Source organism: Malurus melanocephalus, unplaced genomic scaffold (assembly GCF_030028575.1).
Source record: "Malurus melanocephalus ecotype Western Australia unplaced genomic scaffold, MMel_1.1 scaffold_157, whole genome shotgun sequence".
NCBI lineage: Eukaryota > Metazoa > Chordata > Aves > Passeriformes > Maluridae > Malurus > Malurus melanocephalus.
In genome coordinates, this window is record NW_026623389.1 from 325,822 (window position 1) to 453,791 (window position 127,970).

Below are 127,970 nucleotides of genomic sequence, written 5' to 3' on the forward strand. Positions count from 1 at the left end.
ATAATTTGAAATGTTTTCCACAAGGTGTTAATTAAACGTAGCCACCATACAACAGCAGATAAAAACAAAAAACACAGAAAAATAAAAATTTGGCAAGGTTAGAAAATGCATGATCAATATCACGTTAAAAGTGTTTAACAGAATGGAAACATCCAATGTTGCTTAGGGATGGGAGGAAAAGACAAAGAAAGATAACTGAAGCTATGCATTTCTGTAAAAATCATACATTTATCAAGCTGTTGTTCTGGWGGGGAAAAATTTATCAAGTAGGAAAAAACCTAAGAATATTTTAGTTCTTCTATAAAAAGTAAAGTTTGACCTACATGGATCCTGTGCAGTCTTGCATTTTTACATTCTTAAAGCAGTTTTGTTGATGGGTCACATAAGTTTTAGCTTGGATTTTTTTCCAGCCAGGTCCTACACTGTTCACCAATATGCCTCAGAGTGGAGAGTTGCTAGGCTAGAGGAAATAAAACATTAGGAAAGTATTAGGACTTCTATGGCTACTTTCGTTTCCTTTCTAGTCTCTGTCTCATTTTGTGGCAGCAACACAGACAAGTAATTAGGATGAAAATAATTCCATTGCCAAATAAACTTGATGGTGTCTTAGAATCAAAGTATGCAAGGAAGATTCAGGTCAGGTAGAATTATAATGGTGTAAACCCCAGAAGTGGAATTCAAGGACTACTCATGAACACAAGGGGAAAACTACCACTGCATTAAAGCATCCATCATTCTCTTCCTCTTCTCTGCAGAAATGAAAACTTCCAAAGAATAGCATACAAATATAACATCCCAGATATAGCTACAGGAATTTCTACAAAATATCTCTGATTACAGTACTTTGCTTAAAGCTGCATTTCTAGCATTTTACYTCCAATAATTAACATATCTGGGACCTGGGTGCACAAAATAATCTGAAGTTGTTTCTTTCTTTATTATGAAAAAATGTGGACCTTTATSTCCCATGTGTCCTCCATACACATACACACAAAAGCCATTTTATACCCTGCTTTGATCATTCAGGCTTTGCCTTTTCACTTCTACTGAGACAGAAATTCTCAAAAAGAATGACATGATTTAGGATGTGGGGCTGGGTAGGCCTGATGGAGTAGGACCTGCTRGGATTTACGTGCAGCAGCTCCCTGGGTGGAAACCAAACTGCCCTGAAGATGAGCCAAACAAAGGACTGTGGAGAAATTGTGTTGGTCTACTATTAGGACARTAGTCATCTCTGATTGTTAAAACTGATTCATGCAAATATATTATTTTTCACTTATTTTATTTTCAGATCGATTGTCAGTTAGATACTGAATAGTCCTCTAAACTTAAATCTATGACAGATTGTTCAAGCACTTTCCYGATATGCATGCTCTCCCATATATTTTCAGAATAATCAGGTGCGTTCACATTGTGATGCTGACAAAAAACTATTTTTGACAGGGATTCTTTCAGCCAACTCGCCTTGCTGTTCCAGAGACGGGATTTGTGTCAGGTCAAACAACCCTCACAGTTTTTGACACGAGAACGATGACAGATTAAGCACACACTGAGAATGAGCACTGAGAATGGGAGATGTTTGTTTCTAGTGGGGAGAAAAGGCCAGCTTTTTTCTTGGAAGGCAAGTGCTTAGGAAAACTACTGGGGTTTTTGTCAGCAGGCTAACTCTTGATCCTGGCACGCAGCTGGCAACTGTGTTTGCTTGGCCGGCTGTGGCTGCAGASGCAGCGTCATCGCAGCGCTGCGGTGGAGCAGAGGAGCTCCCAGCATGGCAGCACTGCTCTTCAGCCACTCAGCTGTCTGCTGCAGAATACAGGACTGCAAAAGAACAAAAATCATATCAGGTGAAGGGCATCTCTCATTTCAGTTGTGTAATAAAASTTAGTCACTGCATCCCTTTTGTCCCCACTGTAATCAAGGACTCAAGAGTGACATCTTCACTGTAACCATATAAATAATGGTCTGAACCAATATACTCAGCATTTCCTGGTGAAATAAGAACTGAAATGGGTAGTCTATAAAATACATGGACTGTTTAAATAGAATGTCCAGTGCACTGAGTCTCAGGACTGCAGMCCTGAGACAAAGCTCAAGATAGCAGTAACATAAGTCACTCCATGGTAATCCAGCAAACACTTTAAAACCAGCCAAACTTTCTTCACCCAAACAAATAATAAGGTTATATTCAGTATTTTGCCAGACTGTAAATAAAATTCTTTTTTTTTTCAACTGATATACATATAACAGTTTGAACTTCACATCTCTCTCGACATAAAACCTAGATTAAAAATGTTTAAAACCTAATGAAAGTGTTCCAAGGCCTGAAAAGAATCCAGATAAGTTATGTTTCTTTGGTGGCTGACAAATGCTGTTAATATCTGAGACAGAATGTCTACAACAGCTTTTTAAAGCATCAAACCTTTTTTAATTGATTCATTTCAGAAGACTTGTGAAGTAGAAACACATATGGGGGTTCATGCAAACTGAGTGGTAAGAAGAAAAATACAGGAACTTAGGAAGTAATATTTGGCACTCTGGGAGGCAAATTTGAAGAGTGGCAAATATCAAAATTTAAAAATACAATAACATATGCTTCTATAGCATCCAACATTTATGTCCTCAAGCAGGATTAACTGAATAATTCATAAGTGATGCAGAATGGGGAATGAATGAGTTTCCTATGCTAATCTTTGTGAAAGTGATTACCAGCATTGCATGGGGTTTCCAGTACTCCCTTTTACACTATGAATGAATGTTTTACTTCATTGTCGTAAATGAYCACTCACAAGGGCTTTATTCCTTCTGTGCCATCGTTGTGTATGGAACRTGCACTGTTTTCCAGCTATTTGGTCTTGCAGCGTGTATTATTTTCAGAAATAGTGCAGYATTTCAGTTGGGCATTTGTTTTCCATAGAAGCTGGGGATTTTTGTGCATAGGACTGGATTCAAACTCTCATTTAACAGAAAAAAAGAGAACATGCTAAAGCTGTTGATTGGATTAGAGATTGTGTTTAAGATCAGGACTGCTTCTTTTACTCTCAAGTGTGTGAAAAGGCAGGGACTTCAAGATAATACCAATTTTATTACCTGTCAAATGTAGTTTATARCAGGTGCTTTTTTGGTGACAGCATCCCCATCCCCAGAATGATCTAATCACAAAGCCAAGTAAAGATAATGTTCTTGTGCAATCAACAAGAATCCAATTAGGATATGTGTCTCCTTGGCTTTATCTCGACTCCTCAGGCATTAGCACTTAGCTAGGGGATTCAGCTCTTGCAGCCTCTCTCAGCCTTGTGAAAGAAAACATTTCTTGGAGCACAGGAGCTTTGTACTGACCAACACACTTGCAACATGCAGTGCATTTGCAGAGCGCTTTCACTTCCCCTTTAGAGGGTCCTGCATGTATCTTTGCCTGTGRTCATGCTACCCAAATATATCTGACACCCTACGTGGCCATTGTTATAGAGGCTACAGTTTTCTTTCCAGGTGGCAACAGTTCCCAGAAGAGGAAGGCAGTAAGAGCAAAAGTTGTGGGAATGAAACCACTGGCCACTCACACAAGAAGAATTGAGRACAGGGTAAAACAGCTGCAGGAACCTGAAATGGTTTCTATTCCTCTTTGGTCCTTTCTTAAGAGAGAAAAGAATCAATTTCTATTCATCACCACATTTCCTCTGGGAAACTGAGGCAAAGGTCATGTGCTGAATGCTGAGTCATTGCTTTGATTTATGCACACATTGCAGCTCGTGTTTTATCCCTGCACACTGAGTAATCATGTGACATTGCCAACCATTAAAGTCAACTTATCTCCACAATTAAAATAATTCTCCATAAATATACAGGAAATGCTTAGCATCACTGTAAAATAACACATAATTTTATGGATTGKTATTTTTAAAACTTGTTTTACTTAGTTTTCTATATTTGCTCCTTTACAAGAGAAGAATGAAAAGTAAGCAATACTATTCATTTTTTTCTAAACTAAGAATTTTATAATTGTTTCCCAAAGCTATTATCAGCTACATTTTACTGTTAAAGAGACAATTTTGGAAATCATTGAAGGAAATAAGAGGCACTATCTGGASCTAAGTCAATTTTTGCCCTCCAGCTAACTGAAGAAAACAATCCATAAAACCGGGAGGCTGTCAATTGGACACRTGCTGCTCTTCCACAATGGAGGGTGAAACGCCTTTACTTTTCTCCCTTTGTTTTCCCAGAAAAGTATCTGGTTTAGCAAAATCACGGTTTTTTCCCCCTGTTTTTCTTGTCTTTTGCTTTGCAAACTATACTTTCCCCTTAAATCAGCTCTGCATAGAGTTCCACTTGGGTTAAAGACCACTCAGCTTTCTGGGTCCTAAGCTGAGATATAAATAGATCACTATCTCAGTGGGTTTTAAAGCCACAAATAAGCTTATTAAAATTGACACATTGCACAAAGTGCATTCAGTTCTATTAATGCTGATCTTTACATTCAGTAAYACTGAACACAGTTATTCCATAGCATTGCAGGGAAATGTGACAGTCRAAGTGATCTCCCTGGATCTAAGTTTACAGCAGGTGTTTCTCTGAGTAGGAACAGCCTCCTTTTCAGCAGGCTAAAGTTTGTGAATTAAAAGAATGTATAAAGCTGCAATTTTTTTGGCTTAGAGGAAGCTTATCTTTATATCCTCCTGTGCAACAGATTGAGGTTGGTAAGAGAGATAAAGCATACAACAGGTATGGCTGGTGCTGGTGGAGGTTTTGCAACTAGATTAACCAGTTAAGCTCCACCCAGGGTGAAGCCTGTGTTTCCAAACCTGAATAACCATCTGTTTTATTTCCAAATATCTGATGTAACAGTGATTTCACTTGTTGGTCCTCATTTTATGACCCTTTTCTCTCAGATAAACATTCAATTAGTCTCCTGGTATCTGAATAGATGCTAGTATATCYGAAGAACTAGAAGGGAAATGGAAATGGAAGACTTTGAGAAAACTTTCTTTTAATTTTTCCTTCAACTTTCCTTTTCTGGTATAATAGAGCTTTTGGACTTCCTTGAAATCTTACCAACCTTCCACTGCATTTGCATTCTATAACAGATTTATTTATCTTTAGCATTTTTCTTTGGCTAGCAGAAGAGGTTATGATGCTGGATTAGYGCTTTATTCATAGTAGGATTTCAGATGAGTCACGGATATATCTCTGCAGCAGCTGTTGCAGACCTTGTAATGCCATTATGCCCTGCACTGAGGTACTATGGCTACCCTCAGTGATTTCTACAACACAGAAGCCTTTCGATGTAGATGATGGGAGASTATCAATGGAATATTGGTGTAGAGCATGTCCTGCAGGCATAATGCATACAACATGCACTTTAGAAGTTTTGTGACCTTTTCAGATCTTATATGGRAAAACACTGCAAAAAGAGGAACATGTACTTGCAGAAGTTTGTAACTGTGACCTGTCAAAAAAGATTAATTTCCTACATCATGGTAAGAAAACCTGCAACATTTCCCAGCTCATGGTAAAAAAAAAAACCAACCAAAAATAAAACAAAAAAAACCCCACAAACAAACAAAAAAACAAAAAAAAATCCCCAAAACCCCAACCAGCCAATGAAACAAACAAAAGGGGAAAAAAGCCAAAAATAACCAAACATGATTCCTTGCTCACAGTAAGAAAAAAAAAATCCACAAAACAAAAGAAAAACAAGTACTTCTTTGCTGATGGTTTAAATAAATTCTATCTCCTTGCTAATGGTAAAYAGCCTCTGCAGACTCACTAAGGACCATTAATGTCTATGAGAGCTTTTAGAGGTCCTGCTGAAAAAGTACACAACTATACTACAGAAGAAAATACAACTCACTTGATACCAGAAATCTGGTCAGGAATTTAGCTGAGTGTCTGCAGAGGATTAGAAAGAAACTTACATTCTGCTAACACCATTATAAAATTCTGGGGAACAGTTATCATAAGTTCTGAGTTCTGGGGAACAGTTATCATAAGCATAGACCCAGATAATGCTTGACATTTTAAGCTTCAATGCCAAGAACTCTGTGAAGGATACACCCTTGAGTGATGCAATCTGCACAGAAATATTAATCCCATAYTTACCTCTAAGATCTCTTACGTTAAAATTGTCACTCTCAGCTAAATTCAGACTTAGAGCAGATAACCTGCTACACCTGGGGATAGGTACATAAAGTACAACCACTTGTCCTAAGCCCTCAATAAATAACCTCTGTAATTTCTTGTTTCTGTCAGGTCATCCAGTCAGATAACACACAGTTTTTTGGACAAATGGAAGATATTCGTCTGGCTTCCTGCATGCATTTCTAACATTATACTTGCTAGTCATTGTTCATTTCTTTTGATTTCATTCCACTGCCTTTATTTGAGTATATCTGGAGCTAATCTGCTTTATGAAAATATAAATAAARTAATAGAGGACATGCATACAGAGATTTAACAGTAACAAGTTATGCTTCTGAAAATAAAAAATAGAATTATGGAAATTGTAATAGTGCRAAGATACACAAATAAAAAGTGACAGAAGAATAATCTAAATAWTTTTTTACACTGCTGATTACCCAAAAAGATATTTTTTGCATGTCAAACATCTCAAAGATAAAAATGAATTTTCACCTACCTAATACAAAGAAATGAGCATCTGTAATGTTACACATTCACTCACTCTGTTTTATAACCTCCCTCAAAGCTTTTCAGAGACTCCTACCATGCTGCATGTTTTCATTTTGCAATGAACCCAGCAGAAGGACATTATTCTGTTCAAAGKTCATGCAAAGCATTAGCTGAGTACACTCTTAAACAAAACTATTTCATCAATACACATTATTAGAATATTTCATAAGGGCCCAGTGTCGCAAGGTTTTGAGTATATGACCAATGACCTCATTCCCCAGATTGGTCTGTATTTATCATTTGTGTAAAAGGGAATAGGCGTTGTAAATACTTACAAACACATATACACAGATCAAAATAATCTTCTTCTATAATAGATATAATTGCATATATTGTAAATAGATAAAAGATATGTAAATAGACATAAATAGATATAAATAGATATCTTGTAAATAGATATAATTGCATATTTACAATATAATTGTAAATTGGGCAACTAGGTATAAGCTATATMTAGTATGCCTGACAAAACAGGTACAGTTAATCTGAAAGCTGGATGTTTTAGTTCCTTACATTGGCTGTCCAAAAGTTYCTGAAACAAGACACATCAGAATCTTCTTTGTTTATATATATTGTGGTTGCCTTTCATTTAGGTAGTTTTATAGCTTTCTTCACTGTGATATTGCAGAGCTAAATGAATGCTGAAGACAGACTTTATTAGAAAGTAAAAAAAATGTGCATCCAACATAGACTGTGCATAATTRYATTCTTAATTTAAAAMTACCATTCTTTTAACAATTACATGRCAATGCCCTTCAGCTCTTCATTTTTTTTTAATTGTGCCACATTATCTTACTGTATCACAGAAAGAAAATGGATAATGCAATATGTCATATTATTGAGGAATAAACCTCATTTATAGCATAGTATTATTTGGCACTTATTTGTGTTTCTTAGGCAGAAACAGGTTTTTAGTTTGTTCTACTGATTAAACAGTAACATGATGGATTTAAAACTACTGAGAAAAAGATCTGGACAGTATCCTTGCACTCCTAAGGTCAATAGCAAAAAGGATTGTCATGTTTACCATGTTCAAGATTTCACCCCAAGCTTTTGTTTTTATTGAAGGACATGGAATATATAACAAGAAAGTTTTTCACARAAGTTTATGAAAACAAAACTTCTTAGTGAAGTTGAGAAAAGTGGTTTGSCAAAGTCTAAACTGAGCAATGCTTCACCTGTGCATTAAAGCCTGTAGTAAGGTTCAACAGGATGCTGTGACTTTCAACTCAGTACAAACTGATTCTGTAACCCTTACAGTAAAACTTCCTAGATTTTTAAAGGCATTCTAGAATCAAATATATTAAAAAAAAAAATCCATCATGCAGGTTATTTTCAGTTTTCATTAAAAYTACCAGATTTAAATCTAAACCATCTGACATCTTTAATGTCAAAGTTATTTTTTTACAGATGGACTAACATTCCTCTGGAATGGCTTGGTGAAGTATGCCATAAACATCATGAGTAATCTGAGTTTCAGATCTTACCTGTTATAAGAGTTGCTGGRTATTTGGTTACCAGCCACAGCCCARRARCTAGTTCTTAACCAAGARCTAGGACAAGCACTCACTCCAAAGTCAAATACCAGATGTTTACCCATGAGTATGTAAAAAGCATGAGCTTCTTGATGCATTAAAAGAGGTGTACTTAGGTAGTTTAAGACACTTTATGCATTATTTTAACGCCTCTCTCTTTCTTTCTCTAGTACAATGTTCTATTACTCATAATTTCCCTATCCACAACTGTTTCCTGACTCTAGTACTCAGTGCTGCAACCACACCTCATCCTCCTTGGCACACAATTGTCTCCAAAAGTGACACTGAAAAACAAAGGAAGCTTAATTTTTTTTTTAGTTGTTCAATGTTAATCTAGTAGGTGCCCTCCTGATCTGGGAAAGACACTATCCTTCAAGTCCCAGCAAATGGTGTAACCTTCAGAGATTTGGCTGTCAAGTACAGGCTGCACTGAGAATCTGCAAGCTCAGATGTTTGGAGTCATGACTCGTCCAATTTTAAGTTCACTTTATTTTCAGCCTCTTTTGAGCAATGTCATAAAGAATTCCTCTGACAATTAGGCAGATCAGCTGCACCTCTGCAAAGGTTCTGCAGTTTCTCATCAGTTAATATTTAATATAAGAGTCCCCTCAGCACTCTTTTCTCTCTCCCAAAGGTCTGGCTGCTCACATTTGGATTCAGTGAATTCAGGAAGAGACAAGAATACACAGAGATCAGTTTCCAACCTCAAATCTGCTACACTGCAGGAGGGCACTACAGGCAGSACCCATTGTACTGCCCTGCTACAAAAGAGTGACACCTGCTCACTCTCCTCAAACAATGAGCTGACTCATGCACAATATTGCTTTGTTCAACAGATACTTTTATGAGTGGTTTTCAAACTGATAATGAATTTTTGGTTTGTGATTTCCTTGTCTTTACTCATATTTGAACATTCTTTCACMGTTCCTAGCTAGCTCTAGCTTGATACTTATATAGATACTTAAATTTCTTATCAGGTCTTCTGCAACTGAYGCCCTGTAAAACTGAAAGCATTTATTTTGATATAGGTTCTTCTTTTCCCCCCTCTTTGTTCTCCCAGAAGCACGTATCTAATTGGATATGAGTATTTCAACAACGTTCTTTAGAAAAGTATACCACTTGTTTTCAATTTAAACTTCAGCAGCCTTGTTTATCATTCAGTTACTCCATATGCAATGTCATAAAATCTTTAAAATTGAAAGTGTTAAAACCAGCATTGGTGGAGGAAAACAGCAGTGAATTCTACTACTGTTATCAAGGTAAAATTATAGAACTTAAATTTGCACTGATTTCTTAAAGTGAAAGTAATCACTGAACAGCAGAATTAAATTGTCATGCTGTGTAATTAAGCCCTGTGTGTGACACCAGTCATTACCCTTTTAGCATTTTCTTATATGATTTGCCCTCACAGAAGAAACTAGACTAGTACAAACATCTGCACTTTGTTTCTCTTCTGTGGTTTTAATCTAGTGTTTGCATAACCATGTGATCAGCCACAGAGGCGATCTGGCTGGCCACACACTCCCTGGTCCATTTTCTTTATGTGCCAACAGTGATTGCTCATGTGCCATCATCCTTGTGCATAAATCTGCTTGCCACAGCACTATATCCCAACTATGACTGTTTCAGTTTGTCTGCTGAGAAATGAGAGCTTTTGTGAAGCTGTGTGTTTGCCACAGCTTCACAAACATCAAGGAATGCCTGCAGAATGCTACAATAGCCTTGAGCACACTATGAAGGCCAAGTAGTCTGGCAGGAGTTCAAATCTTTGCCTGGTTGGGGCTTTTTCAGGCATGATGAATTTCCTCTTATTTGCTATAGCTGTGAGTGACTATCAAGAGAGTCCAATATAGACCTTGACTTTCATGCTCCCCTTTAACTCTCTGCTTTTGTATGACTGCTCTTCCTGTTTACCCACTTTACCAGTTATAGCATGACATGGTGCTGTGGGTCCAGCAAATAGGTACTGGCAGTCCTGTAAGAAACTGTCTCCACTGTGGACCTATATTTATGACTCAAGACCATGGAAACCCAAGTTGCTGATCACTTCTGCCCAGCCTTGCATGGTCTTGAGCACCTGCAGAGAGACCCTGGCAATCACCCACCATATGAAGTTCTGATGTGTTGACTGGGCTATCACCAACCATATAAAGTTCAACAAGGGAAGTGCTGGACTGTGCTCCTGGATCTTGTCTCTCATCTTATTCTGTGATTCTGTGACCTTCTGTGAAAGGCACTGTTCTTAGCATTATTACTGAGACCAGGACCTCACTGTAATAGGGCTGGCATTATTCATGTTAATATCAAACAAGAATAGCAAGGGACATTAAAGATCRTGTAGTTCCAAAGCCCTGCCATGGGCAGGGAACTTTTCACTGGAACAGATTGCTCAGAGTCTCATCCAGCCTGGTATTCATCACCTCCAGGAATGGGGATTCCACAACCTCCCTGGGCTACCTATCCCAGTGCCGTAGCAAAGAATTTCTTCCTAATATCTAATCTAAACCTACCCTCCAGATTAAGGCCATTTCTTCCTGTCCAATCACTTTGTACCTTTGAAATAAATAAAATTCAAAAAATAAATAAAGGCTTCCAAAGTTGAGAATTACTCCTAAAGAAGTAAATGGCACAATGAAGACAGCAGAGGTCCCCAAAGATCTCTTCCTACATCATAGTCTCTCTATCTGTATCCATCCCATCATTCTGGCAGCTTGAGTTGTGGGAAAGCCTATTTTAGGAAAAGATATGTATGTTCTCTACACATGTAGAAAAGAAGATATGAAAGAAAAGGATAATGAGGTAGATTCAAAGAAGTACTGATACACTCACTTCGCTGACCAAAGGAATGCTCCTGATGGCACATTTAGTATTAACTTTACTGTCTTTTCAAGGCCAACCTACAAAATAGACCAAGAACTGACTGCAGGTGCATTGCACCACTGTGAACATCTGTAGGTTGGCTGCTTCCAACTGCCACACTTCCCTTTAAATGTGAGATCATAGCATTTCAGGAACTTGCATGTCTGATGTGGGCCAACTGATGCTGCCAYATAGTGTTACAGGATGCACACGAGAGAACATGTTCTTGCATAGTTCCTTTGCAAGAAACCATGAGTTTGGGTTTATGCAATGGAATAATATAYCCTTAAGTATTTTTCTCCCTTCAGTGTTAGTGTCCTGAATGTGAATCTAGAAAAGTATAAAGAAAATTTGATTTAGGACATTTAGGCTCACGTATAGAGCTTGAACTACAAAGAACAGGATATATAGATGTATCATCTATTTGTTAGACTGTGGATCTGCTTTGTTTCTGTTTTTTCTGGCTTTTTTTCTTTCCTCTGATTCGATTATGCTCTCAGGCCCTGCTACAGCAGCCAAGTAAGAAACTAGCAGGAATGCCTTCCCAGGTTTCTATAAATCAGCCTAGAGACTGAATTATTTCATGTGTTTTGTGGCACATTCTATATGTCTAAATACCCACTTCATGGGGTTGAGGTTTCYTTTATTAACATATCTTGCCTCAGGGAAAGAGAATTTTTGTCTTTCATAATCATAAAGGATACACTTGATATAAATTTACACTGGCTTGGACAGAAGAAGCACATTCTATAATGAAAATTTCACAGACATAACATTTGGGCAAACAGAAGATTTGTAGCTTTCTGTTATACCACCAAATTAACAGTCTGGAATTTCACTGGGAGTACTTGAAATATCAGCAAGTCAAATTATTTTTTAGAACTTCCTTTGGAAATATATTTATCTGAGAAGATTAAAAAACTAACATGAGAAATTCCAAAGTTTAGAAAATAACAAGTTAACATGTAATTTTGTAAGTAAAATTTATYACCATTTTAATGGTTTCAGGAAGAATTTTAAAGCACTTAATCTGATCTGCTTATAAAACAGTTAGCAGAAGCTTATGCTTAGACATACACACAATGGATTTAAAAACCAGTACACAAAGCCTGTAAGTATTACCCTTTCAGAGGGTCAAAGGAAGTAAAGAAAGAAAAAATATGTTATTGCTCCTTTGAGCACAGTACCAGCTGTCTTCAACAATACCATACATAGTTTCCTAGTAAACTATACACTCATCTGAGCTAAAATGGCTGTTTCCCTGTACCTTTTCGAATTTTAGATGTAGCTATTTATAAAACTTCATTAGACACTTCCCATGCAAATGGGAGTATCTTGTGTATTAAATTTAAAAAGTAATGGTTAAAATATTACAAGAATTTGGGATTATTTGAAGAGCTTCAGTATCCTATGAAGCAGAAAAATACATATATCAGAAATCCTTTCCACAAAGCTCTGGAAAAGAAGTAAAAGTTCCAGTATTAATTTTCTCTTCCACTACTGTATGAAACCTGGCCACTTGTTTTCTGTCAATATATCAGAAAGGTAAATTGCACCACTTCATATGCATTAATAGCATTACTGGAAAAATCTAGATTAAATTTTTTTATATGTCAAGTTTGTGAAAACTTCAAGCCTGCAGACCTCATTTATCCTGTTTTGTACATGCCGTCATGTTATATACAGTAGTTCTTACTCTGGTAAAGTAAGGCTACTACAGTGCATGGCTGGTGTACCGAAATAATGGAAACTTCTATACCTTCTAATAAAATAAGTGTTTACACCATTTGCAAGAACACATCTGAGTTGGGTTTAGTAGTCCATAGCACTGAAAGCCATTAGAGACAAAATGGTGAGATAAGACTGGATCATCATAACTCAGTCAAATCATCAAACTATGGAGTAGTGGAGGTGCTTTTTTTGATGTATGAATAAACACGCATCCTCTCACTATTTTCTTTTACTAGCTCAACACTGAGCTGTCATTGCAAGACATTTTCTCTGTCTGAAATAACTTATTCATCTCGATGAATATGCAATTTTTATGCATATATTTAAAAAATGAGGTTTCTGTCCTCTTTTGTTCCAAAAGATAGTGTGTGCTAATAAATTAATGCTAATAAATTTCTATCTGTTCCACCAGAGCTCCCACATATTTCAAAACACACATTGAAATTGAAGAGGAAACTCAACTAAGAGTGTCATCTAATCTTTAAAGCAGAATATACGCATATTGTTTAATATACAGCTGCACTAGAAAGCTGACTGGCTTGCTCCTGTTTCGCAGTCCTGTCATGTACATTCCAAGCAAGTGATGATCCAAAAAGAAATACTGGATTCCTTAAATATAGAGCATATTCTCAAGTGGATAAACTGAGCATAMTCTCAGCTTAAAATGCAGCAGAAGCCTTTTCTGACCTGTTTGTACCAAAACAAGAAGGGTGCTGTGTGGAGGTGGAAACTTCTTGAGTAACACAAGCTCTGTTTATGTAGAAGAGGTGAAAGGATGGAGCTCTTACAGTTGTTTTCCAAAGGAAAGAAATAAATACAAGGGCCAGTTGATTCTGCTGGCAGATCTTGTCGGGGAAAGGTAGAAGAAACAGACACTGTGTGCTTCTCCGGGAGTAATGTTGCAAGTGGATGGGGACTGTTAGGAAATAGAGTGGCTGAGTTTCATACAWTTGGATGACATCTGGATGAACAGTCTGCTGGGTAACTAAATGGTTAAACATGTTTATCTTACCATTGAGATTTTGTAGAATAAAAACTGGAAAACTGAAGAAATTCTTCACTGATGGTAAGATTTAATAAACCTTACTAATTTTTTCAAGTATTACTCAGGCTATAACTTTAAAAAGGCTTTTTATTGAAAAAGAAAAGACCATTAAGTTTTCATAGTAACTCAAGAGCACACAAAAGTATACCAAGAATAAAGCTAGTAATTTTGTTGCTGCGCTGTTTTGTGAGGTGGATAGTGGCCTTATTTGTAAAATAACTATCCACAGTTTTAAGTAACACTTGGCAGCACTGTTATAATATCTTCCATTCTCAAGAGGGTACACTTCCAGCTGCCCAAAGGTATCAGTAATAAGGACCACTTGCCAGGGATATTACAGCCAAAAAAGTAAAAAACAGTTTAGACTAAAATAGCATCCAAATGTGGATTTAAGTGACAATCCTATTTTTCACCAGCACTGCAGTAATTTGGGGGAAAATGCATGTTGTTTGGCATCTATATTGATTTATAGTGAGTTTCACAGTTTCATTGCAGCCTTTTAACAATAGTGTAGCTGCTAGAAATTACAAAGCACCACTCCCACCCCACTCAATATCCTCTTTTACTAAAGAGCCCTATTTATGCTGGGAGGTTTATATATATATATATATATAGAGAGAGAGAGAGAGAGAGAGGAGTGTGTGTGTGTGTCAATGTTATATATATATGTTTATATGCATATATATACATGTTTACATGTGTGTATATATACRCATATATTTAGATATATGTCGAGTCTTCTAAATGACTGCTTCAGTCAGGCTTCAATGGAATCTCATAGGAAACTAGAAGCTGTTTCTTGCTGAAAGCAACTTGCACTGGCCAAGACTGCCCACGGCAGACTGACCCACACTGAATATTTCTTAAAACTGGATGAGCAATGCATGTTGTTTCCAGGCACTTTGTTTTACCAGAAAAATGCATAAAGAGAGATCTTTCTACAATCCTTAGTTCTGGTTCTAAAAAAAAAAAACAAACAAAAAAAAACAAAAAAAAAACACCTCAGTACCCACAAAAGCACAAACAACCCACACAGATGGCTGCATAGGATGATGTAGGATAGTATAAAGCAGGTTTTATGGCCTGTGACCTGAAAGAAATCCACAGTATTTATTTCCTAATGCTGTGTTCTCTGAAGTAAAGTATTACTCTTGCTTGGTATCTGAGCTTGGCTTTTAAGAAAAACAAATTCTTGGTTCACTTTCCTCCATGAATGAAGCGCTGCTTCATAGAATCATAAAATCATGAATGCCGAAAAAGACCTCTAAGATCATTGAGTCCAACCATTCACATAATAGTGCCATGTCCACCACTAAACCATCTCCCTAAGCAGCAACAACATCTACATGTTTTGCTTGATCCATTTAAGAGATTAAATTTATACAATTTTATCAAAGAAAGATTCATTCTGTTGCTATTAAGAAGGGCAAGGGTGTGTATGTTCTACAGTGAAAACAGCAGCAATCCTATATCTGTAATGTGTTATGTACTTTCTGGAGGACACAATGGTGGCCTTTAGTGAATACGTCAGCTTCAAATCCTCTCAAGATGCATGGGACAATGGTAGCTTTATTCAATTTCTTAACTTCCATCATTCTCTAGGCAGCTAGTATGCTTCATGCCTGACTGAAACAGATGCACGACATAACTATGCCAAGTAAACCTTCCTCCAAATCCCATCACCTTTCCTATTTTCTTCTGCATTCTGTTTTTACCGCGGCTGTTTTTACCGACACAGAGGGACAACATGCGGCAGACGCACTGCTCAGCYTGTTGCAGTCACCTCAGTGTCACAATCACAATCTTGAAGTAMAAGTGCTGCTGCTGCTTCCGCCCGAGGCATCTGCGACTGGGACCTCAGTTCCAACAGCCCACGCAGGAGCGCCTGGATTCACACTGACTCACGGCTGTCAAACTGCGGCATCCTGACTGAGATTAAAAATAAAAAGCTGGGCGAGAGTTTGAAGGCTGCCTGTCAAACAGAGCGCGGCACCAACCCTCTCTTCCCCTGAATGAGGGCTACTGAACACSGTTTCAAATTCCCTCTCCGCACGAACACCTCCAGCCCCCACCGCGCCCCTCGCTCCATTTACACCTCGCTCAGCAGCGTGCAAGACCGACAGAGGAAAGGAGTCCGCTCCGCACACAATCGCGGCTGAGCAGCTCCAACACTTCCCCGCCGGGCCTGCTGCCCTCCGCCCCCTGGCCCCCGCCGAGGCCGCAGGGCTGCACACGCCTGGCGGGGCCCCGCTCAGCCCGCCCGGCCCCCGGTCCCGCCCGCCGCGGCTGCCGGAGACACCGGGCGACCTTCCCCGGGGCTTCCCCCGCCCGCCCCCAGCGCCGGGCAGCGGCCCAGGGCTCGGCGCGTTCCATTCCCCCGCGTCACGGGGTGAGGGGAGCACGGGGAGCCTTTGGCTCGCTCCAGAGACGGGACATTGACCGCCATAGTGCCGGTGCCCGGTTAGGCGCAGCGAGCCGACAAGCCTGAGCCCGGGGGAACGGAGAGATGGCGGCGGGACGCCTCGGGACAAGGAGGCGGGGAGGGGGGAGGCGGAGTTGGTAGGTTCCGGAGGGGGCCGGTGAGTGCGGAGCGCGGGCGCCGCGGCTGTCAGTGAGGAGCGGCGCCGCCAGCGGGGAGAGGCGCAGCCGGGCAGAGGCGCTGCCTCGGGCTGCCGGAGGAGCCGCCGCCGCCGTCGGGACCCACCGCCCTCGCCCCGGGCCTCGCAGCGGCGCAGGGCGCGCTCCGACGCGCGGCAGGTGCAGGGTGCGCCGTTGGAAAGAGGCGGCCGCGCCACCGCCCCGGCGATGCCGGCGGTGCAGAAAACGGTGTCCGAGATCCGCTCCCGCGCAGAGGGTAAGAGCCGCCCGCCTGTCCGCACCGGCAGGGAGAGACGGCGGAGCCCGGGCGGCGTTCCGGCGCGGAGCCGCGGCGGGGTCTGCGCCGCCTGGCCGGGAGGGGGCGGTGGGAGCCGGTGTCGCGGCGCCGCCGCCGCGTTCCCCRCCGTGGTCTCCGGTCGTGGGGTGCGCCCCCGGTGGGGCTGCGGCGTCACCGACCCCAGCCTGGGGCGTGAGCGGTGCCGGTGCTCTCAAGGAGGCCTCGTATTTATGGTTGTCGATGCCCGGGGAGCCTCGGGCAGCATTTTGCCGCTCAGCGATGGCAGAGGCGGTCGGTGGTTTCATTTTCCCCGCTGCGCGGCTCGCCGACCCCAAGCGGCAGCGGTGGCTCATGGCCGGGGGTTCTCGGCCCGGGAATCAGCCGGAATCCCCCTTTTGTGTGTAGAGTGTACGTGTGCTCCGATTATCAGAAATACGCGTTTCTGATACATGGCGTGTGCCAGGAAGCTTCGGRCCGTGCTGATGTCTCGTACCTAAGCGGAATTGCTTAGCCTTCAGATAACGTGTCGGCAACTGCCTTGTGAAAAGAATCACTGCAGTGAAATTACATTACTATAAGATTTATTGCATGCAAAAGTAAAGTTTGATATCGTGGACCCCAAAGCAGCCATATGTTGGGACAGCCTGTGGTTTTTGGTTGCTGTAGGTAACAATAACCGGCAATAAACGACACAAGTGTCCTGGCAATAAACGACACAAGAAGTGTTGAGGCAGGTATGTGCAGGGTTTATCCTCTTGTGTGAAAGTTCCTTACTTAAAAGCATACATCAGGTTCATTTCTTTTTTCTTTTTTGCTTTGCTTTGCTTTGCTTTGCTTGGTATGGGGAGGCAGAAACTCCCTCCCTTCATCTTTCTTCCTTCTTTCAAACAAAGAATATTTTATTTAATTTTTTGAGCAAGGAAAAGCACAACGAAACAACGATTAGAAGTGGGTTGTTAGCTTGATGTTCTTTTACAGTTTTACCATGTTATATGCCTTCCTCCACCAAAAGTAGGTTTGTAGGAGGACTGCCTCTGCCTCTGCCTCTGCCTAGGAAATGTTAGCCGCGAAGAAATAGAAGGATGCATCTTTCTAAGAAGACAGGGGGAATGCCCGTCCTTTCAGGAGCACTTTTGAAATCTGTTTACAATCAGAGCAGCAGTCCTGCTATACTCACAGTGAATAGTAGATGCATATAATGCAACTAGGTAAATGTCCAATTTTTTAGTGCTTAATTTCAGTTCTTTTCCACTTACCCTCGTTCCAGACAATAGGTTTTCACTGCAAGCTGAGCACTGCATAAATAAATCGGGAAAATTGATGCTCTCTTTGAAATTATCTAATTACAGAAYTCTTAATGGTCATTAACTGAGTAAATGTGATGTTCCCTGAAGGTAACTGGCTATCTTAAGATTTACAATGGCAGTAAAAGGGGGGAAAARAGATTCTGGTGTATTTTTGAAGGCTGAATGACTGTGAAGCAGTTGAATACTGTGTTTGAGAAGCTTACCAAAAAACACTTACTTTAGGACTGACCATAAGTATAAACCGTCTTTTAAGAAACTTAACTTTTGCAAAATGATGTGATAATTTTTTCAATTATGCCAGTGGAGTTGATTCTATATGACTTACACTGTACTTTACCGTATATGTAGTACTACTGTTTTCTTAGTCTTATATTAATGYGATGCTAATTAATTTTATCTATATTTAGTTCAAGTTTTTTTATACATAGTTCACAATGAAACCAACGTTAATGAGTCTTTTCCTTTTTTTCATTTTGAGATGTATGCTTTCAAGTCTAATTAGTCCACACGTTTGGACTATGTAGTTGTCATTTCTAAACAGCTCTTTGTAAGTAAATGCTGCTAATTTCTAAAAGAGAGAGGTCCAGCTCTCTGCCATGTGGGGCTCAGTATTTGACAAGGACATAAAGGAACTGTAAAACCCTAGTTCTGGCAATCACACAAGTCTCTTAGATAAGCACTATGTACAGTGATGATAAGGCTGCTTTCGGAGAACTCCACCAAAACCCCCCGGTGAGGAGTTGTTACTGGCAGGGCAGGTCCCTCTGTGTTCTTGGAACACTAGTCATACTGTAATCACAAACAACAGCTTACATGACTGTTGGCATGGTGTGGACTATTTCTTAGAGTGGCCTAAGACTTGTGGGGGTTTGACAGACAAGCTTAGTATTACTTTCCTTATTCTAGAATTTTTGTATAGTATCTTCGGGATTAAAATCCCTTTTTTCTCTCCTGTCACTGCAGCAACTAATTTCTGCTTCAGAGACCATTTCCATGGATCATCAACTACTTTATCAGGCTGAACTGTCTTGAAGTCATCACAGAAAAAAACTAAGCTCTGTCTCACATGAAGWGGTAGTGATAGTGTCACTAGAAAAAAATCAGTTGCTGTGCTCAAATAAAACTTGGAATTATGTGTACATGTATCATTCCCAAGAAGTGGTCAACAGTTGCACAGAAGAATTGACTCTACAGTCTGTAAATTATTGCAAAATAAAAATTGTAGGTGTTTTAGGATCTGTAAGCCAACATGCTACCTGCATATGGAAAAGAATTTGAACAAAAATGAGCTACTGATGTTGTGCCATTCTTCCAAACCTCTGCAGGTTCTTCATGGCTGATAAAGGATAACCATGCATGCTTGCTTATAACCGTGTTTTAATAAAGTTTTTTTGTTAATTATCTTGTTGCAAAGAGCACCTGCTGCTTACCATTCTAAAGTGGTATGTTTATCAATAAAGTCTCGCTCAAGGCACAGAAGATGTGGCCCTCTTAAACAAATTTAGGATATTGGTCCCATGTATTCTGCAACTGCAAAACACATGGGGAATCTTTGAGAAGTGTGGCCTACATAAAACTTTATTAAATACAATAACTAACTGTGGTTATTTTAGCTATATATAGCTTCACAGTTAATATATTCATCTATTAAATAATAAAAAATGGAATCATTCAAGTAATTTTATTTCCTTTGTGAGCTCCTGGGAGAGTGGAATTGTTCTTGGCAGTTCTTATTAGGGTTCTCTGAAGACTGAAGCATTAATCCTTTTCTTCTGTGTGTTGGTGGAGTTCAGTGAACATAGTAGGTCATTGAGAAAGGATAGAGATTTGAGGTGCCATGACCAAAACTAAGAGATAATAAATAGTTCTTCTAACTAAACTACTAGTTAGAAGTACTACTAGTACTTCTGACTACTTAGTACCCCTAAGCTGAACTTGGGGAAGATGAGATGACTTTCACATGAAGAAGAAATGTATTTTGAAATTCTGTAGTAGTCATCAGATTGTCTTCAGCAGACTATCTGGTTTTGTACTGCTTAATATATCSTTAGGTATTTCTGCTCATGATCTTTAGGTCTATATGAAATGTTACCAGATGTAGTGATCATTTTAGTCACTTGTGTCTGGGKTTTTTTTTCTGCCATGTATGTTTAGATCCCAGTGTTTCACAACAGTGAAAAAACTTGGTCGAGACAGGCTTGGCTATCTCAGTAGTACCAGCAGGTTCAAGCAGGTTGTTTAAATTCCCTTCTGTTTTCTGACTCCTCAGAAGGAGAGAGTGATAGATCAGTTTCCCACTGCCTGTTCTGTCACTGAAGGTCTGTCATGGCATTGAAACAATAATGTTTCAAAGAAAGGCATCTTCTTTTTCATAACAATTCCATCTTTGAATGTGCCACATTCTTCAGAAACATGARCTAGCAAACTGACTGTCTTGGCTTTGGCTGGGATAGACTTAGTTTGCTTCCTAGTAGCTGATACAGTGCCATGTTTTGGATTTAGGATGAGAATAATGTTGATAATACATAGATTTTTTAGTTGTTGCTGAGCAGTGCTTGCACTAAGTCAGGGATTTGTCAGCATCTCATACTACCCTGCCAGGGAGGAGGCTAGGAGTTCACAAAAATTTGGGAAGGGTGACAGGCAAGGGCAGCTGACTTCCAGCTGACCAAAGGCATATCCCATACCTTTTGGCATTATGCTGAGCAACAAAGCTAGGAGAGAGCTGACAGAGGCTGGCAGCCTGCTGCTTAGGGACTGGACGGACATTGGTCAGTCGTTGGTGAGAAGTAGTGCATCATTTGTTTTGTATATGTTTTAATCATTATTACTACTTTCCCTTCTTTCCTGTTCTGCTAAACTATCTTTGTCTCAGTCCATGTGTTTTACCTTTTTTCTGATTCTCTACCCAGCACTGGGAGTAGGGGAGTGTGTCTGTGTGGTGTGTAGCTGCCTGCCAGGTTAAACCACAGCACTTAGTTCTTTAAGAGGTTCTTGGCTACAGCATGAGCTTTCAAAGATTTTGAAAGTAAAGTTCTACTTGGAGAATAAAAAATATTTTTTTAATGATTATGAGAAGTGTATTACAATCATTTTGGTAATTTGGTTGGGTTTTCTTTCCTTCCTTCCATATTACAGTGTATCTGTATGTAACCTTGTCCTATTTCTGTAACAAAAAGACTTTCAAGGAATGAAAGCTGAAAGTGTTAAAATACCCTACCCAAAGGAATACTTAGAGGTATGAAAAATACTAAGATAGTGTTTACTCTTGAGAGTTTACTGTTGTTGTTTCAATAATGTAAAAACTTTATAGTCAAGACTTGTTTAGGAGGAGTCTCTGTAAATGCTGTGTGGTTGAAGAAAGATGCTTCTTCCACATTTATTGTTCGGAAGCAAAATATGGTCTTCAGTGGATGCTCTTGTTGAAAGAAGCTCTTATTGGTTTGGGGACTGTGTTTGTTTGTTTCATTGGTTACTTATTTATTTGCACTTTGGTGGGTGTTTTTTTGTTGTTGTTGTTGGCTTGGGCTGCTGCATGAGCCTTTTGTGGTTCCTTGAGTATTGTGTTGGCACCTGTTGAGGTGGGCCAGTCTGTTAGGCTGGCTGCCCTTTCTCTGGAGAGACTTCTCGAGACACATACTTGTRTGCCTTTCATTGGGCAAGGAAACTGCAGAGGGTGAATGTGTTAGGGGGATTCCGGTATCATAATAGAGTTGGTGAATTATGAATGCCAAATGGCATGAAATTAAAAGTTTCTGCTGAGTCTTTTCTCAGTGTGTGGAGACTTGACCTTGCAAAGTGCTGTCCAAAATGTATTTTGAATATAATAGGTAAGAGGCAATGTACTGGGCCAGTAGACTGGAGAATGATTTGGTTTTGCCTAACCTGTTTGCAAGTATTTCTAAAACATGCTTTACAAATAAGCATTGAGTTTTCATGTACAGCCTWAGTTATCCTTGACATGCTGTACATTATGATGTATTCATTTGCATTATGACATAGGTGTTTTCAGTGTCTTATTCTCATACAGAATGAACAGTGTATATTTAACAAGCACCAATATACACACAGATTATTGTTATCATGTTAAAACTTTATGGTGATTGATTTATGCTCTACATGTTGGTACTTCACAAGCTCCAGCCTGAAGACTGCTTAGGCCTGTTTTCAGCAATGTTGTGGCTGTGTGGTTGACAAAACATTAGTGGAAAGCCTTGGGAGAGAAGAATACATTGGTATCCCCTTTTACAGATGGAAGTTGGGATGCTGGTTGGCACGAGATTCCTTATAGTTCATAGAAGTATGTACAGAAAGCTCAGCTTTCACTGACTAGTGGAGACAGGTGCTGGGAATGTCAGTGAGTCTAATAAAATTATTTCAAGTTAAGCACACACAASATAAAGAATATACTGATGTCACTTCTCTGGGAAAAATCTGGTTAGTGTCACAAAGAAAATCTGTAGAAAGAAATGGCAAGTGGCATTCTTTAGGGGTTGGTATGGGAATTGACACTTTTTTTRACATCTTTGGCAGTGATTTGGATGGTGGGATTGTGTGACCCCCTCAKCAAGTTTGCTAAAGATGCCAAGCTGTGTGATGCAGTTGACAAATGCTGGAGGAGAGGAAAGGGATGTGGCACCTTGACAGTCTTTASATGTTGGTCTGTGTGAACCTTATGAAGTTCAGCAAGGCCAAGTGCAAGGTACTGCACCTGAGGGTCAGGGCAATCCCAAGCATTAATACAGTTTGGATGGAAAATGGACTGACAGCAGCCCTGTGGAGAAGAACTTGGGGATGTTGGTGGATGAGCACAGGAGTCGGCAATGTGCATTTGGAGCCCTGGAGGCCAACCACATCCTGGGCCACATCAAAAGTGGCATGACCAGCAGGTCAAGAGAGGTGCTTCTGCCCATCTTCTCTGCTCTTGTGACCCTCACCTGGAGTATTGCATCCAACTCTGGGGCCCCAGCATAAGAAAGATGTAGATTTGTTTGAGCAAGTGCAGAGGAGGGCCACTTGATCACAGACCTGGAACATATCTATGAAGACAGGCTGAGAGAGTTGAGGCTGTTCAGCCTGAGGAAGAGGAGGCTCCAAGGAAACCTTCTAGCAGCCTTCCAGTATCTAAAGGGCATGGACCTACAAGAGCTTTTTACAAGAGCATGTAGTGATAGGACAAGGCAGAATGACTTTAAACTGAAGGAGGGTAGATTTAGATTTGATATTAGGAAGAAAATACTTACTATAAGGATGATAAGGCAGTAACAGTTTGCCTGGAGAGGTTGTGGATTCCCTAWCCCTGGAAGTGTGCAAGACCAGTCTAGATGGGGTTCTGAGTAACCTGATTGACTGGGACSTTCTCTGCCCATGACAGGAGGGTTGGAACTACATGATCTCTAAGATCCCTTCCAAYGCAGACCATTCTATGATTCCATGAATTAGCAAGGAGTCCCTGACAAAGCTCAAGTGTAAAAAGGGAAAATACAAGAGGTCAAAGCAGTGGAAGATGGCTGTAGAGGAGTAGAGAGAGATGGGTTTAGCTGGCAAAGTTAGAACCTACCTGGGGTTTAATCTGGTGAGTGACTTGTAGATACCCTTCTTGTTCTCCTTTGGATATAACAGCAGGAAGATGATGATTGTGGGAAAGGTGGGGCCTTTGCGTGCCACAGGGAACCTGGACACAAAAGACTGGGATGTAGTTAAACAGTGTCTTCTCCCCTTTAGTCTCTACTGATAAGATCAGCCTTCAGGAACCACGGGTTCCTGATACAGTTGCAAAGTCTGAAAGAAAAAAAAGTCATACCTTGGTGGAGAAGGACCAGTTTAGGGAACAGTTGAACAAACTGGCAATACAAGAGTCTATGTGACCTAATAAGATTCAATCACGAGTGCAGGGGGAGCTGGCAGGTCTCACTGTTACGCTACTCTCAGTTACCTTTGCAAGGTAATTATGATCTGTGGGGGGTGTACATTTTTACTGAGCATCTTGACTGTATAAAAAAGACTTGATTTTTTCAGGGGCCATTACTTGAGAAAAGCAAATACATTGAGTTCACATTCACAATAAGTGTCCTTTTTGTCTCAGGAAGTGCCTTGAATCTTGTGTATGCAAATCTATTTATATGAAAAATCATGCTGTGTTTTTACAGGCTATGAGAAGACAGAGGATGTTTCAGAGAAAACTTCCCTAGCTGATCAAGAGGAAGTGAGAACTATATTCATCAATCAGCCCCAACTAACCAAATTCTGCAATAATCATGTCAGGTATTGACGAAAACATTAGAATATCGCATGTTGCATAGCAAAATTGAAAATATGTAGTATATTCTACTTAGCTCATTTCCACTGACCACAAATGACAGTCTTAGACACTGGCAGGGCCAATAAAGTAAATGAGACAAATAAGGTGTTTCAGTTACAACCCTGACCTTCTGAATTTTTAAGAATGGGGTGGGGAAGGTACAGCTGCTTTACAGCTGTACCAACATGTCCCTAGAGGATGGATTTGTTCCTCAGTTTTCAGTTCAGTTTGTCTTTGAATCTATTCCTGGCAGCTGAATGCTGATGCAGGTGTACTGCACTTGAACATAGCATTATTTGTGCTTTGGAAACCCTTGACTTTCAGTCAGCCACTTGCAAAGATGTTATAGTTGCATACAAGACTAGTTTTCAGTTCAAGGTTCAGGCTTTAGGGACTTCGCTGATGGTTTTTGCCGTGWTTTTTTGTTTGCTTTTGATGAATTTTAAGTGTCTTGGGTTGATGTTGGGCCAATCCTGTATTCCTATATTGCATCARCGTATGCCCAAAAGGTGTCTGCGCCATTAATCCAACCTGGAAGAAGGGGCAGGTGCAGTGAGGGCAGTTTAAAAGCCGGGGCTGCCACGGCTCCAAAGGCACATGGGCTTTTGGAGCTCAGCTCGGCACCATGGGAGGTCCTGCTTGCTGTGYACAGCGGAGTTACATTGTTGCCGTTTAGCTAGCTCGGGTTTGTTAGCTTGGGCAAAGGTGGGGTCACCACCCCTTCTCCAACTGGTGKGATTTTGCTTCTGGAGCAATTCGGCAGCCGGCGGGGGTAAGCCGCACTGCTTTGTCTCGTCCCGGCCTCCGGAAGAAGCCAAGCCGGCGACAGAAACCCCTCTGTTTCATCCACAGTAAGGAGAAGACTGCTCCAGGTTTTGCCACTGTTGCCTGAGCAGCTGCCTGGACTTTTTTTTTTCTTTTGTTTCTTTTTTTCCCAGGAACAGGAGCCGCCATCTTTTTCTCTGCACCACATGGCCGAGCGGTTTGTGGGGGGAGGGAGTGGCGTGTGTTCTTGTGTTTTAAATATCTAACAGTTACTTTTTATCTGTGTCCTGTGGGCACTGTGTTTTGTTAATAAACTACTTTTTACTCTTCACTTTTGCCTGAACATCTATTTCATATTGGTGGGAAAAWATTATCTAATTTTTCACTTCAGAGGGAACATTTACTCTGTAACATTTTTCTCTGAAAACATTGTCTCAAACTGAGACATWARGTCATACAATAAATACTTGTAAGTAATGTGTGTTTAGGTCTGATAATATCTTTGGTTGTGTTGCTAAATTGAAAGGAAATCAATGGCAAAGATACCAGTGTCCCCAAGTAGGTTTGTTTTCTGAAGGTGCCTTTGATAATGTGCAGAAATTTTGTAGACATTAAGAATAATGTGGTGGGATTTTCCATGACATTGAGAAATTTTATAATGCTATTTATTGGTATATACAACTTGTCTTTTTGTCTTTTGTTTGGTTACTTGACAGTATTGAGATCTTTTGCAGGATACATTCATTCTCCCTTATATTGACTGTTTTATGCAGTCAAAGTAAATATGACTGACTTTAAAAGAAATTAAGATATTCTTACAAGTCTTTTCATTAAAAGTTTTTGGTATGATTATTTTCACATATATTATTTTAGGACCTGAGATGATGGTGGTCTGTTTTCAGATATTAAAGGCTGACAAAGAGCTGGGAGCTCAAACATGTGATGATGGCTTAGCAGAGATTGTTTTGCTAGGATAAATTATCTTCTCTTCTTCCAGCCTAGCAGAAACACACTCAGTATCCAATATATATCAGTTTAAAATCAAAAGGCAAACTGTTTCATTTGAAAGCTTGTATGACTGAGAGGGAAAGAATATATTAGAAGAATTTTTTTATACTATAATAATAGCATGTGTTTTTGTCTCTTCCTTTCAGCACTGCAAAGTACAACATAATCACATTCCTGCCAAGGTTCCTTTATTCCCAGTTCAGAAGAGCTGCTAATGCATTTTTTCTTTTTATTGCATTGCTTCAGGTAAGATCAACAGTAAGATTCTAATGTTTTAAATTTGCTAAGAGAGCGTTTATGTTACAGGCAGAGATACTGAGATTGCAGTACCATGCTTTCCAAGCTAGCTGGCCTCTCAAAACAGCTGTATCGTGTAGACATATCTTTAATAAAATGCTTGGGTTTGTGTTTTATTTACTTCTTGGAGATAACAAAATGCACACAAAGATTTTTCTGTGAAACGGGTTAAGTATAGCTGAAATATTGTTGGGTGAAAAAGACTTGTGAAAAGAAAATTCCATTTAAAAATATGTGGCATATACAGAAAACTGTTACCTGTAGTTAGTTGGCATTTCTTTTGCAGGGGTACAGTCTAAAAACATGAGCTCTGTGAATTTTAATCCTGTAGGTTCTTTTGAGGGACAGGAATTGCAGCTGAGGGGAAGTGGCTATTTATTTTCAGAGATAAAGATTGAGCCTGGACAAAGAAAACCAGTTGTGGAGTCCAATATATTATTTCCTGTAAACCAGCTGATCAATGTACTGATTAGGAAGGAAGCACATGGTCTTTTTATACCACCATCATAGCTTCATTAGCTATGTTTGTAAAGTGAAATCCTGATWCAGTTTACTGAGACTTTTTTGAAGAAGTACATAACGTTTCACATATCTCTCAGAATATTTTAGTTTTGCCATGTTCATAAAGCAGGTTGTGGGTTTTTTTAATATACTGTTCTTTGAATGCATTAGCTGATCATGAATGAAAAATTAAACTGTGTTCAGATGCAGTCATAATTATTATTGGCTAGTTCTGCATTTCAAACTTATTTGATAAAAACACAGTTTTTGATTGCATATTTTCAAATGCATTGTTTGGGATGTGTTGATTTGTCTGCTTTGGAGGTCATTGTGTTAGAGATTGACGTACTAAACAAAAATTACTGGAAAAATGGCCCAGAAACTGCTTTATGTACTTTTCCTTCCTCACTTCCGATGTTTTTGCAAGTTAAAGTTTATTCCTCTGAACTTACTCCAATTTCTTTGCTTAGGCTGTGATTGGGGCAGTTTCATGATACACCTGCGTAGGTAGCTTACACTGTTTTCTAGGGAGAAAAAAGTTCAGGTTTTCTGCTTGCAAGCCTGTGTCTTCCAGATGAATATCCTGCTAACCCCATCTGCTATCTCAGGTTAATCCAGTGGTCCAGCAGTGTACCCCGGGTTGCACCTCAAGCTAGAGACAAAGAATAKGGGGATTTGGAAGTGTGAGGAAGTGGAGGGTTAGGACTTTAAACCCCCCTAGTGTGTCAGGCTATCAGTGAGACTGCATTGTCAGGAGAAGGAAATAGAGGATAATGGAACTGTAGTACAGGCTGGTGACCCTTTTGCTTTCAGATTTTGCCTGCAAAACAACATGCAATTGGAATGGRAATTCGGGCATACATGTAGGTAGAAATGAAAAGGTAGGAAATGGCTGGCGAATTTCTAGGTCCCTGTCCTTTGTAGCCAACATACAGTCACTTGCCCAACAGTAACTGTCTGCCTCATTTCCGTTTAATTCCTTGAAAAGCATCTACAGTAACCTGGAAGACAGATCTATACTGGTCTTGTAAGAAACARCGTATGTACGTATAACATCCTGTTTTCTTTCAGAAGCACAATGTGGTGGTAGCAAAAATAAACATGTATAATTCATAAGTAATAATGGCTGTTTTTAAGATCTTTTTATGATAAATTGAGGGTCTCTTTTAACCACTTGKAAACACCACTAGTTAATGTCCTCTTTTGCAGAATTCTCGTTGTCATCACAGCACATTACCCATTTTAAGTCTGTCAAGGCAGCAAYCCTTTCAATTATCAGTGCTGCCAATAAGAACTCTAGTTAATATAAAGATGATTATGGATAACCATCCATGTATATCACATAAAGCAGCTGCATTTTCTCCCAATTTACTTTACCTACATTTTGCTTGCATCATCTGTACACATACCTGGTTAGCAAAAATGGKTTTTTTTACAGCAGTCTGGCAGAAAGCAGCTTTTGAAATTTGTCATAAATATCTCTTAAGAGGTTAAAACTATAAAGAAGCAAAAATACCTTGGACTATTGTCCACTCCAACAAAAATCTAAACTGGAAAGTTTAGTTGTATTTTATAAGTTGTATAAATAAGTATTTTAATTCAATTTGAAACACAAAAAAGGAAGGTGAATATTCAGCAAACASTAAAACCTCTGGAAATAGTACCATTGAGCACTGTAGTACTTCAGATGCAAATGTTCTTTCGTTGTGTCAACTGCTTTTGAATTGAAGACTATAAAGCTCTCTTGGAAATAATCAACACCATGTCTAAAAAGTGAATTCACTTGTCTTTATTTGCACAGAAAGTACTGTTTCTTGTATTAAAAATGTTTTCAACCAGCAATGCAAAAAATTTTTTCTGCTTTTTTTTTAATAGCAAATACCAGATGTATCACCAACGGGCCGCTATACAACATTGGTTCCTCTCCTATTTATTTTAGCTGTAGCTGCAGTGAAGGAGATAATAGAGGATATTGTAAGTATTTAATAACAATATTTTGTGAATAGCTTTAATGTTTTTTTCATTTCTAATATTACAAAAATGTTCCCCAGTTGTCAAATCCGGGTCCAAGCATTTGATGCACCTCTTCAAAAGGTGTTGGGGTTTTCTGAGTGCCTTCCTGCCCTCTCTTCACTGACAGCATATGATAAAAACCTGTACTAACTTGCTTAAAATAATTGAGTCTTTTAATTGATGTCTTTTGTATGTAAGGAAATTAATTGATCTTAATATTTACCAAATCACTCTAGGTGCTAAGAATTTCTTTATCTGCTTTTGTTCTGTTTTAGTTATGCAGGTATGTTATGAGAAGGATGAGGCATTAGAAATGTCATGATATGGCAGAACGCCATATCCACTAGAGGAGTAGTGTTCCTGTTTGTGGGCTCTTCTCTTGAGTTTTGGAAAGGGTTGCAGGTAGTATAGTCTTTTCCTGCACACAGATATTAAGCTACCTGGGAAAATCAGGTTGAAAGAATGACAGTATATGTGCAGAAACATGACCAAGAGGAAGAGTGTTGAGCTGCAAAGGAGGTTTAGAATGGAGAGTGGTTGATCACATACTGCCTTTATTGATACAGTCAACTTGGTTTTCTCCTCAGTTACCTCTTGAATGGATGGCAGGCAAGATATAGGCCCCCTGGGYTGTATGAAGCTCCTGGGTCACAGAGTTGAGTGGTCCTGCAAGACACAATGAGSTTTACATTAGTATTTTTTTCTATTTGGCATTTCTAGTTTTTGCTGCCTTGCAGTCAACTTCTCCTTAAATGCTTTTGTTGCTTTCTCTTTATGTAAACAAAACCCCTTTTGAAAAAAAGCCATAAAATCAAATCATGTTCTTTCTGATATTTTTAACCATTTTGCTGTTAATGCTTACAGACTTATACCATCTGTCAGTGTCTAGGCAAATATAAAGCTGAGGCTGCTGCTACTGTACAAAGTGTCCTTTTTAAAATTATCTCATCCAGTTGCTTTTCTTTTGTCATTTATTTCTACCATTTGGTCTTTACAACTTGAAGGGCACAGTTTGCTGTGGCAGGGGAGAAAGACAGGGATCAGGTTTTGTGGGTTTTACATATATCAGCTAAATTAAGTTCGCATTACCAAATGCTATAGAGATGCCTAAAAGCAATACAGCTGTATTGGTTTTTGCTGAGAAAACCAATTTTGCTGACCACTTTTTGTGTGGTAAAATATTCATAATTTTCATTATGTCTCAGTTTATTTACACAGTGAACTAATAACTCACTATGGTTAAGAACTGTAATATTCGTCTAACCCTTTTGGATGGGAACCTTGTATATTGATATCAGTAAATATACTTMTCAAAATAATACTTTTAGCTCAAGAACCAAATGTTTCTTTTTCTGAAATGAAATGCCAAGAAGAGATAGATGTTAGCAGAAGATATTATTCATGAACAGCTTGTGTTTTCCACATATGCTTCAAAGGTGCTAGCAAGATTTGTGACATGCAGTGCTAGAGTGTCAGCTCTTTCCAATGATACTCACCCATCATAGCTCAGAAAGCACTGGACATTAACCTTTTCAAAATGGAGGAGATTCACCCTGTGGGCAAATAGACATCTGCTTAGCCAAGTTACGCTTCCCCTTTGATCAAAGGTTATTTATCTGTACAGTCAGCTGTCTTTTTGAAAGGAGAATCTGCTGGTAATCTGTGAAAATCTAGTAAAAAATAATGTTTCAGTTTTGCAAAGTTACAAGGTAGCCTTTTAAAAGCTGTAGTTCAGAATCATATTAACATTTCRTTGGCAGTAAATCACTCAAGTAGCTTGACTGATTTTTCTTCCATTTTACAAGATTGCTTCTGATTTTGGTTGTATCTCAAAGGCATGAATTCTGAATGTCTRTTTGAAAAGTTTACCTAAACCAGTGAATTCTATTTAAATTACTTTTCCAAAACATGTTCCTGTTCAGGAAAAACTGAGTTCATTARTCCTACATGGTGTGTTTAAACTCTTAAGCTTAGTATTCTCTTAAACTTTTTGTGTCTGGGCTTCGTCATACCTTGAAAATGCTGGTTGTTAATAGCTGCATCAAAAGATTACTGTCAAAAAATTTCTCACAGCTATATTAAAACTGAAGGGCATCATGGCCTGTTTGTGGGGGTGTGCTGTAGATTTTTTGTTCGTTTGTCTGTTTGTTACTGTTGTTGAAGTCTGCAGGCAGCTTTGTAGAAGTGGAATCTTATGTCTRTGCAGTCACTGCTTGACTTCAGATRTCTGTATGAGACRCTTTGATCAAGAATTGTGTCATGATCTTTGCAGTGGTAGAATCATTTCCCAGTTCCAGGAAAGGGCAAAGTTATGGCACTGAAATGCACTAGCTCCTTGTATAAGGAACTTTTTTAGATAGATATGTCCACATGAGAGGATATTTTAGTACAACCCAATTAGCCTGGAACTGGGTATGACTTTCCTGGTGTTCATAACTACACAATTAATTTGTTAATGTTTAACTRTTTAGTTGGTTTATTGAGTGGATGAGTGGGAGGGCCTAATAGATATTTTTTAATAGAAGTATAAAAGTTTTATCTTATCAACCGAAGTCTTTAACCACTCTGCATTTCTAATTTAGAAAAGGCATAAAGCTGATAATGCGGTGAACAAGAAACAAACTCAAGGTAGGAAATTTTTTTAACCTTTTTTTTGGGAGGGATTGAATTTTTGCACATGGTAGTAATATAATTTGAACTGCTGGCAGGTAATTGAGTGTGAAATTACATGTGCAGACTACTTGAAAATTTGTGATGCAAACAGTTGAAAAAATTWTTTTTCAGTGACATTAGCCCCTCAAAATAGAATATGTTCTGGATTRGGGTTGTGAGATTCTGAAGAAGCTTGAACATTTACTCATTTAGCACAGGTGATGCTCTCACTTTTAAAAGATCATAATCACGTGTATATGTAGTGGGCSTACCTTCTAATAGAAGTCTGTATTTCTGAGTAGACATACAATTTTTTCAAGCCAGGAAGAAGAAGCTTCAAGAAATAGAACTGTCTTTCTATGTGGCTTCRAAACTGTAGATAAAGACATGGAATTCTTTTGGATTTGATTTGTTTGGTTTATTTCATGAAATCAGTGTAACAGTTTGATTAGAGATGATGAGGTATTTAGCCAGTGTAGCCAGTGTACCCTAACCAAAATATTGGAATGTGTTTTTTTTTAATAGACCTTTATAAAGTAAAGTAGTATTAAATCAAGGGATTATTTTAGTTCAGAAAGTGAAGGAGATATTAGTATGTCCTAAATACACTTCTCAGGTAGGAGGTCAAAGTTTAGGTTCCTGCTTTGCTGCTCTTGAGGTATTCATGTTATTTGTTCTGAGGCAGACCTCTCTTGAAGGAAATGGCCCCATTTTTATAAACAAGAGGAGGAATGAGTGTCATGCGAATTTGGTTGCAGAACGTATTAAAAATTATTACCAAGTGAAAAGTCTTACATGGAATCCTCTGTAAATAAATAATAAAAAATAACCTTAAGTTTTTTAGGGAGGAATGTAGTCATCAGTTAAAGAYAAAAAAATTGTGTAGCACTGCTAATACTGGAAACATAAATTGTAAAGCTTACCTAAATTGTAYGTAAATCTTTCCTGTAAAATTTATGGGGTTGGGAGGGCAAGATAACTTAGGAAATTACTGAGCATATAGAAACTACTGAGCTCAATGGCAGGTATGGAAAGATTAGGACAGGGAGACAAAACTGTTGACTGAAAGTACTGGAAATAGAAATCTCCAGAGAGCAGATCTAGAGAAATAGACAACTTCTTAGTGACACATAAAAACAAAGGAAAACTTAATGTAGTCATCAAAAATTCTTTCATCAGTCATTCATAGCTTTTGAGATTGCAAGCAACAGTTTTGGTGGCAGTGAAATCTTAAAATGCCTTTTTTTTTTTTGTCCAGAGTGTACAAATTTTTAATAAAAGTCTTGATTTACATAATTTCTGACTCTTCTTCTTGTTTAACTCTTATCAGGGTCTTTGGTAACTGTTCCTAAAATTCCTGAATGTTCCATGCATGCACAAAATGTCTTAAAAGTTAAATGTGTGATGAGGATAAATAAAATATTGCTGGCACTGAGAAATACAGGATTCACATAAGCTAATGCAGGATTCACATAAGTACAGCATTGATCCTAGTGTCCTGTCACAGCAATTTGTTAATGTATTGTCAAATACAATCTCTTGTCAAAGCAATAATTAAGAAGTTAATGAGTATGGTACTCTCAACAGTTCTGCAACTGTGAAAAGCAGTGATGTGCATAGTACATTGTATATACAGCATCACCTTTGGTTGTCTTTTAAACACACAAAATTGTTAGTGAAATGGCATAGGCTTGTGTAGATTCTGTGTATGGGTCTCCCTTCAACTTTCTGTTCCTTAATGACCATCTGTCTCTCAGTTAACCTTAAGTAACCAACTTTCTTAATGTCCACTACTTTAAGAAACATTTTGCRGAGGATTTGGATGTATTAGGCTACATTAGGGATGATTTTTGTTACCACAGGCTGCATACATGTATGATAAAACAGGACATCACCAGACATTCTGACAGGATAAAATCTGCATTTCTGCAGTGTGGTGAAGTATCCTTCTGTAGGGCTGATGGAACATGCTTTTGAAAATTAGTTGTTAGAGACAGCTGAAAAGTGGGAGATAAAAATGCAAAAGACAGGCTACATAAGACTTTATGGCACAAGTTCTCTAACCATTTTATAAAAGGTGCATAGCAAAGCCACTTATTTTTTTGTTTTCATAAGAAAATGGGAGAGTTACCAAGCAGAAAGAATTAGTAAGCAGGTTGAGTAATGATTGCAGAAATCATTGAGATACACAAGAGTCTGGACACAACCTCCAGGAAGACTGAAATGTAAATATCATATGTATTACCACATTTTGATCCATTTTTTTCAAGTCARCGTACTCTTCGGTAAGAACTTGGTCCTGATTGGGAACCTCAGCTTTCTTACAGTTCAAGAATTGGACAAACACTGAAAGGGAACAATGTCTTAAAGTTATCTGAGTATTGATACGTAGGAATATGTTTTACTCTTCTTTTTGCACATTCATCTTCAGTAACTGGGGCTAAAAAAAGTTCCTTTTATTATTCTCTGAAAACACAATCTTGGCAATTGATTTGCCATACAAGGCATGGCTTTTGTATCATCATAGTAACACTTAAAACTCCAGCGGTGGAATGAGGTTGTAACAGTAACTGCACCTACCAGAGGGAAAAAAAAAACCTACTAGTACTCTGAATAGCATGGGTTGGTTTTTGGGGGATTTTCAGTATATTTGTGGAGGAGTTGACTTTAGTGATCCTAAAGTTCTCCGATATGCCAATAACAGCAGAATAGCTAAACTCTAATAAGCCTCCTAGCACTTTTTATGAATCGTGAATATATTCCTCTCGCCCCTCCCAATAATTCCATAGGTTTTTAACTTTGGAAATTTTTATTCCAATTACTGATTTATTTTGGAAAACACATTATCATGAAAACTATATTAGATTTATTTGATTCTCAAACCCTGTACAATGTTCTGATTAACTTTGTAATAAGATTCAATGGTACAAAAARCTGTTCTAAAGAATATGTGCTGTATAATTGAAATGCTTGACCTGAATTCATAGAAACAATGCATGCTGTAAAATATTATGTAAATGGAATGTGTCTGTATGGGTTTTCATAAGGAATCTAGCACATACCTGTATCCTGCAGTTAGATTGTGTGACTGGAAAATTCTTTCTTTTTTCCTTTTTTTTTTCCAGTACTACGRAATGGTGCATGGGAGATTGTCCACTGGGAAAAGGTATGTGTCTTTACTGGTCACTTTTAGACCATAATGCATATTTAATATTTGTTTTCTTTATCCAAGTAATTGTTACCGTTAAAGAAGAATTGRTATTATGGGAAATGTATAAGCTCTCGTATTTTATTTTTTTTTGTTGATATTTTTCTCTCAAAACATACTTTGAAGTCAAATCAGTTTTGATGGCATGAGTCCAAATTGGTGGAGTTTAAGTTCAGTGAGTAAGTTGAATAGTATGGTATATGGCAAAATTATGCACTTCCTTAGTATTATTTGGTTTGCCAAGTCAGAAACTTCTTTATGGAATCTAGTTACTTTGTGTATCTGTTGAATTTCATTGGCTTAATTCATGAGAACTTWAAAGATTTTTATGCAGTGGTTAGGAAGAGCCCCTTAAAGATGTGTTTCAAGAATGAATATCATGCTACCATCCAGTCACTTACTTTTAATGGCTTCCATAACTGAAAGCTTGAAGAAAATTTGACTCACCATAATGTGGAGGCAAAGTTCAGATGAAATTGCCTTATACCTTTGAAYAGGCAAGGATATAGTGTGAAGCAACAAAACTGGTTTTAGGTGAGATTAGTCTTTAACTCAGCTTCAATSTTTCAGTAAAGTATTTTACAAAACCAGCAAAATTAAAGAACTGCATTGAGAAGGCTATTAAAGATTAGGCTTATTTGGCTAATTAGGCTTGCTAAAGATTACCTTTCCAAAGAATTCCATGACTTTTGAGCAGAACTCCAGTTGTACAATCTGATCTCTCTTAAGTGTKTTAGTTTCTAAGAGTTTTGCTAGAAAATTCAGCAGGTAAATATTTACTGTGCTTAGAACACAAAGGGSATAATAATTTTGTTTGAGACCATTAACCAATTCCCAGTTTTCTTTCAGGTAGATGTTGGAGATATAGTTATAATAAAAGGCAAAGAGTATATACCTGCTGACACTGTTCTGCTCTCATCAAGGTAGAGATGCCCACTGATGCTTATAGTGTAGAGGCTGGTTTCTCTACCCTGCATTTATTTATTTATTTCTGATTGCTCCAAGGAAATAAGGAATAAACAAAAGTTCTGCTATTCTGTAGTCTTTTGTTCATTTGGTCATTTATCATTTAAGGTAATGTTTTTTTTTTTTTTAACTGACAATTGCAGTTTTGAAATTACACTGGCATTCAATTTACCCCTAAGAAAAATGTAGTATGTTATTTTGCTGCTGGATATACTACAAAAAAGGCTGATTGTCTGTCTAAAAATGGGACCTCAACTGCCATATTTAACCATGTTGGCTTTTTGATACGTACCCAACAAATTTCATCCCATAAGTAAATCAAAATGGATATATTACAGAGAACAGAAATGGTTTTTTAAATTGTATAGTCTCCAGTTTGATAATTAAATCAGAAAAAAGTGAATATGAGAAGAGAATCATTAAATCAGCACTGTCTGAACACTCACTTTATTATTTGATATATATATTAAGAATAGTTTCATCAGTCAAAGAAAGACTTGATTTATAGCATGTCATGCTGTAACTCCTCATGTGGACGATCAGAGATTGTTTATCATCATTTCCTTGGGCAGTTTTGTTTAAGAAATCCATATCTTAAGTGGAAGATGCATTTTTTTCAACATCTATTTGATCAGGTCAACAGACAAGATAATACTAAGAATCCTTTTTAATGAATATTATGAGTATTATTTAAATGTGAATGTRTTATAGTCTTTTTCTGGCACAAGCRGAAGTGTTGTGTSTAAGACAGCAAATTAAGTAAAAATCCTCTGGCTCCACTGAGGTTAATTAATTTACTCATGCCTGCAATTAATAAGGTAGGATCCTATGTGTTTCTGTTGACAGACTGGTTTAGACTAGTACTTTGTTTCTCTGTCTTCTATTATATCTCAAAATTAAGTGTAGCTGTTTTTAAAACACTTCTATTAAATTACTATTGAGTGTAAAGTAGTTGCCAGATAATACTGTAAWTTTTTCCCACAGTCTGTCTTCAGTGCTTATGTTAGTCATAACTTACCTTATCGAATGTCATCTGTAAAGCTTTTACTTCTGTACTTTGAGAAGCATTTATAATTTCTGTTGGTGCTTCTCCACCAAGATCTTYGCAGGCAATGCCCCATGGAGCAAGGACAACTTGTTCTATTGGCCTGAAAATAGCTTCTGTCATGCTAACCCTAGTGCCTTGCAGGTGGAACAGATTACATCCTCTCAGAGCAGCTTCTTCATAATCTTCCTGAGTAATGCCCTAAATTTGAATTTATGTCTAGGTGTCTTCACAGTTTTGTCCTTTCGAATTTGGAGGACATTTGCATCACAGTTGTGGTTTACACAGAAAAATGCCAACCACCTGAAAAGCCTACTTTGTAATCYTTGTTCCCCCAAAGGAATCTTACATCACGACTTGTTAGTGGAAATTACAGTTAGCTGCTACTGGACTTGGTCAGGACTGTTTCCATTTTGTTTAACCCCTCTTTAGTGCCATTATCAGAACACTTGGTGTGTCCAACCATGACCTCACATTGAATTTTACTGCAGGTTTTCTTCTAGGATTCAGTTTCTAACGGGGACTCTAAATCATGATTGTTTTTCTGGGCGCAGTCRAGGCATTTCTTCCAGCTAAAAACTTCTTCCCTGGTTACGTTGCTGCCTTCCTTCCAGGAGAGAACACTGTACTACTACATGACCTCTAACTCTGCCTGCGTACCAGCATGTGCTCTCCTCCATCTCTCATCTCCATGTGGCCATATATGCTTCAAGGCACTCTTGTCAATTTTGCTTTCAGGTGTTATTGATGTCCAGTTACATTTTGCATTCCAAAAGCAATGCAAGTCKATGGGCCTGGTTTTAGTTTAAATTAATAATACTTGTTTTTTGGKTTTTTTTACCAGCAATAGCAGTTTCTGGAAAATAAGAGGATCTTAATTATATTAGCAAAATATAATCTCTTAGAGTGGAAGGACACAAACCTCTGAAATCTAATTCTCTTGGTTCTTGCTAGTTCAGTGTAGACTGAAATTTACAAAACTGGAAAAAAGTACAAAATAATTTTCAGCATGCCTACATAGAAAAGGTTCTTTACCTGGCGCTTTACCAGTATGTGGTTCATCAGAAGAGTTGGTGGAAAATCTATTGTTGTGGCTTTTATTTTTTTTAATTGATTTATGGAGTGGCTAGAAACTTGATCTCTTGAGAAATAGGCATAAGAGGTTTTATGTTTACAGTACAGTGTCAGTGGTTTTGCAGCTTAAAGTTTGTGCCTGACAGTAAAATAAACTATGTGAGTAAAAATGAAAGTGTTCTAGCTCTTTTCTTTCTGACCTGATTAAAATAGATTTTGAAAAAATTGTCATCAGACATTTTAATTAACATGTATTGTTTGAATAATAATTTCAAACTCTGTCTTTTTGTCTTTGTTCATTTGTTTTGTTTTGTTTGTTGGTTTTGGTTTTTTTTCCCTGTCACTTATTTTTCTGTTCTAATCATTTCAAACTGGGATGTATAGGTGGCAGTAGGGGAAGTAGTGAAAGTGACCAATGGGGAACATCTCCCAGCTGATCTCATCAGTCTGTCATCAAGGTTAGAATAAAGTAGTTGCACAGGATACGTGTATGTGGGTCCTCRTATACCAAATATGAATAACACTGCCATGTTGATGATCCTTGCTAGTCACCTTTATTGAACAAAACCTTCATATTTATAAAATTAGAAAGGGTTCAGTTGATAAAAATACAGATCATTAAAGTGTAAATAYGCAGTAACACTCCAAGAAATTGAAATCGTTTCACTCCTCTTGGTTTTTACRCTACCCCCATGAAATTTTATCAAACAAGTTGTCATTGAATAAACACAGTTAAACACCAGGGTGAATATATGTTAAGAGTTTCTACCAACCCACTATTTTCAGCAAAGAATATAGTTTAACATTGGTAGGACTGGTAGAGGACCCTCTGCACAAATTTGGATGTTGCACAATCTCTGCTGCATGTGATGGCAAAAGCAGCATTGTTCTTGTGTATTGTGACAAAATGCATGTTTCTTAGACATGTCAGCTTTCTGCTATTGTCTGCACTCTTACCACACTTTGTTTTTCCCTAACCAATCAATGGGCCTGCCTTGATCTAACTGTAACTTACTTTAGAGGTCACTGTAATCTGCTACAGTTATTGCAATTAAGCATGTGTCTCACTTGAAATGTCTTTGCTGCCTTAGTTTGTTTTTAAGTGCTTTACAAAAATATTGTTTGTTTTTTATTTTTAACTAATAAAAATATTAGAATTGTGAAAATGTCTTACACAGGTGGTTCCTTTCAAGCTGTCTAAATTAAAGTTATTTATATTTTTAGAAAAGTTTGCCAAGAATAAAAAAATACCCTGAAAGCACCTTATGATAGTGATTGGTTACGTTTTGATGCTTGTAYTTTACAAAATTTTTTTAGAATAACCTGCTTAACATTATCCTGCAAATAATCTAAAATTAAGACACTTATTAGTAGCCACTGTTGCATTAATAAAGAAAATTTTAAAACACTTGATGCTTGAATGTCATGGTAGAAGGAAGGAAAGCACTAGAAGCTTTAAAGTGATGTAGAGAGTAAACATTTATTCTTTTAAGTTTTTAGGGATTTTTATTGCTTCCTTGATCCTTTTCAGAATCAAAACTTCTTTCTGTCTTAGATTTAAGTAGTAGGTGTTTTGTCCTTATGCCCAAAAAATGAAAGCTGACTGGAGTAATTTAGAAAATTCTCAGAATATGTCAAATGGATGAAGTATTCAAATAATAATATTCTGTGTGAATTTAAAACTTTTAATTTATAAAAAAGCTTTTTAAATGGCAGAAGAAGGATATATTTCAAAAACAGCATTATGTTATCCATAATTCAGACTTCTTTGATRAGAAAACCATTTGCAGGGAAATTTTGTGTCTAAACTCCTGCTGCCTGCTGTAGTAAGCACTACAAATACACCAAGCTGTGCCCATATCATAATCTCATGTATAAAGGTAAAACATTTCTGCTGTGTACAGCACTTTCATCAATGTTTCATTTAAGAAAATAGGGTTTGGCAAACTTCTCTGAAAATGTAAAATTCTGTTAGTGTTTATAGATTTGGCTGCAAATTATTCTAGTTCTGAAGATTTGATAGTCCAAACCTGTTTGCATAAATAAGTATTACAAGATTACAGGAAGTTTATGGATTTTGCCATTATAATTTTAAATTCATTTTAAATTAATTTTTAATTCTTTTTCTTAATAGTGAACCACAGGCCATGTGCTACATTGAAACATCTAACTTAGATGGTGAGACAAACTTAAAAATTCGACAGGTAGGAATTTCACTTTTGAGAATATTGCTAATATTATTTTTAGAAATTATTGTTTATAAAAACATTTTATTGCATCAATAGATGTTTTAGAAGACTCTGAAATTTTAGTGGTTTGAATAAAAAGCTACTGGTTATTGGCATCCTAAAAATGGAGGAAAGAGTGGTTGTTCCTAAGTTCTTTGTGCTTTAATTTAGGGATTTTCTTTGGGAAAATAGGTCGAAACATAAGTAGTTTGGGTATTGGCTGCGTTTCTAGAGAATAGATGATGAGGCAGAAGCCCTGCAGAAAGCAGCTGGTGCAGATGGTGCCAGTATTGTCCTTCAGCGACAGATAGGGAATAGCAGTTTTTGACTGAGTGTGCTGTTACTGTGCAGGGACATTCTTGCTGAGCTCTGTGAWGGATTGTGACCCTGTCTTGGTCATGGTATTTTCAGAAGCCAAGGTGACTTTGTAGCATCCAGCAGTGCAACAGTAAAGTGTAGCTGGCTCATTTTGCTCCTGTAGGGATGACTGTTTTCTGGTCTTGCACTATCAGATTTATAATACACAGATTTGTTATTGGATAGTGGTTTGTAATGTCATGATAAGTGAATTTTGTTCACAGGGTTTGCCACTAACATCAGACATAAAGGACACRGAAAGCTTGATGCAACTTTCAGGCAGAATTGAATGTGAGAGCCCAAACCGACATCTCTATGACTTTGTTGGAAACATCAGACTGGATGGGCATGGGTATGTAAATACAGGGAAGAAGATGTTGGGAAATTCAGTCTAACAGTAGATATCTATGTGTTCTTAAACTAGTGAAGTTAAAATATGAACAGTAAATCTTTTTATTATGTATTCCCTGATGGACTTTACTGTTTTGAAAAATTAGAAGCATAAAACCTTCTTTCTAATGTCTAAACCTTGAGTTGTTTTACTAGTTGTCCTTCAGAAAGCATTCGTATTAATAATGAAGAGAGTGCTAATCAAATTCTGACAGTTCTGGAATATGTACGTAGTAATTCACTTCTTTAACATCTCATCTGTTACTGAAGCTGAATAAAAATAGTTTCTTTTCTGTTTTTTTAACTGTTCTTTTCTTCTGTTTATCTAAGTCTGGAGTGGAACAGAGTCCATTGCTATATGCCTCAAATTCTTCTGATTTAGTAGCTGAAAGATGTTTAATACCTTAGTTTACTGAAAGTATGTTCCTTTGAAAATACACAGTGTGCACTCACAATAGACATGCTTGCACAACTACTTWAAAATTCTTCAAATATTTAAATGCTTACCAAATACTGATATTCAGAGCATTATGCAGGTTCACAGAAGATTTATTTCTAGATACAGAATTGTTGAGTCCTTCATTCTCAAAGATTTACAATATTTCTTACTTGTTTTGTGTATATTTGTTTCTCCATATTCAGTATTGTTCATATTTGTGGGTTTAGACTGATACATATAGTACTAACTAATTGCTAAATGCCTCTTTTTTTCCCCTTAATATTCCATTTTTTATTTACTGATTTCTTACAGATGCATTCCTGGAGTTTTCAGTCGCAAGAGCGTGGATGTTATAATTCCACTGTATTTGTCATTAAGAAGAGAAAAACACTTACCTGTAATTCTTCTCTGAAGGTAATAGTTGTAACAGATCCACACATTCATTCTTCCTCCCTGACTAGAAGGAAAAACATACTTTCCTTTTCAATCTAATAATTTATTTTTTAAAAATTGATTAAGAAMTAGATATTGAATATGCTGATGGCTATTTTGCCTCAAGAATGTGTAGGAGCACGCCACCTGCTGTCAAACAATTTTTATTTGAGAAATTCTGGTTTGGGTTATTTTGCCCATAGTTCCTGTGCAGTAGGATAGTTCCAAAAGTGTGGCTCTAATATAATGTTTACCTTCAGTGAAAAAGAATTGCAGGTAAGTAACTCTTTTTGGATCCTGGCCTTACTTCAACCTGAAAATCAAGGATATGTTATTTTTCTGCCCAAATTAGAGGGAGTGCAAATTCATCTAATTGGTATTTATTTGTCTAGAACTTTAGACCTTCCTACCAGATTATGTAGGTCCAGCAATTGTGATTTGCACTTTATCCATTACCATTTTATGTATTTGCAAAAGCAATAGGGAATACTGAAAATGTATCTCACTCTTCTTTCACTTAATGTAAGCCCTTGGAGTACCATAAATTTTGTATCTTGCTGACCTTTTCAGTCTTTTCTTTTTCCCTTCATGGGAGAGCAACTCAAAAAAAAAAAAAAGGTTTTCTTTTTTTTCTTTTGGATACCCGGTATTCAAGGAGACAACACCACTACAGTTATTTTGCCTTTTGGCTAAATCTGTGAACTAAGAGAGGCAAAAGTTTTCTTGCTCTCCTCAGCTTTTGAGTGAGCTAACCCTCATTGCCAAAGTGTGCAGCTCTTTATTGTGCTCATGAGTATACAGAAGCATGTTAACTTGGTTTTAGTCTGCGAAGAGAATTAGCTAGAGAAAGGAGAAAAATTAGCTTGGTTTTAACGAAACTATGACTAGACAATGGTTCAGAAAATCACGAGGGCATTGTTCAAAACAAAGTCAGATTCTGSTTATCCAGACCTAAAATAAATGTTTTTCTGAAGACACTCTTAAAATTTTGGATAATAGCAAAGTGTACTTGTTAACAAAAACATTTTGGTATGTAATTTTTCACGTGTCTCAGAAATTTTATCTCTTCATATACACTTGACATCTCTGTCAGGAAAGTATTCAAAAAGTGTCTCTTCCCACTGAGGACATTCCTTACTGAATACAACCCAAACATTTTGGTGGGAGTCAGCACTGATGTAAAATACAAGAGAAATCAGGTGAGCTGGATCAGTTTTGAGAAGGCTGAGGCTGGGAAATAAGAAACTTGAGATCTCTGTCAACTTGTTGCAACATTACCTCATTGGACAGTGGACTRTGATCACAATGTTGAGTAGTAGTCACATGGCACCTGGTAGATCTGGACTTTCCATGTCCCTGGGTGCTTTGCTGTCTGTTCTCATCTTTGTATCAGTRCTACTGAAGACAGCTCCCACCGTCTGGTTCCTATTCTCTTCTGATGTCTTCCTMGTAAAATACTGCAGAATAAAGTCCTGCCCAAGTTGAAGAATGGTATCTATCTAAGAGCCACTGTCCTGATGGAAAAAAAAAAAAAGTCAGTGGATTCTGCAGCAGAAATTACTACATATTCTTCACAGGTTTTAGAAAGGGAAAACAAAGAGAAAGATCAGGAAGTGGTAGAAAGAGCTTTGGAACTTACCTGACTCTTGAAGGAGTACAAGATTTAACAGTTGAAGATTTTGACTTCTGGTTTTCTCTCATTTATCAGGAAAAGGGACAGAAAGTCTTTTGGAGTTCCACAGTTCAATGTTTGTGTTAATAGATGAAAATATCTGTTTATTCTTAGAATGATAGGGAATCCATTCCTTAACTGAAATGTCTGTATTGTATTGTTGAATGGTTCTAAACTTTTGCAAGGGTTCTGATCAAGCAGTGCAAATAAATACTGGTGCAGAAGCAGTCTTTGGTGGCAACAGGAATCCCTTTTAATGATTCTTGAGTAATTCAAACCCCATAGGTTCCTTTCATACTTGAAAGGACATTTAGTCTCCTAGTTTTGCCATGATATGAACACATTTCAAACACAGATTTGGAAWGCAAGTATTAGTAAATACATGTAATATCAGTAAATAAGTTTTACATTTCCATTTTCTCTTCTAATATCTTCTTTTGATGCAGTGCTTGCACCTGGAAAGTGTTTCCCATGGCAATAGCATTCAACATTTCTGTTGCTGAGATATGCTTAGTTGCTGGGTAGAGGAATTGTTTTAACAGTTAGTATGCTCTGTGCTAGTTTCCTAGAAATCAAGTGGACCAAGTTGTGGTGGGGTGGTGTTTGTTAATAGTTTGGTTTTTATAGAAAAGCACTCAAATACTTTTCCAGAATACTTTTTGTCCCAATTTCTGCAAGAACTGATTCCAAAGTGTGTGTTTGCTACTCTTAATTTTATGAGCAGAATAATTCAACGTACAGTGTATGAATCTTAAAATTTGGTATGAGAGGAGGGAAGAGGACATGATGATCCAGAAGAAATTATTACCTGACTCTTGCTCACTGAGACTGACTATACTGAGCTACCCAAAATGTTACTAAAAATCAAGGCTATTTTAKATGCTTTATATTTTATATATCACAGATACGTTTACTGTCCTTAATCAGTTAATTTGTGATCTTAATAATGTGTTACTTTCAAACAAGTCAAGATAGTAGGTTAGGTAAGAATTTCAAACACTGGAGCCCTTTTGMCAAATCTGAACTGCTAGCTGGTATTTATAACAAGAAGAATACAAAACCAGGGCATGTTTGTCTGAGAAAAAGAGTAATAATTATCTAATATGTTTTTAAGAAAAACTCATATATTATGTTTATAAAGTCAACTGTTTGAACTTAAGACAGTTCAGTGTTTCCAGTGTCTTTTAAGGGTATGTTCCTCCTTTGCTACACACAGTTCTGAAAGAATAACAGAAAAAATACACCTGGTTTTGCAGTTTAAAGAAGGCACATGAAATATTATTGTGAATGTTAAATAACTGTGTTCATAAAGGATATTTATTTTACTAGAAGAGTGGACTAAGTAGAAAGTTCACAAAATTATTTCATTTGAAAATTGCTTTTGAAAATTAATTTTGTAAGAGACCATTTAGGAAATAGCTTAGTAATCACCAATCACAGAAAAATTAGATGTTTTTAGTTTCAGTATGCTTTTTTTAGTAGTACCATATTGAAATTAGTATTCCGTAATAAAAATTAAATTATAAGTAATATTTTTGGAAACTTAGAGTTTTTGACCTGTTTTTTTAACTGTCAAGTTTTCTGTCAAAACTCCCAAAAAGTTAACTATGAAAATTAGGTTCTTAATATATTAACAATAACCATGTAAATTTTGAGAAATTGGTTTTGACAACTGCTGATTATGTTTATTCATTGACATTGATTGGTTTAGTTTTAAAATGTAAAACTTCTTACTTCTAGTACTGTTCCATTGGGATCTGATCAGATTCTTCTACGAGGAGCTCAGTTGAGAAATACTCAGTGGGTTCACGGGATAGTTGTCTATACTGGACATGACACAAAACTTATGCAGGTTTGTAACTTAGATTTTGTCTAAGCTGTCTACTTTATTACCTTAATTTATCATTCCATCGTAGAGAAACATGGCTTGATTCAAAATAGCAGTAAAATGTCAATAATAGAGCATTTTTCATACATTTAAAAGCAATAAAAATGAAGCAATTTCTTGTTCTTTTAAGTCACCTACTCCCAAAGTAGTTTTTCTCTAATTAGTATATTCATTGATTCCCTCTTGTAACTTGTGCTTTGAAAACTATTTTATTAGCAAATTCAGTCATCATAGTTTGTCTGACTTTTTTTTTTATTTTTGACTACCCCTAAAATTGTCCTCATGTGGAGCTTTCTTTCAAGTACAAAGGTAATCATTCTTGTCAGAAAACAAAATTAGAAGGGAAGAGACTGAAATTACTTTGCCTAATGTGTTTTGAAATGTCACAATTGAGATGTACCTCTTGAGAAAAAACAGAATTTTTTCAGATTGGTCATTTATATTGTATTTATTGCTTTCCTAATTTGTAAAATAGTTGCTTGAAAAAGTGTGTTTGTATGAGCAGCTGTCTCCTGTTCTACTGATGAGGTGCAATGAATGCACATTCATTTTTAATGTTCACTGTTAACTACTGGTATTACGAATGTTCTGTGTGATTGTTTAAACTTCTTGTGTTACAATCCTAATGCTGTAATTCAGACATTATAAGTTGATGGGTATTTCTGAAAGTAAAACASGATATTTATGATGATGATGTATTTGGGACAATATTTAGAAAAGGATACATAACATGTAATTTGAAATGCAAGAAGCATGTAACCTCATCTAATATTTAATAGTCGCTGTTGTTTTTTATCTTTTGCAGAATTCAACAAGTCCACCTCTTAAAATGTCTAATGTGGAACGAATTACAAATATTCAGATTTTGATTTTGTTCTGCATCCTTATTGCCATGTCTTTGGTCTGCTCTATTGGTTCAGCTATATGGAACCGAAGGCATAGTGGAAGAGACTGGTATCTTGATCTAAATTGTAAGATTTAAATTACTTTATTAATATTTTAGTATTCAGTTGCCTTTCATATTTGGAAAGGAGGATGATTACCTTCGTCGGAACAGTGGATTTTTTGTCAATCTCTCTTTTTTGGTTGTTAAGTTATTAGGCTAGGTATATCACAGCAAGTATAAAATTTGCCTTACTGTGCCATTTTGAGCTTTTGCTAAATTCAGGAAGGGTGAGATTATTTGTTTGCCTCTACTTCTTTCAGGCACTACATCTCTGCAGCCTGSTGAGGTCTGTATCAGCATTCTACTGGCATAAACAGTCAGTTTCCTACACATCAGACTAAAACCACTTTGAGCTGTTACCAACAGATTACATTTGAAGTTGCAGTGACTTTCCTGAATTTCTAAACTCACTTGTCTAAGGAAGACATGCTGTAGCTTTGTAATGGTTACTGTGTAGGAATTTAACTAATTAATATCAGAACTTAATAGACTTCTCCTAAAGAAGATAAAAGAGGTATGAGAGGTCTCATCTAACATATTATTCTGGGCAGCTGTACTTAAGATGTATGCAAGGCAATGTGATGTTAACATAGACCTTCACAGCARCAAGTTCACAGACCCTCTGTGGACTTCTGATTGAAAGGTACCCCTGAGGTTTCTCTGTCTTCATTTGTGATGAACCTTGCTTCCCTTCTGTTTAATGATGAGAAAGAAACTMCTTTTTTAAATTAGGAAACTTTAACTTTCATGTTTTCCTAGTGAGGTAAGAAAAAGTGAAATAGTTCATAGAATATTGACAATTTTCARTAGTATCAAAGAATTGCATTAGATTTGCTTCAGTTTTTCTTTTTTTGGGACATAGAAAAGTTTTAAGAATATGTTGGCTATTATGTGGTTAGCATAGCTGTGAAGCAGTTCATAAATTGTTGTTATTCTTGAAAAAAGAAACATGAAATAGTGGCCATTTGAGATTTTGGTTTGTGTATTCTCAACTGATTATCCATCTCTGTTTTTTTTTATATATATGCCCCATGATTAAATGAAATTGTGTTGGGTTTTGTAAGGTGTGTCCTTAGAGGCTGTATTCAGCATACAGTTGTTCTGATACCAGATAGTTCTAATATGTAAGAAGCATTTTATTCTCCTTTCCCCTTAGCGTTTAGATTTTAGCTCCCTGGCCTTTCAAGGGAAGTTTAGGTTAAACGTTAGAAAAAAATTCTTCACTGAAAGAGTTATTGTGCACTRGAATCATCTGCCCAGGAAGGTGGTGGAGTCACTGTGGATGTGTTTAAAAMAAGACTGGATGTGGCACTCAGTCCCATGGTTTATTTGATGAGATGGAGTTAGGTCATAGGTTGGACTGGATCTCAAAGGTCTTTTCCAACCTAGTTCATTCTGTGATTCTGTGATTCATTTGATACTTGAATTTATTAAAGTTTCCAAAACCTTCTTTCCTGGATCTTAGAGTAACAACCAAATCCACATTGCACAGGCAGTGGAAACCTATCTGAGGCTGTTTTTTTTTTAATATTCTTTGAATACAGACAGGCAAGCCCCATCTTTTACTCTTTTGCTTTACTTTCCCATTTGCATCCTCTATGAGGTGCTATTGCTAGAGTTATCTTTAAAAGGAAAACTTAAAAATTTAAAGGAAAAGGTAGTATAAACTACATGTTTTATATGTTAATATTCACATTTCCAGGTATTTTAGAACTTTCCCTAAACTCTCTAATTTAATCTCTTCCTGTCATGGGATGTGAATTTATCTTTTTCATAGTATTTTGCTTTGTTGAGAGAGAGTATATGATTTTGTGAAGGTGGATGGAGAAAAAATTCATTCCACTACATATTTMCCCCTTTCAAAATATAAAACTAAAATTTTGAGTTTAGAACTTGGTTGCTTATATAGATATTCCCAGATTTTGATCTTAARATTTAGCAAAAGAGGGAATGGCTAGTAAGTGTGTTCTTCAGAAATTGGAGATGATTGCAAAGATCTCTGAATTTGAATTCCACTATTATGGTAGAGATTCTTAACTCTGATCATGGTCATATCTACAGGCAACTGACAATGTAATTAATTCCAAAATTTCTTCTCAGAACAGTTTAAAAATCATCTATTAATGCAATATTGTGAACACATTACATATATATATATATACTTCTGAGTGCAGTCTCAAATATTCATTTGATTACTTTGTTTTTTGGCAGATGGTGGAGCAAGCAACTTTGGATTGAATTTCTTGACTTTTATCATTCTCTTCAATAATCTTATTCCAATCAGCTTGTTGGTTACACTTGAAGTCGTTAAATTTATCCAGGCATATTTTATAAATTGGGTAAATATTATTTTTATAATATGCATTGATTTCTAAAATCAAGTGGTTTACAAGTAAGTGAAATGCTGGATTGCTTGTCTATGTATACATTTTTTTAGGCTTTTTCTAAATGTACATACTTAGGTATGCTGTTTATTTATTATTAGTGGAATCTGAGGAGATGATAATAAATTATTTTATTTRTTGCTCTTATAGCTGCACCAGGTTGAATTTTGGAGCATATTTGTTATGACCCTTTCATTATAGAGGAGGAAAGTGAGCTCTCTGTCAATTGCAGATACAAACTTCAGGTTTGAATATTCCCCAAAATGGGATTAAAACCAAATAAGGTTAAATGTTGATACCAAAATATTGGTATATTTTATTTAACAGTAAATGAGAGAGAGAGAAAAAGAAAGAAATAAAAAAAGCGGTTGTAGAGGGGACAGGAAGAGTGAGAGAGATAGATTAATTAGAAATAGATCACCACTCCATGGGTCTGAAGGACATGTCAATCTTCCCCACCTGGTCTTCTTGGTGGTGAGGGTCCCCTGCCAAAAGCATAGACTTCAATGGATTAATTGACATTTGGGCCTCTCCYGAGGAGGGCAAATTTGGCACTGTCCCTTGCAAGACTCTATCAGTCACATCACTGCATCACGTGCAGTGCTCTGGTGCAAGGCCTCAGGGGTGAGTCTGGGGAGCGCTTCAGGGGTCTCTGAAGGATTGTGACACCTCCTCAGCTGCCCCTCACTTGAATGACTCTGCAGATTTGGCTTTCCTGGGGTGAGGGGGGGGGTTGTTTCACAGCTGAGTCAGTTTGTGAAATGGAGGAGGGGTRTACACTGACCACAGGTTGCACTACACACCCAAGATCCTCCTCCTCCTCCCTCTTTGGTGGTGGGGGCAGTCTGTGCAAACCTGACAGCAGGAGAAAAGCTTGAGGGCTGCAGCCTCCGCCTGCAGAAGACCGAATCCAGTGAGTGATGATTTTCAGGACAGCTGCTGGGCTTGGTCTTCCTGTGGATGCTCTCCCAGCCTTATCCATTCCTTCCCAGACCTTAGATGACTGAACAAAAGCATTTCTTAATCTTATCTCAAGTTCTCTTAGGCAGCTTAACTCACAGTCCAAGGTTTCCGTCAGGGGGCTCATTCAAGGTCCGCTTCGGTGGYGCAGCTTTTCACATCAATGTTTAAGCCATGAACTATAACATTTCCCTCTCTGACAATGGTTTTGTGCTTTTTATTTTCTCATTATTGATATTCAGGTATCAGTTTAATTCAGAATGATCAGAAGAAAGTTTTTTGCAGTGCTGGGGAGTTTTGTCCAGTTTCATATTTTCTTTCCAGACTTGCCCCATGTTTTGGGGKTTTTGTTCATTTTGCTTATTATTTTGTTTCCAAGCACAACCATAGTTTAAGTGGAGTGGGGTTTATTGTACAAAGACAGTGTCTGTTAGTATTATCACTTACGAAATGTATAAAGAYCGTTTTGGCATCCTCTAATTTTTTTCTTAATGAACTCGTAGGAAAACAAAGGGTTTACTTTCTTTGGGGTGGCAGTGAAGCCATGTAAGCATGCCTTCCATTTTTTTTTTCCAAATGTAAGTCTATCATAGTATTCTGAACACTTCAATCTGATTCTTTGATCAAATGTGTGAAATAGATTTGTATGTGTGAGATAATGCCATACAGACGTAGATAAGAATGCATGCGAAGTAGCAGGTGAAGCATATGCTTTATTTTAAAAGTGAAATACTTCTGTGAGCAGTCAGATGGTTTTAATTTCTTCTTTTTTTGGTGCTATGAAACAGTTACCAAATTGTAGATTTAAATTCTTAATTTTCTATATTTTAAAGTAAATATTCAACAAAGACCCAAAGATCTGTTCATGTTAGCTCTTTTTCTTCTACACTTATTTTTTCTATTAATGTACTAGATTTCTTGTAAGAAGTTATGGAAGACTGATTTTTAAATATATGCGGTTTTTTTTGTCTGTAGGACATAGACATGCACTATGAACCCACAGATACTGCTGCGATGGCTCGTACTTCCAATCTCAATGAAGAACTTGGGCAGGTAGAAAAAAAAATAATGGTTCTGTGTACTGGAATTATTCATATGAGGTTTTATTTTAAAAATACATATTCTTGTCTTAATATTTGCTTATTTTTATTCTCTTGGTTTTGTCAGATATTTTTAAAAATACTTCAAAATATAGGCGAATTAAAACCAGTATTAAATGAACAATCTCTCTATCAATGTGCATGTGGTAATCCCAGAAGACTGAAGTGTTATCAACAAAGTTTAAAAAAAAATCAGGGATTTAGAGCATTAAGGCTGTCTGTGGCACAAAATTTAGCCTCAGTAAATACACTTAAAGTGTTTGTCTTCAGTATGTCATTTTTTTTCCACATGCTGTGCATTTCTTAGAAGAGACAGTGAGAATCTTAGGGTTGAATTCCAGTTTTATACGTGTCATCTTTTTTGCCACTGAAGACTGAAAGCTGTGAATGGAATGGTGGCTCATGGCTGAACTAAATTTGGGCTTAATTCTTCTTTTTGCTTTGGAGTTCTCTTTTAATACAGTAAAATCAGTTTGACTTTTCACAAGTGATCACTTCTATGTTGTTCACATTATGAAAGTATGACAGTACAAGTGTGTCTGGGGCACAGAGCTGCACATTATATTTTCTTTTTCAGTCAATTGTATTTGCAGTCTTGCTTTTAAAACATGCTAAGCTTTCTGCTACTCTGGTGATGGGAAACTCTTGCTGTGGAAAATAAATCACATGCTCATTTATTTCAATTGTATTATGAATACAAGTCTGCATGTTCTTGCATTTCCTAACCTAGTTTTCATTACTAATTCTTTATTACATGGGAATGTAAAAGTTATCTCTAGCTTTCCAAAACTGATAAATAATAACTTGGTTTTAGCCTATACAAGGCAKTCCTAGAATACATAAGAAATATGGAAAAACTGGTTGAAGGTTAACATGTTCTATGACTGGTCTGCATAGAAGAGAACAGGGCCTTTGCCTGCTGGGTTTGACATGTATATGCAGAAAATTTTGTTATTTTCCTGTCCTAAAGGGAAGTACAAGCTCCTCTAGTGAGGAAGAGTCTTTGTTGATCTTAGCTTTCCTTCTGTTTCATTTTACACTAYCTGCTTTTTCTATCTCTGCAGCGTGTTTGTTATTCACATTCCCAGACACATTCTTTCCTTTTGACTTCAGTAGTTTTTGTCTTCATTTCTTACGTTTCTTATCAAATTCTCCTTCACCACCAAGACCTAGTCAGACTTCTTGGGATCTCCACTTTCATTTTTTTGACTGATTCTTAATTTGAGCAGATTTTTGTTAAAAAGAGCAGGTTTCTTCATGGAAGTATGTGAGAGTTTTACATAATAAAGAGAAGATTTCCCCCAAGAGATCTTCAGGTTTTAAGAAAGGCAAAACTTTGGTGTTGGGGAAAAAGGTTGAATTTTCTTGGCTAAAATTCCCACTTGCCCATTCCCACTTGTGTGTGCCCACACACACATACAAAAAGAAAATTTGCAGCATCAACCTGACACAGAAAGAAGATTTCTTCTAAACTGCTGATTTGGCTAAGTCATAATTCCTCAGAAACATTTTTACTAATACATAGCTCTATTAGTCCCASGTGTAATGTAGTTAATTCCTATTTAATCCTTGGATTTTTTTTTTTTTTAACTAGAAATAAATTTTAATTAATTGAAGTTGACTCATAGAGCTTTCGTTTCATCACAGATGACTTCATTTCTTCATATATTAACTTTTTTCTTAGGATTAGGTTTAAGCTAAATTTAAAAATATCCCAGGTTCATGTACTTCAGCTTTGAATTTTAAAATGCTTTACCTAGTAGTTTCTGGAGTAGAAGTCTTTATAATGCTAGGGAAATAGGAGATCTAGTGTAGGCAGAAAGAAATATATTTCTCCTTTTCCTKTAATCTGGCATTTCTGTACTGTTTTCTTTTGCTAACATTTCAGCTTTAAGAAGATAGCTCTATGTCAAAAGGAAGGGTTTAGAAATAAATGTAGATACTTTTCTTACCATACTGCTTTCTGTCAGGAGTTTATTGTTTKACTGGCAAAGTCATTGGTCTTCACTGGTTTCTTTCCCTTCAACAATGTGTAGAGTGGGGAATAGTTAAGTGTAGCACCATGTACTGAAGCAAGTTTAAGTGTCCTGACATCTCAGTTGATGGATTTATTTGGAAATGGATATGAAGGCTGAGCATCTGCCATGTTTATGTATTGGTTTTGTTGTTGGCCTTTTTTCTGTAGTCTGTGAAAATTGCAGAGCAGGTAAAAGTATTTTATGTGTTGAAAGTCATGAATAGTCATGTAGATATGTCACTAACTGCTGAGTGCTAATGTACCATGGTTTTTATCATTCATTTAGGTCAAATACATATTTTCTGACAAAACGGGTACCCTGACATGCAACATCATGCAATTTAAGAAGTGTACTGTAGCAGGAGTTGCATATGGGTAGGTATTTTTATCTACTTTCCTTCATCTGTGTGCCTCTGCCATATGCCTCTGTCCATATGTACCCGTGGATTAATACTACAGTTAAAATAAACTTACACATGACAATATCTACTAGCAGTCAGCTTTTTGTGATTATGAAATGTTACTCACAAGAGACAGCATCACTTCTGTCACAACATCTCCTTTTGCACAGAAACAAAAATAGTTGAGTTACCACAGGCTTTCTGCTATAAGSCAACTTAAATATGCATGCGTTTGCCATGGTATACTCTAGTCAATGTTACAAAAGAAAAGCCTGAAAGAATACTTGCAAGAACTTGGTTTGTTGCAGTTTATGAAGCCCAAGGAGACACACCATATTTTTGCAATTTTTATTACAATCTAGGCACTAGGAAAACAGTTGAAAAAGTATTTTTAATAATTTAGTTTTACTAACTAGCTACTTTTTTTTTTATGCATGATCCAGCTTTTTGGCATTTGTGATTCTTTCTCTTCTCCCTGTTCTGTTTTTCCCTTGCTTCTTGTGCAGCCATTGCCCTGAGCCTGARGATTATTGTGTTCCTTCAGATGATTGGTAAGCTCTAAAAATCATTCAGCTTCTGCTGTTTTTTGAAGAGTCAGGTTTAGGAACAGTGAACAATATATTTAGAAATGGAGCTAAATGTGAAATACTTTACTTCTCAGAAGTTATTTCAGCATTGAATTCATACAGAATGAYAGTCTTACACAGATTTATGCTGTGACCATAGCATTAGGCCATGTACTCTGGAATAGAATCTCTAATAAGGTCCCTGAAATATAGTACTGACAGTCCTGTGCAATTCAAAATTACTTATTGGAAAGTTTTGTCATTACGTATTTGGTATTTTGGTAACTTTAATCACACTCTTCTACCATTAGTCAATAATACGTTAGTGATAATCACTAATATGTTTAGRAAAAAAAATATGTAATGTTATTGTTACTATTTTACTTCCTATAGATAGTTGTAGAATATTAGCACTACACTGTTCTTAACTGGAACTCAGATTACAGCATCCAAATACACTTGGAGCTAACATTAATGTCTTGATGAGAACCTCAAAAAAGATAAAGTCCTGGCTTCCTTTCTGCTGCCATCTGCATGATGCCTTGTACTTCTTCRTCATACTTTCTTAAATAAAATATTTGCAATACCATTCGAAGCAACCTCATACATCAGAGAAAAAAAGTCATTTACAGTCTTTAAATTATAACTATTTGCTGAAAGTAAAAAAGGCAATGTCACACAAAACTGGAATGTGTTGTCATCTTTAAGGAAAAATATCTTCGCTAGTTTAGAACTAATAATCTTTTGTTTAGATAGAAAAAAAAGAAATAAACCCTGAAAAATTTCTCCCATAACACTTAAAATGTGGTACCTATGCACACCCCAAAATCTTACCTGACCTGAGTATGATCATTTGATGTAGAGGAAAAAAGTTTCTTAGAGATGTGTAAGTATGCTTAACTGCATACAAGTGGTTTGATCAAAATAATGCAGTGCTTACATGAGATTAAGCATACTTGCTTATAAGCCATTTTGACTAATACACATAAAAATCTGTATGAGCACATCTAAAAAGGATAAACTGATATCCAGACAGTAGTTAAAAAACAACCCAAATCAGTAGTTCCCTTTTATAGGAAATGAACATATAGAAAATACTTGTAAAATAAGATACTTAAGAAATTTCTTGGTGTGTAAATCTATTGCAGTTAATAAAACCTGTTTGTGACAATAACATTTCTAGCCCTAAAATGACTAATATACTAAATCCCATATCTTTTAAATCTCTTTTTTTTTTTTTTTTTTCGGATGTTAGAAACAATTCTTTTTGACTTTGTCACAGCATACACCTGCAAATATTTTTCCATGTTTTAGCACTGAGAATCTGGAAAACTTCCATCACAAAACTTTAAGCTAACAAARCTTAAAGTTTAGACTCTAAACTAATGTAATGTGTCTAAACATTCTATCATTGGGCRCTTCAAGATGTATTTGCATTGCATTTAAAAAAGAAGTCATGGTGAAGGAAAATGCTTCAAATTTTTCACTTTAATTATAGTTAGAAAAAGTAGTCCATGCATGGCTGTATAAAGGAGGTTCTGCATTTTATATTCCTCAATGGTAGTTAGTGCAGGTCTAAAACAGCTAACTTTTGGTGTTCGTAGAGAATCTTTCGACTGCCTTGGATGTATATGGCTTACCCTTCAAGTTAAATCACCAAATATGTTTATTCTTTTGTAAGATTATATTATCCAAAGCAAGTCCCAAACTAAATGAAAAAAAAAAAACCCTCTCCTTCAACTAGATTTGCTTTTTAGCACTGTTTTGTTTCACTCAAATTGAGACTAAACTAGATTGTGTTAATACTTAGCTGTAGTATTAAGACTGTAGCTGCAGTCACAAATCTTCCTAGAGGTAACTAAATTTTTGAGCTGTCACAGTCAGCCAGAATATTTGTGCAATTTGGGAAATGTTGGTGTATGACTTTATTTCTCCAGAACCATCTTCTTGCATCTACTAAGTCTTCACTCTTGTTATGTCTTTATCTACCTATTTAATGTATTTCTTTTTGATCATCAGTAGTATAAATCAAACCCTCTACATGCAGACTTCTCTGAGCCTGGTATCTGAAAGAGGTGAACAAATCAGTTCAGACTTCCATTTTTGCAAACATTTGAGAACCTATTAAAAAAATGCTGATTTCTTGATGACCTGTGATCTCTTTGGGCATATATTTTTTTTGAGTCCATTCTACAATCTCATYCTAGAGATCAGAAGACCAGAAGCCACAGTCTTACATTGTAGATACTTTTCTGCTTCATCCTTCATTACCTGAAGCCAGCAAAGAGACTTTGTTGGATTTAAGTGTGTTTATATAAACCAAGGTTTAGTTAAATTAAATAAACTTTGGAAATGTGAAAAGCRTACTTTTCAATTCTTTCTCTCACAGTATGTGATTGCAGATTTCATTGTAGCAGCTATAGTCCAAAACTTGCATTYGGATCATTTGTATATAAATCGTTAAAATGATGCTAAGAATGATCTCTTTTTTACTTAATATTTCTAGGCAGGGCCCACAAAATGGAGAAGATATAACATTTAGTGATGTATCATTACTGGAGAATCTTCAAAACAACCATGTAAGTTATATAGAAACAAGGACCATTGTTTTGTGAGATAAAATCATTGCTTTCAGTAAGTCGAAAGATTATGTCCTTTGAAGGAAGATAAATGAATTGTGTATTTGTACAAAACCAACATGATCTCATGAATACTTTTATAATTGCTGCTGATATATGTTARTTAGATTCAACCCTTCTTTTCTCCTCCCCTTTTTTGTTTTCATGCAATGGTTCCAATGTTAGGAGCTTGAAGTAATCTTGTGTTCTTCATTCTGTGGGTGTTTTACCCATAGTCATGCTGTTCTGTATGATGTCAGGRCATCCTTTAAAGCTTTCAGGATGAGCCAAGTTAATTTACATCCTGACATGACTTACCTGGGCTTGGACTGGAGTCAGGAGTTAACCATATGCATTGTATTTGTGGGCATACCTCTATGAGGTTACATCTTCMGATGATGAAATGAAAGAGACATTCTGGAAGCAGCATTTGCCCCAAAGACACAATACATTTCTCAGGAAGTTWAAAAGTTACTTTATGATCTGATTTTAAAAGCAGCATCATTACCATTTTCTGGGTTTTGTTTGTACGAGAGATGGTTTTACCTAGTCATAACCAAGAAAAGCTACTTTAAACAGTGTAACTGTTTGATCTCTTTTTGAAGAGTGTGAGTAAATTGTAAGTAAATCTTTTCTTAAATGTTGTCTTCCCAGGAGGCTAGTTCCAGTTTAACTGACAGATAGTGATGCATCTTTTTCTTACAGATGGGCCARTCTTTTATGGTAGACATCTGAGAGAGTTCTCAAGTGCCTCTAAAGCAGAAGGGACTCATATTTACCTGCGCAGGCCATTTATATTTACAGTACCAGTGACAGAGTAGAATAGTTTGAAAGATAGTTTGTTGTCAAAGTAKCCTTGGTATTCAAGTGTTGAATCTTCAAAGTTTTCTGGAAGATATGTAGTATTAAGTAAATGTAATTAGAGCATGCAGACCATAAAAATGCATTTTTATGCATCCAAAAATTCAGGTACACATTCAAGAGAGGTTTCCTCATGTATTTAAATGTGTTCTGAAGTGCTTTTGAGAATAATTTATACTTCAACCTTTAGAATACATCTGAGAGGATCTGAGGGTCCTAAGTGGGACCTGAGGGTCCTAAGTTCCTAAAAGGAACCTGCTTCCACTACTGTTTCTGCACTACGGAATCAAATGAGTTTTCAGAGATTATTGTATTTTATAGAGTAATTGTAATGTTATTCTTAGTCTACTACAAACCTGAAATAATTTAAATATGGTACAAGAAACCCTAAGTTGAGGTGGCAGCTGCTTTAAGCTCACTTACAGGGAATGCTGGGGTTTCTTTTAAACAGCATTCAGGAGTCAGTTAATTCATTTTAATGAACTGGCAAATGCCAGTTCTTCTCATGAGGTTCTTAGCTGCATTTGTCAAGTCCAGTCAACTGTTTTGCTTATKTTTATTTTCCCCTCTTTTGGCTAAATAATTTTTAATTCTTTTCAACTTTTTACACTTTGAAGTGTCTGATATATTCGTCTAAATGTCTACTTTAAAGGCAGTCTGATCTTGTGACATTTTCTATGTGATTACTGTTTGTTACATCTTTCTAAAAGTTCTTAAACAGTGCTTTTATATACAGTATTAGAAAAAATAAAAGAGAYTAATTTTTAGTAAAAACAAGAACATACAAAAAGACTTCTGTGAATAAAGTGAAATTATTTCAATATATCATTCAGGCTTACCTTTCCTAAAAATGCTTATTTGAACTGTTCTATGTTTTTGGTTGTCTAATTTTGAATGTTATGATAGCAAATGCCACTAAATTCTATTTCTATAACCAGTATGTATGTAAAACAGAAAGAAGTTATTCTGCAAGCTGAAATCAGTGTATAATTTTTAAAGAGAAAGAATCCTTCATTACACRTCTGTGGGCCATTATTTGTCTTTTATCTATTCTTACATTTTGCTTGTTTATTGCTTAAATGATTAATCAGACTCTGATGTCTGTTTTTTTTCTTAGCCAACTGCACCAATAATATGTGAGTTCTTGACAATGATGGCAGTGTGTCATACAGCCGTTCCAGAAAGAGAAGGTGATAAAATTATATATCAAGCAGCATCTCCAGGTGAGACTCAAATAACTCTGAACAAAAATAAATTCTATCAACTCAACAAGCAAATTTTATTCAGTTTATAGTTTTTGGAGTATTTTCCAAAATTTCTGTAAAAACCCTATCCCTCAAAAAAGAATTGGTATCAGCTAAAATCAGTTTTGTCAAAAAAGGATTTAAGCTTTTTTAATTATCTTTAGAAAATACATTAGAATATCCTGTGGATAATGTAAGGGCAAAGAATCAGTAACCATACAGCTACCAAGGWGTTTTCAGGTTACTGTGGAATTCTAAAGGAACAGCTCAGAAGTAAATAAAAATCAAATCAGGATGGTAGTGATTTAGAACAGAGACTATGTAATCAAAACAGAAATGTTTTTAATAGGTTAGAAATTGTAATAAATTTTATTAGAGATTGAGAAAATATTATAATGTAAAAGGTTTGTTTCAAGCCATTTGTGGTTCATAGACAATTTTTGAATTCAGGAAATGATGAAGCAAAGCAAAATGAATAAAATATGCTCAGCTCTGCTGAGTTAATGAGTTACAAGTTATGATAGGAGAAATTRCTTACCTTGTCCAGTGCCCTACTGAGGAAGCTGCTAGCCTAGATGCTGTGAAGAGCTTGCTCTCATTACTGAGCTGAGAGCCATGTTCCTTTCAGGGCTTGTTTTCTCTGAACTGTAAAGTCATTTTGTCAGTTTTAACAGGAGAAACAAAGAGTTTTTTCCAGCACCACATGTAATCTTTAAAATCCATAAAGGAAAAAGAAAGTCAAAAATAGAAAATCTTGGRCTTTGTTGATTAAATCTTGGGGTAAACTAACAGTTTTCTGCTATATTTGTAAAATAACTATTTAACTTGCTGCAGATGAAGGAGCATTGGTCAGAGCAGCCAGGAATCTTCGTTTTGTATTCACTGGAAGGACACCTGACTCAGTAATCATTGAGWCTGTAAGTACATTGGAGTAATATAATTCACTCTATTTGCTTCTGCTTCACTTTAGATAATCTGAATAACGGCATCATGATGCTGTCATTTGTATTGACATGTTGTTTGGTTGGTTTTGGTTCTTTTGCTTGAGTTTTGTTTATTAATTCTCGTCCTTTTTTTTTTTTTTAATTGTTATGTAGTTGGGACAGGAAGAGAGATATGAGCTGCTAAATGTCCTGGAGTTTACAAGGTAAATTTGTACTTGATGTCTTTTTGTGGAAACACTTAGGAACCTCTCTCATTGATATAAATGTTTGCATTTTTTATCTTTTTAAAGGCAAAGTATGCAGGTTTTGTAGCTTTTATCTGTGTAATATGTAAACACGCTATAGACAAAGCAGTGTACATGATTAAGATTACACCCAGTGATTTATTGTAAAACATTTTTGGAGGCTTTTCCTTTTTCCTGTTGTCTATGTAGTAACGAATATATTTCACTTTTGCATTTGCTCAAAGATTGAAAAAAGCCTTTGATCTCAAAACTTTAAAAAAATCTGTGTAAAATAGTATAGGAAAATACTCAAACTTCTAAATATATTTCTGAAAGCCCTGGCACCATATGATTTATTAAAAAGTAAGTGTATTTATCTTGGCTGATAAAATTAAATATTGCACACCTATATARTAATGGCTTGTTTAAATACTCTAGACTGAAAGTCATTATTTTCTGAGCAGCATCACAATGGCATTGAACAGTTAGGTTTTTTGGAATGTGAATTAATGTATCACATACTTAGTATTCAGTGAAAATTTTGTGTTAAAGCTGTTGGAGTTATAAAGGTACCCATACGAAATATGGATAGATACTTCATATGTAAAGCTGTTTATATTGTATGTGTATGCTGTCTGTGTTCCAAATGTTTGTGTAGACCCATTACTTATTTTGGCACAGGATAAGGAAGGGATTTGCCTGTAGAGGAAGCTCCTTTTTTTCTTAAAATGATTACTTGTAATTGTGCCTGTGGAAAGCAATTGTTGTTTTCCTTCCTGTCCTATTATATTTTCCTTGGGTTAGCTAAAGAAGAAAAAAACTCAAAAAATAAAGCAATCCAATGCAACACTGGAGAGACAGACTGAASATGTATAAATTGGGTGAAATCAGAATAGTTGCCTATAGTTATAGTATTAACAATAATAATATGAAACAAAATAAAGGGTGCAACAGAAAGCATTTTCTATAGTTTTGAATGTATTTTAATGTCTATTTGCAATTAATGTTGGTTTTATGTATTGTAGAGGACATGTGATTTGTTTGAGATTTATGTCATGGTTTCATTTTTTTTTCAGGCATTGCTTGCATTTTATTTTCTTGAAAGTTAGCAAGTATGTAATGCAAAGTGCATTGATGTTAATTTGAATTAAGTGGAAGTTCATAGTTATCGTGGTTTAGAATGCTGGCTGAAAGCCAGGCCCTCACAACACCTGCTCATTCGCTCTCCCCTACCACCACTGGGCAGAGAAGAGCAAAGGGGAAAAAWATTAACAAAAGGGTTCATGAGTTGAGATAAGGAGCAGGGAGGAAACACTTGATGGACTAAACAGGCTCTACTTAAATTATGAAGTGAATTTATTACTAACAAAGTCAGAGGAGGAGAATGAGAAATCAAATAAAACCCTCAAAGACACCGATCTTCTCCCCACTCCCTCCCCCTTCCCACCGACAGTACAAAGCAGTGGGGGGTGAACAGGGTGCAGGGTTGGTCAGTTCGGGGTGTGGGGTTGGTCAGTTCAGGGTGTGGGGTTGGTCAGTTCGGGGTGTGGGGTTGGTCAGTTCATCACCGGATCGATCTGCGGCTGCTGAGGGAGAGGAGTCCTTCCCTTGCGTTGCCGTGGGGTCCCTCCCACAGGAGACAGTTCTCTGTGAACCTCTCTGGTGCGGTTCCCCTCTCACGAGCAGCAGTTCACACATATCTGCTGCAGTGTGAGTCCCCCCACGGGCAGACAGTCATCCCCAAACTGCTGCACCATGGGGTCCCTCGTCCCCTGGGTGCAGGCCCAAGGCCAGGCTGTTCAATCTCGGGAGCAAGGCCTCTCTCTCCATGGCTCTTCTGCTGGACACAGCCCCTTCTCAGCGTCCGCCCGCTCCGGCGTGGGGACCTCCCTCCTCCATGGGCTGCGGGTGGATCTCTGCACCCTCTGTGGACCCCATGGGCTGCACGGGGACAGCTGCTCTACCATGGTCACCGTGGGCTGCAGGGGGACAGCTGCTCTACCATGGTCACCATGGGCTGCAGGGGGACAGCCTGCTCCACCATGGTCACCATGGGCTGCAGGGGGACAGCCTGCTCCACCATGGTCACCGTGGGCTGCAAAGGAATCCCAGCTCCGGCGCCTGGAGCAGCTCCTTCCCCTCCTGCACTGACCTTGGTGTCTGCTTCCCTTACATATTCTCAGTCTCCTCGTTCTCCTCTGGCAAAACTACTGTGTCTACCACCTTTGTTTTGATTTCTTCTTAAATATGTTTTCACAGAGGCGTAACCACCATCTCCAATTGGCCCAGGTTTGGTCAGTGGCATGTCCATCATCCTCAGAGCCAACAGCAATTGGCTCTGCYGGACATGGTGGAAGCCTCCAGAAGCTTCYCACAGGCGCCATCTTTTTGGCCCCCCCACCTCCAAAAACTGGGCCAAGTAAAACCAACACAATACTGCATTTCTGGAGTAGCAGTGAAGGATTCCTGCTTTGTTTCTGGTTTTGATTATCATCTTGATTTTATACATTTTTTGTTTAAACTTCTGTGTCTTGTCTAAAATTGTGATTTAAACAGTGATACTTTATGAAGACACGAAATTTGCTTTTAAATCTTAGCCTGTGGAGGACTAGGTTTTTTGGTGGATACTGATCGCAGAACTTTATTAAGTATTCAGCTTTTATAGCTCTTTTTTCTCTCATTCTGCAGTATTAAGCTTTGCTTGGAATTGCCTTGTTGGAAGCACTAGAGGTCACCCGTGTTCCATGGCAAGAGAAATTTTGGCTCCAAAACAGCTCCATTTGTATGGGTAGGAGCATGTAGCTTCAGAGAAGTAAACTGTTTTGAAGAAACTGTTAAGAGTTTGCAGGTGTTCCAAGTTTTTCCCAGAAAAAAATGCAAATTATTTCATTGCCCTTTCCAGTAAAGACTCGTAGTTCTACAAGTGGAGTGCAACAGTGTCAACTGATAGTCTTCTGAAGGAGTAGGTTACAGAACTAAAACTTGTAGGAATACTTGGTAGACTTGTCATTTCTGGCATTCTTTTTTCAGTGATTATATTTTGGCTTGTGAAAAGAGAAGCAGACTTATGCAACASAGTAATTATACTTTGTTCATGGCAAGGAAGTACTTGGCAGTCTAAGTAGCAGGTGATCATACTGAAAACATTCTGAGAGTATTATACCGATAATTTTTAACCAGCCAAACGTTATTTCTAAAATGTGGTGCTAATCTCTGTGGAGCAAATAGTGTCTTAATAACTTGTGCTGAGTTTACATTGCCTCTAGTAGATAGTCTGCTCAGATGCCACAACTGCTGTGGYACCTTTAGCTCTAGGAAGTGAAGAGTTGCTCAGATCCACTGCTGTTCAGGGCTCTGTTGGGGAAAGAATTGTGCAGTGTTGTGCCTGTCCTTGTATTTTGTCACCTGGTAACAAATAAAAAAACTGCAGCTGTCTCGGCAGCCCAGACTGACTCCTAGGGAATGTGTCTGCAGGGCAGGGTAAAGCAAGGCACTGTGTCACATATCCAGAAGCACAGAATGTCTTGTTTGTTTTCATCCCTGAGCCAACTACATGCCCTGTCTTTTCACCTGGGCCATTTGTGAAAGTGAGTAAGATTTTGAGTGTGTGATTCCTTGTAACATTAAGTATAAGTGATGTCCACTCTCAGTGCACAAATTGCACATCAGTCCTTGCATCATCATGTCATTACTGGCAATGCTACTGAATGAGGTTTTGATTTGTATCYGCTTTGATTTGTATCTGTATCCAGGAGGAATGAATTGCATTTTTAGCACCAGAGTTAATTTCACGGGCAAGTATTGAGTAGATATGTAGCAATAATATCTTCATATCTGGAGTATGTGCTGTCTAGTGATTTAATGACTGATTTTCATCTGTATCCCTGGGACATACCTCCATAACCTAGCAGAAGCCCTCTGTGATATTTACAGCTAAAAGCTYCTTGTCTGAATTCCTATATTTTTGATTTAGAATGCCAGTGTATTTACCTGTAACTCATACCTTGACTAGTCTCTTCCTGTGTGATCAGTTTCATGAGTAATCCATGTTGTCTTAGCTTTGTACTGGGCAGACAGAAGGCATCCTAGAGCATTTGAGGCCCTATCTCCTCTCTATCATTCAAAGAGACCCAGAATACACTGATCCCTGTTTTGTGACTGAAGATCTGATACTTCTAAAAGTAAAAAAAGGAATAAGTGGCTGACAGAGGAGGTACCAGACCCTCTGTAGTGGCGTTTTCTGTGGTTGTTTAATCTTGAATTAAGTCACATTTTAGAGTAAATGGACCTATCAAAAGCTACTTTTGAAACTGGTATATCTCGTGGCTAAGGGAATTATTTCTGTCCCTTTAAGATGCTTCTATTTATAATCCCATGGCAACTCCATGGGAATGACCAGCTATTCTGCTTCTTTGTCACAGCCCAAAGGGTTACCCAGCCAGCAGGTGTATAGAAATCATAATAGTGGGTTTGCAGGGTTCCATGGCACACAAGGATGCAGAGGGTTTGTTTTCTACTTTTTTTTTTTGTTGTTGTTGTTTATTACATATTACTGAAAATTACTATTAGTAAAGGAATACAGATGTATAGAAACACACCCTGAGAACAATTTGCATGGGGATGGCTGTTAGGCTACATGTTTGCTATGAGWAAGTCAGTGCAGGACACCACCACATGCAGCAGTCAGTACATGCTGCTAATTTCTTCTGTATTTCACCTGGAATAGCCACGAGATGATGGTGTGTTCTTTTCTCCTAGACCAATTTTTATTTTTCCAGATATTTGCCAATTCCTACTTTCCCATGATATTTTATCCCTTTTCTAGAAAAAAAAATTGGTTGTAGCTGCAGTTTCTTGTTTTGTGCATATTGATGATTTCTGAGGATGTCTTCAATTTCTAGGCTGGAAGCAATTTTCAGCCAACACCTTCTGTTCAGTATTTTTCCCATTATGACTGGATCATCTTTATGGCTGCTCTCATCAGTTCTATGGCAAAAAAGCAGAACAAAACAATGGTCTCACACTGACAATTATTTGTAGTCGTACAATTTTGTGGTTTACTGTAGTTCACCAGGAAAGGAAATAAAACTGTCACTGCAATGAAGAGGCTCATAAAAAATTAGAAGTCTTAACAGCAATTCTTGGTCATTAGTTTTATTGCAGTTTTACTAAGAAAGTGTATGTCAGTCAAGATTCAATATCTGTCTGTATAGCTAGAGTTTCAAAATACTACAGAAAAACATTGGTTATTCTTTGATACATATCTASTAAAATAATATGCAGCTCTCTGCAGGATTTCAAGGTTGCAGTCTTCTGGTATTGCAAGACAATTACAAAACTACTGAGTTTTTACCTATCAAGGGCAAATACATCCATTTAYTGTTTATACATTCCCAACCTACTGTAATCCCTCCACAATTTCTGAACTGAATATTCAGGCAAGTGTAATAAGTTTAAATAGCAGTAGGCTAGATAGTCTTGGCAGGAATCAATGYAGATCTGAGACTTGCTTTTACTTTAGGTAGCTTAACTGTAGTTTAGATGATCTTAATTTCTCCTGCGTTGTCTAAGTAGATCCCCAGCTGGACGCTATCAAAAGTTTTTTGGAATTCTGCTTATCTGAGGTGTTTTTGCATTAGAGGTGAAATGGAAAAGGAGTTGTAGTAGCTAATGGCTTTCTATGCTCTTTTGTGCAATATTCACTGTAACAATGTAATTTAATATTGCTGTTCAGAAGTTTTTGCTTGAAGCAAAGCACACACACAGGTGGAATTGGAAAATATTTTCCTGAACATACTATTCAGCCTGTTACTTCACCAGTAATTATAAAATTCTTTCCTTCACCTATGTCCACATTCCTTTTACAGGATGTTTTCCATGGCAGTCTGAACTTCAGGAACCATTTATACAATAATGCTCTTTGATGATGTATAAATGGGACCCAGTTCCAACAGGAATCAAAATTRTTAAAGGACCATTTATTTCTGTCTCGGTTTTACTGTGACCTGTTCTATGAGAAATGTTTTGTTCTCTGAATAGTTTCTGTAGATTTATTTATAAAGTTGAAATTTGAAAGACTTATGATATAAATATGTATCTTGACAGGACATGATCTCRCACCTAAAGAATGCTTGTTGGCAAACCTCAAAGGGAGGAAGACAGAAAGCAGAGCATGACTGTCTTCTCCATACTTTCCTCCCATTTCTACCTCAGTTATGAGGACAAAAGGAAAAAATTCTTGGATTTTGTTAACAACTGGGAGCCAGAGAGTAGCTAAAATTATTCCAGCCTGTTTCCAGTTCTTAGCATACTGAAAACTTCGCGTGATAAATGAAACTCTGGATGACAATAATAGGATTACAGCACAGTACGGTGTACAAGACTTCTGGCTGGGAAGGAAGAAAAAAAAGGAAACTTTGCATGATACACTACCTGTTCATGATATTGGTCACAAGTGCTTTGTGCTTTAAGATGCTTTTTTGTCATCAGTGCACAGGATTCAGATGAAGGTGATAATTCACCAAATCATTTTGATGGGGAAAAAGCCTACAGAAGTATGCACAGAAAAATAGCATTCTTTTTAATTGTTAAGACACTAAAACTGTTTTTCATCCCAGTCATCTGAGATAATTCAGAGTAGAGAATACTGACTTCTTATTCTGTGTGTTATATAAGATATCTGTTGATATGATTAGGTAAAATAGTGGTAAATGCTTGTATTTATGAACCACCTTATATAAATAAATGTAAATAAAGAGCATTTATTTCTCTTTCAGCACTAGGAAGAGAATGTCAGTGATAGTTCGCACACCATCAGGAAAGTTAAGACTCTACTGCAAAGGAGCTGTGAGTTTTATTCTGTTTTCACTGTAATGAAGAATACATACTACCAATACAAATATGAAGGCAAAAGGTTGTTATACTGCAGGCAAAATAATGAAAATGTGAGGGAAGGGATGTTGATGTGCCTCTTGCAATTTACATTGTTTTTCTATGTAGCTGTTCAATGTGATTAACTAGTTAATGTCTTTTTTTCACCAGCTGCCTATAAAGTTATGACAGACCCGTTAATGCTGTTCTTTGTACTGGACTAATACCTTTGTGCTTCCTATTAATTGCTTCCTTCTGTACTCCATGTATAAATGGGACCCAGTTCCAACAGGAATCAAAATTGTTAAAGGACCACCTCCAAGAAAATGGATCAACATGTAGATGAATGTATTAATTACTTGCTTGAGTAGCTGAGCATGGGTCACTAGGTAGATATAGTAATCTAGCATAATTGACTAGATGGGAATTTTAAGCTGTCATTGATATTACACAGAATCATTGATATTACACAGAAGTAAATTTTCCCAAAACCAGAACCTGTGGAGAGCTTTTGTTATCATAATGTGTTTGGGAATAGTAGAGTTTCTCATTAGTTCTTGATATATATGTTAAGTCAAATTTGAGGAGGAAGGAGATGAAATCCAGTTCCAGAATGGTTTAAGGGAGTTGGTTGAGTATAAATGTCCATTTTGTATCATCTCAAGTGAAGAAAAGCTGGCTACAAAGAAACTGAGAATGGCAGTTATGTAACACTAACTTTACTTTGAGGGCTTACTATTAAAAGGGGAAGACAGCATTTTGGTGTTTTTCAAAATAAGGGACAATAACATAAAAGAATGTAGAAGAGATAAACTGTATTCTAKCAGGATTTGTAAATTTAGAAAATCTGAAGATTAGAATGTCCTTTTTTAACTTCTGAAATAAGATTATTAATTTTTGATGCTTAAATAATACAGTTCTGTCTATTTTTCTGCTATTTTCCTACATGATTTTATTGCCTACACAAAAAAAATCATTTTTCTATTAAAGTGTTCTGAGCTCATTTTATTTGTTTTATAGGATACTGTAATTTATGACCGTCTTGCTGAAAGTTCAAAATACAAAGAGATCACCTTAAARCATTTAGAGCAGTTTGCTACAGAAGGTGGGTTATATTATTCAATGTAAAAATGAATATGAAATTCAGTTGCTTCTCAGTTTTTCAGTTTTATGTTGCTGTAGTGTTTTATTCATGTTAAGTTTGAAAATTATGTTGTAGCAACATCTCCTTATGAAGTCTTCCTCTTCTTGAGAAAGTAACAACTTCATGCTTAAAAAAACCCAAAAACCAGCCCAACACACCCGCAGAGTACACAGTGGAGTCTTTTAACCAAAACATATTTTTCCAGAGAGCAAACACATGGCACATTGTTTCTGTGAAGATCTCATTTCCCATGGTCACTTTCATGTCCCACACACAGTGAATGCTGTAGGGATGGCACACAGGAAGAAGTAGCCWAAGTGAAGATGGTTGGAAATTATTAGTGTAGTGCTTTTAAGGTAGCTTTAAGCTGTATTGTTTCTGTCACCAGTCCCAGTAAGGGAAATTGCCAGCATCCGTATGGTGTGTTTTGGTGTCTGCGGTTTTAATAATCACTTTCACAAAAAAGTTGCCAGAGAACCTCTCTGTGAGGGTTTGTGTARTAGGAATAGTAAGTAAAATTTAAAAGACTGTGAAATTGAGATGATTGGTAACAAGCAGCTGGTTAGTTATTTTAATTATAGTAGATTTCACTGTACAGATGTGAACAGAAAAGCGGACTGTGGAAAGATTCCCGAACAGTTCCTAGATATTCCATGCCATATCCCCTTGGTATCTCAGTAAAGGATTATAGTGTTGTACTGTGCAGTATCATAGTGTTTTAATTTATCAGTGAATTGGTAGTGAGTAGTTGGAAGCAGAATTATAAGACTTAGGGGAATCTGAGCTGCAAGTTTTTACCTCTTCATTTTTCTAATACACTGCTACTAGAATATTAAGATTATCTTTAATGTGTCTCAAAGAAATAAACTTACACTGGAAAACAAACTTTATTGAAATATTTTCCTTCTAAAAACAATCCATATGTTTTATTAACTATATCTGGCCAAACATCCTTGTTATCATGAAAGGTCATTTTTCTGTCATACATATGGCTTCTCTAGTTTTTTTATCTTTTGGTTTATGATGAAATTTAGACCAGTGTATTAAGCAGCTTCAGCCTCTTGGTTCTTTCAGTGACAGCAAAAACAAGTCACAGATCTGTTTTGTTTGTTAGTTTTTCATATTAAGATCTCTGCAGGAAATATTTGGCTAGTCTTAAAGAATCTTAAAGTAATAAAGTTAGAATAAATTATACAATGAAGTTGCAAGAAGAAGTAAAACCAAACAAATTTAATTGATGGTACAACCCACACCCTCATGGAGGTTCTAGAAAGGCTTAACCAGAATTAGTCAAGAAAAAGTTACTTAGGTGTGAAGTTAATTAGGTCATAAGGCAATGTAATATATTTGGTTACCAAAAAGACAAAATTAGATCACTATCTGCTGTCCTTTATGAATTGACATGAAAATTTCAATTCAGTTCTTAATTACTGTTCTTATTAAAGCAGTAGGACAACTCCTTAGCAGTTGGGTTTTACTAATGAATCAACATAAGAAGTGAAAAATTCCACCTGTTTTTAGAATCACTGTACATATGTTAGTATTAAGAAGCTTGTGCAGGTACTTTTTATATCCTTATTTTCAACAGATGAAAAGATCTATTGTTCAGAAGAGTGAATTTTTAACCTTTTTAAAAGCATAAAATTCCATCTTTAAAAAAAATTACGTATCTCTGGAATCGATTAAAAAATTGGTATTTATTTTTGCTTCAGATTTAAATTGCAGCCAATGGTGTTGCAAAGTTTCTCATGAGTATCCTTTCATGTGGCAGGACAGTATGTCCTTGGCATTTGCTGCATGCTCTTGGTGTGTCGTTCAAAAATGAAGTGGTTAGCATGGCTGGCATTTATATGTAAGCGTTTGTTAAGCTTTGAGTGTTAATGCCTGCTTGGATAAATAGAAAATTGTAATTTTCCTGTGTTGTTCCAGTCTGTTAAGAAGCAGGCTKAGTGATATTTTGTTTTCCACTTTTTTTTTATTTGGAAGAGTCTGTTAAACCACAATGAACAGAATTGTATTAAAAATAGAAAAAATAATTAGGTACTGATTTAAAATGAGAAAGCATATAGCTTGAAAAAAATATTTGCTGACATTCCATACACTTGGATTTCTTTTCTTCATTTTATCGTCTGCAGAAAATATGTTGAAAGCATTGTGAAATAGTATCACTGTTAGTCAGACAGAGATTCCTTTCCCCCCCTTCACCTATATTCATTGCTTTGGACCTTGTTAGCATATCCTTCTTATGCAGAGAAAAAAATCAGTTGAGTTGTCGACCTTGAGTTTATTCTCTTAAATTTAGATAGTCTTCATAATGCTGTTGTCTGAATACTAGGATTACACATGGTTTTCATTCTGAAGATACTAAATTACTCTTACATCTAAGACACATGTATTATTCCATACCCCATCTCTTAAAATTTCCCGCCGATGCTAAGCTGTAAGCTCCAGAAGCCTGTGAGCAAAAAGAGGTTCCATTTAGCCATCCCTGGTTATGGTGCTGTTCATCTCCTAGAGCAGAGTGGGCAAATGACSAAAGGGTAACTGCATTGGTCTTGCCTGCCCCCATTCTAAATCTGCTAGCCTGCAAACTGTATATCAAGAGTTAGGCCAACTTCATTCTCTAGGAATCTAGTAATATGTGAAAATGAATTGTTAGAAAATTCACACCTAGCTACTTAAAGTGAATRTAAATGTGTGTTGTCAAAAGTAGATATTTCTGAAAATCATGCAGTCTCAAATTTTTGCTGTAGTGCTTATTTCAGATTTCTGCTGAAGGAAAAAATACATTAATAATAACAAACAGCTCAAAGGTTGTTAAGTAAAAAATAGTACATAATGATTTTATTTTAAGAATTTGGAAAGTTGAAACAATCTCTGAGATGGGAAATTAAATGAGGGGATTCAAAGTTGGCTTCTAAATKATAAATTTCAAACTAGAATTTCATAAGAATATTGAAGAGGGGTGAAGAGGGCAGTTGTAAACTTATGCTGATATGTTTTAACTTAACTTTAGGTTTTACTTTATCTTTCCAGCACAGCAGCATTTAAGTTTATAAWTTTTTTTTCTCAGAAATACAATTAAATTTCACAGTTTTAATGCTTCAGTGTATATACTTGTTCAGCAAGTGTTGGGATTGCTTCATGTCTCCTTTACAGTTTAAGCTAAGTCAGTCTTACATAAAAATTGATAATTTCTCCCCTGAAGTACATCACCTGTATTATATTCAGATTCTTTGAAACTGTTACTCTGTTGARTATATTTATAGCACATTTTTACTTCATGTGTGTTTAAAAAGTTTTTCAAGATGTGCAGCAGTAAGTTGAAAATAAGGCATAAGCATACATAAAATACAGAATATAGAATACATTCAGCTTTCAAAAGTTACTTATTGCTGGCATATCAGGGAAGGGACTAGCAAATACTAAATCATTATCTGCTTTCTTTTTAGGTTTAAGAACTCTGTGTTTTGCTGTGGCTGAGATTTCGGAAAGTGATTATCAAGAGTGGTTAGATGTCTATCACCGTGCTTCTACAGCTATACAAAACAGAGTACTCAAACTTGAGGAGAGCTATGAACTAATTGAAAAAGTATGTGTAGCTTGAAGTGGCTTTCTGGGGTTTGGGTTGGTTGGGGGGCAGGATGGGCAGAGGGATGAACAGAAGAGTGGGTTCTTAATTATTGTCCTTATTTTCTATACCATGAAAAGGCAATCACTATTGAGGAATACTGGTTAGACAGAAAAAAATCTAGCAGTATACTGACAGCTGTGTCATGGAGTCCTTTAGWTAATCAAAATCAAGGAAAAGTTAATCTGACAAAGTTTTTGCTGCAAGTAACTACCTTGCTAGAAAGTGTCAGTTATGGGTTGAACTACTGAAAAGGTTTTTTTCAGAGTCCTTCTAGTGTGCAAATAAAGGGTAATAACAGATAAACAACATCTGCTTTATTATAATGATCTTGGAACAATGGAGTAGTCAGAATTGGAGGGACTTTTGGAGGTCATTTAGTCAGAAATCAGTGCTCAAAACAGGGATAGTTTTGCTTGCCCAACACTTTGATGAGGTYTTGAATATCTGCAAGGAGGCAGTTTTCCCAGCTGCAGCAGGTAATATTTTTTTGATGCTCAACTAAGACGTTTTTCATTTTTCTGAGTTAAAATTTTTATTGCTGTAGAATGTGACCGTTGCCTGTTGCTCTTTCACTGTGYCATGCATTTTGGAAAAGGATGGCTGTTCTGCCAGCTTCAGTTAGCAGAAGGAATCCCTCCCTTAATCAAACATAAAGTACTAAGATTAAGATGAATTGACAGTTGTTTTGGATTTTTTCTACAAAGTGAAGAGAAATGGTTAAAAGAGAGAAGACATGGTACTAGCACTCCTTCAAATCAGAGAGATGCCTCTCAAGAAAAAGTAACTGTGCTGAACAAGCTACTGAGCTTGTGAATTATTGGTTGAAATTTGAGTGGTCACATTGTGCAGTTTTGTCAAGCCACTCAGATATCTAAGTKAAAGGTCATAAGAATAAACTGGAAGTTCTTTATTTGTTGATACCAAATCRGAATAATAAGTTTAGAGTGCATTAATCTTGTTATAAATACTGGAGTTAAATAAAAGAAATGGAAGATTGAAATTGAGTTTAAACTGAAAAAACCTATACATACGAAATATTTTATGTTCACAGAATCTTCAGCTGCTTGGAGCAACAGCAATTGAAGATAAACTACAAGACAAAGTGCCTGAAACCATAGAGACACTCATGAAAGCAGACATAAAAATTTGGATACTTACTGGGGACAAGCAAGAGACTGCTATTAACATTGGTATTATATTTGCATTTATTTGATGGCTTTGATACAGGTTTAGAAATAATAGCAGCTCATGGAGTAAAATTTCTTTCAGAATGGAAAGTTGTCTTGTAAAAAATACTAATTATTATATGTCACTCCAGATTTTGAATGTGAACTTATTTTTAGTCACTGGTAGGGGAAGGGTAGGGAATGGTGGATTCTGCCTCTGTTAAAATACTAAAAGCAAGAAAGCTATGTCAGAGATGAGGCAAAAAAATAGGCAGCTATACTTTTTTATAGCATATGGAATGAATTTAAAAGAATAYATTGGATTTTGACTTTGAGAGGCAATAATATTAAGAGAATATAAGTATTCTTAGTTTCCCTTCTCTATTTTTCCTTCTTTCCAAGAAAGGTGAACTAACAAAGGTTTATTTTTCTTTTTCCTCTTATTATGAAGGATGGGAAAAAAATGCTAATTTCAGTAATGATAAATCACTATTTTTAAATAGTTTCTATTTCTTCTGCTTTTAAGATTTAATATTCTTAATATTTTAAGATTTAATATTCTTCACTGATATGTGATCATATCAGTACTTTTGCTGAAGCCTAGATACATGTCCAGAATAAAACCCTACTTGAGTCATATGGATCCTTTTTGTTGGCTGTTATTATCTCCAGTCTTAAAGAACTTTCCGTATGCGCATGAGGCAGTTRATCTAAGGTTATTTTAGTACCTTCAGGTTTGTGTCAATACACATAATACTAATATTTCCACTTTATTAAGAATAGTGATAGATATTTGTCTAGGCAGCCTACATTATTAGCATTTAATGCATCAAAGAATAAGAGAATGAGAACATGTGTATATTCAAGTTCTGTACAAAATGCAAGTTGCATTCTAAAAGTTTGCAAGGCTCAGGGAGATCTGTCTGTTGTTTTCTGTAACTCTCTTTAAAGCACCTTTGAAAAAGGCAGAACAGTTGCAACTTGCAGCAAGGGAAATTATAACTGTTCTGACTTAGTACCTGTATGTACTTGTATAAAATGCAGCAGGATTTTTTTAATTGACTTCAGCTGGGGAAGTCTTATTTTTAATTGTGTCTGTAATTCTTTTATAGGAAAAAATGCCTTGTTATATTATAATGGATTTTGTGAAACAGATTTTTGAAAACAAAATCTTTTCTAACAGGTCACTCTTGTAAACTTCTGAGAAAGAACATGGGACTAATTGTTATAAATGAAGGCTCTCTTGACGTAAGTAAAATCTTCAAAGTTCTCAGTTAATGAAACATTATTTTAGTGCTTAAAATATCAAGACATCATGGTGGAGGTGTTGTAAAAAAATAAGTTGGATCATCTGTTTATCTGGACAAAAGTAGAAAATTCTGCCAAAACCATTATTTGGGGGCTGTTGTTTATGTTTGTTTTGGTGGATTACTTTCTTAATTTTAGTGTTCCATCTTTGGAAGACTGTATGGTCTTTGGGACAAAATGTTGCTGAATAACTAGAAAACAGACTGTACCTTCTGAAATCACAGTGTAGCTACTACACAAAGGAACTTTACAACTACGAGCAAACAAATTCCATGTAATGGATTTCATCCATGCAGGCTCAAAACCTAGAGCTTCACATTAAGCATTACAGAAAACCACTTCTAGTGTGATGATTCCAAARTTCAATAAATGTCTATCAAGCAATATCTTTTTGGAGTAAATTTATATAAATATGGTTTAAGAAWAAAAGGTAGTACCTGAAATAATATGCACTGTACTCCCTTATTCAAAGTGGAGTGTCTAGAATCCATAGAGGTTTAGAGATTCTTTCCTTATACACCCAGAGTACATGGAGATGCAAATATCTTATGGCAGCTGAATTTGTATATGCAAGCTGGCTACTTGCAAATTTGGTTTTGGTGATACCATGTATAATGGGGCTTTTCAGCAGCAGGTGAATGTAGTCTTGAGAGGCAGTTCAAAAAATAAGAATAAACAAGCTCTATGCAAATACTTTAACTAGAGGCTTTATGTAGTTTTCTGCCTCATTTGATGGTGTGCATTTTACTGTTTCATGAATGTATAGCTTGTGTCCTTTGCTTGCTAGTGTGGTTGGAATGACGTGTCAATCTCTATTTTTCTAGTGTTGAATGGTTGAATCAAAAATTACTTTGAAAGTTCTGATAGATGAGTAGATCAGATTTCAGGAAATAGAGAAGAGGGATGGACTGCTATGATTGCAGAACACTGAGTCAGTGCAGCTGCAAAGGTGGATTGATTCCTYTTTCCTTTCTGCACACCAGTAACAGTTGGCAAGAGACTGTAATACTTAGTTGGAATATTGTCTGTTAAGGAATTCACATAGAATCAAAGTTTGTATTTTGAGTAGCATGAGTCCACCTTTTATACTGGTACTCTGTGCACCCATGAGGGCTGCTGCACAGCTCAGTTTCCTCAACACGGGAGGAGCTGAGCAGCCATGAAACCTTGAAGAAAATGATCCCAGTGTAGCAGCACTTCTCTGTTTGGGATCTTTGAGAAGAGTTGCTCTGTGCCAGTCCTCTTCTCCTTGTCTCTGTGAAGTATGGACTCTTGCCTATATAAAGATCTTGACAGGTTCATTGGAGTTAGGAAGATTGGCTTTTCTTGGTCTGCATACTCTTCTGAAAAACACTGAAACATTGSACTGAGAACAGTGGCAGTAAGTGCATCGATGCTTCTTCCCCTTGCTGGTAAAGTAATAGTACATGTCCATTGCATACCAGTAGCTTTTCCTAAAACTTAGGTCACCCAAATCTAATCCCTTCATGGATAGGCAGAGTCCCCTGTCTCTAAAACATATAAAAACAGATGTAACAAAACAAMTTCCCTATCTGTTTGGTCATTATGGCTTAAGCATGCAAGACAGAGGAAGTTAGAATAAACAAAATTTGTCCAGACTGTATCCCAGCTCTGTGAACTGAGTTTACAAAGAATATGCTAAAACAAAAGATCTTCTTTTATATGAACWAATACCCTTATTTATGAAATTAAATGAAAAATACCTTAACCCCACTCAACTCCCCTCTCCCCACTAGGCATTAGCTGGTATGGAACTGAAAGCATTTAGATACCTCAATTTTTCGCAGCATTATGTATTATGACGCTCTACTCCCATGAACATCTGCTTAGCTTCACAAACAAAATGTGGGTTTTGTTAGTCAGTACTTATAGTTGTATAAAAGACCACTGAATTTTATTTGCCTTCTTATTAACCTAATGGACTGTTAAATTTCACTGTTACTCATAGACAGAAGTTGTAACACAGATAGTCTTATTTCTTAATTGTGAATTTAGGCTGGAACTAGAAAATAGTTTGATTACCATTCAGTATCACTGAAAACTACTTCATGTAAATGATGTCAAGTGAATAAGGCACATTTTTATGCTGCTTTTAATTTGAGACATTCAACTTTAACATAAGAAGTATGCCCACAAAGGAATTTTAAGTATGACAGTTTTACAATTGGAGCTTTGTTTTGTCTTGGATAGGGTTTTTTGGTTGCAATATGTAGCATGTTTGGAGCTATCTGATGGCATGTCTGCTTGTGTTAAAAAACTAAGATCAGTTTAAACAGGAGAGTTCACCACTAAACTGTATCCGCAAGTGCCACATCCACAAGTGTAGCATCTCCTTMATGGCACTCCATGGTAGCGCTGTACTGTAGCTAATGAAATGTCAGTGACCTTCCCAAAGCACACTGCTGCACAGATATAGATAATTGTATTGTCTGCTGAATATAAGCTGAAGTTCTCAGGACCCGATCATAAAATAATGACTTTTTTGGGCATGATTCAAGCTGTCAGCAGCAACTGAAAAATATGAAGTATGTTCCTTTTTATAGCATGTATTTGCTGTTATATTTGTTAAATTATGTTAAAATATGAATTTAAGCTGATTGTCAGTTACAATGCCTGTACTTATATTATGAATTATCTGTGTTTCCTTTTTTCTAAATGTTTGAAAACATTTTATATAATAGTGAATTCTTRTATCTTTACATATGTGAACCGTCTTTTTGTATGTTTTTTGTATACCTGTGTCTTTTGGCAAACATTTATGCAACTATTGTTGCCATTCAAAGAGCATTAAAAGTTCCACCATAACATATACTTTTTTTTGACAGAGTGCAATCATGCACAACATTTCTATTGTGCTTCTAGTAGTACAACTGTTGCAAATATTCTTTCCACTTTATAATATTTGATAGCAGAAACAAAAGGCAATTTCCTCAAAAACCAAAATTGCAGTGTTTCTGATAATACTGAAAAAATTGTATTTAAGAATATTGAGAATTAAAAATAATGGACACAATTTTTTTCTGTGACAGGGAACAAGAGAGACACTTAGCCATCACTGCAGCACACTTGGTGATGCTTTAAGGAAGGAAAATGATTTTGCTCTCATCATTGATGGTAAATCTCTGAAGTATGCTTTGACATTTGGAGTAAGACAGTATTTCCTGGATTTGGCTTTGTCATGTAAAGCTGTTATCTGTTGCAGGTAAGGTTTACCTTATTCCCTCTCTATGCTATTTTTATTAACATAYAAAACTTAAGAAACTGAAGTTATGAAATACAGTCATTCAAGTGAAATATCACCGTAGAGCAGTCTGCAACAGTGTACCTGTCAAAGTCATTCAGATTACATATATCCAGAAAAATCATTTGTGATCTGTTGGTAGTGGTCTCAAYAAGGTTGAGACACTAACCTTGACTTTCAATTGATACTACAGTTGACTGCAGGTTTTAGCATATCTGGATTTGTTTGTAGATCTTTTTCCACAGGTTACTTTTCTGTAAACTGTGGGTTACACTGTGTAAGAAGTGCATGAAAATGTTAAAGGTACTACTTGGAGTGCTTTTTATTGCCCGAAGCTGGTGGAAACGCCTTTTTTAATCATTATTATGCCTGATTACTACAGGGTTCCTTTTTACAATTAACCCTTCCATCCTTTTCTGTAAATGTCAACTATTATAGCTATTAGCTTCCATTGTTCCATTAGAATAAATCAGATTCATCTGAAAAATATGCTCAAAATGGAACTATTTTTCTGCCTTGTAAAAGCACACAGAAAAGGAAGTAATACTACCGTATCCAAATAATCACCAGTTTGTAGTCTTTCCATCCTTTCTRAAAAGCAGTGTCATGCCACCAAGGGATTTTTTAATTAATGTTTTTGCAGTTAAGCTGTATAGCCACTCCTCAGCCTGAAACAGTTTGATTTTCAAACTAAGGTTGTATTGTCTTTTTAACGGAGATCTTACCCTGATACACAGTTTATACTATGTATAAGCACTTTCCTAACAGTAGTAGTCTTTCTAACTGAGAAGCTGGAGTTTTGTACTTTTTCTGCTAGGYTGAGTTTTGATCAGTATAGTAACAACAAGGAGATGCATGTAGAGCTGATCTTTCAAAGCTGTATTTCTTTTTCTTCTCTTTCCTTGACTACAAAATATATTTTATGCCATTTGAAGAGATAATTTTATTCCTGTTGAACTGTGGAACCATTGCTGGGTATTCTGTACATAAAGCTGTCTTTTAATGTTTGCATTTTTATGATGAAACAACAAAGTGCAAAAAGTTTCTGTTCTAGTAGCATTCTCTCTGCTATTTCTTCATTTTACACTTCCATAGTATACTTAGGTCAGTTGGTTTCAATGAATATCTAGATATATGTCTGACATATTTTGTGGTTCTTTAAAAATTGGCTACAGGTTTAAAACTAAAATACTTGCTCATAACATTCCCGGTTTTAATGTGCACATTTTTAATATCCCATGCGTCCCAAAAGTCAAAATTATGCCAAAATATTGACTTCTGTTAAATGCTTCATCTTTAGTAACAAAAAATTCATTTCCTTGTTTGTGAGCTTGAAAATAAAAAGTTTTAAATGGTGATTTTTAATTAAGGTCAATTACTTTAATTTTTTTTTCGCCTATATAATCCAGACTAAACAAAAACGTAAGCCTTTTCTTCATCCATATAAAGGCAGTAAACCTCTTAAGCTTTCCTTGGTTCTAAAAGTACAAACTACATCACTTTCATTTAAGTTTTCAGCCTTCATTCACTTGATCAGAAGTGTTTATTACCAATGGATTCTTCCTAAGACTAGCTGTCCTAACACAGATGAAGCTGACAAATACTCAGCAGACATTCTTGAAAAAAAAAATCAGTGTATGTTTATAATTCAAAGCAGATGTTTGGCTCAAAGACTTTGGCAAACTGAATTCCAACTCTGTATTGGTTTCAGAGTAATATATGCAAGAAATGGGTTATTCTGGAGTAAAAATATACAGCTAAGACTGAGCAAAACAAACAAAAAGTATTTTATACTGGTTTCACCATGAACTTGAGGCAATGACAGTGCCATCTTCAAGTTGCCCCTATAACATTGTCTGAAAAGGAATTAAGGCACTGTTCTGGGAAGTTAAAAAGATGGAAAAGAAGACTCAGATCAAGAATTTTCTGTAGAAGCTGGCTGTAGCAAGTCTTGGTACAATTCTCAACAGCAGAGTTCAAATAAAATATGTACCAAAAGATCATAGAAAGATTTTTTCATATACATGTACCACAGGATTTTTCAGAAGGGCTGTTGCCCAGAAACTTTAATCCCAAGTTTTCCACAAGGCTGTATTCATCCCAAGTAGCTTTTCAGAAGTCTGATAGCATGTGTTCTGCTGGCCACTGAATAATGTGATTGCATATCTGTCTTCCATTTGAAGGCTGTAGTATTTTTCATTCCTCTGTTTCTTAAAAACAGTTTTTAAAACAATTCTCTAACACACTTGGTAAATTGACTTCCTCAACATAAAATCATCTTGCAATTTTTAAGTAGTTCRATGTTTAGAAGTGTTGTATATTTTGATTAGTAAGAATTCTAATTGTTACTATAATTTTCTGGTTTAGACAAAAGTYAGTTTTTCATGAATGTTTTACGAATAAATGTGTGTATCAAGACATAAAAAGCATGTCTAGAAAACCTTGGTTTTCTCCTACAGTTTTCAGCTGTGTTCCAGAATAATCAGGGACGACTTTAGCTGACTTACAAATAGCCTTTATTTTAGTCGGAAAAGGCTTTCCTTTCACTGGAAATTATGTTGGTTTGGTGAAATTTGCCTTCCTAAAGGACATATTCATCAAAATTTTTCAAAGACTTTCTATTTTATTACCCTTGTTAGCTAGCTTTTCACAAATCTTTGTAACTTGGATTTGTTAATAAAAGGAATGGATAATGGCAGTGTGATGTTAGAGATTTGGGGAGTTTATTAACTTATTTTCCAGTCCGCTGCATTTATTTTTTCAATGAACAAATGAAATTAGTCACAAGCCTCAGTTGTCAATTCCAAAAAAAAAAAATTGTTTTCCAATTTTAAAGTTCATAGTTTGTCTGTCATGTGATGTAGTTATGCTGTCTCTGGTTGTTTTGGTTTCTAAAATTATTTTCTATTGGCATTCTTATTCATACAGAATAGAAAGTAGCTGATATGACCATTAGCTTCAGGAATCATGTAATTTCTTATTGATTGTGCTTTTTGTAGCTATGGGACAGTTTGCAGGTAGCTGAACAAAGTGATGGCCAACCATTGTTATTACTATCTGTGTGCTTAGTGGAGAGAACATAATTGATGCCTCAGAGTTCTTTAATCATAAAATCTTAGCCTTGAATGTGAAGAATTTACTCTCTTTTATGTTTATTTTAAAAGGGATGGCAGTTTTGTTCAGTTCCTGGGTTTGTTTTTTTTTCAAGGGTGAATAGGAAGAAGTGCAGTGAGGAAATTTATGCGACCAATGGGAAAAGAAAACTTCTTCTTTCAAATCAAGGATCAAAAGTTTGGTCCAAATTGAGAGCAGTGAGTTGTAACCTGTTACCTCAGTCTTTCCAGTGTCAAGACAGGCAAATTAGTCAGCCTTAGCTGTAATGCCAAAGTTCACTGGGCAGGCAGGAACATTTTATGATGCCATGTACTGAAAAATAGTTTGGCTAATGTATTTAGTCAAAGAAAAATTGTGTTTCCTTTGTAGGTGACTTGCCTTTACTGTTGCCCTCATTAGCACTGGTTTTGTGATCTTAAAAATCAATTAACATAAATAGGACAGTGTTTTTTGCCACAGTCACTTACTGGATTTGATGGAATTATTTGAATTATAATTCTTTAAACTAAAAAAAACCTTGCCCATCAGGAATCTCATTAATAATKTAACAGTGCAATTTTCTCAAGTATCACAAGGCCCTCATGTACTTACGAGAATACTCCCTTTGGGAACCTCAGCTTGCAGGAGCAGCCCTAGCATTAGAGATGCCATAATACAGCAGAATTTTTGGTGCCTGGTGGTCTGGTTCTTTTTGTTGCTGAGCTTGTGAGTGCCATACAGCAATCTTGGTTCAGGTGAGAACTGTACTCATGAGCTCCACAGGCTGTGTTACTTGGCAGTGTCTCAGTCAGCAGCAATTATTTAGAACTAATTGCTCTTTTGTGATTTTTCTTTGTAAATTTGTTCCCTGAAACTAATTTTATTATATATTTCTGTGGGTTTATTTCACTTTTTAACCTGGAAGATTTAAGTACAGGTTAAAACATCCCTGCATTTAAGCATTAATCCCTGCAATTTCATAACTGCTGGGGAAAACTCACAATCCAAATTACCAAGTTCTGGAAGTTATAATAAAAAAAGCCAAGTTTATTGTGTTAAGTGAACATATAGAATTACAAATGCCTGRTTTTGCTCCCTTTTTTAGTGTTAGTATATGTCCATCTTCACACAGAAGTCATGCTTTGGTACCAGAATTGCTCTTTTTRTGGGAAGTAGTGAGTGGTGATGGTTTGAGAGACAGACTCACAGAGCTTTTTGCTTTTCATTTGCTTTCTATTTGTACCATGAGACAAGAGGGATGAGACAAGGTTGGATCCTTGACTCAAGTGCCAGGATGCACAAAAGCAGATTGCCACACTGTTTAAGGTTTGCTTCTTATTTCCCTACCCCGTGAAAACCGCAGTTCTAGCAAATAATTTCTGTATACTATTTTCAGTTACAATGTCTCAAATACTACAGTAACTGAATTTCAGCGTGTAGAACTTGTACAGTGTGAAATGGGAGGTACATGTGTGACACATACAATGGTAGATGTAGGCAGAACTGATATATTTTCAGTCAACAGAGTTGTCATCCCTGGAATAATTTGTCCCCTCATCTGTGAACAGACATTCTCTTAATGACAGATAACTGAACAATTCTGAAAAGAACAAGGTAGAAGTTACCAGCACAAAAACTAAGTAGAGGAACAAGATTCAATCTTCAAGTCTAATTTATCAGTGTAGGCTGTGTTAACATAGTGGCAGTCTGCTCTGTTTGTGACTGCTTTGAAATCTATCTCTTAAATATCTTGTTGCTTGTGTATAAAATACATATTTAAACAGARAGGAAAATAAAAAGCATAACAATAAACTGTTCAAAAATGTGCAATTGAAAGTTGCCACTGGTAGTGGCAGCATCTAGGATTCCTTCCGCTAAGGTGGTTTAGGGCCCATTGCTGTTTGACCTTTGTTCCTCCAGTCCTGTTAACATCTTGCTTCAACAAATTCATGTTTCTATGAATTTTGCTGTGAATGCACTTTAGCATATACCCTTGAAGGGCAACAACGAGACCACATCACTGAGCAGGATCTTAATTGGCCTGGGTGCATTATCTTTGCATAGCATATAAACTGTGTTTTAAATTACGTTCATTTGAAGGTCCTGTATTAAACCCATCTGTTTGTGTTATCCCTTAGGGTATCACCACTTCAAAAATCTGAAGTTGTAGAAATGGTTAAAAAACAAGTTAAGGTAGTAACTCTAGCAATTGGTGATGGAGCAAATGATGTTAGTATGATACAGACAGCACATGTTGGTGTTGGTATTAGTGGGAATGAAGGTCTACAGGCTGCTAATTCTTCAGACTACTCAATTGCTCAGGTAAGTCATTACACCACAAAAAATACAATAAAATATGTTAAAATATTATTAATATTGGTGTATGTATGTTTTGATCATATGTTTGTTCGTTTTTCATGTTTTTTGCAGTTCAAGTATTTGAAGAACTTGCTGTTGGTTCATGGAGCCTGGAATTATAACAGAGTAGCTAAATGCATCTTGTATTGTTTCTACAAGAATATAGTCCTTTATATTATTGAGGTAATTTTACAATGCATTAAATTTTACTTCTTGATAGAAAAACTTTATTTTGAGCTTTTGCTTATTATATATTATTTTAAACAAGTATTTTTACTGTAAATAAACACTACAGACTCTTGAAATTTTTAGCAAATGGGTTAATTTTAATGATTGTTTTTTACTTTAAAAAGCACAGTTTCAAAAATGCATACTGAATTAGTAGTAAATGTGTTCATARTATTGCTAGCTTTGAAATGCTGTACATGTAACAATATTACAGTAATTAAGGAATCCAGTTACAAATTTGTCTTATATTTATTGGATGTCTGTGCTTAAGCTCTTTGCAGTGGTGTCAGTGGCTGGCTGGTTGCAATCTGGAGCCCTTTCAGTCTCTTACACTGCAGGGCAGTTGCAGCTCAGAGCAGTGCCCAGGGTTTTTACAGACAGGTTTAGTTGCACTCTTGGGTACCTTCCACTTGCTGATGGGGTAACCTTAGGCTCCTGTTTAAGAATGAGGATATTTTCCTGAAAGCAGCTAGTTTTTTCACCTGGGGTTTTAAGGAGTGAAATCTTGTGAAAAAATATGATAATATGAGAGGATCGTGGTGTAATAGATGTACATTTATTGGTAGGTACGGTTAGAACAGCATATATAGTTATAGTTTGCACTGCCTTCATGACCACATAGCAACCTTAAAATTTTGAACATATTTTTAAGTGAATTTTTAAATTTTCTCACTGCCCTCTGTTCCTTTTCCTCCAAGCTGCTGCCTTTTTTATAATCAAATATATATACAGTAATTATGTTTATAATTGATTCAAATTTTATATTTACAATGAAACTTCGAGTCAAAAAGATGGAAAAAATATTTAATTTTTGCTAATATAAATCATGAAATGAGTTGCATAGATAGTCTTATTTATTTCTACATTAACAGGGTTAACAGATACTCTTTAAATTTTCATCTTTTTTATTATATTTTCAAAGTAGTATCTTAAACTTGCAAAGTAACTGTTCTGTTTTACTGGAAAAAAAACACCTTATTTCTGTTAAACCTGATGTAAAAATTAGATTAATATTTTCAATTTTGGTATTTATGTGGCCGTACACTGTTTTAAAAAGCAGTATTAAAAAGTATTTTCGTAACTTTTTATGTACAAAAGTTGTAGCCAAAAGAATATGTTTTTCTTACCATATTTTTGCATTTCCTAAATTTTCCTTTTTTTCTCTCCTTACTGTGTTATTACTGCAAATAGATTTCTAAGTAGCAGCAAGTTTGTGACTTGTTTAGAAAAATGTAAAATAGGAAGCTATAGAAAAAGCAATTTCATTAAAAACTCTTTCTTGCTTTAGAAGTGGCAGACTTTAGATCGTATATTTCAAAGGCTAGATATCTGCTTACATAATCAGACTTCCAGAAGTAGTGATTAGCAGTAGCTCTAGAAGTATTTGAAAAACACCAGTATGAATGTATACTTTGTGCTTATAGAAAGCATATAAATGTGGGCTTTAGAACATGCAAACTTATTTTTCCTAGTTTTCTGTCATTGTYACCTGCAAACGTATTTCAAATTTATAACTTTAATCAGATACAAGTATCCCACTATTGGTATTCTTTGAGAAAGAAAGTTAAATGCAAGGTACAGAGATCATAGTCTAAAAATCAAAAGGCTGAAACAGGTGGTCTCTGCATCCTGAGTAGATGGAAGTGCAACAATACCGTTTTTATATGGGTTATTACCCTTTATATATAATGCATGCAAGCATTTTTCCATATACACCTTCTCTGGAAGACAATATGAATTCTCTTTGAATTCCTGTGTGCCCAAYGTTTGTCAGCTCAGAAAACTTTTCAGAGCTGTTAATAGCTCATGTCAATACTGTGAGTGAATGGGCAGAAATTCATCATTGAATGTCTCCAGAAAGGACAACTGCCAGTCTTGAGTCTCTCTTTTCAGTTTTTTTGTACAGATCAGGCGTGGGAGCAGAGAGCTCAATGAGTATTTGTAAGCTGCTGCTTAATATGCAGAAATGCTACATCAGGAAAACTTCTGTGAGGCTTTTATGGCCACACCTCCTCTGTCTTGGAGTTTAGAAAATAGTACTGTGAAAGGCACGTCTGGAAGTTACTTTAAACAAGTATCCTTTTCTTCTGACAGTAGCTAAAAATACCTACCTCTACTTAGTAAAAGTGTAAATGTCTGCTCAGTACTAATCAATAAAGCAATGAAAAATATTCCATTTAATCTTAAATATAGCCTTTATCCTAGGCATTCATGGGCTGATATTATTTGGTATGATTGGTTTCTTGGTTTGGAAAATGGTACAGATGTCTAGTAGTTCTCAGGCACAGTGATCAATGCTTCTTGACATTTAAACTCCATAAGAAACTAGAAATGTGGTCTGTAATAGTGTTTTTCTACTCTGTSTCTTGATGCAATAGGGGCCTCATCTTTTTTTATAGGAGTAGTCACAATGATTATATTCTGAATTATCAGTCTAAATTGCAAGTGAAAACTCTGAATCTCTAGTAGACCACAAATGTGCTTTATTAAGCCTGTACAGAGCATCACACTTACCTAGGATAAGCCTGTGCAGAGTCTCACACTTATTTTGGAGGGGCTGTCATTACTTTATAATGATGGTTGAGATTGAGATTGAGATTGAGATTGAGATTGAGATTGATCTCATGATTGAGAACTCCTTTGTGGATTGTTTTTAGTTTTGTAATTACCAATACTGTATATATGTTTTCTTGTTAAACTACTCATTTTATGAGGTTATGCAAATCACCCTTTGACATAAAAGGAACAAAGTTTCCTATTCCTACTTTTCATCTAGTAATAACTAGTAATAACAAAATAAGTGGTTCATATTAAATGAAAAGGGTTTGCAATTTAAAATACAAGAAGAATTTTGAAGATCTGCTTGGGTCATTCATGTTTCATGTTGGGGAAAAAATGGAATGAAAGAGTGAAAGACCAAAGCAAACAGAAGAAACAGATGTGCAGAGTTGAGATTTAAAGTTCAGTCACAGATATTTAAACATGGTTGCTTGAAACAATTTAAGTGATACTGTGAAAATAATCGATTTATTAAGTAATGAGAGCTGTAATGACTTCTTTTATTCCATAAACTTTGGATGATGGGGGGAAGGGGGGATGTTTTCCCTCTCCCCCAAGTTCTTTTCTTCCCACTACTGAGTTACCTACTTTCTGATGTTCCTGTCCATACATGGAATTTACCATTTTGTTCCTGATTTCCTTTGCCTGACATATCAGATGAATACCCATTATCATATGGTGACTCATATGCATAACCCTGAACATGAGCAGGCTTTCTGTGCATACTCACACTGGTTCTGAGCTGCAGAGTTCATGTACTGAGTTTATTATGGCATGGCGTATTTGACATGTGCAAATTGCACTGAGTTCAGTTGGAAATGCACAGCAGAAAGTGATTGTGCTCATGGCCACGTTTGTGCATTACATGGTTGGAAAACTTAAAAATACAAGGATCTGCCTGGAGGCCAGGCTTTAGTGTTTGAGAYGGGCTGGGGACTTAAGTCTTTTCATTTCTGAGGAAAATTTTGTAGCCATTGAAGTACAGAACGCTCTGAATTTTCACTGCCCATTTATATAGTTTGAAATACTTTTAAGAGCACCAATCACCTGTCCTTTTGTAGAGGGGGGCTGGATTAGTAGTTTGAGTTGTTAAAGTAGGACCTGTACCCCAAGAGAGAAGTGTTTGAGTCTGTTCCTAAATTAATATCATGTACAATGTCCTAAAAACTTATTTTGTAGGTGCAGCTGCCTTCATTATCTGTCTTAASTAGGATGAAACACACTTGTCCACAAATAAATTGCCCACTGCAAAGCAAGCGTTTCTTCTCATTCACACTATTAATAATGTAGTAAGCTCCATACTACTTTTTCATATATGGTTAAGAGTTAATTTTCTAGGGTCCAAGGTTCTGAAGTTAGGGAAAATAGGTGGCTTATTTTCTTCCTTGCACTTTGAGGTGTCTTTTTTTTCCACCCTCTAGATCTTTAAACTTTGAGTCAGTTGTTCTTAATGTGAACATTCAAATACTATCTTGTAAACAATGTAAAATTAATGTTTCTGCTCAGATATTAAAGGTGTTTTTTCTCTTAAAGTCAAATATCTGGTATTCCACCAAATATTCATGTTTCTACTAGAGAGACCGCCACTTTTAGCCACRTTTAAAGATTTCTTCTTCACACACTTTTTTTTGATAAATTCCATAAGAACTTCAGAACCTAGAGATACTACTGAATTTCATGTCTCTTTAGTTTGCATTTAAACCTCTGACAAGATGTATTCCAGTTCCTTATTATTATTATTAAAATGCCTATAACTTGCATGCTTTCTTTGGAAGAAAGTCAATGCTAGCATTTCAGGAAGTCAATACTATGCCTTAAAGGATTTTTTTACAATTTACAGTAACATTGTTTTCTATTTAAATACCTTGAAAATTCTAACAATTTCTGTACAAAATAAACTGAAAGGATCATAGGTTTTAAGGAATAAAATTATTCACAGCATTTCTGAGAGGCTTGGTAGCAACTTCATATATGCCATTCCATTGTAAATTAAAATTTTATCCTAAATAATTGCATTTCTTTAAAAAAGTCACCCCAAAACATTTGCAAGTGTTGTTTAACATCATTTACCTGTAAGAGCAATCAACATGTGGAATAGATTCAGTGGATGTATTTAGGCCTTTCATTGAAAATTAGAGTTTTGCCTGTTAGTTAAATCACAGTAGAAAGTTAATGTCTTTTCCATATACTCCTTGGTTATGAGGGGTCAAGTATATGTGTGCTTGTTGTCCTTTATTTTCTTCCTAGAGAGTAATACTTTTCTTAAACTGTCTGAAATTACCAGCAATTAGATGTACACATATTTATGACCATCTATTGAGTCACATATTTTYCATCACTTTAACCTTTTCAAATTAAGATTTCCAAAATTTACTCTGATATTTAATACAAATAAGAAAAAAGCATTGATTGTGCTGATGTCGAGTGCATAATTAGTTGTTCTGTAGTGCATAACTGATTATGTACTCATCTTGCACACTTACACTCAGCTACTGAGAAACTRCTGCCAACAACTGTCTGCTAAATTCATCACAACTAAATCATAATTCCTATTTTGAAAGTCAAAAATCTAAATACACARGAGCTTATAAAAATCTGATTCAGCTGAAATAAATTAATTCCATTATCTTTGCARTGTATAGTCTGAAAATTAGAAAATTGTGCTTGTTGCACTTAAATCTGCTAAAGCAAAAAGATTTAGCGTTATRTGATTTCAGAAAATCCAGGGCATTCTCTCTTTCTGTATTGCAGCCTCAAAAAGTCATGACTTTGTATCCAATCTTGTTCTAATAAGTGGCCACAAAAAAAAAATGTACCCTTCTCTCAACTGTTGAACAGATAGCAATTTTGGCTGAATTTTACCCCCATTTTTAGTGTTAATAGTTGCCAAATTCAGGGCATTTTCATCTCAAAGTAGTCACAAACTTGTTGAGACATTCTACTACATGATGAAAAAAAAATCCCCRAGTTTGGTCACAGAATCCAGTCACCTGGAGGCCAGACTGGTACATACTGATGAACATACATATTGATTGTAGCAATTCTTGCTTCCTTAATGAAGTTCAATGAAATGCGAACTGTGAGAAAGCAGAATCTAATAATTCACTTGAAAAACATGAGTCTTAAATTGAGTAGAATGATGTTCTGATGATTTTTACATGTGTCCTAGACAATGTAGTTTCAGTGTAACTTGTTAATAAAGATTGTGCTGCTTCTCCGCTTCGTCATTGAACTAACATAAGGGTGAGGAAATAGAAGAAAGTAGGTATGCTGCATGCTATGCTAAAAAAAAATATTAGAAAATACGTTATCATGCCTTTCAAATTAAATTTGATTTCCTTCAACTTTTCAGCAAAAAGTGATAAAAATTACGCAATAAAAGGCATATACAATTCCCTCTCTAAAGTACCCTGTAGTTGAGTCAGCGCTTGTTAGCTAAGTAGTTGTACTTGATTTAGTGCTTTGGTAAAGCCTAATCCTCTCATGAAKAAGGAATATTGGTATAATTTTAAGTTCCAAACAGCTTACTCTGTTAATTCTGTTAGTCTAGTTTGCTAACAATGAGAAGATGATGACTGCAAATCTGTAGGTTTCCCCTCCACCRGCCCGTATTTCTCAGAATTTTTATTTCATTAAGAATTAAGTCAGCTTAAATCACTCTTTAAACTTAACCTGACACTTCTTCTGAAAATAGTTACTTCCATTGAATGTTTTCCTGTTTACATGTAATTGGTCATGTATCTGACTAGATTGCCCACTATCTGCTCTTGATTGAAAGTTTGGTTTTCACTGATATTTTTCATATGGATTTAAACCAAAACATGTTGTAAATGTGTTCTTCATGAAGCTGAGGAAAAATCTGTTTACTGTACCTTGCAAGACATTTGAGTAATACATGGTTCTAATCTTTTGCAGATCTGGTTTGCATTTGTCAATGGTTTTTCTGGGCAAATTCTTTTTGAAAGATGGTGTATAGGTCTTTACAATGTGGTAAGACAATTTGTGTGATTTTAATTATTATTAACCTTGAAAAATTCTTGATTAAGCTATCTTTATGCAAGTTCTAAAGTTATGCATTTTTTTTGTTTTTGGAACAATTATTAGATGTTTACAGCAATGCCTCCACTAACTCTTGGAATATTTGAGAGATCCTGCCGTAAAGAAAACATGCTGAAATACCCTGAGTTATACAAGACTTCCCAAAATGCACTGGACTTTAATACTAAGGTAGAATTTTTTAAAAAATCAAGCCTAATAAATTTCATATTAATTCAGTACAGTTAACCGTTTTCTTCTGTGCTACTCATAATTAAAAATGGAKGGGATTTTTATTACTGCTCTTTCCCAGTGTACACTTGTCAGTGAATGATACAGGTGTATTGCAATGGATAACAAGGATTTAATATTTTAAATTCTTTTTTTTTTTCTCTGCTGGTAATAAAGCTGTCTTCTAGGCAGAAGTGATTAGACGTCACTGTCACTGAGTATGTATTTGTACTGTTATATGGAAATGGATTACTGAAGCCTGTGGAGAAGTGTTGCAGGGGACAATAAGAACTGTCACTAGATTTGTAGAGGGAGGGACATGGTACTATTCTTTGTCGATTTGGAGTTTTGATTTTATGGTTTAATTTTGAGTATTGGGAAAAAATACTTGGAGTCAAGAATCTGTCAGTGTGGATCAAAAGGAAWCTGAGGCTACTTTTGGTGGGAAATGGGTGACATCCAAGACTGGCACAAGTAGTAGTAAATGTAGGACTCTTCAATACATAAAAGATAAAACTTCTACAGCATTGCYCCTAAATAATCTCTTAAATAAACGGAATTAAACTTGTTCCTAAATCTGTGATTTCATGAGTATTTTACATTTGCAAGAGTTCCTTTTGATTTTATTTTTTGTAAATACAATAGTGACATTTCAAATAATGTCATTTTATTTTGAACTTGGGGACATTTTCAATATATCCTTGAATTAAGAATGCTGCTGTGTGGTGGTCTGTAGTAGATGTGCAGAGCTGATACAGCATACCTAGCTCTTATATCTGTGCCATTTGTGCTGTAAAAGTGGAATTATCCCTATATAGTTATTGGTCTAAACTATCTTTGTTCACTAAAGCAGATGACATTTTTCTCCTTCTTCATTTCATCCCTTCACCTACWGAAACCACCCTAAAAGTTGTAAGGACACTAGGTAACAGAGTCTTTTATATCCTTGTGAGTGCTATACAAATATGAGACTTTCCATGGTCCCATGAATATAGATACTTTTGTGTTGTGATAATTTTAATAAAATTAGTGTGAGTTACAACAGTTGGATTTTTCTGTTTTAAAATAAGCTTTTAAGATTTTTATTACTGCACAGATGTTATTGCTGATTTAATTGGAAATTCTGTGGTTGTTCCCATACAACACTTGCTATGAGTAAACGTCTACGACCTTGCCAGCTACAAAATTCCCACCTATATAAGTTGAATAGTTGGTGTTAAAGATTTGGAAACATTACTGCCTTGAATATTGATGCAGATATTTGTTATGGTAAAAGGGATCAAAGGTTATGAGGTCATGACAGAGGTTAAAGGATTAGCATGGGACAAAAAGCATTGGTCAGGAAAATGGAAAAGTAGAACTAATTTTTCTTGCACCCACCTGTGCTTTCTGTCAAATAAAAACTTCGGGTAATGACATAGCAAGAAGGAGAGACAAAGGTTAATGAGTAGCACAAGTTTAAATGTGCGAAGTATTGGAGTGTAAATTGGAGTGTAAATTGGATCATGCAAGCTAATGTAGCTGTATAATCTAACAAAAGACGTTGAGACATTGTGGAAAMTGTGAGACAGGCAACTTAATTTCAATTGTTTGAACACCTTAACACTCAAGATACACATTAGTTACAATAAAAGTCACAATAGTCAAAAGTATTGTTAGTGAAAAAAACATAYTTGCCACACTGAAGGAAACAGACGGGTTTGTGGTTTTTTTTTGTCTTTTTGTCATTTTGCAATGTATTGGGGAAAGCATTAATAGATTATTTATCCTTCAACTTAATACAGTTCTTTGCAGAAAGCACCATTTACAAATGAAAATAAGTGTGAACGTAAAACCTCAATTGTTTAGCAAATATATTAAAGGAATTATATGTTCAAACTGTGCTCTTCAAGAATGGAGAATATAAGGAGAAATTTAAGGAAGGTACTGACATTTGTTCTCTTAATTCCTTTGCGTGTGGGAATATATAGGTTAGGCATATGTGTAACTCAGGTTTTGATTTTTCTGCCATCTAAATTTATTCTTACTAAATGCAAATTATAATTATAAAAGCTAGAGTCCTTTTTAGTTCTCTACTTGAAATGTAGTGCTTGTCCCAGCTGTCTAGTTTAGTTTAATTTTTCTGATTATATTCCCATATGTTCATATTTTAATTTCCCTTCTGATTTGAAATTGAAAGGAGATAATACACACTTTATTTCAAAGCATAAAAATAAACAAATGACCCATGAAGAGCTAAGAGGCAGAAAGTGCCTGTCAGTTATATTACTTCACAGTGGTGGCCTGACAAAAACACATTTTGTGAATCTAACAGACAGATAAAAAGAAAGGTCAGGGTTCACAGTGCTAGTTTATTGCAGATAGTTCTCATGGATTTTCTGTTTTYTCTTTCTTAGGTTTTCTGGGTTCATTGTTTAAATGGTCTCTTCCACTCATTCATTCTGTTTTGGTTTCCACTAAAAGCCCTGCAGCATGGTAAGTATTATGAAAAATAAAAACATAAATGGTGAAAAGTACAAAATATCTAAATACTATCTTTTTCTAAGGGAAACTTTATAAATACAAACAGTTCAGTGTGATTAAATTTCAAGATACCATTTCTAGAACTACACCAGATGCCACATACTTATAATGTTTAATTTAAAATATGTGTAAAAGTAGGGATATTATGTGCATATGTATTTAACTATCTCAGTAGGGTTTATGTAAGCCAAACTGAGATAGAGAAAAAGAGGATTGCTGTTTAATTATGTTTGTTTTTATCAAATACGCTACCATGGTAAATATCTGTGAGATCCTAAAATGTTACTGTCCCTTGTATTGTCTCTTACATTTTGTCAACATTTATTATTGTTGTGTATGCATTCTCTCAGGTAACTTCAAGGGCACACTAACCTCCTAGTTTATATTTCTATGGGTAGGATTGTGGCAGAGGAATGGTGACATCTTGGACTGCTCAGTCCTGTCCATCTTCTAGTTCAACTGTTGTACGTGCCCCTGAGCTGCAGAAGGAAGCAAGGTGGTTGAGAGGAAAGTGGTGTTAATTAAAGGAAAGAGCTGCTTTCAGTTTGTGGGAATGTTTGGGACTGGGAGCACTCTCATAAATGTGGGGTTTTGTTTTGCTTCCAATTTGTGGGGAGAAAAAAAAAACAAGTGTGTACTTCGCAGCTTTTCTGAAATTTAGTCTGCTCAGTTTCAGTGATAAAGCCAGGCTGTCTGCCCTGGTATTAGGGACAGAAATATTCTCATGAACATTTTGAAACTGTTGAGACTAGATGGTGAGACAGCCACAGCTGCTTGTACCCCTAATGGTTAAGGGAAAAACTTCTTGCACAGTATTTTACACTCAGTGGCTCCTAATGGGTAAAGGGAGGTATGTRGTAGCCTGTTTTCTCTGAAAGGCCACTCACATCACACTGAATGTGAGTTCAGTGGCAACAGTTTGCATTGGAGAGGTTTATACAGCCCAGGAGAAATGAGGTCCCAAAACATCAGTGCATAAAACCATCATCTCAAATCCAAACCGAAATCCCTGTTCAAAGCTGTAGCCAATCCATGTGAGAGATTTGTGCATTACACCATGAAGGAGTGTTTAATGAGTATTTGTGGTGTTGCAGAGCAGAGTTCACATGTGAATGGCAAAGCTGAGATAGCTTTGCGAGCCCTTGTGAGAGCGCTGTAGCTCAGCCTTCTGAGCCTGCAAACTCTGGGCTAGAACTGACTTGGTGGCAAGTGGCCTCTACGAGTCTGAACAAATTGCCTTCTGCCTTCCCCTTTCATTGCTACAGAAGGGATGGGTAAGGAAGTAGAATTGGGACCTGGAGGAATTGTGTACATGGTCAGGTGGTATAATCAGTGCCTGGCATGGGTCCAGGTGGTGCACAGAGTATTGCACGAAGAGATACAAGTGTAAAATAAAATGTGCTATTAGTTAAATCTCTGGTGTCTGTGTGTGTAAAGAGGAAAGGGAAATAATGCTATTAGTTTCCTAACGAGAAGATGATGAGTACCAGAGACAGGAACTTCTGAGAACAGGTCTCAGCTTCCACCTTCTCTTAGCAAAGAGGAGGTGCAGGAAGATCCTGAAACATGAAAGGTGCAGCTCAGCTTTGTCCATAAGAGTGCTGAGTCCCAACACTCTGGCTGGTGGAAATAGACTTAGCTGTCTGCCTATTCCTATTCCTGCTGATTCTCATTGTGCTCTTTACTGCTTGGTATATTTTGTAAAGCAGTGCAGTGCATATTTGAGCAGCTGTTTATTAAAACATTGAAAATCAAATCTTAAAGATGATTAAAATCTCTTKGAGCTGTTTTCTTTTTCAAATTCTCCTATTTAGTCTTAGTCTTGGTTGTCCACCTATTTCTTATCTGTCAGTATAAAGTTTCAAACTGCCTATGTCACGGTAGATCCTATAAAGAATTATGTGATCAGARAATAAGCACGGATTTGTAAAAATTGTTTGTCAGAATTGGCTCTGTGGCACCTTACCATTGTAGAATAGACAGAAGTTACACTGTATGTGCTGTTGTCTGTATAAGAAAAGTGACACATACATCTTCACAAAAGCTTCTTCTGATGCAACTTTGTCAACACAAATGGCAGAAGCCAATCTTAGATGTACTAGTAAATTCACTAGGTGCTCCCTCTTTTRTATAATCTTTAAAATAACTCATGGTCTCAGCTTTTTTTTCAGGCTTCAGCTCTTATAGTCCTTGGTGTGCTGGTCTGTCCAGGGAGAATGTTTAATAGGGGAAGTGTCAGAAATGCAGCCAGTATCCGTAGAGCTGAGCACAGAGCCRTGGTGAGCTCTGCATCATGGAATGGGTCACAGCTAGGTTAAGAAGGACTATTTGTAAGAATTTTTATTCTAATATTTTTGTGTGAACTTGTCACCTGCTGTCTGTTCCAGAATGTCAGTAAATAGATGATTTTTTTTTTTTAAACTGTCTTCACAAGTCCTGAAAAGATCTTCATCCACAACCAAAATGGATTTCATTTCAAGCATATGTAAAGATGATATGAAGGCTGGAAAAACATTCAACATACATAAATATGAATACATATACATAAATATGAAAATATACCTAATTATAATTTTCATATCAACCCAAAATACAATATTTAATATAATGTATGTCAGCTGAGGTAGGGGAAAAGTAAGTATCTTCAACTACATGCCATTTTTATCAGCATTTATCACCATTTTTGTCACCTTCCTCTGTCCAGCCTAATGAGAGGAGTTATAAACCCATCCCTCAATAACCCTCATGGAAAAATAACTTTATTATTTTACCCAATTAAAAAAATTCTTCTTTATTATTCTCTTCTTCTTTTATTGTCTTTTACCCCTACCTACTACATACACAGCATTTTGATATCTCTGTATAATGCAGTAAAAAGCAATGCTGCAGTGGTTAGAACGTCTACAGCACTGTTGCAGTTTAGTTGGTTTAGCTGCAGTATACAAACAATCTTGAATACTGAAAGCATTTAAAACCTGAAGATGTGAAAATGTAGCCACCTCAGTACCTTAACTGAGAATGAGGAATTTGCTCATAATAATTCAGCTGTCAGTTATCCCATGTCTAAAAAGAAATTTGACAGAACAGGGATCAGAAAAGCCTGTGCTGTAAAAATAGTCATAGAGTTCTGGTAAATAATGGAAAATTCACTGCTTCAGAATCCTGAACTTGGGAAACACATGTGGTTTTTATGAAAACGTGATTTTTTATGAAAATGTGTCYCTTTAGAGCTCCAGCTCTTTGCACAACCAATGTGTGTGTGTTTCAGTAAGTGCCAAATGGATGTGTACTTATATGAATCCATATATTTGAGTTGGGTAAATGTTGAAAATTTTATGAATGAAAAGCATCTCAAGAATTTAAACTGAGCATATTTTGTAATTTTATTAAAGTTGAATTCAGAAATATGGATTAGAAAAAAGATAAATTTCCATACCAAAAATATCAGAATTCATGAAAATCTGACTCTAACCTTTCTGCTTACTTGTACGTTACAGTGTACACTATAACCATTATATTTCATATTTTTCTGAAGGYAATATACTATGTCTCTGATACTAAAAGTAACTCTAATTGAATTGCTACTGAATACAATATTGGTTTTACTGGTATGTTATGTTACAAAAACTTCCTGTTTCCTGTAAAATCCTTGAAGTCACTGAAAGTTTTAAAGCACTAAACATTGTCCAAGTCATGGTTCTCTAGTGTTCAGTACAGGTCAAGATGAAATCTGTTAGTACCCTGTAGAAAGTGCTACCATCTCTTTTGATCTGAATTAAGTTTATATATAATGCTGTTGCAAATATTTAAATGTTTATAATTTTATCCYTGTTTCCTTTTCCAGGCACTGTATTTGGCAATGGCAAAACTTCAGATTACTTGCTCCTGGGGAACACTGTATACACTGTAAGTCTATATTGGTTATATCTTTAGCTTTTTTAAAAAGATATGGTGTCACTATTGCTATTAATCCTCACAGAAGACTTAATTCAGTGCACTGCCTTAAGAAGTGCAAGAAATGACCCTTGAATGACTCTCTGAGAAGCTTTGAAGTGTACTTTGTGTTATAATTCCCATTTTTAAAACAAAGYAGTTTAATAAAGACGCAGAAGATTAGTTTGTCCTTTACTGTAAACTGTTTTTTTGTTTGTTTTTTTAAAATGGGAATACTAATTTCCTAAGTAGCATGATTATCAAGTTAAGTTTCTGCACTGGAGAAATCTCAGATTATTGATTATAGAAATGGCTTGTGGACTTCTGACGATACAGCCCTGTTCTGTCTTAATTTATCATGAGGCATTAAAAGAGGCATTGAGCCACATTGAACAAAGGTTGTGGGATGCCTTTTCAGAGTCAGTCAAACCACCAGAAGTACCCTGACCCACAACCTTGCAGTAATCTTCTGTTACTTTGATAAATACTGGYACTCTGATAAATACTGGTCATTACTGGTTTTTCTTCTTTTAATCTTTTATCTCATAGAATAAATTAGTAAAGCTAAATATGTGTTTTTCACTTACTATGAATGAGATGAATGTTACTCAACAGAGTTTTCCAAGATCTCTCTTAGAAAGAAAATTAGATTTATGCGTACTGTCCTCTATTCTTCAATGTTAAAAGTTTAATTTTTCAAGTTCCTTGCTGTTGGCAGGTACAAAACTGAAATTAATTCTTCCRTTAAAGTAAGGGGGCTGTAATATGAATTCACATCAAAATCAATTTCCTTAGGGAATAAGGAAACATCATGACTGAAATAAAAGGAAAATGTTCCAGACATACTGAAACAGAAGTACAAYGCAGCTCATCTGTCACCTTCTGCAACTGGTTTTCAACAAGGAGAGCTCAAACTTGACCATCCTGAGAGGTTGATTTCATGCTGCTAACCTGCAGAGTGGTCAAGAATTTAAAAAAAAACTCTATTTTCCTTCAATTCAGATTAAAAGTCTGGGATACATAGAAGTTACAGTTGATGTTTTCCTGCTCTTGCACTGGAATTCAAAGAAATCTGGAATTTTGAGAGACTCAAAATGGGGTGGAGAACTTTTTTTTTAATCTGTGCATGTGAAGTGTATGTGCAGTAACACAACAATCATATCAAAATTTTGAGGCTAAGGTAATTCTTATTCCTCAGACTGCTTTTAATGTGGATTTAAGATTTCTGCAGTCATCAGTTCTGCAAAAGTCAGTAAGAAAGGGACTTAGAAATTGATATTGTTTAGTTTCTATGGATCCACAAATAAAGTCAGAAATATGCACTGATTTGTATCACATCCTGGAATTAGTTCTTTCAACATAAATTTCAAATAGGAGTTAAGTGTTGTGAAAATATCTGTATGCCAATTTTTGAGAGGTTTTTTTTTKWAAAAAAAAAGCTCAGTCTTTATACTAAATACCAGTATGAGTTCTTGTTTCCTGGGTGGGATTCAGTGAACTATTGTTAGTTTGGATCAAGGGGAGGAGGGAGCAATAAATCCCACATTCTTGAGGGAGTGGCTGTGCACAGTTGGTAATTTTGTTGGGGGTATCAGTTATGATCCCATCACAGGTCAGTCAAAGGGTATATACTCACRCTGTGTATCTCCTTTTATAGACATCTGCAGTGTGTGTAAATATTGTATGTTCAATGGGAATGTTTGATCTCATCCTGAAGAAGGATGTTTTCTTATGACTGACCTAAGTAGAAAGYGTACCAGATGAGTTTGTTTGGGTTATTTTGCCATTCCTTTTTTTTTTTTTTTTCACTCATCCAGATACAGAACCCAAACTGGATAGACCAAGCAAATTATAATACTCGTAAAGGTCTTCAGTTTTGTTCTTGTTAAATTTCACAGGTATTTTAGATAGTGGAACTGTGACCTTGTTTTTTTTACTTGGAGGGTCTTTCTCCAGTTGAAATAGGAGATTTCAGGATTTCAGAATTGAAAGGGGAAAGCCTTCTGGCAGTATTTGTATCCTTCTGTGCACCAGACAGTGAAGGATTTGTCATATTTAACTACTTGCTTCCAGCTTGTGATTGAAATACATATCTTCTGAATTTCTGAGGCTGCTTGAAGTTCAACACAAACAAACTCACTGACAATCAGCGCTGCCAAATTGTCGTACAAGCTAGAATTTAAACTATAACTCTTAGGGTTGGAGCTTGGTCTTTATGACTCCTTTTTTCAGCATCATGTTCCTCARATTCCATGTGAAGCAAAATTTGTGATACACGTTCACAAGTGAGTTACAAAATATAGTAACTATTTATTTGGTTAACAGAAAACTTGAGTGAATTTCAAAGAAAGGAGACAAACAATATTCCTAGATAAACTAGTCCTTGCTCTCTGGGATTATAAACTTTCGCCTACTGTTCACCTGTAAACTGAAATGGAGCATRTACTACAAACGTGGTATTTTCAGAGACTGCTTCATAAAAAGTATAATGATAAGAAAAGAGTAAAGATGAGAGAGAATAATGAAAATGGCATAACATACTTATTCAATATGTTATTTGTATGCAGARCATAGATCTTAGATTACCATTTAATCTACCATTTAACTCTTCGGCTTTTCAGCATTTGGTGTAGATGACTCATTTACTAATGAAGTGAACAAAACTTTTGGTTATTTTTTAAGTTCATACTAATGTAAACTTGAACAATTGCAAGCTTTCAGTCCAGCATCTGTGTCTTCTAAATCTATCTTGGTGTAGGTCTTCAATCTCTGCTGAAGTAGACTTAGTACACCTTTAATGAACCTTTCTGTGTAACCAAAATGTCATCAATAAAGATGGCAGCAGCTTAGAAAGAGACAGACTTACAGAGTTCTAAGAAGCAAGGATAAGATTTCTAATGCAAAAGAAGAGTTTTCTAAACCAAGTGTCCATTATTAATGGAAGCTAGTAATTCTTATTGCTCTATTGTTAGCTCGTTGGGGTGTATTCTTAAAACTTCTAGTGTCAATTTWTTTTTTTTTTGTCTTCTCCTGAAAGTTTAACCAAGTTAATAATTTCTGTATGTTAAGACTCCCATATTAATTAAGAATCCTCTCTCCGTCTTTCTCCCCTTAAGTTTGTGGTTCTGACTGTGTGTTTGAAGGCTGGATTAGAGACCTCATATTGGACCTTGGTAAGCAAATGTCTTTACATATTCTCAAATGTTCTGTGAAATCTGACAGATGAATAATTGTATTGTTTTCTTCTTATTTATTGTATTGTTTTCTTCTTATTTATTATATTGCAGGCTTTAATAGTTTGTCAGTCCACATAAACTGTGGTTACTGTGTGGAAGAACAGAATATCTACACACAAAAAATAATCCTCAGTATTGAAAATTAGATCAAATCTAATACTTAAACTAGAAAAATCAAATTACTCTGGACTTACTATAACTGAATTTAAATTGGCTCAAAATGCAGTAATATTGCTGCTGATACTGTARTTTTCCTTTAAGAAATAGCTAAGTTAGTAGAGTTACATTAATACAAGGCATGGAAATSTAAGCCAATATATCAACATCACATTATAAATGCTAGGTAGCAGAGATGCTATTTTATATTACAGTGCATCTGTGATAATTGTTCTTTTGTTTTAACAGTTCAGCCATATAGCTATCTGGGGAAGCATTGCACTTTGGGTAGTGTTTTTTGGAATCTACTCATCTTTGTGGCCAGTCATTCCTATGGCACCTGATATGTCAGGAGAGGTAAAAGTATATTTTAACTAACATCCAAATGTGTGAAAAAAATACTGTTTCAATCTTTAGTACAGACCTAATCTTTATTGGATCCTTCAGCTAACTAAAGGTGTGTATGTGATTTTGTCATTGGTACCTTCAAAATGGTAACCATGTTTACTTAAAATATRATGAATTTTTTACTCTTGTGAAAATGGAGCTCAGGTTGGGAGTATGTGGTCTAATATGTGGAGAAAGAATAGACAGGTAAGATGTTTTGCAKTTCTTAGGTAAGCTTTAATTTTCTAAAAAAAAGGTCTTACCAAATCCAGAACTCAAAATTACAGTGCTTATTTTTGTAGAGCATTTTTTTTTGTAATGAAGTGACACAAGTAATACTCTGGTTAAGGTTGTTATTAATCTTGAATTTTACAAATTTGCCAAGTACTTGAAACTGTAAAATGGCTCAAACAAATCTGAGGTGCCATAACATTGCATGAGCTGCTTGTTGTGCACACTTCCTTTTCTATTAATGCACTACTTGGAATGCATTGTTATACTGTATCTTTAACCTTTTGATAGTAACTACTGGTTTCTCATTCATTTGTGATCCCATTTGTGTAAACCTGTGCTGAATATTACAAATCAGATTGAATCTATAAAATATGCTTATCTGATGCATTATCTGATCTAATTGGAGCTGCCGTCCCAAATTCTCAATACCATTCAGTTCCAGAAAGATCTGAAGTCACTAAAGTGACTAAGTGACTAAAGAAGCAGACACTAAAGTCTGCTTCTGGGTATGATCAGTAGCTCCTGAGGGGAGAAATTTGGTGTGCATTCTCAGTGGGAATCAGAAACTGAGAATACCTGCTTGTGTCACAAAGATACTCCTCTAATGGTTCTCAAAGCATATCAAGTCAATCAAGCCTTAGACCAGTAAAAGAGTGAGTCCCTTTAACTCCACCACCACAGTGTTATAATTCAGCAATTTAAAAATTCATGCAGGATGTGGGAAATGTAGGTGCACATCTCTCCCTCACTTGAAAGTAATTAAGACTCCTAAATCCAACCTCCAAATATAATTTACATGAGAAAATGGTATATAGGCATTTCTGTAATTACTACATTTTAATGGAAAGTATAAGGTATTAGCTTAAATACTTGGGCATGTAAGAAAAATAATTTAAAATGACACAATATCTTGCTGACTTTCCTCTATTATAATGCTTTACCAATATGTATATGAAGATTTTGCACATTACCAACCTGCCTTCACTACTCAAAATTAATTCTGTACATTAATGGAAATTGAAGTAATTGAAGCTATCATACTTAAGCATTTTTCTTTGTTTGCATTGTCTTTTATAGAAGAAACAGAACATTTTTGGAATTTAGTGGTTCTAGTGATTTTGTAAAAACTTTATGTTTTTGAGACAGCAGAACTTTCATGGTGATAAGCACAGTAGGAACAGAAGGCATAAGTATGGCCTTCTCACTATTGAAATAATGTTTTAGTTGGTACATTTTCAGACTCTGGAGTTATTTAACACCTGTGCTTTGAAGGGAATGTAATTCCTGTGAACTTATAGAAATGGTTCTTCATTAAAGAGAAGTAGCTGTCAACAAATTCAATATTCGTGAGGTTTGAATTCAACATTATGCCAAAACAGTGTGATTTATGAACCTCAAATTATTGATTTGTTGTGATAAAACTTAATCTATGCTTGAAATGGGTAGTCTTATTTTTTTAGTGTGTTTACTTATGCAGGTATGTGTAAATAGTAGCTTTTGATGTGTGTATGTGCATGAAGTTGTTTGAAGGGGGGTGTTGTTGACTGAAGTAGGTTTTGTTTTCCCTCTAAGAATATATTTTGATGTCTGTGATATCAGAATAAAGTCTTCTAAATGTGTCATAGACCATTTAAGCTTATGTTCAAAGCTCTGGTCTAGCTTCTCGTGCTGCACTCTGTGTGGTCAAAAGTCCTGTTGCTGCATACTGCAGCTCAGATTGGAAGCAGGATTTTTGTATACTTTCCTGGAAGCCCCACTGCTGACTGAGTGGTCTGTGGCAGGGCAGAATTCACTGAGTTTCTCTGCAGCAAATCAGGCCTTACATAAATATTCMAACTAAAAGATCCACAAATTTAACTGTGCAAATGATTCTGGTGTGATTAGAAACAAATCCATATAAGCAACTCTGCTTGCATGTGTGAGTACTGCTTATCTGATTTCTTCAAATGTGTGAGTCAGACTTGAAAAATTTATCCAAAGGCATTTGGCAAAAGTTAAATGAGTGTGTCAAAAGCTAACATCTACTTCTTAGCTTCTTGTCCATTTTGGCTGGTCTGATCTGATAAATTATTCTGAAAGATCTATCATGCTTTTYATTTTGTCCCAAATGTGTTCATTAAAAATACCCACTTTTTAATAAACTTCAGATTTATAAGGATATATATATAGTTATATGTTATATAGCAATGGTTCCTAGAAGGTTTACAGGTATTGTCTTTCTTCTTCTTAGAGCTAGTAACAACAATTTTTTCTTAGCAGATTATAATCTTTCTATCAGTATTCTTGACGTGATATTCATCCAACCATTCAGTCCCAGCTAGGTGATAAGTMTTCTCAAGCATCTTTTTTGTGTCTTCTTTGAGATACAAAAGAACTTAATGAAACATTCTAATAAGGTTTCAGTTTTTCTTYATATTAATGTTAGGAAAATAAGAAGATTCTTCCTGCTTAATCCTGATTCTTTTCCAAGAAAATAAAATTCTAATGCTCTTGAAGGGGAGAGAAAGAGCAGATGGAGATGATGGAAAACTCATTCATTGGATTCAGAGCAAGGTTTTAATCCAAATATTTTGAAACTCAATATCAAATATTTTGATATCATTCCTATAAAATATTCAACTTTTATACATGTGTTTCARTGGAGAACACTGCAAAGTAATGTCTGGAGAAAAAAATGCAGTTGTAAGAGAAGAAAAGTCATGCTGTTAAAATACCCTTACGTTTGAGCATTGACACTAGTRACCCAAAGTTAAAGCATAAGAGCTGTTGGTTTCTGTTCATCTTTTTCTATCAAAACATCACTCAATCACTTACTGAAGAAAGGAATAAATATGTTGCATATTTTTGCAAGTTTTTCTGACTTTTTACACTAGTTCTGTTTCCATCATTTTGCATATCATTCCAATTGTGCAGAAGATAAAKTCAGCTTTTATGTATACGTTGCTGTATGTTGGTTTCACAGGAGGAAAGATTGCAGAATGCTGAGCTGTAGAAGAAAATACAGTGAAATGAAAAATTATGACTGTTACAGCACTCTGTTGTCTAGATTACTAGATCTCTTTTCTTGACATGTTCCTAATAGTATAATCAACTGTATTTTTCTTTCTCTGTCTTTTGCTCTGAGTTTTCCCCTGAGCCCCTTTAATCCAAAATGTCCAGTTGATCTAGAATGCTGAGACAATTCTAGCCTCAAGAGTTTTGGTTTTTTTTTTCACTTTCAAGACTGGTAGACCCACACTGGACCAACTCATCTACCTATACAATACTGTTTCTCACAGTGTGGAAACGACATGGCTCTCCATGTTACACTCACCTCAAAACAGTTTCTATTCCAGTTGTGGGGTGTTTTTCTTAAAGAAATAAAGTTCCAGATGAAGAAAACTTAATTCATTTTTTCCTCACCAATGAGGTTTATATGAGAACAGTCAGTTCACCATTGTGTTTTGGCAGACACAGGCTAGAAGGAAAAATGGATGAAAACTACTAGAAGAACGATGGGCTTTATGAAGCTGAAAACAATGGAAAAATAGGCCATAAAACTGAAGAAGGAGATGTGATAAAAAGGGGTGATAAGCTAAGTAATTAATTATGTAGTATGTAGCTAGTTCATTTACTGTAGCAGATCAATTTTCAGAGTCTTTTAGTAGAAACAAAACATAAATATTTTATCATTAATTAAGCTGAATTTATTGTTTACTTTCACATCATTTTGCTTGTACTTTGAAATAATTCATTWAAAAATTACTTTCCTTGAGTTTATTCTAAGAATTAGGGACTATATTCTTCTAGTCTTAGACACAGATCCTAAAAGACTAGGAATTCAAATTCCATCTACTTATAACACATTAAAATACCTTTTCTGAAGGAGGACTTTGGAGTAGTAGTAAAACATTCTTTCTATGGGAAGGAACAGGGATGCACAGCTTATGAGAAAGAAATACTGAAAACATTTCAAAAGCTTTTATTGATTTTATAACAACTTTGCAGTCTCTGTAGCATAGTCTTTATTATATTACAATTTGCATTGCATCTGCAGAAATGTTTATTCATGTATTTTTTTGTCTGTTGGTCCTGTCTAGTATGGAAGCATGTGAACAAGGAACTTTATGGGTTATTTTCTTAATATTTTACCTGTGAAGACTGTGCTTTTAAATATAGRTGCACAAGAAAGAGAGGGAAAAAGAAAAAACTCAACATAATATAATTTGTATGTATTTTGTGGTTAGGTTTGACACCATATGTTTTGACCTATTACATTAAACAAGTTGCATTTAATTTCAAAAAAAGGTGTCACTACAGAGTAGAAGAAAATTTTTATTGTGGGCTTGAAAAAATCAGCTGCTTCAGTATCTCTACTACATTGATATAAATTAAATTGATACTTCTATGTATATAACAGTAACAAATAGATAATTGAAATATACTATCAAAATATTTTAAACAACTTAAGGTATTTTCTCCGTTTCAGCCGGATAAAGTTTGCRTAAGTTTCTAAAAGTAAATGCCAAGTCTCTTCGTATTTGATAAGGTATTTGCTTTCTAGGTTTTTTTTTCCTTGAAACTTCAATACACAGAAAACTCCTGTGATGCTGAACAAAGTGCATTCTTAATCTGAGAGTCAGGGGATTTACAGAAGCTTCCTGTTGTCCATGTTTTATCATATTGTGTATTATGCCCACATGAATAAATCAAGCTGTGATTCAACTGTTCTGTATTTTTATATTTATGCAGTCCTTTTGCAATAATTGCATTAACTAATGAAATTTCTTTAACTTACATCACATAATAGGAGGAGCCTCCATTCATGTGTCAATCGGCTGTAAAGGTGCTAGAACCTTCCATTAATGTTTCTATCCTTGCATTTAATAGGTCTGCTTTTCCTTTTAATGCCTCTTTAAGAAAAAGCAGACCAATTTTTACATTATAAAAATAGATACATTTCTAAACTGGTATGGTTATCTCTTTCAGGAAAAAATCTGCTTGTGGTCCAAGTTGAAAACCTGTCATTGAGAAGCGGTGAAAAACAATACAATCTGTTGTATATTTCACATTAGTGAAGTTCCTCGTTACTGTTACGGGCTCTGAATTGTCAGGCCTCTTTTTTTACATCTATCTGATTAATATGGTAGCATAGAATAATACTGGTAACTTGAAAAAGAAGTATGACATTGGTACTAAAGCAAAAGTTCAGTATCCACAAAGCTTTTTGATTTATTGTGGTACTGCAGATAATGCACTGTAAGGTTGTTCAGAGCACCATCTGTTTCTGCTCTGTGTGACCCAGGGGATTTATAAAACTACTGACGGAAATTGGAGTTAAGGTACAAGCGCGTATTTTACAGAATTTTAGATCATTTGATTGAGGTTTGCAGCAGCCTTGTGAAAAATAGTATTATTTCTTGGGGGATGATGTATCTGCACTATGTGGGAAAGATGTATTAGAATATACTATATTGACAGTATTGACAGTTTCCTAAATATTGCTTCTCTCTGTATTATACCAAGTGCAATCATATTTATTAAAATACTAGATATGCATCCTTTAATGTCTTTACTGCGTTGGAGTTTTTTGCACAAAAACACCAAATAACTGTTTTWAAATGTAGTTGTCCAGGTATTTCAGTCTCTAATGAACTCTAGGTCTTCTCTAGTGAAATGTTTGTCCAAAGTTTGATCCAAAAGTGGGAAATTGTTTTAGTGCAGGGTAGAGCAAAGCCATTCTTCAGGGTAGAATACAATCATACGACTGCTGAATTGGTGTCTGGAGGTCTGGTCTAATGCTTCTGACACTACACCAAATTCCCCAGACCATGTCCAGATAGCTTTTGAATATTATCGAGGATGGAAACTCTGCACAGGTTGTGCAGATGGAAACTCTGTCCATTTCTGGRCAACCTGTATTGCTGTTCAGTCACCCTCACAATAATAGTTTTTCTTGATCATATTTGAGTTTTAGTTTGTGCTCCTTGCCTTTGTGCCATGACAGGGCATCACTGGAAACAGCCTGACTCTGTCTTTGCACCCTCCACTCAGGAATCTCCATCAATAAAATCCCGCTAAGCATTCCCCAGACTAYAGTCCCAACTATCTCAGGTTTCTCTCCTGTATGAGAGATGCTTCAGGCCCTTCATTGGACTGTCTCCAGKGTGTCTGTGTTTCTCRTACTGGGGAGCCCAGAACTGGACATTTCCCTAGGTGTGACCTCCTTAATGCTGAGTAGAAGAGACCTGCTTTCCCCCGGCTGGCAATACTTTGTCCAATGAAGCCAAAGATACCATTCACTTTCTTTGTCACAAGGGCCCATTACTGGCTCATTTTCAGCTTGGTGTCCATTGGGATCAAGTCCTTTTCTGCCAAGCAGCTTTCCAGCTGGGTGGCCCCCAGGATATCCTGGTGCCTGGGGTTGTTCCTTCCCATGTGCAGGACTTTGCATTTCTCCTTGTTCAACTGCATGAGGTTCCTGTCAGCCCATTTCTTCAGCCTTTTGAGGTTTCTCTGGATGGCAGCACAATCCTCTAGTCCATCTGCCACTCTTCCCCCTGTTTTGTGTCATTAGCAAACTTCCTGAGGGTATGCTTTGCCTCTCATCCAGATCTTTAATGAAGATGTTAAATGGAACTGGGCCCAATATTGACCCCTGGGGTACACTTTCAGTGGCTGGCCTCCAGCCAGACCTCTGATCACCACCCTCTGGCCATTCATCCAKTTTTCAGTGTATCTCACAGTCTGTTCATCCAGCCCATACAGCAACAGCTGAAGATCTTACAGCTTTTGCACCCTGCTGTGTTGTCCCTCCATCTGTAAAAGGTGCTATTAATGGATACTTGTCTCTTGTATTTTTAAAAAACATCTGAGTGTTATTTTAATATGCAGAATAAATAAGTTTAAGTGGTTGTATATTGTATATTTAAGAAAATTTGCTATGGTACTTTTCCTCAATGTTAGCAGGAGAGTTATAAATAATGCCTCTAAAATTTGGGAAGTAATTGTTTTTCTCAGTTCTTCAAAAAAAGAGAATTACTATGCCATGCTTTTAAGGGAACCTGGCAGATAATGAGTTGGCAATCTCCATTTCTAAAAATTGCCTTGAGCTCTGTATGGTAAACAAATACCAAAGTMTATCAACTCTCACTTCATTATCACAAAACATGTGGAATATAGTAATTTTTCAATGGTTAATATCTAGAGTAGTTGTGCTGTAATTTAATTGTTTTTTYYTTTTTTTTTCCTTTTTTTGCTGTTGCACTGCTTTTTTACCATCTGGATTAAAATACTATCAAATTCTGTGTCTTCATTTCAGGGAGAATAAATTTTCATCAAGGGTTTATTCCTTAATTGTAGAGCATGTTTTAAGTACATTTTTTCAAGAACATTGAAATCATTAAAAAAAAAAAGTTAGGCTTTTCCTTCCTAGTTGAAAATATTTCGCAAGCCCATTCTCAGCAGAAGGCCCCTATAGGCATTATCCTACAGTTTTAGCACATTTTCATCCCCCTTCCAAGTTTTCCTAGCTTGTCTTTTCAGACTTTTCAGTTTTAACAAAATAATAATCAGTAATCTGTATGTGTCTTCCCCTCTATACCTTTCTTGTTTTGAAAAATGTTTCAATGTACATTTGTGGAGAATATTATTTTTTTAAATCAGTGATTTACTGATGATTTTTTCAGTTAATCAGAATTCATCCCATAAAACATAACCATTTTAGTCATCTGTCCTCACCTGCGAGCCTGAAATTATATTACTATTCCTATGCTAACATATTTTAACTATTTAATTATCTATGTTAAAAGTTTGCTTTTACTCTTTCATTTCAGGAATCAAAAGTAGTTGTCTAAGGGGTTTTTCTTTTTCCATTTSATTCCCCATAGGTAGTTTCCATTTTGACTCCTCAGACCTTCACAGTTTAATTGTTCTTGGTCTAGTAGTAGACATTTCTTTATGAGACAGAGTCTGATATTCCCAGATACACTTCAAAGATCTTCTCCATATTCAGTAGTTACATTCTCATTCTCTGAAACAAGAATAGCAGAGCTGACCTTTGAACTGCCCAATTTACCTTTGCTGCTTCCAGTAGCCTGCCTTGGTTAATACACCTAATAACAGGGGTCCTAATAGAGAGGAAATTAATTCTTCGTAATTTTGGGGAACACAGTTCTTWATTAACTAAAAGGAGTGAAAAGCTGTTTTAAACTCTACATAGCAAAGAAAAACTAGAGGCAATACAAGAACTAACTTGTAGGAACTTCTCTGCACTGGAAGTTAAGGCAGATCTGTTTCAGTACTACAACAGTGAGTACTTCATCATATATGAAGGCCAAACACATGCAGATAACTACTTCTAATGAAGTTTTTCTATAGGTTGAGTAGAGGAACTTTGACTGGTTTGATGGTGTTGAGGTATTTTATAGCTTCGTAGTTTATAGGAAGAAGATATGTATCTTGGTGATACTTGAAATAGATAAACTGAAAAGGGTAAGCTTTTCTACTGCWAGAATTTTACCACTGTTTTTGTCTTTCTCTTCTTTTTTTAAAAAGGTTTTAAAAATCTGAGCTAGCTGTTTTGGCAGATCACTTCATAATGAGGAAAAAGCAAATATTCTCYGTTCATTCTGACATGTAATTTCCTAACACTACACCTTCATCAGTGCATTAAAAATGTTTTGCAACCAGAATTTCTTAYCTGCTACTACACCATGAAAAGGAGTATTTCTCAGAATTTTCTTTTAAAAAAAAAAATGAGAACCCAAATAAAAATCTGTACATTGTACTTAAAGAACAATGCTAATTTATTTTAGAAAGTAATAATACTGAGTATGAGCTACACATAGAACAAATTATTTACCTTCCCTGCAGGATTTGTAAGTCCTACAATAAACTAGGCTTCCCAGCGCTCATTTTGGATTACTTCTGAATTCCCCTGGGAGCCACTTTTGTGGCAGATTCCATTTGGTTTCACAAGGCCTAAAGGGGGAAGACTTGGCATAGACCACAAATCTCTCACATTAGGAACAATTTGTAAACCACAAACAGAGGCAGCCAGAGTCCGTCCCCAGAACAGGCTGCTCCTGTTAGTGCCATTGTCTGAAAAGGATTGGTTTGCCATTTCCCAGATGACCTGCCTATGTGTAGAGAGAWGTGAAAAGTTAGAGACAAAAATGTTTTCTACAGAGAGAGGGGGGAGCTTTCTTGTACAGAAAGGAAGGAAATACCTCTGTGGGATTTTATTTTTTCCCCTCTTCGTCCAAAAAATACAAAGAGGGCCTCTGTCTTTAAATGCGAATGTCGGCTTTAAATCTTTTAGGTTTGGATTAACTCTGTAAAGGAAAAAAAATCTGACAGGCTTTCAAATATGACGCAGAAAAACTTTTTTTTTTTACCTCAATTCATGTTGTTCATTTGTAAAGCCAAAGGCTGGATGGAGTGAATAGTAGGCGCCAGTTGTTCCTTCATTCATAGTTAGCATTACAATGGTCAGAATTAACATCCTAAGACCTACATTATCACTTTTGCTGTTTCACCAGCAAACATTTAATACTGGGTGGCTAACACAAGGACAGCACTTTGCTATGTTCTTATAAATTAAWAAATGTTGCTAATAATAGGAAGTAACAGTCGTAATTAGTTCAAGTTGTATTTTTGTGCTTTTTTCTTGTTTTTAAGGGAACTTGTCTACCTAATTGCTACTTAATTAAAAAATGTCTTGCAAAATGCTTTTGTGATAGACATTTGCTATTAGCTCCTGTTCTAGAAAATTAGTATTTCATCAAGTCCAAAGTCATGTTTTGTTTTTAAAGTGACTGCTGATACATTTTCTTCACTAATTCATTTCTTCCACTTCCTAATACAAAAATTTTCTTTTTTTTTTTCTCCTTTGAAAATGTGAATTGTTTTATTCTGAATCTGCCACTGCTCAGCATTTACACTTTTGCTGACAGCTGTTGGCAGAAATAGTGGAATCTTAGGGCAATATCTATATCCTTTTAACACAGCCATGGAAAGTTTACCAAATTTTCAGTTAAAATACATTCTAATGCTTTCCACAGAATCAATTCCATTAGGAATTCAGGTTCAAAACCAAGGCAAAYAGAACAGTTTACTTATATGAGAATTAGGATTTTTTTCTGAAAATAATTCACTTCTATTTTCATATATCAACATATTGAGTATAATTCTAAAATGTTCATGTTTGCACTTTGAGAAATTAGACTTTATCTACTGCAGGYTACCTACCTTTGTCTGCTAATTAAAACTAGTAAAACTTCAGCTTATTATTTTACATACTGAAGCTTAACCTTTGAATGAAACTCATCTCCAGGTAATGAAACAAAGGTTTTGAAAGGGTATCTTTGGGTAGTGTTGTTACTTTTCAACCTCTATACAATCTAATTACATTATTAAAGTATTTCTAATACCAACTGCAAATCAAGCTCCTAGTAACGTGTGTTATTAAGGATTTATCATACTTCTTGCATCCAAAATATTAGTGATTTAGACGTTTGAGCATGAATTACATGCTTTGTAATATTTTCCTTTGATGTCCGTATATTGTGATGGCTTTTTTTTGGCCACTCRGTATGTTCTAGTTTTTAGTTTTTTTACAGGCCGAGTTATGAACAGAAAAGATTCCTATGTATTACATATATTGGTGTACAGAAATAAACAAATACACAGATAAAAACAACTCTATGGTTTTCAAATATTTCACCATGTATTCATGTGTTAAACCTTCATTTAACAATATGTTGTATACTTCCATCATTACGTAAATAGTTGTTTCCTTATTTCTCCTTTTTAAGCAAATTGTTTAACAGRAGTCTGTGGCAGTGTGGGAACTGTGGTACAGCAAGTTCTGTGGGAGATAACTTTGATCCAAGTTATATTGCAGAATGATTGTAATTGTGTCCAGTATCCATATGAAGGATCAGAAATCATTACATCTTGTTAGAGTAGRTTGCAAATTGGAAAATTGTGCTCATAATGTACTGACATAGTTGGGAGAGGGTGGATTTTTGATAAATCTGATTTTAATGGAAATGCCTGTAATCAACACAGTGGTACAGTGCAGCGTTGTGGAGGGGTAGATTCCCCCAGGCAAAGAGCTAAGCAGTGTATCTTTCTACCAGCTTCTCGATATGAAATAGTGCTTACTATTTACWGGATTTACCTCGCAACTCAGGGGATTTTAGAAAGGAGTTTAATTCTGTTGCACATTAGTCAGACTAGAATGCTTCATTTATATTTGCTTTTGATAGYTTCAACTAACTACTTGATGTTTCTAAGATTTTTTTTTCCCTAGTTCTTGTGATGACATCACATTCTGTGCATTTTCTCCTCAGGCAGCTATGATGTTCAGCTCTGGAGTGTTTTGGATGGGACTTCTTTGTATTCCTATGACAGCRTTACTTCTTGATATAGTATACAAAGTGTGAGTATGGAAATACTGGGGCTTGCAGAAGAAAGTACTGATTTTTAAAAGTGTGTTCTAATTACTAATATAAAAGTATAAATTAAAAATATACATATAAATAGAAAAAGAAAAATATAAGTATAAGAAACAAATTAAGATCAATTCTGATGATTATGTAAGATCAATTCTGGTGATTATCTAAAATTATTTTTTACCATCTTTGTTTTTGGAAAATTTTATTACAAGAGTTATTAGTGTTTTAAATGTTTAAGTAACTGTAGTGTTTTATTATAATTTGTTTGTTTCTAATTTGCAAGAACAGCTGATAAAATATGTTCTTTAGATTTTTTTTTTATATGTCTCCTTGTAAAACTTAGTTTTAAGTCTGGGAATATATATATAAGTGTTAAAACTATCTGTTGTTCTACTTTCAAGAAGTATTTTGCATGTACTTACAGAGTAAAGAGAGCTACTTACAAGACACTGGTAGATGAAGTTCAGGAGTTGGAAGCAAAGTCTGAGGATCCTGGRGCAGTTGTGCATGGCAAGAGGTACCGTAAAAATCTGTAGACCATTGTCTTTTTTAAAAAAAAAAAAGTTAAATAATTTACGTTTTATACATGTATCAAAGACAAAATATTRTTTTTTCAAAAGCTGTTGAAATGAAAAGCATCTGTGAAGGAGCTTCGAGTCCACTGAGCCTGTGTTTTTTTTCATATGGTCATATACAGGTTTTTACCAAAAGCTTCAACTAATGTGTTTCTTTGTAGCTGACTGGTTTCTAGTTCTTATGTATAGAAAAAACCTGAGATGCAATTTTAATTGCATCATTTTGACTGTGTGAACAATAAATCCACAAACAAAATAAGAAGAAAATAGGTTAGAACAAAATTAGTTTAAATCTGTATCATTCACTAGTATAGCCATTAATAGGCCCTAAGCACAAAAAAAAAAAAAATAAGTTATTTAAATGCTGCTCAGTAACATAGGGACAAACAGAAAAATCTGTCTAGAATTTTCTGAAACTGAATATAGCAAGCTGGCTTTGTATTTAATGCAAGTCCAGAGCAAMCTAATTTTATTAACTGATATGCGGTAAGAAAAACTTTTTCATTAAGACTCCACAAGAATTCCCTTGTTGCATCCTCCTTCATGGACCAGGCAGATAATTTGAAAAGGGAGGAGGTAAAAGTGAACAATTGGATATTCACTACATGTAAATTCAGCATAAAGGTGTGCACTCACTAAAATATTTCAGACTTTTTAACCCCAGCTGAACTCGTAGCAAGCACTCACTGAATGTATGAGATGACAAAATCCCCCTCACCCCCCCTTCCAATTCATTAGTGCCATTTGGCTGAACTAGAGCTTTCTTTTCTTTTCTTCATTTTCATGAGTTTTGTGAAGTCTAAAAAAAAAGCCAAAACTGCTGATACTTGATTTTCCTGTTCTTTCTTTTCTTTGGATTGCTGCTCTTTTAGTATCTTCATGGCATAGGGCTTAGCCAAGAAGGCTTTTTTTCCTACCAAGCTATGCACCAGAAAGAGACTAGAAAAAAAACCAAATAGCCACTTCTTTTACTATAGATTCAATTTTCAGAAAGTACTTTTTGTTCATAAAGATACTTTAGTTCCCTTTCCCTTCAATCTTATTGTATCCCTCATCCAGTTCAGTGGGAATCAGCTTACTAGGATTTACCAGGTTGAGATCAAATTACATCAGATACCAAGGTGATAACCAGCATTTTTAATGGGGGAATATCCAGATTGTGTAAGAGCTTTCACAAGAATGTTTTGTCTAGTTGGGTTCTTCTTCCCTGATAACAATGAACAGGGGATGTGCCATGAGTCCTGGAAGCTTAGCCCCTCACCAGTGGAACACCTAGTCTGGCGTGGTGGGCTCCATAAGAGGCCTGCAGAGTCTCCTATCAGTTCTGTTTGCTGTCTGTGTAGCAGCAGCTTCATGCTGGAAGCACTGCAGGATCCCCTCGTTCGTGGCAGTTCCTGCTTTGAGCTTACTTTTCCTTCATCAGTGCAAGACCTAGCTAGTGCTTGCAAGAGCAAGTTCTCTTACTTTTAAAGGTGATGTAAATTGATTGTTTCAGATGCTTTTCTTCAGTGGCAGTGGTCATTCAAGCARATTGAGGGCAAGATCTTCCTCCAAGTTAATCAACTCATCTATCAGTGTGCTAAACTTGGAGCCAGAAGCAGTGTATGCTCTGTGCTCTTTTCCAAAGATGGTGCTAAGGGGGAACATATTGTGGGTATAGAAAAAAAGTAAGGTAACCTAGCTTTTTAGTATTTCATACTTGCATTCCCAAGACTTCTCTTGTATTCCCAAATTCAGCTACTTCTACTTCAGTTGTCTAGGCAGGATGATTTTCCCTCATTCTACACACAGCATGTCTTCCAAATCCTTTCTTATATAGGTGAAATGAACTGATGTTTTCACCACTGGTTTTGTAATTATCTTTTTATCCCTCAGTAAGAATATATCTTGAGTAAGAACATGCAAATTTTGCACAGCCSCTTTTCCAGCAGAAAGTAAACTTTCAGGTTGGAATACTATTGACTTGAGGGTACCTTGATAGCATAAATAATAGAGCAACTTCAGTGTATCAATTTGTGCCACAGAAAGTACAATTTCTATCATTAGAGACATTGTATTTGAAATGAATTAACACTTCATGGACTAATGACATGAATAACAGCCCAAACTTGTGGAAACATCTTTATAGATATGTTCTTCAAATGCTGCGTCATAAAATCATTGTTTTTAATTTAGTTCACCTATAAATTGTTTTTGGATCTGATAAGTAGTTGGTCAGGAATACATAAAGTAGTAATTTTTTTCTAAAACTGTGGTTAATTGCCTGTGGAGGTACACATTTCATGTTCAAAAACAGTTAATATTCTGCTTGTCCATATYGGTACACATAATGAGCACAAGAATTTAGTTAATTATGTTACCATTTGTTAATTATGAAACCATGTTTTCTTGGCTTCACATGTAAATATTTAAATATGCTTTTGAATGACAACAGGGTGATTTATAATAGAGAGCCCACAATATTTCAAGTATAGAAGAAGAGCAGAATTCAAAACCTGAATAGATGAAAGCACTTTTCTCAAGTGTATTTCCTATGTATTTTGTATTTTCTTTACCAGCAATCAGCTCTGTGCAGTGGAAACTTCATTATGCATAAAATCAGACATGTGCATATTTCATGTTTTTGTAAAGCCTTAAGGTAGTATTTTCCCTGCCTAGTGTTTAAGCAATTCCACTCCAGAACACAAGCGAAGAATGATAGTACCAAGAATGCTATAATAGGCATGCTATTGTTTTTAATAAAGTAGTTTTTATTAGAAAATAACACCTGTGAAACATTTCACAGAAATTTTCACACAACTCACATTAATAAGTATTTCACAGATACAATGCAAAGGAGATACAGCTGATAACTATCTAAATGTACCCATGGTCTTCAACCTCCTTGGCCTCCAATCTTATGTGGAGATATTGATTGATTTATTTATTCSCTTTCTGTATCCTTGTGGATTAGATTTCAGTCCCTAATTTTTTATTAGTGTTGTCACTTAAGCAGGTTACCAGTCTGAACTAAAAAAGAAGGCTCCTAAATAGCCCAGAGGAGCAATCAGGATGGAAAAAAAATCACTAGAGAGTCAGTTTAAAAAAGTACTGAGAGTAAGATATGTCCCAGTACTTCAGCCTCTCCATTCTTGATTCAGTCAGCAGATGCCAGCTACTTTCCTGGAACTAGTACCTAAATTTTCTCTTACAAGGAAGTCTCATTCCATCTTTTCATTCAAAACATGGCCACAGAAGCGGTTTCCTCTACCTCTCACCTTACCCTGTAGATTTTGCAGTTTGCATTCCCCTAAGGGTGTGCAAATAGTAGGTTTATTTTCCTTTTCCAACTTAGAAAAGCCAAGGTTTTACCATATGCTTTAACCACCAGGCTAGAGGGCAACAAAAAGGTGAGATAAACTATTAGTCTCTCCAGTTTCAACATTGGTTCAGCTTCATAAATAAGAAGTATATAGTCACTGAAGAAAGAAAGAACATTTCTAATTTAATGTTTGAATGGTAATCCAGGAAAGTGGTCTAGTTTCATTCCTTACACCACATAGTTTGGTTGATAGCCTGGGAAGGTAAGTCGGTTGAGCTAATGGGCAGTAATATTAAAAAGTAATTTGAGTAATCAAAATTTGGTAACTTAAACTATGTGAAATTTGTTTTATTTATTACATCATTGCACAGGAGAAAACTTTGCTAATCTAGCGAAACTAACAATATCAAATCACTATATACTCAGATTAAACGTAGAAAAATATAGCCTTTTTTAAAATTGAACTAATTTAGAACTAGTTTATAATGAGAGGGGGATGGATTTTTCAGCATTTGTAATGTTTAAATTATGGTATTTCTCTGAAACACAGACTGTATTTCACAGTGAATATCAAATCAAGAGGAAGACACTGAAGAGTTTGGGTGTTTTTAGTATAGTCCCTTGCACATATTTAATATGTTATTAAAGCTGTTAGATTTTGATTTATTCTGAGCTATGGCTCATCTATGTGGTGTTTATTTAGAAATGTATGTTCCTATTTGAGAGAACTTCAGTGTAAGAAAGACAAAAAGGAAACCCAATATCTTTCACTACAGTTTGCAGCATTTTGCTGACACTTGAGTCTCAATTTAAAAAAATGTTTAGTGCTCCTGCTTTCCACTTGGGCTGAAATGAGGAGTACCTTGGGCCACACTAAGGCACAATAAGCATGCAACACAACAAACTCRGTAGTGCTGGGAAGGAAGGAGATGGGCTGAAGTGACCAACCTTAGCAGCAATAGTTGTCTGTTATTTGATATGATCTCCAGATAAACACCTCCTAGAGTTTCCTAGGGAATACTCCTTTCTAGAACTCTTCTTGTGGAAGTAGTGTTTCTGTACACACAGCKGATGACCATGAATGCGGCTTTCCCTCCACGTCATTTCCCATCCGTTTGGGATACTATGTCAGTAGAGGCTGGGAGCACTTTCTATGTAAGAGAAAAAAAAAAAAGACTAATTCAGCYTGCCACTATTCAAGCTGTGCTACATCAAGGATGACCATGCCTTCCCTTTACCTTGTGTTTCTAAAGAAGTCACATCCAAACCTCACAATATTATTCATTTATTTGTGTTGTCAGCACATAGCAGTGTTTCCAATGGATTTTTTGCCTGTACTGTGACAAGTAAAATCAATACCAGGGACCTGCACTTAATCTGTCCTCACACAAGCTTTTAATCATCATCTTAATAATTCATCAGGCACAATTTGCAAAGAAAAAGGAGRGTGGACACTTCTCATTTAATAACTAATTCCCATTGAGCAGACACAAGGATAAAGGGATAGTGTCATTAGTAAGGAAATACTTTTCACATTCTACTTTCTCTTCTCTCTTTCAGCTTAACTGAAAGAGCCCAGCTACTGAAGAATGTTTTTAAGAAGAACCATGTGAACTTGTATCGCTCTGACTCTTTGCAGCAAAACTTGCTTCGTAAGTGTTCACTGACAAAAATTAATATCCAATAATAACATAGCAGTAAAATTCTGCCTTACACTGCATTTATTTATAATAAACATGCAGTATCCTAAACCCATTAGACCATGTAGTTAAGTTTCTGCCTGTGGTTAAGTTTCCCTTCCCTTAAGTTTCCCTAAGATGCTGCGCAGCATTCTGTCTGCTATTTTATAATTGAAGAATTCTCCAAGAAAGGGCACAGGATTTTACTGATTGTTGTAAAGAGGTTTATTCCCCTCTATTCCCCTTTGTTGTTTTTATTAAAGATTTTAAAAAATAAAACTGACCAAAACTATTTTGCTTTATATCTGCAGATGGCTATGCCTTCTCTCAAGATGAAAATGGAATAGTTTCACAGTCTGAAGTAATAAGAGCTTACGATACCACAAARCAAAGGCCTGAGGAATGGTGAAGGAATGCACCTTCAGATTTAGACCTTAGTTGTTACTTTTGTGAGACAGGCTACTAGATCTTTGCTGCGACCATGGTCCAGTTATCAGACACTGAAAGATCTATGATGGTCTTGTTCTATAAAGTTTGGATTTGTGTATTCAGTAGACATAAGCACTGTGCAACTATACTGTAACACACCATCTCTAAATTTTTAATAAGTATTTGCTTAGCCTTTGTAAACAGATTGGAATTTACCTTGTATCTTGCCAGCTTGCTTATTTTACAATGAAATTGAATCAATACTGGTTATATGTTAGAAGGGCAGTGGTCAGATTGCTAAACATACTTCACATTACAGATCAATTAGCATCTGTGAAGGTTTTTAAGTGTTAATATATTTACATACAGTTGATAACAAGCCTTTGATTTCAACAAGTGCTGAAAAAAACAGTATATTAATGGTGTTAATTCACCTTCTTTAAGAAAGATTTTGAGTCAAGATGCTCGTAGATGTTTGTGTCAAACTAACCTAAAAACATTTGCCAAAGAAGTTCCATAAATGTTTTCTGTTGTTAGAAACAATTTGAAAGGAAACTATCTCCAGTCCTGATCTCAGAACTGCATGCTTGAGTCTCCACACTTGAGGAGAAAGTACAGTGAGTCTAATTTGAGTGGCCTTTATGGCATTTGCTTTCATAACTGCAAGTCTTTGCACCTTTGGCCTTATACAAGCTTTCCCCTTATTTTCATTTASTATTGCGGATGTTGAATATGGCTGCCAACTTGTATAATGGAGTACACGTAATACTTCATTCAATTTTTAAGAATTGCTCTGCCTTACTTCCCTTTAGCAAACTTAAATATTTTTGTGATGCTTAGTTGTATCTGCTTATACTGTCRGTTCAAAAGAAAGTTTGTGTTAACTTATTTTTTAAAATTAATCCAATTTTCAACATTTTTATACTAAGATTATTTGAAATGCATACATTGAAATACAGAGCAAAGCATGCCCTTCGCTAGTCTGTGGTATGTACTGGTTTATTTGCACTAAAATCACTTCCTGTAAAGGTGTGAAATACATTGCAGCAATCTCTTTGCAACTTACTGATCATGCAGAACATTTATATACTTTCCCCTTTAATTAAACTGGAGAGGAAGTGACTGCAGAAAATCATACACACCTGGTATGAGAAAAAATAAAAAAGAGGGAGTTATTAAATGAGAAAATTGTGATACATTCTTTTAGTAGTTATACTCGATATTTCTCAACTTACCACCTAACAACCATCAGGTTTTAAACTAAGAAAAGCTACTTAAATTTCAGAATTTCACAATTTAGTTAATTCTTGCAGCTTTTTAGTCCACGTTTAGTTCTGGGTTTAAAAGCCACCATAATTACATTACAATACAATTTTCTCTAGTAGCAGTTGGTTTTATWGTTAATTAAATTTTTGTGCATTACATAAGAATGATCTCTTTTTTTCTTTCAATGGAGATCAACCAGATGGAAAAGCAGAACAGCAATATCCCCAGTGATCTGTTAAATTAGGTATTTCCTCTTTGCTCTCCAAATCATAACAAGTCATGCTGTCCCATCTTTTTTCTGCCATCCTTCATTTTTCACTTACTAAAGGTGACTTTACCTCTTTGCCTTTCATCTAGCTAAACACTTAACATACAAATAATCTCACTAGCCAAGTTTCTTATGCTCCATTCTAAGAGAAACTTTAAAAATCCACCGAGAAAGCCCAAGAAAAGGCGCTCTATGAAAGTACATCTTCAGGAAGGTGTGTCAGTGGGAAGGCAGTCTGCATTTCATATGCATGTTACGCAATGTGTTCCTCTCACTTCCCCGGAGTGATCTTTAAACAGAAGGCACAAGGACAAAGGGAACGTATCCCACTAGAAACAGTACTGCCAGTCAGTCATGCAGACAAGAACTGCCTTCAGAAAAGCCATTTCAGGCATAGATAAATAGATGGATCAGTATGGGAGGGCCAAATCACTTGACCTAAGGCAAGAAAAAATTTGGGGGCATGCCCCTTTCCTAAAATGGGGATCCCTCTTTTCTGGTATCCAAGGGAAGGGACAATGACCAACTTCTAAATATTTCTGAAATTAACCATTACACTGTTGCTCCTTTATAATCTTTCAGTGTACTTAACTAATATAAAATTGATCTATATGTACTCTCTTTATGAGAAATTTTTTTTCTGTTCCAAATGGTTTAATTGTTAATTTTGCAGATAAGGAACATAATACTTTGTAAAATCTATACAGTGAGATATTTACATGATCTCTTTTTCTTCCTATGAAATAAAATTCTGTCTCACCATTGTAATGCAGTTTGAAGAAAACAGCACACAGTATATCTGCAGTTTAACTATCTTAGAAAGGAAGAAAGTGACTGAAACAGCTCAAAGATCCTAAATTTAGACTAATCCAAAGGCTTGTAAAATAATCTTATCACAGCATTTCAACTTTCAGAATTTGAAGTCGTATTTCTCAAAGTGCATTTTTTATTRCTTTTGATGAGTTTTTCTCCTCAGTACTTTTTCTGATTATTAGTGGTTGAAAGATACCACTTCTTAAAGGTAGCAAAAAAGACCAATGTGGCAAAAACTCTGGGTCTTGATTGCTCATACAATTCCATTTTAAAATATAATATTATCTTAGCTATGTGTGYCCATTTTTAAATCAGGCCAAGTATGCAATATGCACTTTATTTTCATGTTAAGTACACAGTAATATAATCTATTACCATCCTGTTAGTATGTCATATCTTTGTTAAAATAAGGAGGTTCTGCTGATGTTTGATTAAAGAAAATAAACCAGTTTAGGCAGAAATCCTCATAACAATGCCTCTGTTATTACTATTTGAAAATTCAAAAGTTTATTAAATATAGAGTTCACATGGACTTTTCCATTTGTTTCATGTGCACTGCAAGTTAGTATTAAAAATTTCCATCTAAAAGTTGAATCAGTGCCACTAAAAAATCGGGTATCTTATATAAATACTTTTGCTTGATTATTTTTAAATATATACATACATATATATATATAAATTATTCAAAAGAGTAACTGGAAACAAATTTTAACAAACCTATTGACAATTTGTATCTGGAATTTTTTCTTGCCATTTCCTAATTTTACACATATTTTTGCAAAGCAGTTTCAACAGATTTATACTTAGTCATCATTCTATTTGTATAAAATGATAAATAAAATATTTTGAAACACTAAGAGATAGCTGAAGATTCCTATATGTCCACATGCATCCATAAAATTCACCTTGTTAAAAGATGAGCATTAAGTGTTTTAAGACTTATATCATTACATTTGAACCCATTTTGAATGATGCATAATTTGGAATATGTGTTAAATTTAAGGAGAGAAGTTTTTTCCCTTTTTTTTCTTGTGTATTGTGTRAAAGCACTTGTAGTTCTGATGAATTTATCATTCTGTCTGCATGAGGCACTATTTCTAAGTGTTCTGAGGCGATGCATGGTGGTTGTTGATCCCTGTTTTTTAATGCCTTCGTTAAAAGTCTGCTCATAATATATTGAGAAGCTAGTGCCATGTAAGCAAATGAGTTTGTCAGTTCAGCTTCCTTGGTACTGGATGTTTCCACTGGTAACAAAACTCAACAAATGAGTTTCTCCTTCCTCCCCCTCTGCCCTCGCTCCCCCAGTTTCCTCGCTGTTAACCAATAGATCTTCATTAAACAAAGGAATATTTTAGCATTCCAAAACTGGTTCCTGCTTATGCAAACCACTACACATGTAGGCTTCAACTGGACTGCTTGTGAGTGTAAGGAGTGTAAGGAGTGTAAGGACTACTCAACTGAGCAATGATGTGCAAAGTTGGGCACTTTTGAGGGTTGATACTGAAATAAAAGTATTTCCATGTAGAATGTGATTTGCAATTGCAAAGCTGTGACCAGAACAAGTTTTTTTTTTTTTTATCATATTTTATGCTGTTTCTTTAATGTAGCATAGAAGCCATAAATGCATTAATATTGTTTTTCTACTTCAGCGTAATTTTTCATTACAATTTTCAGTGTTTGATATGTATGAACCGCTGCAGAAAGCGGTCAGTCTGAAACAGCAAAATTTGCATTCAAGATAAAGTGAGGTTTTACAGCTCCACTAAGCCATTACTGCTGAAACTGTTGTGGAAATTATGAAGCTGCATGAATGAAGATTTTTTGGCTTGGTGTTTATGGTAGTTTCTCAGGTTTAGTTTTAACTGGATGTTAAATGCACTGTGTTTTTTAAATAGTTCTTTTAGTAACACATTCAGTTCTATGCAGTGTTAAATGTCATTTGGCATTTGGTGAATGTGCATGTTTTAAACTGCAAATTTTAAATGTTTTGTCTTTTAATTGTTAAAAAATGAATAAACTTTGCCATTGAACTAATAAGCTTTGTGGACTTGATTGGTGGAAAATGCTAGGGTTTACTTTCAGAGAAAAAATATCTCTGAATCATTCTTGGGTTTGAATTCTTTAAAATGAGACATACCAGAAATATTATTTCACAAATACAAGAGTTCTTACATTTCTTAAGGTAAACTGAAGAAGCAGAAAATTGTTTTAAGGTTTGTTGGGTTTTTTTTAAACACTTATTTTGAGATGTCTTTTTCAGTTCTCATGTGAAGTCTAGAAAAGGTTTTAAAAATAAACAAAACTAAGAAGCACGGGAGTCTGCAATTTGGTGACTTCCAGCTGAGCCCTAATATACTATGGTGGTGATACCATATTTTGAAAGAGAAGTATGCAGTACAAGAACAATAAGAGGAATAAGGAAACGTSGACAGTGGTAAATACTGTATCCTTTGGCTATGATAATAGCAGATATTTCTTTCCACTAGCAATGCCCCCCACAGAAAAAAAAACCAATGTATCCAAACCTTTACTGAGTTTTGGTTGTAGACAGGTGACTGGTTCTTTATATATACACTAAACAATGAATTTATTTTGTATTCTGTGCAAGCAGGTTAGATAACAGATGCATCGTAGATGGTGCTAATTTCACAAGACCCCATCTGTAGTGGCAGAGCTGGTTTAAGGATATTCCACTTCATGATATGTTACCACCTTTATTATACTGGCAGTCAATGAGGCCAGTGAAATTATTGAGGTTATAAACCAGTTATAATGATCCAGACTCCCTTTCAAATCCTTTCCCTYCTTTCTTACAGCTAACATTATTTTTAAGCTAAAATCCTTTCACTAACCTGATTTACACAACAGCCCCCTGAATTTGCACAAGCCATAGATGGAAAGAATACAAATAAAAGAAAGGTATTTCCTTGTCTGCCTTTGCTAATGAAAACAGGATAGCATGGAATTACAGCCTCAGTGTGAGTCAAAGCCTTTCTGTGATATTGCGGAGCAGTGGCTCCTCAAAAGCAGACGCATCRTTTACAGTAGTTTAAGTCCGGACAGCTCATTGCAATACGCAGCACTGAAAAACGACTTCATCTCCCTAATATTCCTTAATGTCCTTATGTCAGGCTATAACTAAACAGTAATGACAAAATACTTTTCAAATGGTGACTTTTTTTTTATTCCAGTGGGATTAGTATTACAAATAATCCATGAGTTTACATAGCCACATACTGTGCTGCTCACCTAGTTTCAAATAGAATCCTTCAGACATTCTTGCAAGTACTGGTAATGTTTTTCCTAGCACTGGAAAGTCTCGATGCATTTTGGAGATATGCACTTCAGAATCCCAAATTGTGGAAACACAAAACAAATGGCAACTTCACTATTGCTCATTATCATTAGAAGGCCTGGGTTTCATCTAAGTCATTACCAGTGAATGGCAATCAAAGCACTTACTGCATTGTGTGTGAATGACAATAATCAATTTAATGAGTAAGAATATTCTTTCATTTTGATCTTAGATTGGTGTCACTCTAGTAAAAGGAGTATGAACCAACTGCAGAATTACAAAAGAAATAGTTACATAAAGAAATAGTTACATCTACTTTCTTAGCATTGGAGTTAAGCAAGTACTGCCTGTAAATGTTACTTCTGATAGCAAGCAATTGCTTTCAGTTCAAGCATACATCCAGCCTTTCAAACCATTTCATTAGTCATTAAAGTGCTATCATAATGTCATTTCTGTTCTGTCTGCATGTTCTAGGAAAATTTCCTATTCCTATAAATCATAGGAGAACCTAGTGCCAAAAGGCTCTTTCCATTAGAAAGGGGATTCTCATCTGCACACCAAATCCATCTGGTTTGGAAACTACTGGCACAGGCAAAAGCATTTCCATCCATGGATTGCATTCTGGCCACCTCCTTTCCTCTCCCTTTGGCTATGTAAGTCAGTCCTACTGTAACTACAAGAACAGTAATAGATTTTTTTTTTTAATTTACAGTTTCTTGTCTATTTTTTTTTTTGCATAATCCTTACCTCAGCTGTTTTACAGGTAACCCAGTACAGCAACGTTAACTACACCTGAACTTTCCCACCCTAAGAACCACATGTGTAGGATTTGTTGCACTCTGGCTACTGACCTGTAAAGTACTTATCACTCTATAAACTTACAGACTCATGTAAGTCTGATTCAATGAAATTATTCCTGTGTTCAGTTCTTTAACTATTTTATGAGGACAAACCCATTATGCAGCATCAGGGGAAGAAAGGAAGTGGCTCAGAGGGGACTTCCCTGCTAAGCTGAGTTTCATGGTACATGGCAAACTTCACAGCTCTCCTTAGGCTGAATAATCTTTAAAATCTAAGGCTCTATGCAAGTATAGCAAAAGTCATTCCTCTTTTAAAACATTAATAACTGACTGCAAAGCCCTCTAAAGCCATCACAGTGAAGCCGCCTGGCCTGTRCTGCACCAAATGGCAATGGTAAAATGATGAGTCTAACTCATGACTTCCTGTGTACAGCCTTTCTTTGAGGAAAACACTSAATTTCAGACACTCACCAGCTGTCTCAGTGGCTCTGATGACTAATCATTCTTTAAAGGTACATTAATTGCCCCTTCTTAGTTAAAATTTATCAAGCTTCTGCTTCCAGAATGGGCCTATGTTGCCTTGGTTTACTAGATAAAGGTTTCTTAATTAGAGACTGACTATAAGTTGTAAAAAAATACAGTTAATTGTTGTTAACTTTTTCCAAAAAGTTATTTGACGAACAGTCCCACATTTCATAGCCACTCGAAATATACAGTGGAGAGTCCAATGAAAYCTCATCAAAGGCAAGCAAAAATTTATCTGCCCCCTTCCTTGAAGATTGTTTTTAAAATAAAAATTACAGGCCAGAATACTTACCTTTCAATTAATTTCCTGAACACTCAAAATCAGATTTTTAGTATCTTGCAAAACATATACACAACTGTGTATCATGATTTAGGCTGTAATTAACAATTACAGCATTCAAGCTAGAGCCTATTGCTTAAAACATCATTGTATAGAACTTGTCTTTCTGCTTAGAAACTGCATTTCCATCAGTAATGTCTGTTGGATTGTAATGCTAATTGTGCAATAAAAAACAGGTTATTTAAAAGGTTACATTAAAAAGATTATGTCAAAGTATTTTTCTCATAACTACTGATCTCTAGATATTTATAAAGAATTACTCAACTTTTGAGAAAAAAACCAATGAAGCTTTGTTAAACTACTTGTTAAATAGGTCAGCTATAATGTACTTCAACAGATCCTACACTCAGACAGTTTGAGGCTGATAAAATAAGAAAGCTCAGCCTCTAATACTGTAGATTCTGACCCACAGAATGACTTCATTTTTTCACAAAAGTAAGTATACAGAGAAGCCTTTTAATGACTTCATTTTTTTCCTTGTGCATTTTCCATTTGCTTACTGGATGTATTTGGTTTAGATGCTTTTTTTCTTTTTCCGTTTGGTTTGTTGGTTTACTTAGGCGAAGGAATGTAAAAGGGCAAACAGAATTTATTCCTGAGCAGGCTGTTTAATCTAAAATATCCAAGTAATCAGTGTTGTTTTCACCACTTTTTCACCACAGCTACATGTAAAAGACATAAATGAATCCATTAGTTCTGTATATAGTCAGAATTTTATATTATATTAAATCTGCACAACAGGTGCAGGTAAAGTTGTAAATCATTTTAAAAAGCAGGAAAACCATTTTAACAGGAAAAAAATACAAAATAGTTGAACCAACCAAATTCAACAAGCACTACCTGTACAGAATCATACCGATGCCACAACATTTCAACCACACTGTTTATTAGTAATTGTTTTTGCGTGTGACTAAATAATTAGTGATGTCAATGCTGTAAATACATTTTAAATTACAATCTTGTCTTTATATTTTATACATGGCTGATTTTACAAACAGAACTTTGTAATCAGTTTGTGCAACTTACACTTGCCTAGCAAAAAGCTGACAATAAATATGTCCTTCTGAAGAATGCTTTAGCAGAATGGTATTTTTAGAATTTTATATGGAGAAGTTATTGGTGATATCACTGAATACATTCTGTCATAGCTAATTTGGCTACTTGGGACTGTCTGATCTTGAGCTAGCCTAATTAGTACTGGTTTTATCTATCATTGTTAAGGTTTACTAATACAAATATGACATGTAAGTTCAGGTAGATTATGTGTATTTTAAAAAACCTCCACATTTTGATATCTAATAAAATTCTTCCTCTTATTTTCATTGCTCATGATAGTGGTAAACAGTCAGATATTTTCAAGGATCCTCTTTAGTAAGTGTTACTCCTCTCTTCTCAGGCTTATTGCTGCTTTATAGAACTAGTCCGATTATTATCAGTGAAACACAGCCACTGTTAACAAAGTTAACTGCATTAGGGTAAAATGTCATTAATTACACTGAGTACCTTTGACCCAATATGGTTCWTTTACTTGTCTCTGAACACATTCTGCACAAATTTGGCAGGGCAGTCTGTTTTTCGAGCAACTGTCTGCGGTGTTTTACAGTTCCTTTGCAAGTGTTATCCAAGTTTGGGAAATGCAATCTCAAGTGAGACCCTGCACTTTTTAAGGGCAACTCACCCACAGGAACAGTTGTGACTTCCTCAGCCACAGCGCACACCAGTGTGACACCCAACAGCAGCAGTCCCTGCACTTTCAAAGGCTGCATTACTTCTTCACAACTCCTTTCAGCTCTGAGTAAAATCAGAGCAGCTCTTCCCAGCCAGGGCAGGCTCTGGCTGGAGAGGATACCCAAAGTACGGGGGTGACACCAGGAATCCCGATGGCTGGCTCAGGTGGACTGTGTGGGCTGTCTGGAAGCAGCCAGATGTGTAGGGTGGAGGTGAGGACGCCACAAGGCACCCCGGCTCTGCCCGGGGGAAGGAGAACCTGCGAACCGAGCTGCCGGTCGAACTGGAACTTGTTGCCGTGCTGGACTGCCTGGATGGCGTCCTGAAGCTCGTGGAGGCCAGGATCATGGGAAGAGTCTCGGTCTGATAGCTCCGCAGGGAAAATCGTATTGGCTGCGATGGTTGTTTAGGTCTCAAACATGTGCAACAATAAACCGCTACCAACGAGCCCACGATAATGAAGGCAATAAATATTGATCCAACAATGAGGAATGGAACATAGATTGGTTCTGTGAGAAGAAAGAAGAAGAAAAGCTGTGCAAATTAGCCCACTTAAGCAACAGGTCTGCTCTGTAGAAATGAACTCCACAGTGCTTATGAAGCCCCACATAATTTCAGTCCCAGTAACACACCAATCGGTTCAACCATTATCATTGAAAAAAAATCAGAGTTTAAAAACCGTAGTTTCCAATCAAAATTTCTTTCTGTTGGCAGTTTTAATAGTTATCAAAGGTAAAAGCTGTCTACATCGCGTCCCTTTCACTAGTTCTAGTTAGGTATAGCTCAAGAATCTCACTCCTCTTTCCCTCCCTCATCCCCCGAATCGCCGGGACCGTCCAGTGTAACATCTTGAATCTTCAGGCGAAGCTCAAATACTGCAGATGCTCTTAAATCGCTTCCTTTCCTAAGGTGGAAGATAAGCGCAGAACGTGTGACTTGGGAAACCATAGCATCATATGCGCTGCCGGATTTCTTTTGTTCGGGAAACTGACGGCCACTCGCACGGTGGAGCTGTGCGTGCAGAGGGCCGGGGTCCACTCACACCTCCGCGAGCAATAAAGTTAAACAGAGACAGCAGAATTTGCCGATGCGAGCTTAAAATACAGGAGGGATCCTGCCGTTCAGGAGGGACCCTGCTGCCGGCGCCCTCGGACGGCGGAGCCGCAGCCGCCACGCACTCCGAGCTCCCGGTGCTCCCCGGCGCGGGGCCGCTCCCCAGCAGCACCCCCGGCGCCGCCACCGGAGCGCACCTGGAGCCGCGCCCGCCTCCCGCCCACCCGCCGGGACGGGGCACGGCCCCCGCCGCCGCCCGGGGATGCTCCGCGGGGACCGTCTCCCGCCCGCCTCGGGACGCGCGGCCGGGCACTCACGGGCGGTCACTCCCGGGTCCGAGGGCTCCCGGTCGTTGGTGCAGCCGCCCTGCTCCAGGCGAGCCTCGGTGGCGGCGCAGCAGTAGCGCAGCGCGCAGGAGCCACAGCAGATGGTGGCGGCCGCCGTGTCGAAGCCCTCGGGGCACTGGAAGCCCTCGTGGTAGCCCCCCTGCCCGTCCACCCAGCCGTGGCAGTACTCGCCGCCGCCGGGCTGGCCCCCGCCGCCGCCGCCCAGCAGCCCCAGCAGGA

The 127,970-nt window shown here is 36.2% G+C and overlaps 1 protein-coding gene across 3 annotated transcripts; it reads left to right on the plus strand.

Annotated features, from left to right (window-relative positions):
• The first annotated feature begins 16,496 nt into the window (after positions 1 to 16,496).
• On the plus strand, positions 16,497 to 121,688 carry ATP8A1 (ATPase phospholipid transporting 8A1). Of its 3 annotated transcripts, none has more exons than XM_057371756.1 (36): positions 16,497 to 16,705; positions 24,183 to 24,297; positions 26,254 to 26,353; positions 28,781 to 28,879; positions 31,501 to 31,546; positions 34,696 to 34,736; positions 35,628 to 35,701; positions 39,998 to 40,067; positions 40,673 to 40,800; positions 45,122 to 45,233; positions 46,075 to 46,240; positions 48,427 to 48,554; positions 50,535 to 50,612; positions 52,963 to 53,051; positions 56,150 to 56,222; positions 58,240 to 58,345; positions 59,201 to 59,283; positions 59,464 to 59,513; positions 66,311 to 66,380; positions 67,425 to 67,509; positions 71,001 to 71,140; positions 72,234 to 72,372; positions 73,532 to 73,596; positions 76,707 to 76,879; positions 82,150 to 82,333; positions 82,442 to 82,552; positions 89,072 to 89,146; positions 89,261 to 89,383; positions 91,819 to 91,897; positions 95,790 to 95,851; positions 98,995 to 99,051; positions 99,520 to 99,627; positions 111,228 to 111,316; positions 111,757 to 111,849; positions 116,769 to 116,860; positions 117,199 to 121,688. In XM_057371756.1, the coding sequence occupies exons 1-36, from the start codon at positions 16,657 to 16,659 to the stop codon at positions 117,294 to 117,296; spliced, it is 3,450 nt and encodes a 1,149-aa protein (XP_057227739.1). In that variant the 5' UTR covers positions 16,497 to 16,656; the 3' UTR covers positions 117,297 to 121,688. The 3 variants fall into 3 exon arrangements, with proteins under 3 accessions (XP_057227739.1, XP_057227740.1, XP_057227738.1); XM_057371757.1 differs by lacking the exon at positions 35,628 to 35,701 and adding an exon at positions 38,248 to 38,321; XM_057371755.1 differs by lacking the exons at positions 16,497 to 16,705; positions 24,183 to 24,297; positions 26,254 to 26,353; ... (1 more) ...; positions 31,501 to 31,546; positions 35,628 to 35,701 and having other exon boundaries at positions 34,697 to 34,736.
• The last annotated feature ends 6,282 nt before the right edge of the window (positions 121,689 to 127,970 follow it).